Genomic DNA, 144,179 nt, shown 5'->3' with positions numbered 1-144,179 from the left:
TAGAAATGGCGATGTTCCTCCTTAGCCAAGCCTTCCGGTTGGTGATTGGATCACCCTTCTGGCCTATTGTTTAGATACTTGGGCCAGCCCATGTAACACCCTAGGTGTTTGTCACCTATTAAGCAATGAGTTGAGCTCAACCATGACATGTTAAGTGGTGATGGAGATGTCAGATCAAATCTACAAAAATGAGCCACCTCTTAAACTTGGACCATGCACCATTGCTTACATGTTGCCCTTTCCAAAAAGTATGCTTGAGTAATGTTGGATGTACTTCTTTTAGGTGTCTCACATCAATATCCATCTATATTGATCCATGGAAAAGTTTCATGAAGTTTAGAATCAAGAAGTCACATGAAATGATAAGTTACATCTTTGTTGGAATTGCACTATTAAGTGAATGGAAACATTGGTCATTAAACAAACCTTGCTACCTTGCCCAAATGGCTATAATTGAACTCTACAACAAAAGTCATGAAGGGTTCATGTTGAGCAAGTGGCCAGAAAATGCTCCAATAGATCAAAAAGGGAAATTTAAGCTTTATCGTGATGCTACTTTTACTTGGTTTGAACTATGGCTTAGAAGGTTTGCATGCCAGTGGAACCTAAACAAAAGTTGAAGTTTGAGTGGAGTAGAACAAACTTTGTTTTTAGACCAAGAGCAAGATCAGCTTGTAAGCAAGTCAAACTGAGCCCTCAAGTTGGAATCCATGGCTGTTTTGGAGCTCAAAAATTTGGCTAAGTCCCTAATGGACTGAAACTGTGTTTTTAGTTTTCGTGTACCCCGCTTTGGAGTCTTGTATCTCTCCAACCAGGCCAAATTAGACTTTGACGCTTTAAGCAAAGTTGGAGATGTCGCGTAGGTCTACAACTTTTATTACTATAGCTTGTGCCAAAACTAACTGGTTTAGGAGATATGAAGGGATGAAGATTGAGATTTCAGGCATACTTTTGAGGTAGTATTGTTGCTCCTTCATAATTTTTGAACTGGATTTCTATGGCCGACCTTGCAGACTACTTGCTGTCGCGTGGCCTCCCGTGCCTGCGCCCGTCGCCACCTCACCCTAGGTGCATGAAAGCCGAGCTTGAGCCCTATTTTCCCCTGCCCTCTCCATTCTCCCTCTCCCTTCCTATGCATTTTCTCTTTCTCCCTTGCTGTTCTCCTCCTTTAGCCAGGCACGGCGACAGCAGGAAGCCATTGCCGCTGTCGCAAATCCACCGTAGCAACCATGCTGTCCTCCGGTTCCTAGGACCTGCAGCTGCTCCAACCTTGCCTGGATAACCCCAAGTTTTTCTAGTCCCCAAGCTTTAACCAGCAGCCCCTCCTCCATCGCAGTTCACTGCCACCACAGTTCGTCGCTGCCGGTGCTGGCTGTAGCCGACCAATCTTGGGTCAGGTGTGGCCGAGGGCTGGCCACAGCCGGACCCCAGCGCCCCCAGGTCCAACCCCGACGCCCCCTGCTGGCCGACCCGACGCCGCTGCTCCTTCCCTACGTCCTGCGTGATGTTGAAGAAGAGGGGGTGACTCATCAATAGAAGCTTTTTCATATGCTCACTTTGCATAAAAGCTAGACACATGTATTTACATATATGAGCTTTGTTGGTTTCTAAGATTTCTAGGGTTCCTAATGCAAAAGTATTTTCTTTTTTTGGTTTAATTTTTCTTTTGCAGATTTCTGTGCTAAACTTTGGAAAATTGTAATAATTAGTAGAAAAATCATAAAATAACAAATGTGGACTTTTTGGAATCCTTGTGAAATTCTCTATGCACTAGATCTATAATATGTCATGATTTAGTTTAAAGTTTTTGCTGTAAAAATCAATTTATGCAGTTAGGTTTGTAATACTAGTTATGTCTTGACTTTTTCACAACTGTAGTTCTTTTGATCAAATAAATGTGAAATTTTTATGGAGTGCTCATCAGGTTATTGTTGTTGTATGGTACAAATTTCAGGAGTTTAGGATTTATAGCTTAAGATCTATAAAAATAACAATTTACCTGTATTGCTTTGCTCCTATTCTGAATAGTCCTGGATGTTTGAATTAATTGGCTTAGTTAAGTTATGAATCATGGCTTGATGACAATACATGAGTTTTAGTACTTTTCTTAAGCTTTTCAAAAATATAAATATCATTATTTTTGGTTAAGTAGATCTTGAGTTATAGTTGCTTGAATCTCAGTGGCTGTTTCTGCCCAAACTCCAAAAGGGTTTCTTTGTTCTTATTATGGGGCCTTCTTAATAGTAGAATTAGCTGTAGGTATTTAAAACAAAGTTGTTTATAATTTACTAAGCTTTCTAAAAAGTATAGAACCACATTTATTGGACATGTATAACTCCATTTGTAGCTGTTTGAAGTGGTATGTCAGTTTCTGTCTATGTTTTGGACAGAGATGCAATTATTGGATTGATTGACCTTGCTAACTATAGAATCATCTTAATATGAGAATAATAAAGTTGTAGGTAACTTTATAAGCTTTTCAAAAAGTTATGATCCATGTTTGTTGGAGGTCTAGAACTCCAGTTATGCTTCTCTGAAGATGCTATCAGTTTTCTATACCACTGTTGTTGGGCTGCATGTGCAATTTTGCTTGTGCAATTATTTTCGTGGTGTAAATGATGTTTGCTATGGTTGTAGTGAATACAAAAGTTGTAGAAAATTTCATAATCTTGCTTGTGTTCAAATTGTAAGACCATAGGCCTGATAGTTTAGGAGTTACATGACTTTTAAGTCTTCTGTCAAGTTTTGATTGTATTTGGAGCAGATCTAAAAGATGCTAGTGTTTGATCTAGTTAGGATTTGAATCACACCTAGATGATAATAAGAAAGTTGTAGATAACTCACTTAAACATCTTGTATTAAATGTTCCTAGCATTTGGCCAAATATTTTGTGAGTTATGCCTGTTTAAAGTTGGGTTTCAGATATGGCTGCTCTCTGTCTATTGTGGACCAGTTTTTGTAAATGGGTATATTTGACTTAGTTAACTTGAGAATCATGCTAAGATGATTAAAGATGAATTGTAGAAAATTTCATAAGCTTTCTAGAATGTCTTGTTGCATGGCTATTGGATTTGTATAACTCTAGTTATGATCCCAATATCAAGTTGTTGTTTCCAGTGCGGAAATAGACATGCTAGTTGTGGTTGTTTACTCCATGTGTTGCTAAGTGTGGCTTATGCCCTTGTTGATGGTCAAGTTATGATACTTGTGACCTTGTTAAACTTTTGTTATGCTTGATGTGCTTGCTCTCTATAGTTAGTTGTGTGATGTTAGTTAAATAGCTATTGGTGTCTATGTCTTGCATAATCTTGTGTTTGTCTTGAATGCTTATGTGATGCATCTTGTGTTACCATTCATCACATTCATACACTTGCATCTTGCATCTCATTTAGGTACGCTAGATGAACCACGTGAAGGATGTGATGTGGAGCCGAACTCGAGGATTGGGTTTGGTGGATCTGTCTCGATGATGGAAGGACTAAGCAAGTGCTAGGACCGGAGATGTCACCAAGATGGTGCAAGCTAACTGAACTGACTTGTGTCGGATCCCAGGCAAGCCCCGGAGCATTCCAAGTCTCCTAGTATTTTACAAAATATTACTCAAGTCCTTATGATTGATGCATTAGGTTATAAGAGTTGATTGGAACCACTTGATGCATATAAATTCCTTGTCTAGAAATACTACCTTTAACCCTATATAGGTCTAGGATTGAATATATGCTTAGCCATGCTTAGACCGGTAGAAGTCGGGTGATTTCCTGTCACCTGCGAGATATAGATGTATACCGAAGCACAATTGGCTATATTTGCTATCGTGGAAAAGAACTATGGGGTAATATAAATTGAGGCCGGGCGGAGTTTATGTGTAGGTTGACTCATGTGATTCCGTCTGTGCCGATCAAGGACCATACCATTGTTGGAACTTCTGACAAGATTGAACGCATGCCTATCACTTAGCTAGCTGGATAACTCGTTCCGACCACGAAGCCAAGTAGCTCAACTCAGGCTAGGCCCTGTTCTGTTGTGTGCTCCTTGCGGGGAGCCAGACTGAGCCCAAGGGCAGGCTAGGCCTGAATGTCCTGGCATTTGGTGTCCCCGATTGTGCAGCGTGGTATGAACCCACGAAATGTGTATCTGAGTTGTACCAAAGGTGACCTAAGGTGACCGTTGATCAGGTCTGCCTAGGTTTGTGATAGGAATAAATTCCTAGCTGGTTGAAATCGATTCGAATCGCTGTCTCTCTTGGATAGTGAGAAACTTGGCTAGCTCCAGCATCGTAGTAACTGTATTATGGAACATGATGGTTCGCATGAACATGGATTTACAATACCGGCTATGGTTACTAGTGTATGCTCTTAAAATGATATACCACATGTTTGGCATAGGATAGTTGCTAATTTAGAGATGGATAGTCATAATTAACTTGATAACAGAATTATAATTGCATAATTGAGTTAATCACTCTTTATGCAAAATGTTGTCAAGCCACCTCCACTTATAAAGCCTTGCATACTCCTTGGGGTCAATTTTATTTCTGGTTATGATGGGTAAGTCTAGCTGAGTACATTCGAGTACTCAGGGTTTATCCCACCATGTTGGCCTGCTGAAGATGGTGGCTAACCACCAGTGGGCTTGGTGACTCTATGTTATCTCTCATCTATATGCTTTTATCTGAGGATGTCACTTATGCTAGCAATGTATTTGAAACTTATATTAATGTAATCATTTGAAAGCTATGTTGTTTTCACTAATCAATTTTGAAACCCAAACTTGTACTATTATTTATGAACCTATTTGTAATATTATTTTCTACTACAACTCTGCGTATGTGATTTGTATCTGCTTAATCACGCAATCTTGGTTGTGATGTTGATTTACCGAGGTCTTTCGGGACACTCAGCAAACTACCAGGTTTATATAAGTGAAAGAATGCGCGTGTCAACATGTTAGCGGGGATAGCCATACTTGATCTTGTATAAATTGGGCAGTTCTGTCATAGCCCATGAGTTGCGCGTTATTTGCAACATTGCCTGCTGGGTCGAGCCTCTATGGGGAAGCTGATCCACGAGGGACCCTAGGTTTATGAACCCGACAGGAGCCCCCGAGCCCTCGGGCAATTTGGGTAGAATCATCTAGGGGATTTTTGTCTTGACGGTGGATGCGCATGAGTGCACCCATGGGTGTAGCCCCTAAGCCCCTAGGCGGTCCAGGCAGAACCGTCTGTGGGGTTTTTTCATGTTGCCAGCGGGAGAGGTTTTTATTTCATCAGCAGGTGCGCGTGAGCAGACCTGCGGGTGTAGCCCCCGAGCCCTCGGGCGATTTAGGTAGAATCATCTGGGGGTGTTTGTTAGCGGGTGTGTGTGTGTGTTTTTGAGACAGAGTCGTCAACCAAGGCATTGTTACACAGCTGAGGTGGTTAGTTTTTGGGATTTGGACGAGGTAGAGCTCATAGATCCTAGAGTCGGTGTGCGCAGTGGGATCAGGCGAGCTAGTTAGTTTAGGGATCGAATGAGACGGAGCTCATGGGTCCTGGCATCGGTGGGAGCCATGGGATCAGGTGAATTGGAGTTCATGGATCCTGATGGGGTGAGTTTGGGGTCGTAGACCTAGGCATTTGGTGTGCAGTCAAAGCGTAGCCGAGGGATGGGGCGAGTTTGAGGTTGTAGACCTAGGCATTTGGTGTGCAGTTGAAGCAAAGCCAAGGGATGGGGCGAGTTTGAGGTCACAGACCCAGGTGTTTTGGTGCCTTGAGCCCCCGAGCCCCGTTGGGCCTTGGTAGGGGTTGGTTTGAGTTGTGTGCGTTACCCCGTCGTTGGTTTCTCACAACCGGAGGGGCTGATCTTTGTCGCTTGCCTCGATCGCTTGGGCTTGAGTGATGCACTCGGTGAGTTCGCTAATAGGTATGATCGAGTGGAATCTAGGTCCGTCGTTCATTATGGGGTCGGCATAGCCCTCTTATGTCATTCCACTGCTCCTTTACCTACAACCCGGTAGATGCCTAGGTCGTTCTAGAGACCGACCCGGGTGGCCTAATGGCCTCCCCTCAATGGAGATTCTGTGGGCTTGGTAGAGGCTTAGGATTGAACAAGAATGTTGAGATGACCCTATCTGCTTTGGGGCAGATAGGGTGAGGGCTGCACGGGACTCATCTACATTTTCTCCCCTAGCTCTATTTGACGTGGGGCGGCCTCGAGCCCTTCATGGGCTGGCATTCGAACCCTGGTTGGTCATTGCTCATGTCGAATGAGGCAACTATCGCTTCATGATGCAACACGGAGCGTTGTGATGCATTTCGCTGCACGTACGATGGCTTAGTTCTCAAGCCCCTAGGCAGTTCAGGTCCCGAATCTTCTGGGGGGCATGGGCATATGGAATGAATACGTGTATGGATGTATGAAATGATTATAAAGAAATAGCAGGGGTCGGCAATGTTACCTTGGTGACTCGAGTGACGGGGTTTGAAGAGCTCCAATCAGAAATGTTTGACCAAGACCCATGCTCGTTCGTTCATGATGGAGTCAGCATGGCCAACTTGGGGCGTTCCTTTGCTCCTTACCTGTCCCTCGGTGTGTTTTTCTAAGTCGTTCGATTGACTTAGGAAGCCCAATGGTTTCTCCTAGTGGAGATCCCATTGTTTGGGTTTTTTCTAAGTCCCGCCTGGGGAGGCAGAGAGCCGCCTGTGTGGTGACACTTTGGTTTTTGCGCCTGGCTTGCGGTAGTGGTGGGCCATTCCTAGGCCATGTCTCGTCATACTAGGCGGCGTTCTGTCTAACTAGGCGTCGTTCCATCGGTCAATGTGCATCCCATCGGTCTGGGTGCGTCCCATCATTTCCCATTCGCATTGAATGGGGGAAGGGAGAGTTTTCCGCTCTGTTCTTTTGCCCCTCTTTAGCTGTCATGTTTCCTCCTTAAATAGGGGGAGGGAGAGGGCTTTTTGTTGCAGTCTTTTGCCTGTTCTCCAACTATTGTCTCTCCTCCTTCTTCCTCCTCACCAAGAGTGCCTGTATGCCACAGCGGTTCCTAAGTGAGAAAAAGGGTAAGCGAGGGGGAGGACTTACAGATCCTTTCATGAATCCAGAGCGTGATGTCAAGCTGGAGGCTACCCAGGGTGGTGCTGGCCATCTTTGCCTAAGAAGGGGAGGCTTCTATTGAAGGAGGTGGTGTGCTGGATTCATCTACGAGGCCTTTTTTGGGATGGAGCCGTGTGTGGATTTTCTCCGATGGATCTTCACCGGGCATGCCTTGTCGGAGGGGAAGTTGCCCAAGATCATGCTGGTGGAGGGTTCCATGCCTGTAGCTACTCATGTTGGCCAGTTCATAAGGTTTGATGAGATCTCTTCCAGCCATGGCGCCCATACCTTGGTAGCAGCATCCCTACCCAGGAGCTACCTCGACTGCATGAGAAGGTCAGGAGCTCCATGCTCTTCTACTAAGTATCTATGGGTGCGATGCCCTTGAGGTACCTATTGTGCTCGCCGAAGTTGAGGGAATGGAACCAGGCGGGTCCCTTGAGGTACCCATTGTGCTCATTGAAGTTAAGGGAGCGGAACCAGGTGGGGCCCCTATGGCGGTGGTTATGTCCGGCGGCATGTGCCATGGCCTCTCCTTTGGTGTCAGGTGATGTTGTTGAGGGGCCACAGTAGTATTTGGATTAGAAGTAGTTAGAAAATGTAATACTTGAGTTTGTGGGTAAACCCCCGTGTGAACAGTTTTTGTATCAATGAATCCATTAGTTCTGTTCTTGTGATAGAACCACTATCCGTTCCTTGTTTTTTTATCCTAGCATAACTTTTGTTTTTATCCTTTCTTTTTTGCACCTGCCCGTTAGTTCCATAGGCTGCAACAATTAAGAACATGGGCATGGCCCATGGGGCTCTGCTGCTTGTAACCATAGGTCATGGTGGGGTGCGTTCGGTTAGGAGTAAGAATAGAGTCACGTAGGGCAATCAAAGGAATGGAATGCGCTTCTATTCGGGGACAAAGTTGTTACCATGTGATAGTAAGAAAGAGAGATAGTATTTAGTATTGTACCCTCATAGAGCCCTTGAGCAACCCGGGCTAAAAGTGTTTGGGCTAGGGTGCTTTACAGGAGCAAGTGTTGACTAAAAGTGGTAAGACCAAATTTAGGGGGAAAATGACATAGCTGTTCAATGTTCCAAATGTTGGTGAGAACGTTGTCATTGTTGTCCTTTAGTCAGTAGGTGCCTAGTTGGATTACTTCGGTCGCCATATAGGGTTCTTCCCATGGTGGAGAGAGTTTGTGTTTTTCCTTCATTGATTGGGTCCTCCAAAGTAAGAGATCACCGACTTCGAGTATCCTCTCCCTGATCTTCCTTTCGTGGTACCTACAGAGAGTTTGCTGGTAGCAAGCAGAGTGGATGACGGTTGTCCCATGGGCCTCTTCGAGCAGGTTGACTGTGTCTTGCTGAGCCTCCATAGCTCGGTCGTGGTTGAAAGCCTTCACTCTTGGGGCGCCATGGTCGAGGTCGGAGGGTAGCACTACCTTAGCTCTATAGGCCAAGAAGAAAGGTGTGAACCCTATGGATCAGTTTGGGGTCATTCTTAGGCTCTAGAGGATCACTGGGACATCTGCAACCCATCATCTAGTGTACTTGTTGAGTCAGTTGAAGATGTGTGGCTTAAGTCCTTGGAGGACCATGCCATTGGCACACTCGACCTAACCGTTAGTACATGGATGTTCGACCGAGGCCCAGTCGATCCTGATGTCATATCCATCACTAAAGTCTAAGAACTTCTTTCCAGTATAGTTAGTCTCATGGTCAGTGATGATATAGTTAGGAACGTCGAATCAGTAGATGATGTCAAGGAAGAATTTAACTGCCTCTTCTGAGTGGATGTTGGTGATGGGCTTGGCCTCTATCCACTTGGTGAACTTGTCGACTGCTACGAGTAGGTGACTAAAACTGCTTGGGTCCTTTTTGAGGGGTCCCACCATGTCGAGGCTCCAAACCATGAATGGCTAGGTGATGGGGATGGTTTGGAGCTCCTATGTCGGCAAATGGGTTTGTCGAGCGTAGAACTAGCATCCTTCACACCTGCAGACGGCCTCCTCTACATCTCATAGCACGGTGGGCCAGTAGAAACCTTGGCGAAAGGCTTTTCTGACTAGCAACCTTGGGCCGTGTGATGTCCACACATTCTGGCATGGACCTTGAGGAGGAGCTGCTTCCCCTAGTTGGTGCGGATGCACTTCATGAGCACCCCTAATGGACTCCATTTGTAGAGTTCATCCCAAGCACGATGAAGGTCTTGGCGCATCGAGCGATCCATCGAGCTTTAGTCCTTTTGGGTGGGAGAACCTCCTCGAGGAGGTAGGCGAGTAGCGACGCTCACTAGTCGGTTTGATCGAGTGCCAATACGGTGATGTTGGTGGGCAACATCGTCATGGAGGTACTAGGATTGGAGCCCCCAAGCACTGGCTTGGCATTGGGGTTGGAGCCCCTGGGTGCTAGCTTGGCGTCGGGGTGGAGGCCTCGAGTGTTGGCTAGGTGTCAGGGTGTGTCTGGTCCAGACCTTCTAGGAAGTGGGCAGACGGCTCATGGACGTCATTGATGAAGACCCTGCTTGGGGATGGATCCCACCTGGTGGCCAATTTTGTGAGAAAATCTATGGCATCATTATCCTTTCAGGGGACGTGATGCAGCTCAATCCCCTAGAATTTGTCTTCAAGCTTGCGCACCTCTTGGTAGTATGTTGCCATGAGGGGGCTTTTGTAGGAGGACACCTTCATGACCTAATCAATGACCAGCTCTAAGTCACCATGAACATAGAGTCGCATAGCACCTAGCTCGATGGTGATGCGTAGTACATTGATGAGGGCCTCATACTCTGTGTCATTATTTGAGGCTGAAAAGTGGAGGCGGTTGGCATAGCGAAGCCTACTCCCATCCAAGGAGATCAAGACCACTCTAGCCCCTAAGTCAGGCACCATTATGGACCCATCGAAGTACATTGTCCAGTACTCATGGGTGACATCTAGGGTCGATAGCTGCACCTCTATCCATTCGGCGACAAAATCCATGAGAGCCTAAGATTTGATGGTAGTACGGGGGATGTACCTCATGTCATGGCCCATGAGTTTGAGTGCCCACTTAGAGATCCGTCCCATGGTGTCAGGGTTGTGGATGATGTCCCCGAGCGGGTATGAGGTGACGACTGTGAGTTCGTGGTCGGTGAAGTAGGGTAGGTGCTTTCGAGTCGCCATCAGCATGGCCTATAGGAGTTTCTGCACCTGGGGCTACCAGACCTTGGGGTCGGTGAGTACTTTCCTAATGAAGTATATGGGCCACTAGATCTTAAGGTGGTGTCTTAGCTTCTCCCCTTCGACGACTAGTGTGGCGCTTACCACGTGGTTGCTTGCCGCCTTGTAGAGGAGAAGGGGTTCTCCCTATTCAGGAGCGATGAGGATCAGGGCTGATGTTAGGGATGCTTTGAGGCTCTGTAGAGCCTACTGAGCTTCCTCAGTCCAAATGAAAGTGTCCATCTTTTTGAGGAGCTTGTAGAGTGGCATCCCCCATTCACCGAGCCGATAGATGAATCGGCTTAGGGTAGCCAGACAGCCAGTGAGCCTTTGCACGCCCCTGACATTGTGTATGGGACCCATGTTGGAGATGGCCATGATTTTTTTGGGGTTGGCCTCGATGCCATGCTTGGACACAATGTATCCTAGCAGCTTCCCCTTCGGAACCCCAAAAACAAATTTTTTGGGATTCAGTCTGATGTTGAACCTTCGGAGGTTCACGAATGTTGCGGTCAAGTTTGCGATTAGGTCGCAAGCTTGAATCATTTTGACCACTATGTCATCAACATAGACAACGATCATTGGTCTTGGCCACTTGGCTTGATCAGGTTGATCGAGCGGGTCGATTTGGTCAGCGAAGCATTGCTACATGCACCTTTGGTAGGTGGTGCCAATGTTCTTCAAGCTAAAAGGCATGGTTACGTAGCAGTATGAACCATACGGGGTGATGAACAAGGTTGCGATCTGATCAGACTCTTTCATCGTGATCTGGTGATAGACCGAGTAGGCATCCAAAAAGGAGAGGATCTCACAACCTAAGGTAGAGTCGACTATCTGGTCTATGCATGGTAAAGGAAAGTGATCCTTTGGACACGCTTTGTTGAGGCCAGTATAATCAACGCACATTTTCCACTTCTCGGTCTTCTTTTTAACAAGAAAGTGATCCTTTGGACATGCTTTATGAAGGGGATGGCCTTACAAGTTAGAGGGAAGGAGTACATTTGCTACTAAGCCTTGTTGCCCATGCTGCCGGGTATAGGACGATGGTAGGCACCCATAATACTGTTTGAATGTTAGATGCACATGGGAGGTTGTGTTGTTCTCTTCGGGTATGGCAGACATCGGTGCCTGCCACACTGTTGATACCTAGAGACATACAAGGGGTTTTACCATGTTCGCTCGGTACAGTTAATATCGGCGCCCACAACACTGTCGATGCCTAGAGGCATGTGTGGGGGAGTCTTACCGTATGGGAGTTAATGGCGCACACAACACTATAGGGGAAAATGTCGGCGCCTACAATACTGTTTGGGCTCTGCCATGCCAGGGAGGTCGTAGAGTACTGTTTCCATAGGTGTATAGGGTATGGACCCTAGTATTGCAGTTTGACTTGTGCACCCTACCTTACTTTCTCCCTTTGTTTCCTGGTCCTACCAAGTGGGAGTCCCTAGTCGGTTGGTTCTAGTCGACTCTGATCGCGCTAGTCGGAGAAGAGCAGTGAGCAGGGGTTTGTCGCATCCTCGATCGAAGATGTGGGTTAGAGTCAGAAGTAGGGCTTTGGCCAGGCCTTTGGGTTAGTAAGTCTATCTAGAGGTAGGCTGGAGACCGAAGAGGTGGGTCAGAGCCAGAAATGATGCTATTCCTCCTTGGCTAGGCCTTCCGATTGGTGATTGGATCACCCTTCTGGCCTATTGTTTAGGTACTTAGGCTAGCCCATGAGTTGCGCATTGTTTGCAACGTTGCCTATTGGGACAAGCCTCTACGGGAAGCCGGTCCTTGAGGGACCTCGAGTTTATGAACCCGACACTATGAGTACGAATTGAGGCCAAGCCTCATGAGTGTCAGTCGACAGTTGTTTCTTGTTAGTGGCAGTGATTCTCATCAGATTTAGCGATGGCACATTGGAAGAATGTCAGAGGTGGTCCTGGTGATGAGGATCCAAGGCCTCCACCTCACCTAATTGCTCAGGAAAAAGAAAAGGCGAAAAAGACTACAATGAAGAAGCGCAAGATCACTGATGTTGAGACAGAGAGAGCAGCAGTAGTGGCAACCGCTGTAGAGCATGTAGAGAGAGGTGGAGCTGGCATTGGTGTTCACATAGGTGACCAGTTATCACCCGCTCAGAGGGCTGCCATTGAGAGGATGGAGGCCAGTCTAGGCAGTCCACCTAGGAGTATCATGCTTGGAGGATGACATGTCTCTTTAGAGGAGAGTTAGACTTAGGGGAGACTGAGCAGCAGACACAGTCGACAAAGCAGATAGAGGGTACTCAGTAGGTAGAGTAGGTTGAGGAGATAGAGCAGGCAGCATAGCCACAACTTTGATGCTCCAGTCGCACACGTACTCAAGTGTCACCGAGGCCTCAGACATAGAGGCAGGGTTCTCGTCCACCTCCTAGACCACAGGGTCCACCTTCGATGGTTCACCTTGACCTCAGGGTAGCCACAGCCAGATAGGTGCAACAGCTTTGCTTCATCTAGTTTGAGGATAGGTTTCCACCAAGGCGGGATGAGCGTGCTTCAGAGCACTTCTACACTGTACTATAGGAGGATTTCTATAATGCTTATCTCAACAGTGGTGTAGCCTTTAGATCTTAGTGGGTTTACTCCATAGAGTCTTTACTTGTAGCTACAAGCGAGCAGATTCATCCTCACCTTTGATATCTGCTAGGCCTAACAGATCTTATTGGACGGATAGGTCGTTATGTTCCATCATGGGTCCATGAGTTCTACTCCTCTCTATGGATTGACCCAAGGCATAGATATATTCACTTTGCTTTTAGAGGCCATAACTATAGGCTTCAAAGCTCAAGGGTCAGAGAGATACTAAGGATTCTAGAGTCACCTATTCACATTCATGAGGTATGCTATGGTTAGATAGAGCCTCCGAGACACCCTCATGGTAGACTTGTGCCACCTACAGGTATTGTCAAACCTTGCTTCATAGAGCCATTTGGCGAGGAGTCGAGCAGGACACCGCATGACCTTACTCCTATAGATCAGCTTCTTGATGCTATTATGAGGAGGACTCTGCTCCCGAGGATGGGTTACCGCGAATGTTTGACTTGCATTCAATTATGGCTAGTGTATCATCTGGTGTCTCAGTCAATCTTTGATATTTGGGATAAGATACTTTCAAAGATGGAGGATACACTAGCAAAGGGCTTCAGAGGTCACTGTCAGCTACCTTATGCTCATTGGATCACTTTCCTAATCTGAAAGGCAGTTACACAGATGTCTCCTGAGACAATGGCAGAGTACACAGGTGCTACTATTGAGTTTCTGCCATATGACATGACCTAGATGCTATGTCACAGTCATGTGAGGACACCTCGCCAGCTGAGCCATCACCTAGATGTACAAGAGATAGCAACCTAATAGGATGAGATCATCAGGGGCATTACAGTGATAGAGGAGGAGGAGCTTGGTGCTCAATAGGAGGATGTGGTCAAGAGCGACCCGAGTGACTGCTCTGATGATGACTATCAGTTGATTCCATAGATGGCTCCTTGACCACATGATAGAGAGGCCATTGGCTCTAGCTTTGCTCCACCATAGCCACTATAGATTGACCTAGCACTTCTTGCAGTACTTGAGAGGATGAGACAGGACCAGGCACGCTAGGCATAGGAGACCGCAGCTGCACTTGCTCCGGTTCAAGCTTGATAGGATGAGTTTTAGAGGCAGCAGTAGGCCATGCAGCAGCAGCAGCTTGTGATTTAGTAGTAGTTACTGTAACACCCTAGGTGTTGAGCTTGCATAATTTAACTTGCATTGCATGAGCATGAGCATCAAGCATTCATATTTAAGCCTTTACATTTGAAACATATGATTGAAACATATGAAACATGCTTGATATTTTATGTTTCCTTGTATCTATGCATATGATCATGAGTGAATACATGTAAATGGTTGATGTGAGTCCCTAAAACATCTTAGCTACACTTAGGATGACTAGTGAAACAATGTTCATGAAGATAATTTTGTCTAATCAAGTACTTAAGTGATGCTAGGTATGTTGATCTAGAAAGCTTTATGGGCAACCCATGTATGAAATGATTGTGTGACCTTATAAATAGCTTAAACATGTTTAGAGTGTCATTACGAACATCTTTGGTATTCATGGCTAGGGCTAAATTGGTCACTAAGTCATAGTTCAAGTACAAGTCATCATCTGAATGTAATGGGTTTGACCAAGTTTGAACTATATGATAGAGACCTTGCATGGATGTGGTCACTAAAGCAAAGTTGTAGTATTTGATAAGGGGAACAACTTTTATTTTTGGGTCATAGACCACTTTAGCTCCTAACATGCTTGAAATAGGCTCACAAGATTCAATAATTCACTATTTTTAGCACTTAGGAAAAATTTTATAAGTGTTTGCCGCTGACAGTGCTGACAAGCTCACCTTTGAGATGATTTTACTCACTAACCATTTAGAATTAGACCTTGATCCTTAGATAAAAATCATAGCTAGGATGTAGGTCTACCACTCTTGTTCAGATTGATTGCGCTTAGGAACTAAGGATTAAGAGTTTGATCGCCTCCAAATCTCTCGGTCAGGCACAAATGGCGGGCTCTGATGGTGGCTACAGTGACCGACTGGCTTTAGGCTTCAACCATCGCGTGGAGCCAGTGGAGAGCCGCGTGTCGCCGCCGGTCTGCCCAGCCAGGCTGTGCTAGGCCAGAGCACGCCTTTATCACCCCAGCACTCACCCATGATGCCCCATGCTCCCATTTTCATTTTCACTACCTCCTCCTTCATCGTCCGCAGCAGCACAGCAGCCGCTGTAGCTCAGGCAGCGCCGTCACCATTGCCAGCACCAAGCTCGCCCGCATTGTTCCTTCGCCACCGTAGAAGCTTCACCGTACTCCTACCGGCCCACCGCGCCTGCATTGCTCGCTAGCCATGCCGGTAAGGCCTCAGCACCGCGCATGGCATTGCCGAAGCTTTGCCGTCATGCCACGTCACCATGGCCGGGACGTCTCCGACCGCCTCTAGCCATGTTAGTGGGTGCGTTGGATTTGCCATCGTGTGTAGATGCTCGGCGTAACCCTAGACCAAGCTTTCATGGCCACCACCGGTGTAGCACCGTCGACCCACACCACCACGCCGCCATGGCCATCGCCGTTGTCCTTCACGTCGATAATCCGTCCACCTAGATACCTTGGTGTGTGCGCAAGGTCGAGGGTGTCACGGTAGTCTAGGTACCATCGCCGGTGAAGCTCGCCGTCGACAAACTTTGGCCGAGCCGCGTCAATCCAGCGCTGCTGCCCTATTTTGTCTCGCTGACATGTGGGGTCAACTGACCAACGGGTCACGTCTGTCAGTGACTGTAGAGTTGTAGGATAGCTCAATTATTTCTAGATTTCATTCTGTTTTGAAAAAATTATATTTGGAGTTTGGTACATCCAAACTTGGTGGTTCAAATTTTGCTAGGATTTTGGTGAAGTGTAATATTAAGGAAAAATATAATATTAGCACTTGTAGTAGAGTTTCTGGAAGAATTAAATTGAAACTTGAAATGTGTTTTTAAATGTATGTAAACTTGTTTAATTTATATCTAGAGTTCCTGTACTCCAAAAATTATGAAATTTATATGGTGAGCTTTTCTTGATAAGTATAAGCTCTGGTAAAAATTTGAGGGTCAGTGCATGAATAGTTTTTGAGTTATAGATTTTCCTTTTATAATTAGGTGATCCTTGTGTGAATTGTCATAAATTACCTATGAATCCAATGCTCATGAAATTTATTGGAGGTCATCCTAGTACCTTACGGATTCTAAGAAAAATATAAAATCTGTTGCTTGACACTTTTCACTAGGGTTTCCTATTTATGTTATTTTAAGCCTTTATGCCTTTTCATTTTTGCATAGGATATTTTACTAGGTAAAATGGCATGAAATTTTTATAGTAGTCTATTGGTAGCACTAGTAAGCCACTGTAAATTTCTGAGAATTTATTATGTACATTTCGTATATGTTTATTGTTTAATCTAAGTATCCTAGTAAATTGATAAAGGCATTTAAATAAATAGTTTGGGCATGGTCATTATGTTTTCTTGAGTGTATTTATGTCCTTGTACTGTTGATATGATTGGTGAGGTCAAATTTGGAATGTTTATATGCAATAGAAATATTGTTGCTTTATAATTCAGGTGAGAAGGGTTTTCGGATAGATTCTGTGGTTTGGTATGTAGCATAGCAAGAATGATGTTTACTGTAAAAATGGTTAATAACAAAGTTGTAGGTAACTTCTTCATATATCTTGTGTCAAAATTTCAGGATAATAGTCCAAAGGGTTTAGGAGTTATAGCTGTTTAAAGTTAGTATTCCGAAATGCTCGCTCTCTAGAATTTCTAGACAGCACTGGTTTGATTGTCTATTTTGGCTAAGATAGATTGCGAATTAGCTTTTGGTGATTAAATAAGAGTTGTAGACAATTTTATAAGCTTTCCAGAAAGTTCAAGATCATAGCATTTTGATAAGTAGAACTTCAGTTATGAGTAAAACAAGTAGCTGCTGTTTTGTGGTATAGTAAATGAATTGTTGAAGTGTTTGATTAAGTAATCAAGAAGAGATATGCACATACTCAGTAAAATGTGATGCACTTGTTATTACTTTAACACCATGCTGTTAAGAATACTTACAAGAATCCATTCATCATGTACCATCATACTATACTTGTCAGCAAGTATGCATTCGCAATATCTTATGCCATACTTATGCATCTAGGATCGACAGAGGAGATAACGTTGCTGGAATTCAACGAAGGAGAGGAAGGGGACCAGCAGGAGATTCCTTAAGCTGCAGCTCCCAAAGGCAAGGAGCAGACCCCAGAAGAGCTTCCGGAGTGCCCTGACCACCGCCCCACTTCCTTTCTGAAAGGCAAGCCCCGGAGCATTCTAAATCTCCTAGTATTTTATAAAATATTACTCGAGTCCTTTATGATTGATGCATTAGGTTATAAGAGTTGATTGGAACCCCTTGATGCATATAATTTCCTTGTCTAGAAATATACCTTTAACCCTATGTAGGTCCAGGATCGAATATATGCTTAGCCATGCTTAGACCGGTAGAAGTCGGGTGATTTCTTGTCACCTGCGAGATATAGGTGGATATCGAAACACGGTTGGCTATATTTGCTACCATGGAAAAGAACCATGGGGTAATGTAAATCGAGGCCGAGCGGAGTCTATGGTAGGTTGACTTGTGTGATTCTGTCTATGCCAATTAAGGACCATACCGTTGTTGGACCTTTTGATAAGATTGAACGCATGCCTATCACTTAGCTGGCCGGATAACTCGTTTCGACCACGAAGCCGAGTAGCTCAACTCAGGTCGGCCCCGCTCTATAAGAGTGCATACTCTAGATGGTAGTAAGGATGTGCGGGGACCCAGAATGAGCCCAAGGGTAGGCTGGGCCTGAACGTCCTGGCATTTGGTGTCCCTGATTGTGCGGCGCTAGGTGAACCCGTGAAATGTGTACTTGAGTTGTATCAAAGGTGACCTAAGGCTACCATGGCTGGTAGACCCGGGTTTGTGTTAGGAATAAATTCCCAACTGGTTGAAATCGATTCGAATCGTCATCTCTCCCAGATAGTGAGAAACTTGGCTAGCTCCAACCTCGTAGTAATTGTATTATGGAATATGATGGTTCAAATAAACATGAAATTTCTATACCTGCTATGATTACTATTGTATGCTCCTAAAATGATTTACCACATGTTTGGCACAGGATAGTTGCTAATTTAGAGATGGATAGTCATAATTAATTTGATAACAGAATCATAATTGTATAACTAAGTTAATCGCTTCTTACGCAAAATGTTGTCAAGCTACAACCACTTATACAGCCTTGCATAATCCTTGGAGTCAATTCACTTCTGGTTTATGACTGATAAGTCTAGCTAAGTACTTTCTCGTACTTAGGGTTTTATTTTCCATTGTTGTAGATGGCACAATATATCATGGTTATTGCAAGAGTTGCTTCTATCCCACTGTGGATGAGGAGTAAGCCTTGGGTAGGCTTCTTTATTAATCCTTCTATATGCTTTTGTGGACTGTGATCGTATGTTGGCACTGTACTAAACTATGTTGGCAAATGTTACTTTCAAACTTAATTTGCTTCCGCTATTATCTATCAAACTTGGTTTGTAATAACTTTGTTTCATACTCTGATGATGGAGATGTATCTGTGAACTTTATTTAATATGTGACATGTATGTTGAATCATGTACAATCTTGGTTGTTGTGGATCATTTATCGAGACCCGTCATGGTACTCGATAGACTACTAGGTTTATATGGCTCAAGTATGATAGTGCGACCACTTGCGGGCTACCATTGTACTTGTGCTCTTATAAATTGGTCAGTTCTATGACAATTACTTGGCTTGATGTAGCATGTATTCACTGCTATTGGAGTTGCTCCTCAGTAGTCTACACCTTAGATAGGCTAGCCTGCTACCACCACTCTAGTGACTCTAGCTGTATAGCCCAGTGGGCTTCAGAGTCAGGGACCACTAGCTACTCAGTTTGCTTCACCTACAGAGTAGGTGTCCTAGTGGTTTGCTTCACCAGTGATAGCTTAGGGTCCTCACTTTACTCCTATAGTTATGGGCTTCACTCCAACTCAGAGCTCTTCAGTGTTAGTGACGAACACCCCAGTCTCTAGGAGTCTTGGTGCTAAGTTCAGTGAGCTTATAGGGCAGCCTACACTTCCAGAGTTATGAGTCCCTGCCCCTACCATAGTTGCTCTAGTTACTGGGACTACAGAGATGATTCCGTCATTTGTTACATCATCTGAGCCACCTCAGACTATCACTCCTACACTTGAGGTTTTAGCGATAGCAACAGCAACAGATGTGGCTCTACTTCCTACAGTGATACTTCTAGAGTCACGGACTACGCCAGTCACTGAGCAGACCTAGACCGCTTCACCTTCACTTCTAGCGACAGAGGGTCAGACCGCTTAGAGTTTAGGGTTAGAGGATGATGCTGCTCAGTTCTAGATTTCTCACCACACCTCAGCGCTCGACTCATCTACTCCTATCCCACCGTCTGACCCTTAGGTTTTGGTGCTTGATGCCAAAGGGGTGAGGAAGAGAGTATGTTAGATCTAGGGGGAGCATTAGATCTAGGGGGAGCATGTGATTCGTTTCTTTGTGTGTGATACTTCGTGCATTCACATTTACTTTCATGCATTGCACTATTTACATGTGATGGTGAAACTTATGTGACATGTGTGCTCTCTACAATGATATTTTTATATATGTCATGTCACTTGGTTATGCTCATTTGCTTTGCTTCTGTACTTTACTCCGATTCAAATGAGCCTTACTTTATGTACTCATGATTTATTCATATCTATTGACTACACCATGTTGGCTTGGGTCATATAAGCATGTATAACCCATTTCCTCTTATTGTCAAAAGCTTATATGAACCAAGCATGTTGAAAACCTCACTCATCTCTTTTACATACTCGAGGTTGTGTTGTCATCAATCACCAAAAAGGGGGATATTGAAAGCATCTAGGCCCCTAGTTGGGTTTCGGTGATTAATGACGACATGAGATTACTATGACTAACATGTGTTTTGCAGAGGCAATTTAAGTTAGGTCATGGTAACAGAAATTGATTGGGCAATCATGGTTGTCATGCCCCTAACGATGGAAATCATTTCAGTTCTCAAAGGATGGATGACAAGGTTAAGGACGGACTAGTTCTAAGTGTCGTTTGGTGTTGGAGAGACACTTAGAGTAGTTTAGGACTTTGTTTTTCCTTTAGCCATACTATTAAGGGGGGTATGGACTAGTAGCTTGACCTAGGTAAGTCTAGTAGGTTAGGTGTGGTGCACACTTGTCAAACCTAGCACTAGGTAGCTTAGGAATATCCCTAAGATCAGTTGGAGTAAACTTCATTTACATAGGATTTCGAGTTGGAAGTGAATGGAGGGTCAAATGATTGACCAGACAATGGTTAGGTTGTGACTGGATGCTAGAGGGTGAGTCCGGTCAGTTCATTTAATCAACTATAGTTGTCTAGTACTGACCGGACGCTGACTAAAAAGTGACCGGATGCTAGGTACCTGCGTCTGGTCAACTCCAGAGAGGTTCCAGAGAGATTGTTTCCTGATCAGACGCGTCCAGTTGGTGCTAATCGGACGCTAGTCAGGATCCGGTAACTGAACGGATGCTGAATAGTGAAGTGACTGGACTCTGGATGCCAGCATCCGATCAACATCGATAATGTTCCAGAGAGCGTTTTTCTTGATCGGATGTGTTCGGTCAGTGCTGACTAGACGCTGGTTAGAGTCTGGTCAGAACTTAATGGTTCTTTCTGACATAGTGGTGGGTATAACTGACCAGAGCATCCGATCACACTGATCGGAGCGTCCGATCACCCCGCAGAATGCTGACTCAGCCTCCAAACATTATGTTTTGAATGAGAGGGTATAAATACTTACTCTAGTCGTCCAAGGGAGGTCTCTTGCCCATTTGTTTAGCTGAGAAAAAACTTGAGAGTGCAAGGGAGAGCAAGAGCCTAGTGAGGTGATTGAGATTTGAAAATCCAATATTAAGGTCCTCATTAGTGCAAGGAGAGTAGCAAGTGTGCATCCATCCTTCTTATTAGGCTTATTGTGGTCAAGTGAGAGTTTGTGCTTGTTACTCTTGGTGATCACCATCACCTAGATGGCTCAGTGGTGATTGGGAGTTTGGTGATCATCTGTTAGTGCTTATGGATGACCCAACTCAAGTTGTGAGCGGTTGTGGGTGATTCACCGCGATGGAGTGTCGAAGAATCAGCCAATAGAGAGCACTTGATCCTTGCGCAGATCAAGGGGGAGCTACACCGTTGCGCAGGTGCTCCAACGAGGACTAGTGGGGAGTGGTGACTCTCTGATACCTCAGGAAAACATTGTCGCGTTCCTTTCCCTCTCTTTACTTTGAGCATTTATATTTGAGCAATTCATTTCTTGTCTTTACATTCCTAGAATTGCTATGCTAGAGTAGTGTAACACCCAAAAATTTACATAATTTGAAATAGGGAAAATGATTTAATTACGCATTTTGTGAACATTGAAATCTAGAAAAAAAATAATGACTTTGTTACAAATAAAATCAAATATAGGTCAACAAACATGTATGTGCATTCATGCTGCTGCATATTATTTTGTATTGCTTGGTTGAAGTTAGATTTCAAATTGATTTGAATTTGCATTTTGAAATCGCTTTGGAAAATTTGGAAAAAGGAAAATGAGTTTCTTTCCTCCCCGTCCCCGCTTTTGGCCTGTAGGACTACTCTCACGCCCATGGCCACTTCTCCGCTCTGGCCCATCTCCCTCGGCCCATTTCCCGCGCTGCCTTCTACTTCCCCTCATCGGCCCAGCAGCAGTGCTGGCCCAGTTCTGCGCCGTGCCCATGTGTTCCCCTCCCTCTCTAAGTCACTGACCGCCCTGACCCACCTATCGGGGTCTCCTTCTTCCTCGCGTCGTGTCCAAGCCAAACACCACTGTCGACGTTGTTTGTGTCGACCTCCTCTATGTGCCATGTCATGCCGCCCAAACCAACCTAGCCTCATAAATACCGCACGAGCCTACACCGCCTCCCTACTCCACCCTCCAGAGCCATAGCCATCCTCGCTGAGATGCTAAGTCACTATAGCCCTAGCCACCGCCTCACCGAGTGCCACGCTGCCTTCGTTGCTTCCCTGCTTGTTTTTTCGTTTTCGGTGAGTTCCCCATCCTCTCCTCTCTCTCTCCTAGACCTCTCCTCTAGGGAAACCATACACCGTAGGCTCCTAACCGACATCTCCAGTGAGCTTTTAGCCATTCAGGCCATGGCGCTGCCACGTCCATCCTATTCTAGCCGGATGTCATCATTTCCTCCCCGCCCGATCGAATCTCGGCCATCCAAATCTAATCCAGCGGCCCAAGATCAAGGATACCCCTTCGCTGGCGTTTTTGCAAAACCCCCCTTACAATTAATTAGATCTTAATTTGCAGTCCATAGCATCTTTCCCAATTTCATTTTCTTCTTTTGAAAGCGTATTTTGTTTCGGTTAGATCTGAAATACGTTTTCAGCTATTTACAGTTTTGCCACTAGATTTGTTTAGGCCATAACTTTTTCGTTTTAACTCCGATTTGATCCGTTCAAGTTGCGTTAGGTTCATAATTCTATAATCTACATGTTCATACTACTGTTAAGCATGTTTTCAACTTTTCAAATTCAAGGTTAAATTTAATCTATTATTTTACTAAAGGAAAACTTATTTAATTCATAACTTCTTCGTTTTAGCTCTGATTTTTATGATCTGCGTGTCTGTGTTTTCGTAGCGAGATGTAGATTCATTTTCCAAACTTTTCATCTTGATTTTATGCTGTTGGTGTATTGTTCTAATCTATAGCTTTTGTTTGCTATGCATGATTGCTTCCGGATGCTTGTTGCTGTGATTATCGAGTATAGACGGTGAGCAATTTATGGGTGACCAAGAGTATTACTTTGACATGCCGATCAGCAGGAGTACTTTGTTCAAGGCAAGTATAGCATAGGATCATCCTTGTTTCCTATTCACTTTAATACATTAATTTCATGTTGCATGTGTCGCCTTGATAGGGATTCCCTAGAATTGAACTTATACCTTGTCACCTATGGGATATGCATTGGGTAGCTTTGCTAGTGCTCATTTAAACCATGATCTTGTAACTTGACTAATGGTATATGCAAGAAACATTAAAATATGACTTTTTAGCAACTTGGAAACAGGGGGCTGGAGTGTTTAGCTACTTTCTAAATGCTTTAGATTTCTCTCCCTAAGGACTTATCTGTAAGTGATCATCTGGGACTTATAGTATAGCTATGAGGGCTATATGGCTCTGGCTTTAGCTCAGTATGAGAACCTTTTCTAGCTTGTCAGTGGTTACATTTATTGGCGTAAGAATGGCTTGCTGAATCGGGTATAGGACAACCTCTACTCTTATATGTATAGCCGCAATAGAATTGTGCCATTCGACAGGGGGTTCCTATATCTATTTGCTGAGTGAATCTAATGGCCCTAACTTGTTAGATGAATCTTTGAAAATTTTCATAGTGACCCCTGCCTGCTCACCTTGGAAGTGTTTTGGGAGTTGCAAACATGGGCATATGGGTATCATGACTCATAGTGAAAGTGTACAACCTCTACAGAGTGTAAAACTGGTATATTAGCCGTGCTTATGGTCATGAGCGGCCTTGGAACCCTTATGGAATAGATGAACACTAAGAATTATTTGTTTATGCTATTCATTACTCATGTTTACATTGATCATGTGTTTTGCTTTGGGAATTGAAACAAGTTGTTGCTACTCTTAAGCTAAAATTGTGACAACTAAAAGCTAAATGTTGTTAAACATATGTCAAGCCTTTTGAGCCTCATGAACCCCATGTTCACTTGTTGAGTACGACAAGTACTTATGCTTGTTTATTTTCATTATTTGGATAAAAATCCTGGATGGGAAACAGATGGCTATGGTAATGACAATTTCTTTGAGGATTACTAGACTTGTGGTCAGCCAGTTGACGTCCCTATGATATGGAGCTTCCGCAAGAGATCTTTTCTTTATACTTCCGCTACATTTATGGGAAAACTCTATCTTATTCGTGATGTAATAACCACTTGTGATGATATTATTCATAATTTGTTGGCTTATGTGTCTGACTGATCTCTTGGCGCACATAAGATTTTGTATCCCATTTTATCCTTAAAATTGGGTGTGATAGATTGGTATCAGAGCTATGTTGACTGTAGGACGCAAGCCTAGTTAGCAATGGTCATTTTAGCTTCTTTTGCTTCACCCATTTCATGCTTCCTATCTCACCCTTGTTATTTGCTAAAGTTTTATGCTTCTTTTGCCTTACTCTATTATGAACATTATTGCTTCCAATCTAACTAAATTTAATTTTGTAGATGCCTCATGCCAGTAAGACTACTCGCATCAGCACCGAAGGTTACTACCCGCCTCATGGTTTGTCCATGGAGCCTGAGGAGGAGGAACCCCAAGAACAAGAACTTGATTCGCCAACACCTGTACCTACGCCTAAGCTAGTCTAGGAGGAACCCGAAGAAGTCGAGGTCATCTTACTGTCTGATGATGAGGAGGAAGACACCATTGAAGAGGATGAGCCGATCCCTCCCCTAGGATGGACTACCAAGGTCTGGTATAAGCCGGGGTGTGATTCCTCTATTTCGCACCACCGACTCACGAAGATTCTTTAGACCTACTATGGTGATTGGGATGCCGTTGTGGAGTATGCCTGCAACGAGCATACGCACCCTCTAGAGGACACCTATTGGAAGACTAGGGTGTGCATCTCCATCAAGGATGAACAGAAGGGTGCATATCAGCTAGATTCAAACTATGCGCATCATGCTCACTATGCCACCATGGAGGATAGCATAGAAGATGCAGCCGCTGCAGCCTGCATGGGTCTTCATGGTCGTCGATTTGAGGATATGAAGGATGACCAATATCGATTCCTCCCTCGCCAGCACCCTAAATTGGAATGGGCAATGATGGACCCACAGGGCACAGATCCAACTACCCAAGTGATGGTACACTTTGGCTATGAGTCCGTAGCAAAGATTCGTTGACTGGAGGATCAGTTGAAGGCACAACAGAAAACCATTAAGAGACACCAACAGGTGATAGATGAGCAAAGAGTGTACCTCAACCTGCCAAAGATGTATGAGGAGCTTCCCCATAAACCTTGCCCACAGATGTTGGAGTCCCTTTTATGTAATAAAATGATAGTAGAACAAGTCAAGTTGAGTCTAGTCGAGTCTATTAGTGCGGTGTGAATAGTGATGTGCCTAGTTGATTTGTTATTATGTTTATGTGTGAGTTGGATTTTTGTAATATGTGCTAGAACTTTGTGGGCATGTCCGCAAGTTTCATAGTTAAGAATATGAAAGTTTGGGTCAATAAATAAATAGTTAGGTTTGGTATATCTTGTTCTCTCAGAATCTATTTTTTGGAGCAGTCTGCACTTATCTCAATGCCAATTAAAATCTACTCAACCAAAAATTATGAATTTTTTATGGGAATACCTAGACTTAAGTATCTTTCCAATTCCTCTAGAATCACACCTATATCTCATCTTGTATGTGAGATATCTCTATTTCAAGATAAAGTTTCTACATAGTCTGAAATCTATAACAGTTTCGGTTGTATCTAGTGTTTTAGTAACCTAACGATAGAATCTGGGAATGTGGTCTAAATAAAAGTTGTAGATAATTTCTTAAGATTTCCAACCATATAAATTATGTCTCTTTTGGATATCTGAAACTCGAGATATGACTATTTTGCTGAGCTGCTGATGTTGGAACATGTCTAGAAAACTTTCAGAATGTATTCTAACTTGAAAATCTCTAAATTTTGAATATTTGTGTTGGATGTCAGATGTCTGGAAGAGGAAGAGGCCAAGGTCATAGAGGTGTTCCCCCACATCCACCACCACCACCACCACCTACTATTGAGCAACTACTAGCAGTGCAGATACAGCTTATGCAAGCGTTGGTGCAGAATCAGCAGAACCATCCAGTTGGTGGAGCACCGTGTGATAAGCGCGGTGAATTCTTAAAGGGCCATCCCCCAGTGTTCTCTGAAGCCACTGATCCTCTGGAAGTAGATGATTGGCTTCGTGCAGTGAAAAAGCAACTCAGCATAGCATAGTGTGATGACTAGCAGAAGGTGTTGTACGCGTCAGGACAACTTTAGGGAGAAGCCCAAGATTGGTGGGAGACATTTGAGTATGGATGTCCCACCAATGCTCCTCCTATCAACTGGCAGGAGTTCAGAGAGAATTTCATATCCTATCACATACCTAAAGGATTGATAGAGCTAAAGCAGGAGGAATTCATAGCTCTGAAGCAGGGATCCATGTCCGTAGAGGAGTACCGTGACAAGTTTGCTTAGTTGTCATGTTATGCTCCAAATAAGGTGGCTGATGATGCTGATAAGCAACGCTATTTTCTCAAGGGTCTATATGATGGTCTACAACTCCAGCTTATGTCTAATACATACCCTAATTTTCAGACGTTGGTGAATCGCGCTATTGTTATGGACAATAAGCGCAAGGAGATGGAGGCCAAGAAGAGGAGGCTTTAGGGGCAGGCCTCTAGAAGTAATACTCGTCTGTGCACCAACCCTTAGCAAGGCTTCCAACAGAGGTTCCAGGGACCACCCAATTAGTGGACTCATGGTCTGTACCCTTAGCATAACCCAAACCAGCAGTAGAATGACAATCAACATCCCCCACGGTAGAGTGGTCAGTAGACACCATGATAGGGAACACCCAACAACACTCCCACGAAGACCAGTGCACCTAGTACTCCCAACATATGCTATCATTGTGGAGAAGTTGGGCATTATGCTAACCATTGCCCCAGGAAGTAGAATCAGCAAACACCCCAAGGTCAGCATAGTAATCAGAAGGGAACACCACAGAAGCTAGCATCCAACACAGGAAAGGTAAACCATGTGTCTACTGAGATGGCGCTTGCAGAACTAGAAGTCATGCTCGATACGTTCGATGTCAACTCACCCCCTGCCACTGTTCTTTTTTATTCTAGAGCTTCGCATTCATTCATATCATAAGCATTTGTTAGAAACAATAGTATACCCTTATGTGCCATGTAAAATTCCATATTAGTAAACTCACTAGGAGGTAGTATGCAAGTTTCATATTGTTGTCTTCTGACTAGTCTATCCTTAAGGGGGTAGAGTTTAAAGTGAGCCCATTGTGTTGAGAATGTCTGGCATTGATGTGATTCTAGGAATGGACTGGATGAAGCAAAACCGGGTAGTCATTCAATGTCAAGAGAAGATAGTTGTTGTGACCACACCGAATGGGGATAGAATTAGTGTTGATGTTGTGGTACAAGCACAGCCGACAGCCATAGTGAACTAGCTTGATGATCACGTCAACAAGGAAGACCCAGTGGTGGATGAGTTTCTAGATGTGTTCCCCGATGACTTGCTAGGTATGCCACCTAACCATGACATTGAGTTTATTATTGAATTATTACCTAAAACTGCACCTATATCTAAGCGTCCATATAGAATAGGGGTTAATGAACTAGAGGAACTTAAGAAACAAATAAACTAGTTACAGGAGAATGGTTTTATTCATCCTAGTTCATCACCTTGAGGAGCACCAGTTATATTTGTTGACAAGAAGGATGGTACTCAGAGGATGTGTGTTGATTAACGGTCACTCAATGAGGTTACTATCAAGAACAAGTATCCATTGCCTAGAATTGATGACTTGTTCGATCAGTTGAGAGGTGCTTGTGTTTTCTCTAAGATCGATCTTTGTTCTGGCTATCATCAGTTGAAGATTCGTGCAACTAACATACCCAAGATAGCTTTTACTACAAGGTATGGTTTGTACAAGTACACCGTTATGTCCTTTGGTTTGACCAATGCACCTGCCTACTTTATGTACTTGAAGAATAAGGTGTTCATGGAGTTTTTGGATAAGTTTGTGGTGGTATTTATCAATGATATATTGGTATTCTCCAAAACAGAAGAAGAGCATGCTAAACATCTAAGGTTAGTCTTACAGAAGCTCAGAGAACACAAGTTATATGCTAAGCGAAGCAAGTGTGAATTCTGATTGAAGGAAGTTTCTTTCCTAGGACATGTTATCTCTAATGGGGGAATAGCAGTAGATCCAAGCAAGGTGAAAGATGTATTGAATTGGAAACCACCAACCGATGTGGGAGAGATTGTAAAAGGATCAAGATGCCCAAGAGGGGGGTGAATTGGGCTAATTCTAAATTTCTTCGCAATAATTAAGTCCTATGGTTAGCCCAATTAACCCCTTTGTGCCTAAAGAGTGTTTCTATTTGTTCTACCACACAAAAGACTTGCAACCTAAGTTCCAATCCTACTCTAACATGGCAATTCTAAGAATGTAAAGATATGAATTGAATTGCACAAAGTAAATGCTCAAAGTAAATCCTCAAAGTAAATAGAGAGGAAAGGATGCGGTGATGTTTTACTGAGGTATCGGAGAGTCGCCACTCCCCACTAGTCCTTGTTGGAGCACCCATGCAAGGCTATAGCTCCCCCTTGATCTGCACAAGGATCAAGTGCTCTCTATGGGTTGATTCTTCGACACTCCATCGTGGTGAATCACCCACAACCGCTCACAACTTGAGTTGGGTCACCCACAAGCTCCACCGAGTGATCACTAAACTCCCAATCACCACCAAGCCATCTAGGTGATGCCGATCACCAAGAGCAACAAGCATGAACTCTCACTTGACCACAACAAGCCTAATGAGAAGGTGGATGCACACTTTGCTACTCTTGATCTTCACTAATGAGGTCTCTCTTTGGATTCTCAAATCTCAATCACCTCACTAGGACCTTGCTCTTCTTGGCACTCTCTAAGGTGTTTCTTAGCTGTTGGAAAGAGCAAAAGTAACTCCACAAACTAGTGGAGCTTCTATTTATAACATGGGCCAAAAAATGAACCGTTATGTGCCTCTGTGGGGTGACCGAACGCTCCAGTCATGTTGACCGGATGCTCTAGTCAGTACACTCCAAACTCTAGGGTTTACAGTGTGACTGAACGCTGCCAACGTCTAGTCAGCACTGACCGGACACGTCTGGTCACGATTTACCCTCTCTGGAACCTTACTGGAAATGACCGGATTAGCATCCGGTCACTTGACCTTCCAGCGTTCGGTCACACCAAACGATTTCACCTCGGTCAAATGAACTGACTGGACTCTGCGCCAGCGTCTGGTCACACCAAAACCAGCGTTCGGTCAGTATTTGACCCTCCATTCACTTCCAACTCTCAATCATACGTGAATGAAGTTTGCTCCATTGGATCTTAGGCAAATGTAGGAGCTACCTAGCGCTAGTTTCAACAAGTGTGCACCACACCTAACTCACTAGACTCACCTAGGTCAAGATACCCATCCGTACCCCCCTTAATAGTATGGCCAAAGGAAAAACAAAGTCCTAAACTACTCTAAGTGTCTCTTCAACTCCAATCGACACTTAGAACTAGTTCATCCTTAACCTTGTCATCCATCCTTTGAAAATTGAAACGATTTCCATCATAGGGGCATGACCATCTTGATTGCACAATCGATCTCCATTACTATGACCTAACTTAATTGCCTCTGCAAAACACACGTTAGTCATAGTAATCTTGTATTGTCATTAATCACCGAAACCCTACTAGGGGCCTAGATGCTTTCAATCTCCCCCTTTTTGGTGATTGATGATAATACTACCTCGAGTATGTGAAAGAGTTGAGGTTTTTAACATGCTTGGATCATATAAGCTTTTGTCAATAAGAACAAAGATGTTAGTCAAGCTTATATGAACCAAGCCAACATGATGTACTCAAAAGATATGAAATAAGCATGAGTACAAGTAATAAAGCTCATTTGCATCAGAGTAAAACACGAAAGCAAAGGCAAATGAGCATAACACAAGTGATATGACATATAAATAATTCAAAGTAGAGAGCACACATGTCATATATCATGGTCATGTAGATATCACTATCACATATAGTTCAATGCATGAAAGTAAACACACGATGAATGCATAATAGTGTATCACACATAAAGACTCCAAATGTAATATATAGGCTAATATAATAACTATGCTCCCCCTAGATAAGTAGCTCCCCCTAAGCCTAACATACTCGAACCCTCTCCCCCTTTGGTGTCAAACACCAAAACCTACGGGTCGATCAGCGAGACTATAGCGGACGAGCCAGGCGCTGAGGTATGAGGGGCAAGGTGGAATTGGGTGCCATCATCGTATGATCTAGAGCTCTGGGCAGTCTGACCCTCTATAGCTAGTAGTGTCACTGAAGTAGTCTGGGTCTAAGCTGGGATAGGTGCTACCTGTGACTCTGCTGGTATGCCTGTAGTAGGATCTAAAGACGCAACTAAGAAAGGAAGCCTCTGTGTAGTCACGATGATGGGAGCTGCTGTTGAAGGACCTAGGGCATACAAATGTGGCGATGTAGGCTGCCCTATCAACTCACTAAAGGAGGCTCCAAGACTCTTGGAGACTAAAGTATCTAGCTCAAGCAGCGATGAAGTCTATGCTGGTGTGAAGCCCATCTAAAATGGAGTGAACTACGGGGCTACCAATGGTGAAGCAAACCATTGGGACACCTGCTCTGTAGGAGAAGCATATTGTGCTAGTGGCTATCCCTGACTCTGAAGCCCACTAGGCTATAACGTTGGAGTCACCGAAGTAGTGGCTGTCTGACCAAGCTGAGGCGAGGGCTATGGCGGTGGAGCCCCAATAGCAGTCACAACATGCTGCATAAATCCAAGAAGCTACTGCTGCATGAGGATCTGCTGCTGATGCATGGCCTGTTGCTGCTACTATCGAGCCTCTATCTGCTACTGAATAGCTAGCTGCTACTGCTGGATCATGTGTTGCTGCTACTAGAACTCATCCTACCGAGTCTGAAACTATGCAAACGTAGCAGCTGTCTCCTAAGCTTGGTGATGAGGACATCACCACACTGGACACACCGACGCCATGGTCTTCCCCAAGTTGCAATTCATTTCCAACTCAGCTGCCACGTCGTCCTCGGATTCAGCAGACACGTCGTCACTGTTTCGGTCATAACTTCCTCATACGACATCGAAACGGGCCGTTCTTGGATGCGTTGGAAAGGGGACGATGATGCCGTCGTTTTGGATCTGGTCCCAGCTCCAGAAGGTCCGTGGATCATTCTGTGTGACCACGGCAAGGTGCTGCGTCACCTATTTGGGCCAACTTGGCCATGTATCATGTCGGGCCTTAAGCCCAAGTTGTGGGCGCCCAACCCCTGGCCGTCCCCAACCCTAGGTCGAGTCTTAGACTATAAACACAGCCGCCGCCGCTGCTATACAATTGGGTTTTGTTTAGAGTTTAGTTTTCCATCGAGAAACTGAATCGTTCGTTGTAACTGTGGTGACAAATCCTTTTACAGTGATCCAGGGCCCCCGTTCTTGATCTCCTCCACTGTGTCAATTAGTCCTTTGGAACCGAGTTCTTGAACCCTCTATTGATATTCGCGTCATTCATATTTGCAATTTCAGATTGCGTGTTTTACCTTCTTGCTTGTGCTCTTCGATTCGCTTGCAGGAAAAGCCTTCTTGGCGAGGTCAATCAAGTTGTGCTTGGTTGATAACCAACGGAGCAGTGGTGTAACGGTTGCAGGGTTCGAATCGTGTCTGATTTGAAGCCGGATCGCCAATGTTGAGATCTCCACAAATCGAACTTACCGGCTACCTCTCGGAAGATCGGGCCTGTACTCATCAATTGGTATCAGAGCCAGGTTTACCGCGAGGTATAATCTCGTTTGCCTTAGATTCATATTTGTTCATTACCTAGAGTCCACAAAAAGCCCAAAAATATTTCAATTTCCGCTGTCCTATCGCCCTTTGTGCCTTTGCAATTTTGTTTCAGATTCGTGTTGTTGAGTTTGTGTCCGTGGTCGAGTCTTGTTGCTGGTTTAGGATTGTGTTCGTGGTCGTAGTTCAATCGCCCGTTGCTGTGATTTTGTTTTCCGCCGCTATCCCATCCACCGTTCCCAAACAACAAGTCGAAGCCACCACATTACTCGACTTGCCTCGCTAGCCGCCTTGTGTAACTTCTCGCCGCCGCGCAAACCCTAGATAGGTTGCCAGCCGCTCTTATTTTGCCTGCATCACAGCCCTCCTTACATCATTAGGCGAATACCTACTGTTGTGATCGGTGTTAGAGTTTAGGGCCGCTTTGCCCTAACTGCCGCCGCCGTGTTGTGCCTCCCGGAAAACATACCTTGAGATACCTTCGGTAAAACAGGCATAACTTTTCGCTCGTTTATCAGAAAAATCTGAAATTTTTTGTGCAGCTTCTTGACACCATTTGGACCCAACCCAAACTCGGCTTCGCCCTGTTTGGTTTCATCAGAATTGCCAAAAAAATTTGGGAAAATATAGAAAAAAAATTGTCAAAGTTTTTGCACGCTTTTCAGAGAACGTGCTGAATTTCTGTAGGCCACATCCCACCTCAGTTGTAGGTGCCAATTTTTGTGGTTGCATCTTTTGTGATCCTTATTCAGAGAAAAGTATAAAAAAGTAGTAAAAAAAGTTTGTTTCCTACTAGTGCCTTTTGGGAAAATCCGGGAAAAATTCAGGAAAAAGGAGAAATCCGGGCTATTTGCTTGTTCTGTGAGTTCTTTCGATCGTTCTTTGTTTTCACCTTGTTGCGCTACGTCTCGACACGTCTTAGCCAGCAACTGTGATTTGTACTTTGGATCCAGATTGAACAATCGCTACTCTGCACTCGTTAATTGCTAATCCTTGCTGTCATATTGTGTGCCTACCCATAGCTCCACATATTCTTCTGTCAGCACAGGTTCATCTTGCAACTGTTACCCACGCTCAACAACAGATTGCTTCGCCACTTTGGTTTTGCTCCTGTTTGGCGTTGGTAAGAATACAGGCAAGACGGTGGTAAGCCGCTTGTGATTTTGCATTCCACTTTCACCACCACCACTTGTTTCCTTTTAGTTGATAGGGATAATACTTTGGTGTTGTCTTTTTCTATCTTCTAACCATGGCAGGAACTCCGACGGACTTCAATGAGTGCGTGTCCAAGGGCGAGCTTGCAACGTTCATGACTAAACAACGCAATCTTATGACCGAGCTGACGCGCAACGTGAACAATCTGGTCACCCGCATTGAACAGCTTGAGCAACGCCCTCCACCTTATCGTGCTGATGATGAAGATGCTGGTGATGAAGATGCGTATGCTGACGGTGGTGCCCGTCGCCGCCTCAACTTCAATCGTCGCGGTATGGCAGGTAATAATCATGGTAATAATGATCCTTTTGCTAAAATTAAATTTAGTCTACCACCTTTTGCTGGTAATGTTGATCCAGAGGCATATTTAGATTGGGAGCTTGCTGTTCAACAAAAATTTGATTCTCATAATGTTCCTGCTGAGCATAGAGTTAGACTTGCTACCAGTGAGTTTACTAATTTTGCTTTGTTCTGGTGGAGTGATCTTTGCAATGCCAATAATGCTGCTGCTGTGCCTCAAACTTGGAATGTTTTAAAGCAACGTATGAAATCTCGTTTTGTTCCTCCTTATTACCAACGTGATTTACGTTTGAAACTACAAACTTTAAAACAAGGTGATAAAGGAGTAGAAGCATACTATCAAGAATTGCTTATTGGTTTAGCACGTTGTGGTATAAATGAAGATGATGATGATGCTAGTGCTAGATTTTTTGGTGGTTTAAACCATGATATACAGAACATACTTGATTATAAAGAATGGCGCAATTTTTCCCAATTGTATCATCTTGCTATTAAGGCCGAACGAGAAGTACAGGGACGCAAACAACACCAGCCTTTCAGGTCTAACAATGGGAGGAATTTTCAGCAACGTTCCGAGCCGGAGACGCCCAAGCTTCCTGTTGCACCATAGCCATCTACACCTCCATTTTCTTCCGGGGTAAGTAAATTGTCTAATGTGCAGTTTCCACAGCTGAAGAAAGGTGGCACTTCGGGTGCTTCTACTAGCTCCTCCTCGTCCAGCTCTAAAATCATTTGCCACCGATGCAAAGGCATGGGACATGTCATGAAGGAATGCCCCAGTCATCGCGCTTTCATTGCTACCGAGGATGGATATGTAAGTGCTAGTGATGTTGAAGATGATTTAGCCCTTGCTGCTAACATTGATGCAGATCCCACCGAGGGCGATCATGACAAGGAGGCCATCACAATTGACTCTGTGGCTACTGCCGCAAACTACCCTAGCCTTCTTGTGCAGCGTGTGTTGAGTACACGTGTGGGTCATGAAGAAGAGATGAAGATCCAACGCCACAATTTGTTCCACATGTATCTCATTGTGCAGGGTTGTCGTGTTCTCACTATCATTGATAGCGGGAGTTGCAACAACTTGGTGAGTTCAGATTTGGTTGACAAGCTTGGCTTGACCACACGACAACATTCGTATCCATATAAACTTCAATGGTTCAATAATAGTGGTAAGACTAAGGTAACTAAATCAGCACGCATTAGCTTTTTCACAGGCTCTTATCATGATACTGCTGATTTTGATGTTGTCCCTATGCAAGCTTGTTCCATTTTGTTAGGTCGCCCATGGGAATTTGATAATGATGCTTTACACCATGGTAGAACTAATACATACACTATCATACATAAGGACAAGAAAATTACATTGCTGCCTTTGTCTCCTACGGATATTATTAAACATGCTAATGAGATAAAAAATAAACCTCCAACAGACATTGCTAAAAATAATGGGATTAAGTTAAAAGGAGGTGCTTTTCTTGCTACAACTCCTGCTACTACTGAGTTATGTGATAATCCTGATGCACCATGTTATACTATGTTTTGTCAACCTTTTATGTCTGGTGCATTGCCTGCTGTCACTAACCTTTTGCAGGAGTTCGTTGATGATGGGATGGAGTCGAGGACGACTCCAATTCTACAAGGAGGGGATAATGAGGACATCGCCAAGATGGAGTCGAGGACGACTCCAATTCGAGAAGGGGAGGATGATGAGGACATCACCACACTGGACACACCGACGCCATGGTCTTCCCCAAGTTGCAATTCGTTTCCAACTCAGCTGCCACGTCGTCCTCGGATTCAGCAGACACATCGTCACTATTTCGGTCATAACTTCCTCATACGACATCGAAACGGGCTGTTCTTGGATGCGTTGGAAAGGGGACGACGATGCCGTCGTTTTGGATCTGGTCCCAGCTCCAGAAGGTCCGTGGATCATTCTGTGTGACCACGGCAAGGTGTTGTGTCACCTATTTGGGCCAACTTGGCCATGTATCGTGTCGGGCCTTAAGCCCAAGTTGTGGGCGCCCAACCCCTGGCCGTCCCCAACCCTAGGTCGAGTCTTAGACTATAAACACAGCCGCCGCCGCTGCTATACAATTGGGTTTTGTTTAGAGTTTAGTTTTCCATCGAGAAACTGAATCGTTCGTTGTAACTGTGGTGACAAATCCTTTTACAGTGATCCAAGGCCCCCGTTCTTGATCTCCTCCATTGTGTCGATTAGTCCTTTGGAACCGAGTTCTTGAACCCTCTATTGATATTCGCGTCATTCATATTTGCAATTTCAGATTGCGTGTTTTACCTTCTTGCTTGTGCTCTTCGATTCGCTTGTAGGAAAAGCCTTCTTGGCGAGGTCAATCAAGTTGTGCTTGGTTGATAACCAACGGAGCAGTGGTGTAATGGTTGCAGGGTTCGAATCGTGTCTGATTTGAAGCCGGATCGCCAACGTCGAGATCTCCACAAATCGAACTTACCGGCTACCTCTCGGAAGATCGGGCCTGTACTCATCACTTGGCGTCCCTGGTCTTGCCTCATCCACTCAAGTATAGCAAGGAGAGTGAGGTCTGTCTACGGGGCAGGTGGCGCTGAACTAGAGCTACCGGCCTCATGATCATGCTGACGTGCAGGCATCTAAGGAATAGGCCAGTAATCATCATCTGAGCTGTCACTGGGATCACTCCTCTCCTGCTGAGCCTCAAGCTACTCCTCCTTAGTAGCTGCAATACCCCTGATGATCTCATCCTACTAGGCTGCAGACTCTGGCACCTCAGGACATTAACATGGCTGACTGGGTGCTGTAGGTGTACTGTGCCTGATCATCTGCGTCATGTTATAGGCAGAAAACTCTATGGTGGCACCACTATACTCAGCAAGCACCTCTAGCGGCCTCACTGTGACTAGCCTATGGATAAGCCATGTGATCTAGTGAGCATAAGGTAGCTGCCTATGTCCTCTGAAACCCTCACATATTGTGTCCTCCAACTCTAATAGAATAAGATCCCAAATATCAAAAACTGTCTGCTGCATCAAAGAGTTAATAAGCCAAAGCTATATCTAAGTTAAGCCCTCTCTGTATCCCATCTTGGGAAGCAGTGTCCTTCTCATAATAGCCTCAAGTATGCGAGTAGTGGGATTTAGGTCACTGGGGTTCCTATGTGATCCCTCTCCAAAGGGCTCAGTGAAGCAGTGGCGAACCAAGTCAGTAGGAGGCACATTGCCACCATGAGGACATCTGGGGGGTGTTGTTTGGCCATAGCACACCTCATGAAGTCTGACTGGCTGCTCCTGAAGTCTCAGTATCTCCCTGACCCTTTGGCTTGTCAGGCAATAGTCTCTTCCTCCGAATGCGAAGTGAATATATGTATGCTGCGGGTCAATCTAGAGGGAAGCATAGAACTGTCGAACCCAAGATGGAACATATAGTCTAGACCGTCCAATCAAACCTGATAGCCCTAGCAGATATGTAAGATAGGGGTGAATGTGCTCTCCTATGGCTGCAACTATAGAGTCAATGTGGCACAACCTCTAAGATCTGAAAACTACCCCACTATTGAGATAGGCATTGTAGAAATCCTCCTATAGTGGAGTGTAGAAGCCCTCTGAAGCTCTCTCATCCCTCCTCGGCAGAAACCATATCTCAAAATCAACCAATCTCAGCTGCTGAACTAGCTTGGCTGTGGTGGCCCTCAAGTCAAGATGGGTCACTGGAGGTAGACCCTATGGTCTGGGTGGTGGACGAGAACCCCTCCACTGTGTGTCAGCCATCGGCGTGACTGGGACACAAGTTTGACCAGAGTGGTGAGGCTATGGCTGAGGTGCCTGCTCTATCTCCTTGGCCTGCTAGCCCTCCTAAGTCTGCCCTGTTGGCTCTACTGGTGGGGGCTGCTGCTATGGCTCCTGCTATGACTCCCCTTGAGGCTGAGGGTCCACAATGGGAAGACATCATCCTACCATCATGATAGTCCTAGGTGGACTACCATGAAGATGCTCAATATGCTCAAGTCTACCTTGCGCCTCTGGTGACAGATGATCTGCAATAACAACACCACTACGAGCTCCTCCTCTCTTGGCATTCTCTATGGCCTCTGCAACTACGGTGGCCCTCGTTGTACCTACATCTAGATACTTGCGCTTTCTGACTATCAGCTTATTAGTTGCCTTGCCTTTAGGATCTGCGGGCTAGCGAGGCGAGGGCCTCTGATCCTCATCACTAGGACCACCTCTAATGTTATTTGTCCGAGCCATCTGATGGATCAAAGAAGAATCAACTGCCCCTAACAAAGAAACAACTGCCTCCATTGAAGATCAACTGCCACTAACACTTTCGAGGCTTGGCCTCGGTCCATACTCGCAAGCTTGGCCCCGAGTTAACTGACAACTGCCACATGATCTCAATGGCACTGACTCACTGCACGATGGAATAGATAGGATATATAATAAATACAATGTATCTAATAGATGCGAAATCCTAAGAAGCAAGCAATTTAGATACAAAATTGAGACACGGGACTTGCTACCTGATGAACTGGAGATCCGAGGAGAAAAGAGAAGCGATCCACAGGAAACCACCAAGTCTACGGTTAGGGTTTGCGGTGAAGCGACTGCCCTGAATGCAATTGAGAACAATGCTTTGAAATCGATTTAGGTTACGGACAAAGCAATGTGGGTTAGGGTTCGACGACGATAGGACAAGGCCTTACCGGCAATTTTGGAACTATAGTGGATCGCCGGCATGGTGGTGCTTGGTTGGGCACGGGCATGGAGGAGCAGCACCTGGCGCGGACGAGCTACGGCATCTCGCAGGCAACAGGGAGGCGGCGGCGGCATGAGGGCAAGCGGCGGCTAGGGCACGGCGTAGCTCGAGGAGGTGCTGGCGGCGCGGGAGCAAGCGGCGGCATGCGCGTGGGCTAGCACGACGGCAGCGGTGGTGTGTGGGCAAGTGGATCTAGCAACCTAGGCATGGCTGTGGTAGCAGCATGGAGCGACGGCGGCTAGGGCGGTGACTTGTGGCTGTTGGAGCACGAGACAGCAAAGGCGATGGGGGCAGTAGGGATAGGTCAACGTCACACTGAGATTAAATAGGGTGCTCCCCCAAATCAGATAGGGAAACAAGAAAAGAGATCTGATGCCGCATGTTTTCTACTGACCGGATGCTCTGGTGGTAGTGACCAGATGCTACCACCCAGCGTCCAGTCGATTCCAGAGAGGTCCAATTCCTCTGGAATCATAACCGGACGTGTCCGGTGGACAACAACCGGACGCAGCCAGAGACCGGTCACCTAGCCTTGATGTCTTCATGATCGATCGGACACTGAAGCTCCTCCTGACCAGATGCTGGGAAAACATTATTTCAGCATCCGGTCACTCCTTCGGCAGTAGGTTCACCTCCTATGAACTGACCGGACGCTGGACATCAGAATCTGGTGCAGCGTCCGGTCACTCCTTCAGCGAGTCTTCAAATTCCTTTGCGCTGCCTGTTCCCAATCAAGTCCCAACACCAATAAGATCCAACTAAACACCAATTGGGACTGATGTGAGTGACCTCTCTCAAACCCTCAAGTTTTTCAAAATATTTTGCCTTAGGCTATAATCCTTTTTAAGAAAATAGGCGAAAAGAGGGCGATTTGAAGACAAATGACAAAACAACATTCATGCATATGCAATACTTGAATGTAAATCTAGTTGCTTGTCAAGTTTGATCCAAGGTTAAGCTTCTTCACACGCTTTTCGGTGGTTATCTTAACCATGTTAGACAAGCCCTATATGCATTATGAAGCATTAAACATGTTGTATATTACAATGCAATGCAAGGGACAACACAAGCTCAATTTTTAGTGAAGTTACTAAAATCAAGCACATTTAGTTTATTCTGCAATCTACAAAATGTTGCCTCATCTAGCGGTTTAGTGAAGATATCTACCAATTGATCCTCGGTTCTTACACCTTCTAGTGATATATCATTTTTAGCAACATGATCTCTAAGAAAGTGATGACGGATATCTATATGCTTGGTGCGAGAGTGTTGAACCGGATTGTTTGCAAGTTTTAACGCACTTTCATTGTCGCACAAAAGAGTTACTTTATCTAAAACTACACCATAGTCTAGCAAAGTTTGTTTCATGTAAAGTATTTGTGCACAACAAGCATCCACGGCAATGTATTCCGCTTCGGCGGTGGACAAAGCCACACTATTTTGTTTCTTGAAAGACCAAGACACAAGTGATCTACCAAGAAAATGGCACCCTCCGGATGTGCTTTTTCTATCAACTTTGCATCCGACATAATCTGAATTGGAATGCTAATTAATTCAAATCTAGCTCCTTTGGGATACCAAAGACCAATGCTTGGTGTGTGCTTAAGATACCTAAGTATTCTTTTTACGGCAATTAAATGAGTTTCCTTAGGTTTAGCTTGAAATCTAGCACACATACACACACTAAACATGATGTTGGGCCTAGATGCGGTTAAATATAACAAGCTACCAATCATAGAACGGTAGAGAGTTTGATCAACCGTGTTACCTCCTTCATCTAGGTCAAGATGTCCATTAGTTGGCATTGGTGTCTTGATTGGCTTACATTCATCCATCTTGAATCTCTTGAGAAGATCTTTTGTATATTTTTCTTGAGAGATGAAGATCCCTTCTCTCATTTGCTTGACTTGAAAACCAAGAAAGAATGTAAGCTCACCAATCATGGACATCTCGAACTCCTTCGACATCAATTCACCAAATTCTTTGCAAGAATCTTTATTTGATGATCCAAAGATGATATCATCAACATATACTTGACAAATGAAGATATGTCCATCAAGCTTCTTGGTGAATAGTGTGGTGTCAACCTTCCCAATGGTGAAGCCCTTCTCAATGAGGAAATCCCGAAGGCGCTCATACCACGCTCTTGGGGCTTGCTTAAGCCCATATAGTGCCTTGGACAACCTATAAACATGATTAGGATATCTAGGGTCTTCAAACCCGGGAGGTTGGTCAACATAGACTAGTTCATTAATAAAGCCATTTTAAAATGCACTTTTCATATCCATTTGATATAATTTCATTTCATGGTGTGATACATATGCAAGGAGGATACGAATGGCTTCTAATCTTGCAACCGGTGCAAAGGTCTCTCCAAAATCCAAACCTTCAACTTGAGAGAACCCCTTTGCAACTAGTCTTGCCTTGTTCCTTACAACAACACCTTGATCATCTTGCTTGTTTTGGAACACCCACTTTGTTCCAATGACTCTTGCTCCTTTTGGCCGCTCTTCAAGAGTCCACACTTCATTGTGAGTGAAGTTGTTCAACTCTACATGCATGGCATTTATCCAATCCGGATCTTGAAGAGCTTCTTCAATCTTAGTAGGCTCAAAGCAAGAGACAAAAGAGTGATGAGCAATAAATAAAGCAAGTTTTTGTGAACGAGTCATTACACCCTTTGATGGACTCCCTATGATGAGATATTATGGATGATCTTGTAGTAGAGGTGTATTTCTTCTATTGACCACTTGAGGAGGTGGTTGTGGAGCATCAACATCTTGTGCTTGTACCACCATTTGCTCATGGGAGACATGAGTGTCTTCATTTTCTACTCTCCCATCTTTTTCACCATCTTGTGGTACATTTGATGAAGAGGGTGGATCAATCATCTTCATCATCTTTAGGCTTGATGTCTCCAACCAGAATGTTCTTCATCGCCTCCCTCAATGGTTCATCACCTACATCATCAAGATTCTCATGTGCTCCTTGGGAGCCATTAGATTCATCAAATTCCACATCATATGTTTCTTCAACCAAGTCGGTGGCATGATTAAATACTCTATATGCTTTGGACTTTGATGAGTAACCAACAAGAAAACCAATATCACAATGTCTTTGAAACTTCCCTAGGTGTTGTCGCTTCTTGTAGATGTAGCATTTGCAACCAAACACCCTAAAGAAAGAGACGTCCAGCTTCTTCCCATTGAGCAACTCATAAGATGTCTTGCCAAGGAACTTTTGAAGGAATAGCCAGTTGGATGCATAGCATGTGGTGTTGATTGCTTCTGCCCATAGAGCTTTAGGGGTGTTGTACTCATCAAGCATTGTTCTTGCAAGAGTGATCAATGTCTGGTTCTTCCTCTCAACTACACCATTTTGTTGACGAGTATAAGTTGCGGAGACTTCATGTTTGATTCCAACTTCATCACTATAAGCTTCTATGTTTGTGTTGTCAAATTCTTTCCCATTGTCACTTCTTATCTTCTTGAGCTTCACTTCAAATTCATTTTGTGCTCTCTTGGCAAACTTCTTGAAGCAAGGTGCAACTTCGGATTTGTCATGAAGGAATAATACCCATGTATACCTTGAATAATCATCAACAATCACAAGACAATAAAGATTTCCTCCCAAACTCTTGTATGTTGTTGGTCCAAATAAATCCATATGAAGGAGTTCTAGCACTCTTGCGGTTGACATGAAAGCTTTTGTTGGATGGGTATTTGCAACTTGCTTGCCGACTTGACATGCACTACAAAGCTTGTCATTCTCAAACTTCACATCCTTCAACCCTCTCACCAAATCATTCTTCATTAGCTTCTTGAGTGAACTCATCCCAACATGAGCAAGTCTTCTATGCCATAGCCACCCAAGTGTTGTTTTGGTGAATAGGCAAGTCTTCAAGTTTGCATCTTCAAAGGTGAAGTCCACTAGATATAGGTTGTTGTATCTAAATCCTTTGAATATCACTTGTTCATCATCCTTCTTAGATACAACAACTTCCTTCTTAGTAAACAAGCATTGGAAGCCAAGATCACACAATTGCCCAACAGATAGCAAGTTGAAGCTCAATGAAGCAACATATAGCACATTGGAGATTGAATGGTCATTTGATATTGCCACTTTGCCCAATCCTTTAACCTTTCCCTTTGAATTATCCCCAAATATGATTCTTTCTTGTCCATCTACTTCTTCATCTAGTGAGGTAAACATATGAGGATCACCGGTCATATGTTATGTGCAACCACTATCAATAACCCAATGACTTCCATCGGTCTTGTAGTTCACCTACACACAAGAGATCAAGCTTTAGGAACCCAAACTTGTTGAGGGCCTTTTACCTTCTCAACAAGTGACTTTGCAACCCAAATTTTCTTAGGCCTATTCTTATTTGGAGGTCCTAAGAACATCACTTTCATCTTTCCACTAGAATCCTTTCTAAGCATGTAGTGAGCATTGAAGGCAAAGGGTCTAGCATGCTTGGGCAAGGGTTGTGGTGGTGGAGTTTGGCACTCATGAGCAAAGTGGCCTTCTTGTCTAGACTCAAAACATCTCTTTGGCTTTGGCTTTGGCTTTGATTGGTGTTGTTGAACTTGAGCCTTCTTCTTCTCTACATTTGCCACATATCCAATGCCACTTCTATCCATCTTCATGATGGTGTTCATCAATAGCTCACTTTGAAGGTGCTTGCCTCTTGTGAACTTGCTCAATCCAATCTTGAGATGCTATTTTTCCAACTTAAGCTTTTTGTTCTCTTCCTTGAGTGAATCACTACATTTATCTTCCTTGTGTGCAACCTTGTTTCTCTCTTCCTTGAGCTTCTTATTTTCTTCTTTTAGCTTCTCATTCTCAAGGACCAAATCACCATCATGATCAAGAGTTTCTAGCACAATGGTGTTGTGGATTTTGAACTCTTCAAACTCTTTCTTGAGCTTTTCATTATCATGCTTGAGCTCGACATACTCATCATAGTCATTGCACTCAACCACTTGCTTGCCTTTGCCACTAGATCCTTGCTCAATGCTCTCATCAATTAAATCATCACATGATGTAGCTATATTAATCTTAACAACATTGTTAGTAGCATCATGTGGCTCATTGGGTAAAAATTCTTGAGCAATAACAAGATTGTCATGATTAATCTTGAGAGTAGTATATTCATATTTTAGCTTGTTGTGGCTAGTGATGAGCTCTTTGTGTACCCACTCAAGTCTATCATGTTTATCTTTAAGCTATTTCTTAGAAGATTTTAGCTCCTTGAGTTTGGATTACATAGCATCATTTGCTTCTCTAAGCTCAACACTAGTCTTTTCGGCTATGTCACATTTAACTAAAAGAGAATCATTCTTAATCTCAAGCTTTTCATTTTTAGCTCTAGTCTTTATAATGATCTTAGTGTATTTCTTTAACAATTTAGCAAGATCATCATAAGTAGGTGACTTATATTCATCATCATCGCTATCACTATCACTATCACTATCATCATTATGAGCATGATCATCACCACTACTATCATCATCATGTGATACCTTTTGTTCACCTTTGGCCATAAGGCATAGGTGTGTAGAGGATGATAGCAGTGGTGGCGGTGAATATGATGAAGAATCAATAGCAATGGTGGCCACCTTCTCATCATCACTATCATCATCGGATGATCCACTAGATGAATCAATGTCCGTGAGCCAATCACCAACAATGTAAGCCTTTCCACTCTTCTTTTTCTTGTGGAAGTCCTTCTTCTTGCTATCTCTCTTCTTGTATGGCTTGTTCTTTTTCTTCTCATCTTCATCTTCATTGCTTGAGTCATCTTTCTTGCCCTTGTTCTTGTTCTTGAACTTGTCTTTCTTGGGCTTTGTGCATTGGTGAGCTAGATGACTAAGTTCGCCACAATTGTAGCAATCCATCTCAGAGATTGGCTTTCTTCTTGAGCTTGTGAAGAACTTCTTCTTCTTGCCATCAAACTTGATGTCACTCTTGTTGAGCTTCTTTAGCATCTTGGTGGTTTTCTTCACCATGAGAGCAAGGCTTTCATCGTCAACTTCATCATCACTTGAGCTCTCATACTCAAGCCTTGCTTTGCCCTTCTCTTGGCTAGCCTTGAATGCTAAATCTTTTTCTTTCTTGTTTGTAGAGGATGAGCCATTTTGAGGTGTGATGTGCATATACATCTCATGAGCATTGATCTTCCCCAAGATTTGTGTTGGTGTAGCGATGGAAAGATCACCTTGGTGTAGCATGGTCACAATATGCCCATATTTATTAATGGGGAGGACACTCAAGATCTTTCTTACAACATTAGATGGTTGCATTTGAGTGAGCCCAAGCCAATTGACTTCCTCTACAAGAACATTCAAATGTGAATACATTTCATTTGCACTTTCTCTAGGAAGCATTTCAAAAGAGTTGAGCTTTTTCATGACAAGATGATAGCGTTCCTCACGCTCACTCTTAGTTCCCTCATGGAGCGCACAAATGTCTGACCATAGTGCATGGGCGTCTTTGTGGTTCCTCACACGATTGAACACATCTTTGCAAAGGCCTCTAAAGATGATGTTTCGAGCCTTTGCATTCCACTTCTCATAATTAACCTCATCGCCTTATAGGTTAGTAGCATCCCGAGGTTTTGGGAAGCCTTGTGAGGCGGCTCTAAGTATACCAACATCTAGAGCCTCTAGATACGCCTCCATACAAATTTTCCAATAAGCAAAGTCATCTCCCTCAAAGATAGGAGGAGGTCCATCCCTGTGAGACATCTTGCTCTAGGCGGTTAAGTCTAAAAATGTGAGCACAAGGCTCTGATACCAATTGAAAGGATCAAGATGCCCAAGAAGGGGTGTGAATTGGGCTAATTCTAAATTTCTTCGTAATAATTAAGTCCTATGGTTAGCCCAATTAATCCCTTTGTGCCTAAAGAGTGTTTCTATTTGTTCTACCGCACAAAAGACTTACAACCTAAGTTCCAATCCTACTCTAGCATGGCAATTCTAAGAATGTAAAGATATGAATTGAATTGCACAAAGTAAATGCTCAAAGTAAATAGAGAGGAAAGGACGTGGTGATGTTTTTCCAAGGTATCGGAGAGTCGCCACTCCCCACTAGTCCTTGTTGGAGCACCCGCACAAGAGTGTAGCTCCCTCTTGATCTGCACAAGGATTAAGTGCTCTCTACGGGTTGATTCTTCGACACTCCATCGCGGTGAATCACCCACAACCGCTCACAACTTGAGTTGGGTCACCCACAAGCTCCACCAAGTGATCACCGAACTCCCAATCACCACCAAGCCATCTAGGTGATGGCGATCACCAAGAGTAACAAGCATGAACTCTCACTTGACCACGACAAGCCTAATGAGAAGGTGGATGCACACTTTGCTACTCTTGATCTTCACTAATGAGGTCTCTCTTTGGATTCTCAAATCTCAATCACCTCACTAGGACCTTGCTCTTCTTGGCACTTTCTAAGGTGTTTCTCAGCTGTTGGAATGAGCAAAAGTAACTCCACACATGAGTGGAGCTTCTATTTATAACATGGGCTGAAAAGCAAACCGTTATGTGCCTCTATGGGGTGACTGGATGCTCCGGTCATGTTGACCGGACGCTCTGGTCATGTTGATCGAAGGCTCCGATCAGTACACCCCAAACTCTAGGGTTTACAGTGTGACCGGATGCTGCCAGCGTCCGGTTAGCACTGACCGGACATGTTCGATCACGATTTACCCTCTCTAGAACCTTATTGGAAATGACCGGATCAGCGTCCGGTCACTTGACCTTCCAGCATTCGGTCATACCAAACGATTTCACCTCAGTCAAATGAACTGACTGGACTCTGCGCCAGCGTCTGGTCACACCAAAACCAGCGTTCGGTCAGTATTTGACCCTCCATTCACTTCCAACTCTCGATCATACGTGAATGAAGTTTGCTCCATTGGATCTTAGGCAAATGTAGGAGCTACCTAGTGCTAGTTTCAACAAGTGTGCACCACACCTAACTCACTAGACTCACCTAGGTCAAGCTACCCATCCATACCCCCCTTAATAGTATGGCTAAAGGAAAAACAAAGTCCTAAACTACTCTAAGTGTCTCTTCAACTCCAATCGACACTTAGAACTAGTTCATCCTTAACCTTATCGTCCATCCTTTAAAAACCAAAACGATTTCCATTGTAGGGGCATGACCATCTTGATTGCCCAATCGATCTCTATTACTATGACCTAACTTAATTGCCTCTACAAAACACACGGTAGTCATAGTAATCTTGTATTGTCATTAATCACCGAAACCCTACTAGGGGCCTAGATGCTTTCAGATTCATAGTTTCTTAGGATTGGCTGGATACTATAGAAGGTTCATAGAAGGTTTCTCTAAACTTGCCAAGCCTATGACAACTTTATTGGAGAAAAATGCAAAGTTTGTGTGGTCCAAGAAGTGCTAGGCTAACTTTGAAGAGTTGAAGAAGAGCTTGACTACCGCCCTAGTTTTGGTTTTACTAGATTTGAACAAGAGCTTTTTGATCTATTGTGATGCATCTCATCAAGGTCTAGGATGTGTTCTTATGCAAGAAGGAAGAGTAGTGGCCTATGCATCCCGACAGTTGAGAAAGTATGAGCTAAACTATCCTACTCATGATTTGGAGTTAGTAGCAGTGGTTCATGCTCTGAAGATATCGAGGCACTATCTTATTGGACATAAGAGTGACATCTATACTGATCACAAGAGTCTAAAGTACATTTGCACTCAGACAGACCTAAATATGAGACAGCGTCGATGGTTGGAGTTGATTAAAAATTATGATCTAGAGGTACACTATCATCCTAGAAAGGCGAATGTTGTTGCCGATGCTCTTAGCAAAAAGAGTTATGCCAATGAGGTGCAAGTGGCACCGATGTCAAGTGAGTTGTGTGCTGAGTTTGAGCGACTAAATTTAGGCTTTGTCACTAATGCAGTGGAGTTGGTGTTGGAGCCTAAATTAGAGCAAGAAATATGTAAGGGCCAATTATAGGATGCGAAGTTGAAAGAGATAGCAGAAAACATAGTGATTGGTAAGGCACCAGGTTTCCATATGGATGATAATGGAACTCTATGGTTTGGGAAAAGACTATGTGTGCCTGAGGATAAGGCTATATGAGAGGCAATTCTTCATGAGGCACATGAGTCTGCTTACTCTATTCATCCTAGAAGTACCAAGATGTATTTGGATTTGAAAGAGAAGTATTGGTGGTACGAACTGAAGAGAGATGTTGCTGAATATGTTGCTTTATGTGATACATGTCAGAGAGTCAAAGCTGAACATCAAAGACCTGCATGGTTATTACAACCAATGAAGATACCTGAGTGGAAGTGGGAAGAAGTTGGTATGGATTTTATTGTTGGGTTACCACGCACTCAGAGAGGCTATGATTCAATATGGGTGAAAGTGGATCAGTTAACTAAAGTAGCTCACTTTATACCGGTCAAGACTACTTATAATGGACCGAGGTTAGCCCAATTATATATGGAAAGAATCATGTGTCTACATGGAGTTCCTAAGAAAATTGTGTCTACCCGAGGTACTAAATTTACATCTCATTTTTGGCAGCAAGTACATAGTTTGTTCAAAACAAAGTTGAATTTTAGTACAACATATCATCCTCAGATAGATGGGCAAACTGAGAGGATTAATTAGATATTAGAGGACATGTTGAGAGCTTGTGCATTGCAGTACGGTACAAGTTGGGACAATAGTTTGCCTTATGCAGAGTTCTCATATAACAACAATTATCAGAAGAGTCTCAATATGGCACCTTTTAAAGCTTTGTATGGATGAAAGTGTAGAACCTCGTTGTTTTGGAATCAAACAGAAGAAACTCAAGTGTTCGGAAAAGATATTTTAAGAGATGCAGAAGAGCAAGTAAGGATGATCAGAGATAATTTGAGAGTGGCTTAGTCTCGACAGATGAGTTATGTCAACACTAGGAGAAGAGAATTGGTTTTCGAAGTAGGGTATTATGTTTACTTAAAGGTGTCACCTATGAGAAGTTTGAGAAGGTTTAACATGACAGGGAAGTCAGCGCCAAGGTATATTGGACCTTTCAAGATTTTAGAGAGATATGGTGAAGTAGCTTATTAGTTGGAATTGCCTGAGAGTTTGTCAGGTGTACATGATGTGTTCCATGTGTCTCAATTAAAGAAGTGTTTGCGTGTACCCAAGGAGCAGATATTGTTAGAAGAGCTTATAGTTAAGGAAGATCTCACTTATGAGGAGTTTCTGGTAAGGATTTTGGAGATAGCAGAAAGATTTATAAGGAGCCGAGTTATAAAGATGTGTAAGGTTCAGTGGAATCGATATACAAAAGATGAGGCAACTTGGAAACGAGAAGAGGATCTAAGAAAAACATACCCATAGCTTTTTGAGTAAGCATCGTCTGAATCTCAAGGATGAGATTCATTTTAAGGGGGCTAGAATTGTAACACCCTAAAATTTGCATAATTTGAAATAGGGAAAATGATTTAATTACGCATTTTGTGAACATTGAAATCTAGAAAAAAAAATAATGACTTTGCTAAAAATAAAATCAAATATAGGTCAACAAACATGTATGTGTATTCATGTTGCTGCATATTATTTTGTATTGCTTGGTTGAAGTCAGATTTAAAATTGATTTGAATTTGCATTTTGAAATCGCTTTGGAAAATTTGGAAAAAGGAAAATGAGTTTCTTTCCTCCCCTTCCCTGCTTTCGGCCAGTAGGCCTACTCCCACACTCATGGCTGCTTCTTCGCACTGGCCCATCTCCCTCGGTCCATTTCCTATGCAGCCTTCTACTTCCCCACATCGGCCCAAAAGCAGTGCTAGCCCAGGTCTACGTCGTGCCCGCGTGTTCTCCTCCCTCTTTGAGTCGCTGACCGCCCAGGCCCACCTATTGGGGTCTCCTTCTTCCTCGTGTCGTGTCCAATCTAGACACCACCGCCAATGTCATTCATGTTCGCCTCCTCTATGTGCCATGTCGTGCCGCCTAAGCCAACCCAACCTCATAAATACCGCCCGAGCCTACGCTGCCTCCCTACTTTGCCCTCCAACACCACAGCCATCCTCGTCGAGATGCTAAGTCACCGTAGCCCTAGCCACAGCCATTGTTGTTTGCCTCACCGAGCGCCATGCTGCCTTCATCACTTCCACAATTGTTTTTTCGATTTCGGTGAGTTCCCCATCCTCTCCTCTCTCTCCTGGACCTCTCCGTTCAGAAAACTGTGCACCATAGGCTCCTAACCGACATCTCCGGCGAGCTTTTTGCCATTTCGACCATGGCGCCACCACATCCATCCTATTCTAGCCGGCCGCCGTCGTCACCTCCCCGCCCGATCAAATCCCTACTGTCCAAATCTAATCCAGCGGCCCAAGATCAAGGATACCCCTTCACTAACGTTTTTGCAAAAACCCTTACAATTAATTACATCTTAATCCGCAGTCCATAGAGTCTTTTCCAATTTTGTTTTCTTCTTTTGAAAGTGTATTTTGTTTCGGTTAGATCTGAAATACGTTTTCAGCTATTTATAGTTTTGCCACTAGATTTGTTTAGGCCATAACTTTTTTGTTTTAACTCTGATTTGATCCGTTCAAGTTGTGTTAGGTTTGTAATTCTATAATCTACATGTTCATACTACTGTTAAGCATGTTTTCAACTTTTAAAATTCAAGGTTAGATTTAATCTATTATTTTACTAAAGGAAAACTTGTTTAATTCATAACTTCTTTGTTTTAGCTCTGATTTTTGTGATCTTTGCGTCTGTGTTTTCATAGCGAGACATAGATTCATTTTCCAAACTTTTCATCTTGATTTTATGTTGTTGGTGTATTGTTATAATCTATAGCTTTTGTTTACTATGCATGATTGCTTCTAGATGCTTGTTGCTGTGATTATCAAGTATAGACAGTGAGCAATTCGTGGGTGACCAAGAGTATTACTTTGACGTGTCAGATCAGCATGAGTACTTTATTCAAGGAAAGTATAGCATGGGATCATCCTTGTTTCCTATTCACTTTAATACATTAATTTCATATTGCATGTGTCACCTTGATAGGGATTCCTAAGAATTGAACTTATACCTTATCACCTATGGGATATGCATTGGGTAGCTTTGCTAGTGCTCAATTAAACCATGATCTTGTAACTTGACTAATGATATATGCAAGAAACATTAAAATATGACTTTTTAGCAACTTAAAAACAGGGGGCTAAAGTGTTTAGCTACTTTCTAAATGCTTCAAATTCCTCTCCCTAAGGACTTATCTGTAAGTGATCATCTAGGACTTACAGTATAGCTGTGAGGGCTACATGACTCTGGCTTTAGCTCAGTATGAGGACCTTTTCTAGCTTGTTAGTGGTTACCTTTATTGGTGTAAGAATGGCTTGCCAAATCGGGTATAGGATAGCCTCTACTCTTATGTGTATAGCCACGATGGAATTGGGCTATTCGATAGGGGGTTCCTATATCTATTTGCCGAGTGAATCTAATGGCACTAACTTATTAGATGAACCTTTGAAAGGCTTCATAGTGACCCCTATCTGCTCACCTTGGAAGTGTTTTGGGAGTTGCAAACCCGGGCATATGGGTATCATGACCCATAGTGAAAGTGTACAACCTCTGCAGAGTGTAAAACTGGTATATCAGCCGTGCTCATGGTCATGAGCGGCCATGGAACCCTTATGAAATAGATGAACACTAAGAATTATCTGTTTATGCTATTCATTACTCATTTTACATTGATCATGTGTTTTGCTTTGAGAATTAAAACAACTTGTTGCTACTCTTAAGCTAAAATTATGACAACTAAAAGCTAAATGTTGTTAAACCTATGTCAAGCCTTTTGAGCCTCATGAACCCCATGTTACACTTATTGAGTACGACATATACTTATGCTTGTTTATTTTTATTATTTGAATAAAAATCTCGGATGGGTAACAGATGGCTAAGGTAATGATGATTTCCCTGAGGATTACTAGACTTGTGGTTAACAAGTTGATGTCTCTATGATATGGAGCTTCCATGAGAGATCTTTTCTTTATACTTTCGCTACATTTATGTGTGTGACTGATCTTTGGGTGCACATAAGATTTTGCATCCTATTTTATCCTTAAAATTAGGTGTGGCAAGTAGGATTGGAACATAGGGTGCAAAACTTTTGTGCGTTAGAATAATATAAACACATTCTAGACACAAGGGGTGAAGTGGGCTAAGTATAGGGCTTAATTATTGTAAAGAATTTAGAATTAGCCCAATTCACCCCTCCTTTTGGGCATCTTGATCCTTTCAGATATAAATTGGTAACTAATCTATATCATGATTTGTAAGAGATTAGTCGTCTGTTGTAGCCTTACAAATAACAAAAATAGATCGATAACTAACTTATACCGCGACTTACAAGAGATCAGTCGTCTCTTGTAGCCTTGCAAGTAACAATATAAGTCATGACAGATACTCACAAATAAGCCAGAAGTTAGGTCATCCGATGTAGCCCTGCTTGCCTAAAGAACTCATCGAAATCTACTCTACTCTTACTCCTAAGGGGTGGCCTGAGCCAAAAAGTAAAGGTACTTAATTTGGTTGATCGATGAGAGATGTCTATTATAATAGCCGGGGTTCAATATTTATACCCAAGGCTTGACTACGAGTCCTGGTTCAGCAAGACCGATTAGAAAATTTGGAAAAGGAAATGAAAACGTCCTAATTTAACATAACTTGGACTCCAATCTTTCCCTTCTGTGGAGCTCGACATGTCTCTTCTTCTCCCGATCAATGTCACCTTTTTCGTGACAAGATCATAACCTTTAGTCGATTATGATGAACCAAATTATGGTGTTAAACACGTGGTGCCACTACCGTCGCCACCACCCATGCTGTCGTCTGAGAAGAGAATGGTGAGAGGGGCGCTTGGTAGCGCTGGGGCCACAAGACATGGAGGCAGCGGGAAAATTGTAAATTCTCATGTCGCGTGAGGGTTCACAGGGTTGCTGCCACGCTAGCATGCCCACGTGGCGTGCCGCATCAACGAAAGTGGCAAAAACATAGGAGGTTCACTATTTGGGATGGCAAATCTGTATGTGCACCTGTAAAACTGGCAAACGAAATGGTGACATCAATAAGGATGGCAAAAAGTTAATATCACATCCTATCTATAGATGGAAACTAATCGAATTCATATAGAATTAGATCAGGATATCGTGTGTAAAGTATTTTAATTCAAATTTAAATTGATATAAATAATTTCAAATACGAATATAAAACACTTCTCGGATTTAGATTTCTATTTGAATATTTACCCAATTCAACTCAAATTGCATATTGTTAAATTCAATATACATAAATAGAATTTTATTACTAAGTTCATGGATAACCAATGTGAAATAAAATAAAGTACACTTGCCTCCAATATCGAAGTGAACTAAATTATAATGAATAATATTTTAATAAAATAATAGGTCAAGTGAAGAAATTCAAATAAGAATGATAGGCAATAAGTAGCCATTTGGTTATAAATGTTTTTATAATTACAAAATTATTGAACAAGTAGAGATTAAAATATGTAAGTACATAACATAGATAAGAATATCTCATAAAAAATATAGTTATCAATAAATATCTAATAATAAAGTATATCAACTAATCAATCATTATTTATATAATATTTATATTATAATGACATTATAAATTATATAAAAGATCTAAAATAACTCACATCAGTAAATAAATAGGTTAAAGTATTAAAAAAATTGCAACAACAAATATATTAGGTTTAAACTAGATTATAAAAATACTACAATTAATTTAATATTTAGGTATCATTGGTATATTAAAGTAATGTTATAAGTTATTTATATATATATATATATATATATGATTAAATAGTTTCAATGCATTACTAGTAATACTAAAATTAAATAATTAGTCACTAGTTCTTTGTGGATATGAATAAAGGTCGTATATTTCATATTTTTGTCGTACGGATCTAAAATCGGATAGAAAAAATATAATAAAATGAATTTAGATACATTCATTCAGTATCCACATTAGGAAAGGATATGAATATGGATATTCATATTACAAGTTGTTGCGTATATAAATTTCGAATAATTTAAATATCTATTTCCATTTTTCATCCCTACATGTCTTGAGTGAGTAATAAAACTTTTTAAGTTTACTAATTTATAAAAAATATTAAATTTATTAAACTAAATCTACACCTAGTATTAAATAAGAAAAACAAAAGATACTCTAAAAAAGAAAAAAACACAGAATGGGAGCTAGATATACTTGAGACTCTGGAACACCATGGTGTTACTATGGGAAGAACGGGAAAGAAAAAAATGAGACTAGGAAGAATCCCGCGACAAGAAAACACAACACCGTCATGTTACCGTGGAAAAGGATACGGAAACGGAATACGAACCCTGTTTGTTTCGCTGAAAAGCCAAGCTGAAAAATACGGTTCGCTGATTTATTATGAGAAAAAACATTATACCATGGCTGATAAGCTAGACTGATAAGTTCAAGCAAACAGGGCATCAACGAGACACTATAATTAGGCTTGATGAAATAGAACAGAACACCATTGTGTTACTATAAAAAAAGACTCGAGGAGCAGGACACAGAAACAAGGTTGAACGAGAAAGATGTGATTTTAATATCAGATATAGATTAATACACCATAAAATAATAATATTATAGAACAAATGTATACTATGTGAGTATCCCAATAAATAAATAGAACATCACATATATACTAAGTGAGCATCAATGTATATCATGAAATATAGAAATAAAAAACATGAAAATAAAAAAATAATCAAAGGAGGAAGAGGAATAACAACAACAATAACAACAACAACAACAATAATAATAAATAAAAGGTTGACAAATCATAAGGGAAAACAAAATAATAAAAAGGAAAAAACCACAAAATATAGGAAAGTAAAAAAGAGAACATCCCATGAATACTATTTGAACAACGTAAATCAACTTGATTGCACTCTCATTGTCACATAGCAATGGCACTTTCTTGAACTTGATTCCAAAGTCGCTCAAGGTAGTCTTCATCCAAAGTATTTATGTACAACAACTACCAGTGGATATGTATTCGGCTTCGGCAGTTGATAATGCAACACTATTTTACTTCTTTGATGATTATGAAACAAGTGATCTTCCCAACAATTGACATGTGCCCAAGGTGCTCTTCCTTTCAACCTTGTATCCCGCATAATCCGAGTCAGAGTAAGCAACTAGCTCAAACTTTGCTCCTTTGGGATACCACAAACCAACATTATGTGCATGCTTCAAATACCTTAAATTTTTTTTGTAGCCTTTAAATGACTTTCTCTTGGTGAGACTTAAAATCTTGCACACATGCATACACTAAACATGACATCCAGCCTTGATGCGGTAACATAAAGTAGGCTTCCAATCATAGACTGATACAATTTTTGATCCACCATATTGTCACTTGCATCACTATCCAAGTTGCCATTTGTTCCCATTGGTGTCCTAATGTCTTTGCTATCACTCATGCCAAACTTCTTGATCATGTCCTTGATATACTTGCCTTGACTCATAAATGTACCATTCTTTAATTGCTTGATTTGAAGACCAAGGAAGTAACTTAACTCTCCAATCATGTATATCTCAAACTCATTAGCCATCATCTTTCTAAATTCTTCACAAAAGTCTTGATTGGTTGATCCAAATATGATGTCATCAACATAGATTTGCAACACAAATAAATCTTTTCCAATTTTTTTGATGAAAAGAGTAGTGTCAACCTTGCCCATCATGAACCCTTTAGAGAGTAGAGAGTCCATCAATCTCTCATACCATGCTCTAGGTGCTTGCTTCAAGCCATACAATGCCTTCTTCAACTTGTACACATGGTCGGGCTTCTTGTCATCTTCAAAACCAGGAGGTTGCTCAACATATACTTCTTCATTAATGTAACCATTGAGAAATGCACTCTTGACATCCATTTGAAAGAGAATAATGTTGTGGGCACAAGCATAAGCTAGTAAGATTCTAATTGCTTCCAATCTAGCAACCGGAACATATGTTTCTCCAAAGTCAAGACCTTCAACTTGTGTATATCCTTATGCTACCAATCTTGCTTTGTTCCTTACTACTATCCCATCTTGATCTTGCTTGTTTCTAAAGATCCATTTGGTTCCAATCATATTGTGTCTCTTTGGTCTCTCAACTAATTCTCATACCAGATTTCTTATGAAGTTATTCAATTCTTCATGCATAGCATTCACCCAATAAACATCCTTCAATGCTTCATCTATCTTCTTTGGTTCAATAGATGATACAAATGAGAAATGCTCATAAAATAAAGCTAATCTTGATCTAGTTTGCACACCTCTTGAAATATCACCAATGGTAGTGTCCAATGGATGATCCCTTGCAATATTAGTTGTTTGGAGTATTGAAATTTGATTGCTTGCACTTGCTTGATCATTGGATTGAGATGATGCACTAGCCACTTGAACTTATTCATTATCATGAGAGCCACTTGTACTAGCTTGATTTGTATCATCTCTCACATTTGAGTTAGAGAGCACTTGCACTTGATCATCTTCATCACCATTCACTTGCTTAGGCCTCAATTCACCAACATCTATGTTCTTCATGGCATTTGAAAGTTGAATTCCTCTAACATCTTCTGAGTCTGAGTTCTCATTCTCTTCTTGTGAACCCTTGGTTTCATCAAATTCAACATCATGAACTTCTTCAAGAGTACCACTATCCAAATTCTAAACTCTATATGTTTTGCTAGTAGTTGAGTATCCAAGTAGGAATCCTTCATCACATTTCTTGTTAAACTTGCCCAATCTAGTGCCTTTCTTCAAGATATAGCATTTGCATCCGAAGATCCAAAAATATGCAATGTTGGGCTTTCTACCATTCAAGTGCTTATATGGTGTCTTCTCTTTTAATGGGTGACAATAGAGGCGGTTGCTATAATAGCAAGTCATGTTGATAGCTTTGGCCCAAGAGGATTGACTCATATTGTACTCACTAAGCATAGACCTTGCCATATCAATAAGTGTTCTATTTTTTCTCTCAACAAGGCCATTTGATTATGGAGTGTACTTGGCCGAGAATTGATGTTTAATTCCAAATTCATCACATAACACATCAATTCTAGTGTTCTTGAACTCACTACCATTATCACTTCTAACTCTCTTGATGGTTGTTTAAACTCATTGTGAATGCCCTTGACAAATGATTTGAATGTTGCAAACATATCACTTTTGTCGACTAGAAAGAATACCCAAGTGTATCTAGTATAATCATCTACTATCACAAAGCTATATTTGTTTCTACCAATGCTAGTGTATTAAGTTGGCCCAAACAAATCCATGGGTAATAACTCAAATGCTTTACTAGTGCTCATCATGCTTTTCTTAGGATGGGTGTTTCCAACTTGTTTGCCAGCTTGACAAGAGCTTCAAAGCTTATCCTTCTCAAACACAACATTTTTCAAGCCTCTAACCAAGTCATGCTTAGCATATCTATTCAATTGTTTCATTCCAATATGACCAAGCCTTCTATGCCATAACCAACCCATGCTAGACTTAATGAATAAACATGTAGATAATTGAGCTTCACTAGTATTGAAATCAACTAAGTATAGATTCTCATATCTAAAGCCTTTGAAGATCAAGTTAGAGCCATCTACACTTATTATCTCTACATCATCTACCCCAAATATGCATTTGAATCCAAGATCACACAATTAAGCCATGGATAGCAAATTGAAGTTCAAGCTCTCTACTAGCAACACATTGGATATGCTCATGTCATTGGATATTGCAATTGTACCAAGCCCTTTGACCTTGACTTTGCCATTGTCACCAAATGTGATACTATCATAACCATCATTGCCATTGGTATTGATTGAGTTGAACTTTCTTGCATCACTGGTCATGTGTTGAGTGCACCCACTATCAAGAACCTAATGCCTTCCTCCGGCTTTGTAATTGACCAACAAAAGAAGATCAATTTCTTTTAGGTACTCAAACTTGCTTCGATCCTTGAAGGTTAGTGACCAAGCTCTTTGGCACCCAAATGGCTTTCTTCTTTGAGCCCATCCATGGTGCACCAATAAACTTAGCCTTTACACCATTTTGCACCCTTGGTAAGCACATAGAAAGAATTAATCTTAATTGAGGATACATTAGCATTTTTGCTCTTGTTCTGGCACTCATGCTCTTTATGACCAACTTGCTTGCAACTAGTGCAAAACCGACCATTGTTCTTCACAAAACTAGTTTTGTGAGGAGCAAATATTGCCTTGCCTTTCTTGGGTGTATAGCCCAATTCCTCTTTGTAGAGAGAAGCTCTTTGGCTACCCAAGCACATAAGTAAGCGGTCCTCACCACCATAGGCCTTAGCCAAGGTGTGAGTGAGCTTATTGACCTCCTTCTTGAGGGTCTCATTCTCAACCATTAGTGAGGCATCACAAGTGAAACCATCACTACTAGATGAAGTGGAAGTAGAAGTGCTACAAGAAGGGTTAGTAGGAGCAACAATGATAGGCTTATATAATGATTCATCAATTAGGTCACAAGTTAAGCCTATATTACATGTGTCAACATGCTTCTTTTTATTTTGCTCATAAAGCAAAGAGGAATGAGCTTTTTTCAAGCTTCTTGTGAGCCTTGCCAAGCTTCTCATGGGCTTCCTCTATCCACTCAAGAGATGCATTGAGCCCCTCAAAGGCTTTCTTAAGGGCTTTTAGTTCCTTGCATAAGCTTTTGCATTCCCTTCTCTTAATGTCAAAGTGTTCTTTAGCATCATCTAGCATGTCAAGTAATTCATCCTTAGTTGGTTCATCATCATCACTTTCATTTTCATTTTTATTATCATGTTCCTCATCACTTCCATCATTACAAGTTTGTACCTTAGTGGCCTTAGCCATGAAGCATGATGGAGTGTCGAAGAGAGAAGGCTTCTCATTGATAGCATTACTTGCAAGTGCCTTCTTCTTGGTGGTTTTGTCATCATCACTATCATCATCATCACTTGAGGAAGCATCACTATCCCAAGTGACCACATATGAACCACCCATCTTCTTCTTTTTGAAGGTCATCTTGTCATTCTTCTCTTTCTTTTCCTTCTTGTCCTTCTTCTTGTCATCATCTTTGTCACTATTGTATGGGCATTGAGCAACAAGATGATCTTTGCTTCCACAATTGAAGTACCTTCTTGACTCTTTCTTGTTCTTAGATGAAGACTTCTTTTTTCTAGCATGGTAGCCCTTCTTCATCATGAACTTGTCAAATCTCTTAACAAAGAGATCCATCTTATCATCATCCATCTCATCAAAGCTCAAGTCTTCATTTTCACTTGATGATTCTTGCTTTGCCTTGCCCTTAGATGATGTGGCCTTGAATGCCACACTCTTTTTCTTGTCATCCTTCTTCTCATCTTTCTTCTCCTTCTTTTCTTCCTTCTCATCATCATCTCTATATGTGTCATCGGTCATTATATCTCCCAACACTTGGTTTGGTGTCATAATGTCCAAACCACTCCTTACTAGAATAGTAACCAATCTGCCAAATCTTGAGGGTAAGCATCTCAAGAACTTGTGGGAGAAGTCCTTGTTCTTCACCTCTTCTCCAAGTGCTTTGAGATCATTGACAAGCACTTGAAGCCTATGGAACATCTCTAGCATACTCTCATCCTCCTTCATCTTGAAGCTTGCAAACTTCTCCTTGAGAATGTATGCTTTTGCACCCTTCACGGCTTGAGTGCCCTCAAATGATTCCTCCAACTTCTTCCATGCCTCATGAGCTCTCTCAATGTTCTTGATTTGCTCAAATGTTCTCTCATCCAAAGCATCATGAATGGCACTAAGAGCAATGTCATTGTTTTGGAGTAGCATCTCTTCGGTGGTGGTGGGAGCCTCTTCATCATCAATCTCAATATTGGCCTCCACCCCCTTCCAAACCTTCCTATTGATTGACTTGATATATGTTATCATCTTAGCCTTCCAATAGGGATAGTTAGAGCCATCAAATTAGGGCAGCTTCTTTGTATTATTGATTTGAGCTATTTTGACACCAAAGGTTATTAAGCCTCAAATCACGGTGACCATAGCTCTGATACCACTTGTAAGGTTCTAATGGCTAGAGGGGGTGAATAGCCTATTAAAAATTTCTACAACAACACTTAACAAATGGGTTAGACAAATGTGAGGTGAAGCAAGCGTTGCACTAGCCTACTAAAAATACAAGCCACCTAACACAATTCTAATTTATATAATTTCTATCCACACAATGGCTATGTCACTACACTACATAAATGTGCTCTCAAAGGCTAACTAAAGAGCCACACTAACCAAACTAACAAGCTCTCATGACTAGCTACACTAAAGAACTTAACAACTAGTTTGCGGTAATGTAGAGAGAGAGAGCAAGATGGTTATACCGTCAAATCGAGGAATGAACCAATCAATCACAAGAATGAATACCAATGAAGATCAATCACCTTAAAATCAAATGATGACACAATGATTTTTTTACCGAGGTTCAATTGCTTGCCGGCAAGCTAGTCCCCGTAGTGGCGATTCACTCACTTGGAGGTTCACACGCCAAACCCTCAATAGGGTACCGCACAACCAACACAAGATAAGGATCACACAAGCCAAGAACAATTTACTAAAGTATCTTTTGGCTCTTCGCCGAGGAAAGGTCAAGAAACCCCTCATAATCACCACGATCAGAGCCGGAGACAATCACCAATCTCTACTCGATGATCCTCGCTGCTCCAAGCCATCTAGGTGGTGGCAACCACCAAGAGTAACAAGTGAATCCAACAATGAAATACGAACACCAAGTGTCTCTAGATACAAACACTCAAGCAATGCACTTGGATTCTCTCCCAATCTCACAAAAATGATGAATCAATTATGGAGATGAGTGGGAGGGCTTTGGCTAAGCTCATAAGGTTGCTATGTTAATAAAAATGGCCAAGAGAGTGAGCATTAGCTGGCCATGGGGCTTAAATAGAAGTCCCCCATGAAATAGAGTCGTTGGCCCCTCAGTCCACTAAAAGACAAGGTGATCGGACGCGCCGGTCAGTTCGACCAGATGCACCCTGCCAGCGTCTGGTCAATGTCTGGCTACCACATCATCCCTCACTTCAAATGTTGAGCGCCCAATCTCAATGGTGAAGTCATGACCAGATGCAGCATAGTGCTAAGACCAGACGCACCTCTACCGAGTCTGGTCGTTTCTAGAGAGGTTCCATTCACCATCGGACGCATCAATTTGATCACGACCGGACATAGGAGGGGCAGTGTTCGGTTGAGTCCAGAGAGCTTCTAGAGCTACTCAACTATGATCGGACACGTTCGATCGGTCACGATCGGACGTAGCATCAGTGTCTGGTCCTTCTCCTCTTCTCTACGCTGCCACATCAGTGGGACTAGATGCACCCATCACACATTTGGGTCATGAAGTGACCTAGCGTCTGGTCAAAGATCGATGCCAGCATCTTCACTGCTTTCACTGACCGAACACACTAGTCTAGTTGAGGCCAGCGTCTGGTGCACTCTATGAAACCCTATCTTTTTTGTACAGGGCGTTGATGACACTGTTGGACTATCCGCCGATGAAGTTTTGAACCCTTGCTCCGAAGTGCTAAATACAATGTGTATCACCTTTGTGCATGTGTGTTAGCATATTTTCATAAAAAATTTCAAGGGTGTTAGCACTCCACTAGATCCTAAATGCAAATGCAATGAGTTAGAGCATCTAGTGGCACTTTGATAACCGTGTTTTGATATGAGTTTCACTCCTCTTAATAGTACAGCTATCGAACCTAAATGTGATCACACTCGCTAAGTGTCTTGATCATCGAAACAAAATGGCTCCTACCACTTATACCTTTGCCTTGAGCCTTTTGTTTTTCTCTTCTTTTCAAGTCCAAACACTTGATCATCACCATGGCATCACCATCATCATGTCATGATCTTCATTTGCTTCACCTCTTGGAATGTGCTACCTATCTCATGATCACTTTAATAAACTAAGTTAGCACTTAGCGTTTCATTAATTCACCAAAATCAAACTAGAGCCTTCAAGGAGTCGATAGCAAACCGATAAGAGAAAAGTGTGCGTAGATTAAGGGTAAGAGATGTAGTTGTTCGATGTTCCAGGCGTTGACAAAGACTTCACCATCAATGGTCTTGAGCTTATAGGTGCCTAGTCAAAGCACCTCTACGATGACATACAGTCCCACCCATGGCGGAGAGAGCTTATGGTAGTTCTTGTTGCTCTGGATGAGGCAAAGCACCAGGTCCTCGACATTGAAGGCCTGACCCCACACACAACAGCTGTGGTATCGGCGCAACGCTTGCTAGTATTTGGCCAAGTGGAGGAGGCCAACATCATGTGCTTCATCCAGCTAGTCCATGGCATCCTCGAGGGATGCCTTAGCTCCCTATTCATCATACACCCTGACCCTCAATGCTCCATAATCAAGGTCGATCGAGAGGATAGCCTCGAAACTGTAGACCATAAAGAATGGCGTGTAGCCGGTGGCCCGGCTAGGTGTCACCCTTAGGCTCCAGAGCATGGTGGGAACCGCTTCATGAGGACGCAGTCCTTATATAGGTGCTTGACAGGGAAAACATGGTTCGGGCATGGCCCTTCGAGCAGCTTCTCGAAGTGGTCTAGGGTACCCTTGGTGAGCTTTTTGACCCCCATTGAGGTCGACAGTGGCCACGAGTGGGCCCTCATGTCGCTGCTTGTTCTTCTTCTTATTGGGTCGGTTGGAGGCACCTTCGCCGGCATCCTCGTCTCACTTTGCCTTGCCCTTGGGGCGGTTGACAATTGACCCGATCGCCTCCTCGCCCGAGGCATGGCTGGTGGCACTGTCGAGGAGCTCCTTGGTGGTTCGCGGGCCCTTACATCCTAGCTTGTAAACTAGGGACTCATAGGTGGTCCTAGATAGGAAAGCTCCTATGACATCGGCGTCAGCGACATCGGGCAGCTCGTTGCACTGCTAGGAGAAGTGCCAGATGTACCCACGAAGAGTTTGCCTGGACTTCCATCGATAGTTTTTGAGATCCCATGGGTTCCCAGGATGCACGTATGTGCCCTGGAAGTTTCCCACAAAGATCTCTTTTAGGTCCACCCAACTTTAGATTCGGTTAGGCGGAAGGTGTTCCAACCATGTTTACGCTGACTCAACCAGGAACAATGGAAGGTTGCGGATAATGAAATTGTCACTATCTGCTCCACCGGCTTGGCAAGCAAGCCAATAATCCTCGAGCCATAGTTTGGGGTTTGTTTCCCCAGAGTATTTTGGGATGTCGGTCGGCGGTCGGTACCGTGGTGGGAAGATGGCATTGAGGATGTGTCGGCTAAAGGCCTAAGGTCTTAGCAAGTCAGGGCTCGAGCTTTGGTTCTCGCCGCTGTCGTAGCGTCTACCATGATGAGGGTGGTAGCCACGGCTAGCCTCCTCCCACTCATCGCCGCAGGCATGCCTACAAGCATCAAGGGTGTTGCGCGTTTTATGGTGGAGGCTGAGATGCTCATGCACTGGGGCTACAGCGCGTGGCCTACCACCTCGCTGCATCTGGTGGACTAACACATCCCTGTCAGGTCGCTCTGAGGGCGCGCACTAGCTGGCATCGAGCTTGCATCATTGGGACAGTGAGCTCTTGGACTGCTACGCCAGCACACGCTCGAGTAGCGTGCGAATCTCACGATGGGCCCAACGATCCTCAGGTGCCGTGGGCTCCAAAAGCCCCCGAAGCAAGGCCGCCATGATAGCGATGTTCTGGCTTGCCCGGGTGAAGTGTGGGAGGGCTTTGTCATCCTTGATAATCCTCTGGTTCACGTCGTGGGCCACGGCGCGCGCACGCCCACCATCTCCATGGCGCTCGATCTCTCGCTCGAGCTCTGCGCATTCCTGCTCGAGCTAGAGTCGTGCTTCTTCAAGCTCTTGGTGCCACACCCACAGTTACTCTACCCATAGGCGAGGTAGGGCCCTTGCATCCACCTCGATCTTGTCGTTGAGGTCGTCTATTGGGGTAGCCCCTCCCTTGTGGATGCTTTTGATTGTTCCCTCAGGGGTACCTGTCGTGAAATATTCTTGCAAGAGTTGATGGCTCCCCCTACTGGAATCATAGTTGGAGGGCGACTCTGATTCTCCCATGAGAAGGTCGTGGAAAGATTCCACGATGTATTCAGTCATCGCCATGAACTCATTGTTCGTAGGGGATGGGGGCATGCACTACGTCACAAGGTGGCCAACGATCTCTATGGCGTTGCGCAGACCGAACGGGAGCACTGTCGGGGTGCTCCAGATGAGGTATTCCGAGAAGAGCGGCTCTCCTTCGGCAAGCTACGTCATGACATTGGCGAACGAGAAGGTGAGGTGGTGCAGGTCCTCCTGGGACGGTCGGGGTCCTAGGAAGGTGCTGAGTTGGCGCTCTAGCCTCCCGTAATTGAAGCTGAGGAGTTGGTCGCTCCCGGGGGCATGGGCCTCCGGTGTGTGTAGCTACAGCTCCTCAAGCGCCTCGGCGATCGCGTTGAGGCCGGCGGAGTGGAGAGGATAGACGACGGTGGGAACCTACACCAACTCTCCCTCCATCATAATGATGAAGTCTAGGTTCCTAATGCGCATGTGCACGTCCGGGACCCAGCTGATGCCGTGACTAGCCATCCGAGGCCTGATGTGGACGTCGAGACGCGCAAAAAGCCCTACCTGGCACGCCAACTGTCTATGCTTTCGGACCACCAATGGGTAAATTTGTATTTGCGTGTCTGGCTCAAATGGTGTGCTCGGAGGACACAAGGGTTTATACTGGTTCGGGCGGTACGTCCCTACGTCCAGTTTGCTGCTGCTCGTGTTACCGGCATGTGGTTTGCAGTAGGGGTTATAAACAGGTGAGAGAGTGAGAGAGAGGATCCCAAGTTTCTGGTGGAAGGAGTGAATGGATGCTGAGAGCTCGCTTGCTGCTCAACCGTGTGCTCGTATCATGCTCTTGTGTTTCGATCTCTGGTCTAGATCTCCCTTTCATGGGGTGTCTTGCTTCCCTTTTTATAGGCGAAGGAAAAGCGTGGGTTACAACAGAGGAAAAGGAGAAGAATGAGAGAGAAGAAGGCTTCCAGGGTTGTCGGGTCCTTCTTCTCCTTCATGCGGGCCCTAATAGGGATGGCTCCATGTCGCGGCCCTGTTCGTCACGGGCGCCATGCTCAGGCGTCATCTGCCGGTCATGGCGTTCCACTCCATCCCGGCGGATGTCGTGGTGAACTGACGCGTCTGTCAACGTTCGTACGAGGATTAGGCAGAATAGCACCGGCACGCCCGACACTGTTCTTGATGTGAATCCCCGGGTATGGCCCATCATGGCCACGGGTTACATTGAGGCGTGCTAGCCTCTTTCCTGGAGTTTGACCTAGGCCCATACGCTTGTACCTGTAGTGATTGGCGGCGGTATGGGTCCCCGTCGGATGAGACGGAACCCGCGTCCTTAAGGTCGGGTGAGACGGAGCCCGCGACCTTGGGCGAGACGGAACCCGCACCTAAGGGGTCAGGCGAGATGGAGCCCGCGGCCTCGAGGTCAGGTAAGACGGAGTCCACGGCTTCGAGGTCAGGCGAGACAGAGCCCGCGACCTTGGAGGCAGGCGAGACCTTTTAATACGTCTCGAGCCATCCGGCCAAGTCAGCGTGAGCGCTAACTACCTTACTTTGGGTATCCCTAATATCGATACCCGACAATACCCAAGTTATTTTAGTATTTATATAGTATTGGTTATTGTGTAATTACTAGAATCATGTCCGTGCGTTGCACGGAAAAAATAGTATCACTATAATTTAAATGTAACTATGTGTTATACTATTATTAAAAATAACTACTCGCAACATTACATTTGTTGCTAAATCCGTTCTTTTAATTCATGTTCAATTAGAACATAATTCAAGTTTTAACATAGATCACCAGAAATCAAATCAATCTAATTCATAGTATAACAACCGTATTCATCACAACTATCTAGAGTGAACTTGAAGAAATTATTCTCTACCTACAACTACGAGATCCTAAGGTGAACTTCTTTTAGTCTGACATACTATTTGTCCATGTGAGATATAACAACTAAATAATATACTACAACAGTACAAAATTGAAAAGAAAATATTTAACTAAATCCAATTTATTTGTTTTTTAGAGCTTGATTTATTTTTTACGGGGTGAGTTTATCCCTCTCATTTTTTCTAATTTTAATTTTATTATTTTTTTTATAAATTATATTTGTATCATTATAGATGCTTAATTTGAAAATCGTGTTAGCCATGCATGCACAATTAATGAGTATGGCCTGATATTGGTGGAGCCAGAAACTTAAATAGGAAAAATCGTCTACAAAAAGTAAAGAAGAGTCACCTAAAATCTGGTTTGGGTAACAAAGGGTAGATTGATGTTTCCTTTATTTCCCACGTCACGTGCTCCTAGCCGGACAGGGATAAATTTCTGTGGACGATGGGTCCAAGCTATCGCTCGTGCGCCCTGGTCCAGACGTCTGCGGAGGAGTTGCATGAACACAGGTACGAGACTCGGTTTCGGGACGTGCGTTGGATGGTTCGAAGAAATTTTGGAGGAATTTGTGGTCGGGTTTAAGGACACGCGAACGGGGTCAATGGCGAATTGGAGTTTTTGGGCGTGCGCACGATTGGACGAAAGTCCTTCAAATTTTTTAGGTGTAACAGATAACAGATTAACCTTCGGCGAATTGTTTTCTCCATATTGGTCTTCACGATATTAGCCTGATCATTGGCCTTCGCTATGTATTGGTCCCGGGCACATGGGTATTCAGAACTTCTTGGTTTTCGTCAATTATTGAATTTCATTGGCTATCAATCATCGCAAATCATTATTTCTCTACAATAGGATAAGCACAGGTATCAACAACCTCTGCTTTCATAATCTTTGCATTTCGCGTTTAGTAAATTTTCAGGGTTTCTTTCATTTCAAGGCTGTTATTTAAATTTCCATGCTCCAAAGTCCAAAGAAACAACCTGTATTTCGCAGTAATGCGAAAACTAACAATTCCTTATCTTTGGAATTTTTAAGTTTCATTAATCCATAATATCCATTCATCGCAGCAACATATAGATACTACATAGACAATTATATGTAAAACAAGGACAGGTTCCACATCATATTAGAGGGAACCTATCTAGTTAGACAAACATCACAGAGGTCCTATACCTCCAAAAAGAAAGGAAGAAAGAGAAAAGCATTGCAAGCTCGGGTGTGATCAGCAGCCTACTTCTACATCATGCCTCAGATTAGCGACCCCCGTGCTGCATTTTGGTTGCTCGCTAGTCAAATCAGGTTCTGTTAGCACGGCCCCTGAGAACTTCCAGATCCATGTCATCAGGGTCAGTGGCTTGGATCTCAAAGTGCACCCCATCAAGCTCATGACGGAATTGGTTCCTTGACACGGCATATATGGTCTTGGCACGGATGCGAGAATCTGAAGGCGACCTGCACAGAAAGGAGGCACCGTTAACACGAGCGAGTGTGCTATAAGAATTTAGTTGGGAAATGATGATTCCATCATATATCACTTATTAGTACTCAGTCATACTGTGAAACGAAAGTTCAGTTGGACAACATGAGAAATATATGACTGCTATACAATACAACTAATCTCTCCTTGGCACTCCACGAATTCAAAGCATACCTTTACTTACTGAAAACAACAAACATGAACTGCTGTGTTTGTTAAGCTGGAAGTGCCTTTTTCCAATCCGTACCTATTCAACTGTCCAAGCAAAGAGTGCCATTTTGCAACGAGTCTGCTCTCAGTACAACTGTGCACTGGAAGCTTAAGATGCTAGTTCCATGAGGTTGAAACATGCTATAACTACATTCTAACCACATTGGACAGATCATGATAACATGATCTCACAAATTTAGAACACGTATGCCTGTTCGCTTGTTGATTTCAGCCGGGGCTTATCAGCCAGCCAGCAGTGTTTTCCTCTCACAACAAACTAGCACCAGCCGAGCTTATCAGCCCAGAAACCAATCAGCGAAGAGACCGACTGTCAGCCGCGATCAAGACTTAGCTCCAGTAAGGGTGTGTTTGGTTTGCGGGTTCAACTGGGATATCCCGGGTCCGTCCCAGATGATCTGCTGTTTGGTTTCAGAATCAGTGGGTTGGGTTCCCTCTGGATGCGGGTTCGATGGGTACCACCAAATCGAAGGAATCATCTCGACCCAGATGGACGTTGTTGCATCTCCGTTGGCAACCGCAGACGCGGGTTGCTCGGAGGCTTCTCCATCGCCGGCATGGGCGACCTCCGGCGCCCAGCGATGTCCGGATGCTTCGACCATGGCGCAGCTCCGTGCGACCTCCAACCCCCGGCCCCCGACCTCCGACGCGGGACAAGCCCCTGGCCCTTGGCCCTCGGTAGGCACGGCGGCGCAACGCGGGGCGAGCTTCGACCCCAGCCATGGCGGCACGACGAGCTCCGTCCATGGTGGCGCGGCGCGGGGCAGCTCCTCTGGCCACCGAATCTGGATGAGCAGCGGGTGACGGGGGCGGCTAGGGCAGGCGAGCGCGGGCTCGGGGAGGTGGCAGCAGGGCGAGCGAGCTCGGAGCTCGAAGAGGTGGCGGCCATGGCGGGCGAGCTCTGGCTCGGGGAGGTGGCTGCCATGGCGGGGCAGGGCTGCGCGGTGCAGGGCGCGCCGGGGCAGCCGGGCAGGGCGGTGCGACGGGAGGTGGAAGAAAAGGGAGGAGTCACTGATAGCTAGGTCCCACACAGATAGCTACTAACGGAGTTAACAGTACCATCCATCCCAACCCATTTCATCTCTCGTACCAAACAGAAAACTGGAACGGTTCCAACCCTCAAACCAAACATGAGATGGGTTCATCCCATCCCAGAAAACTGGGTTCATCCCAACCCAAACCACTTGGTCTCCAAACCAAACACATGCTAAACCTGTGTTGTTGTGTGTTTAGCCACAGGGCTAAAAATTGGAGACATCCTTCTCAAGTCTCGACGGAACCACTCACGACTAGTAATGCGTAGCAGTAATACATGAACAGAGCATATGGCCATTGGATATATCAATTCAGAACATTGCTCATTCAGCAAATTAGATGAGCAGACAAGAAAAAGAAGAGGCTGCAAAGAAAGCACAAACCAGGAGATGAAGAAGATCTTGCTTTTCCTGCAGTTGTCGTCGCTGACGAAATCCAGGTCGTAGACGGCGTACCGGCAGTCATCGGCCGGCAGCGACGCCGTGAAGTCGTCGTAGCTCTCCCCGGGCGCACCGGTCTTCTCGACGACGATCTCCTCCGTCCTGTCGTCGATCTTGAAGATCACGTACCGGTGGACCTTCCTCCGCTTCAGCTCCATGAACGCGCTCTTGCTCCGTTCCGGCACGTCGATCCACGCCGGGGAACCGCCTCCCTGAACAAAAGCAACCAAGAAGAACCATCCCCGTAAGCCCAACACGCTTGCCCAGGTCGGAGTACTGATGAAAGTAATAAGCTAGCGAAAGGAAGCAAACGACCATTGCCGCGAACCCAAGAACCTCCATGGACGGTCGAACGGACGGTCTGATCAGAAGCTATGTATGCTACCTGAAGCGCGAGCAAGGAAAGCAGGGGCGGGGCCGCGGGGGTTAATAGGAGAGGAGATGAGGCATGGGGACTCACCCATGGCAACGCGGCGGCCGCCGTAACCTTGTCCATGTGGCCGCCACGATCCCGGTCTTCCGGCGCGGTGGTGCCGATCCGAGGGCGGCGGAGGAGGGGGATCCGGCCCAAGGAGATGGGGTACGATTATTTTAGCTTTTCTCGCAGAGTTGGAATCGAGGAAGGGCATTGATGGGATCATGGGATCCGTGCGCGGCGGCCCGCCGCGTCCACTCAAGTCTCGCTTTCATCTCCGTCAGCGTGTACTCACGCGCGCCGTCCATCTCCCATCCCAAAGGCAGATCCGGAATGGGCCTAAAAGCCCACTGTTTAGTGACAAGGCCGGCCTAACTAATCCTCCCAAAGACCAAACGCCAAACGGCCCATCACTGAGCCCATGCTTGTTGGACCCGCTGACGCTTCGGGCCGTCGCTCTCCCGCGCCGTCGTCGTCGTCACAGCCAGCCGGCCCCGCGTCGCCCCGCACCGCGCGCCGCCACGCACCAGCCGAGCCATGGCGTTCGCCGCGCGGAGGAGCATCGCCACCCGGCTGTCTCACCATCTCACCCGCCACCTCCATCCCTGCGTTCCACACGCGCTTACCTCCCACTCCCTTGACGAGCAGGCGAGCCCCTCGCCGCCGCTCCCGCTCCCGCCACTTCACGCCCCGCTCCAGCAACGTTCTATAGCGGCCCAAACCCTAGGCTTTCTCCCTTTCTCGCTCCACCTCGCGGGACCAACGCGCCGCAGCTTCTCGTCCTCGGCCCCCGCCCCCGACCCCAACCTCGAGGCCGCACCAGCCGCCGAGGTCGATGCCGCGGGCGTCCTTGCAGATGCAGCGGAGGCGGCGGCGTCAGTGCCGGCGCCGTTCCCGGGGGAGGTAGCCGCCGCGGCTGCCGACTCGTTCCCCCCGGTTGCCGCACTTCAGCACATGATCGACGCCATCCATACCTTTACCGGGCTGAACTGGTGAGCTTTGAGGATTTATCTGTAAGGTTCGGGATCTGCTCACTTGGGTCGTCTGCTTGATGAGCTACCTCTTGGCCTCTTCTATGGTGTGTGGCCAGGTGGGTGTGCATCGCACTGACAACGCTTATTATCCGGAGCGCCACGATCCCGTTGCTTGTGAACCAGTTGAAGGCCACGACGAAGCTAAGAGTAAAGTGCCCCTAATGCGATTCTGCTAAGCTCGTTGTTGCCTGTTTGCTCAATTTAGTGTTATGTGTGGCTCAAAACCTTCTCGTGAATCCATTTTGGAGGATGGTTCTAATGTTAGAAACATGAAGTTCTGTTATTTACAAGCCAAAATGCTTTTCAAACACCCATGGGCACAACTGTTGTTCTTGTGCTATGCGAATGGTTAGTGTTACCCTCATCAATTCTGCACAAGGGATTTGCAGTGTGCAAGCTATTGGTCCACCTTGCGGCATCAAGACTTTTATGTGCTTCTCAGTTACTCTAATATATAAAATCTTATGCATAGTGGTAGAGCATTTGTGCTCAAAATGACTCTGCAACTAAAGTTTGACTGTGTTTTCATCAAATAACAGAACCTAGCTATGCTGCATGTGAGTTGTGTCATTCAGGAAAGAGCAACCTCTGTATTGCCTACAGGACCAACACATAAGATAAGCAGCTGAGCATGTAGCTGGACAGTTGCTTGTGCTCAACGGTCTTGGTTCAAAGACTAGACCCAAGCACCATGCTCTTTTCGAATGCTCATGGGTTCTTAGATTTTTGGATTTTTGATAGTTGATATACTTATCACTACGTGTCGAAGAAAAAGAAGTACTTACTAGTTACTGCTGTGTATTGCTCCTTGGTTCTCATGTATGTGATTCCGCACTTGCTGCCACTCAAAAAGCCTAACTTTGGTTAGCTATATACAAATAAGGCTGTGTTTATTGAAAAAAAAATGTATGACCACGTTTTTTTTTAATGTATGACCACGGTATTTTCTGTAATTATTTTTTGTAGCATTAATATTGGACAAATGCCAAAGGGCACCTAGCTCAAACGGTTAGGTGATCCAGCGGCACTCCTCAGGTCCTGGGTTCGACTCCCCGTGGGAGCGGATTTCAGGCTGAGGTTAAAAAAATCCCCTCGCCCGTCCCCATGTGCCAAAGCGCAGTGGAAGGCTCCGGCCCGGTTCTCACAGGGTTACGGCGCCTCCTGCGTCAGGATGGGGGCGGGGGTTCGAGGGTTTTCTCGATCTGTGTGAGAAGATCCTTCTTCTTAACGGAAAACCCGGGGGCCGTCATAACCCCCCGTAGGTCGAGTTAATATTGGACAAATAAAAAAATTATATCTTGGTGGCGTTTGATTCATGATGAGAAATAACTGTGAATTGATTGGAACTCTATTTAAATAATGGATAGGATGTCCAATTTCTGATTTAGCGTGTTATAAGTGGTGAAGTCAAAATTCAAATACCTTGTTTTTAAAAATGGTGCCCTGGTTCCAATTCCAGGATTCTTGCAGCAAGCTTGACTTATTTGCATAGATGGTATTCCAGAAGTCATTTGTACAATTTTTCTTTTGATCACTGTATTTGTCTCCTTTTCTTATGTTATATGCGCAATGAGCTTCATACTTCCTTCATAATGTTCCAACTACCAGATGATTCTTTGCTTCTTTCAAACTTATATTTTTGCAGGCAATAAATCCAGAGATGGAAGCCATTAAAGACCAGATGGATGTGAGACCTTGTTCTTAGCTTATCCATATTATACTATATATACCAGCTGACTATTGTCAGTCAAGCGCATCTTGTGGCTAGCTTTAACCTTTCAAGTTTATATCCTGTAGAGTATGGATCCAAAATCAGCACAGGAGGGACAAGCTAAAATGAAAGCGCTGTTCAAAAAGTATGTGATCTTTAGTAGGCTATTAGTTTTATTATTTTAGTGGCGATGTTATTTTCTCATTAATATACTCTCTTCATAAACTCAATATCTGTTAAATAACCTTTTCTTGCTAATGCATTCTGTTCGCTATTTTTCTTTCCTTTTGCGAATGACTAGGTTTTAAATGTGGGCGAGCTCACTTCCTAGTCTATTGCTCATATTATGCACTTTTCATTGAATTGCATGATGAAACAATCAAACACTGAAGCTTGTAATATACCTTTTTCCTTCATTGTTGTGTGTCATGCATTTGAAATATTGCTCTTTGCTCCAGTTTCTCCAACTTATTTTGTTTTTTCTGCCTCCCCCTTAGACATGGTGTTAGTCCACTTACTCCAATGAAAGGACTCCTGATCCAAGGGCCAATGTTCATGAGCTTTTACTTTGCTGTGAGTTTTTTTTTTCATCCACTCAATTCTTTCTTGCACCTTGCTTTCTTTAGTGGTATTTTAATGCACTACCAACTGTAGATATCAAACATGGTTGAGAAAGTACCTTCATTCAAAGGAGGTGGAGCATTGTGGTTTACTGACCTGACGACTCCAGATTCTCTTTACCTCTTGCCTGTGTTAACAGGACTGACCTTCTTGGCCACAGTGGAGGTGTGCACTTTGTCTTGATTCAGTTTTATGATTGCCCTTTTGGCATTGTGCATTTAATTTGCTCTACCTCTATTTCATTCTTGTATGCTTATTTCTTTACTGTCAAGGGCGTCAGGCCCTAGGGTAGCAGGACCTCGGCTACGGAGTTCGTAGCCGTCGGCCGTCTTCTCCGGCGAGGGTGAGTTCCCTGCCGCAGGCTTGAGAGATTTTAGGAGAGAGATATATTTGAGAAATCTGATATTGCTTATCCTTTCCTGAGTTCACGTACATGCTTAAATAACCTTGGATGCTAACCGACTAGAGCTACAATTCCTAACCAACTTGGACTCTTCCTATTTTAACCATAACCGACTCAATCTTTCTATTCTTAGTCACGCGTCGTCCTTGCAGACTCCTCTGCTCAGCCAGAGGCCGCAGCCTGGGCACCAGCGTCGCCCGGCCCGACTCCCGCGCGGGCAGCGCGCTCTGCTGCGCGACGGACGTCGCGAGCCCTATGGCGCCTCACGTACTGGCGCCCGTACATGACATCTCTCCCCCCCTCGAGATGCAGCTCGTCCTCGAGCTGGAATGTTGGAAACTTGGCGAGGAACGCATCAACATCTTCCCAAGTCGCGGAGGCAGCCGTCTCGCCTTTCCACTGGATCAAGACTTGGCGTACACCACGGTCCAAGCGGGTCCGGACAGCACGCGCAGGCTCTAGGATCACGGCACCATGGTGGAGGACTGGTAGTGGTGGAGGAGCCGTTGGAGGAGGTCCGTGAAACTTCTTGAGGACACCGACATGGAACACATCGTGAATGCGAGCGCCGGCCGGCAAGTCGAGGCGGACGGCGACGTTGTTGATGATCTCGGTGATGCAATACGGTCCGTAGTATCTGGGCTTCAGCTTGCCGGTGCTAGAGTCGGGCAGGGAGGCGACCGGCCGGTGTCTGAGGCGAAGAAGGACCCAATCGCCCACCGCGTATGTGACGTCGCGGTGCGTCCGGTCGTAGTGGTGCTTCTGGACCTGCTGCGCCTGTTCGAGGCGATGACGCACATCCGCCAAGAACTCGTCACGGTCAGTGATGGTGCGGGCAACAGCCACCACCCTGGTGTCCCCCGGCTCATAGGACCGGATCGACGGAGGGTCACACCCGTACACAACCCGGAACGGTGTGTCCTGGAGAGAGCTTTGGTAGGCGGTGTTGAAGACGTACTCCGCCCATGGAAGCCATTGAAGCCATTGGCGCGGCCGATCGCCCGTGAGGCAGCGCAGGTACATGGTGATGACGCGGTTGGCCGCTTCGGACTGCCCGTCGGACTGTGGGTGGAACGCCGATGTCATGTGCAGCTTGGTGCCCATCAACCGCATCAGCTCGCGCCAGAACTTGGAAGTGAAGACTGGGTCGCGGTCAGACACCAAGGACTGCGGCACTCCATGTAGACGAACGATGTCGGCGAAGAAGGCCTGTGCCACGGACTCAGCCGAGTAGGGGTGGGACAGCGCGATGAAATGGCCGTACTTGCTGAATCGATCCACCACGGTCAGGATGACCGACTTGCCGCGAACTCGAGGAAGTGCTTCAATGAAATCAAGCGACACATCCGTCTAGACCCCCTGCGGCACAGGCAGAGGAAGCAGCAGCCCCGCCGGATGCAAATGCTCAGACTTATAGCGCTGACAAGTGGCGCACCTCCTGACAAACTCCTGCACAACTTGTTTCATATTAGGAAAATGGAAATTCCGGCGTAGTCGATGCAGCGTGCGCTGTACTCCCTCATGGCCCTCAGCATGGACGGCCTCCAAGATCTCATGTAGCAACGGGGAGGCCGGCGGAATGTACAAGCGTCCCGCGTACTGCAGCATGCCGTCGACGATAGCCCAAGGGGCTGTGCGTATGCCTGCCAGCACGTCATCCCGGATGGCGACAATGGCCGGTTCCGCGAGCTGGGCGTGGCGAAGATGGTCGACGAAGTCGAACCGGGGCGCTGAGAGAGCCAGAATAGCGCTCTCTTCCGAAGTGTCGCGGCGGGAGAGAGCGTCTGCCACCACGTTCGTCGTCCCGGGCTTATATTCGACGGTAAAGTCGAAGCCCAAGAGCTTGCCCACCCAATGATGCTGCGGAATCGTCGCCAACCGCTGATCAAGCAGATACTTGAGGCTGTAATGATCTGTCTTGACGATGAAGGAGCGCCCCCACAGGTACGGTCGCCAGTGCCGGACCGCATGGACAAGGCCGATGAGCTCACGCTCGTAGGCGGCCAGTGCACGGTGGCGAGGAGCGATGGCCCGGCTGAAGAATGCGATTGGGTGTCCGGCCTGGACCAGCACCGCCCCAAAACCATGGGACGAGGCGTCGCACTCGACGACAAACAGCTTGGAGAAGTCCGGCATTGCGAGAACAGGAGCCGAGGTGACCGCGTCTTTGAGAGCTTCGAACGCCGCGGTCGCTGCGTCGGTCCAGGCGAAACCGTCCTTTTTGAGGAGGGCGGTGAGCGGGGCGGCCACAGTGCCGTAGTTGTGGACGAACTTGCGGTAATAACCCGCCAAGCCGAGGAACCCACGCACCGCACGCACCGAGCGCGGAGTGGGCCAGTCGCGGATGGCCTGCACCTTGGCCGGATCCATGGCGACGCCGTCCTTGGAGATGGTGTGGCCGAGGTAGGAGACCGACGCCGCGCCGAACACACACTTTTTGCGGTTGAGAAAGAGCTGGTGGCGACGAAGCTCAGAGAGAACGGCGCGGAGGTGCCGCAGGTGGTCTGCCCATGTCGCACTGTATATCAAAATATCGTCAAAAAACACAAGGACGAAACGGCGAAGAAACGGCCGCAGGACGTCATTCATCAATGCCTGAAACGTTGCCGGGGCGTTGCAAAGCCCAAATGGCATCACCAGAAACTCGTACAGGCCATCATGGGTGTGGAACGCCGTCATGTGCACGTCTTCAGCCCGCATCCGCACCTGATGGTACCCCGACCGCAAGTCGAGTTTGGAGAAGAAGTGGGCGCCGTGTAGCTCGTCGAGGAGCTCATCGACGACGGGGACCGGGAACGCGTCCTTGACGGTGAGCGCGTTTAAGGCACGGTAGTCGACGCAGAAGCGCCATGATCCATCCGGCTTCTTGACGAGGAGGACCGGTGAGGAGAACGCCGAATCGTTGCGGCGGACGATGCCCTGCTCCAGCATCGACGCACATTGACGCTCCAACTCGTCTTTGTGCGCCGCAGGGTACCGATAGGGCCGGACCGCCACTGGTGTCGCGCCCGGCTTGAGGGTGATGCGGTGGTCGTGGGCGCGCTTCGGAGGGAGGCCCTGGGGCTCGGCGAAGGCTACCCCAAAAGCCCCTAGGAGCGCGTCCAGCAGGGGCTCCCCAGCGGCCGTGGCGTCGTTGGTGATCGTGGGACTCGCCGTCGTGGCGCCTAAGGACGGAGGCGCGGTTGTCGGGACGCCAGACCAGCAGACGGAACGCCCCTGGTGCTGGAACTGCAGGGTGCGTGCCGCGACGTCCCAAACGACGGGGCCCAAGGTGGCGAGCCACTGTGTCCCGAGGACGAGGTCGAAGCCCGCCAACGGCATGACGTAAAGGTCGACGTGGAACGTCACGCCGTCGATGGTGATGGAGGCGTCGCGGAGGACCCCTGGGCAGGCGATCCGTTCGCCGTTAGCCACCCGAGCCGTGAGCCGGGGCTGAGACCGAACGGACAGCCCGGAGCGGCGTGCTGCATCTTCGCCGATGAAGTTGTGGGTGGAGCCTGTGTCGAGCAGCGCGACGAGAGTAGTGGCGCCTACCGCGGCATGGACTTGCATCGTGTCGCAACCCGGTAAACCTGCCACCGCATGCAGGGAGAAAACCGGGGCCTCCAGTGCCGAATCGGCGTCCTCCTTGCCGGCGTCGGATAACTCGACTCCCCCGATGAAGAAGAGGCGCCGGCAGATGCGGTTGTGACCCCGGAAGTACTTCTCGTCGCAGTTGAAACACAGCCCAAGGCGGCGTCGTTCATCCTGTTCCGCCACCGAGAGTCGTTTCACTGGGGCCCCTTCTGTACGGCCTGGTGGTTGCGCCGTCTTGTCAGCAGGGGCGGGCAGGGCCGGGCGTGGGGCTGGTGCTGGCAGCAGGCCGCGCGGAGCAGCCCGGGCAGGGGCCGGTGCCGGCCGGTCGAGCTCCATCAACTCCACTTGGCGTGCCAGGCTCATGGCGGCCGCGAGCGACTGCGGGTTATGAATCCGCACCGCGTGGCTCAGCGGCGGTAGGAGTCCTCCCATGAAGAGCTGTACCCGCTGGACTTCCTCCAGTGGCCCGGCGCGTGGAAGAAGGGCCTGGAAGCGATTCTGGTACTCTTCAACGGAGCCCGTGTGCCTGCACTCAGAGAGCTCGAACAGCGGCGCTGAGCGCAGGGGCGGCCCAAAGCGCAGGTGGAGGAGGTCCTTGAAGCGGCTCCACCGGGGAGTGCCCTCGTCCTCCTGGACTTGGATGTACCACAATTGGGCGACGTCCTCCAGATTATATGAAGCCATCCAGACTTTCTCCTCCTCCATGATGCGTTGCTGATGGAAGTACGACTCGCATCGATTGACGAAGATCAGCGGATCGGTCTTGCCATCGTAGCGTGGAAAATCCAGCTTTTGAAATCGCGGCGGCCGGTCGTTGTGGTGCTGTCCATCATCGCCCGGTCCCGTACCCGACGATGAGGCGGACTTCTCCTTGTCCTTCTTCAGCGTCGCGACGTCATCCTGCAGGGAGGTGATCGTGCTGGAGAGGCCCGCGATCAGCTTGGCGAGGTCGGCGTTGGATGGTTCCGCCATGAGGGTTGGCGGCGCAGCGGCTGGAGATGAGGTTGCGGGTGCAGATGGCGCAGGCGCAACGGCTAGGGCTGGTGCGGCTGTAGGTGGATCAGCGGAGCGGGAAGAGGAGGATCGTGACCGTGATACCAGGTTGTCAAGGGCGTCAGGCCCTAGGGTAGCAGGACCTCGGCTACGGAGTTCGTAGCCGTCGGCCATCTTCTCCGGCGAGGGTGAGTTCCCTGCCGCAGGCTTGAGAGATTTTAGGAGAGAGATATATTTGAGAAATCTGATATTGCTTATCCTTTCCTGAGTTCACGTACATGCTTAAATAACCTTGGATGCTAACCGACTAGAGCTACAATTCCTAACCAACTTGGACTCTTCCTATTTTAACCATAACCGACTCAATCTTTCTATTCTTAGTCACGCGTCGTCCTTGCAGACTCCTCTACTCAGCCAGAGGCCGCAGCCTGGGCACCAGCGTCGCCCGGCCCGACTCCCGCGCGGGCAGCGCGCTCTGCTGCACGACGGACGTCGCGAGCCCTATGGCGCCTCACGTACTGGCGCCCGTACATGACATTTACTGGAATAAAACTACCTCCGCCTATAAAATGGAAGTCCACACAAGCAGTCATTGATGGTCCTATATTCAATTATTCATGTCACGCATGTTTTTTTAATCTGGACCTGAATTTACCACCATCTGGTCCCCATAAGCATTTATGCATTCGCTTATTAAACTCACCCAGGTAACTACACTGTGCTTGTCCATGGATCTAGTAAACTATTCTGCTCGTGCACAAATTTTCTTATACTTTCGACCTAGTTTTTCTACCTGAATCATCTGCTCTTTTCTATTTCTGTTTATTGATTCTGCAGTCAAACTGAATAAAAAATTATGCTATTGCAGCTTAACTTGCAAGAAGGAATGGAGGGAAATCCTATGGCCGGTAAAATGAAGTACTTTTCTAGAGGAATGGCTGTTTTGACAGTCCCATTTACAATGAATTTTGCTAAGGTATGACAATATTGCTACACGCTGATATTTTTTTGGTATCTTTACATTAATGAATCTTATTTGAGATGACTCAATGAATCGCATTACCGGTAATGTGTTGACAACCAATATTGGAATACTTAAGGAATATGTTGCCATTAAAAATCTGAAGTGACAGATACTTGGGTAGACATGCCCCATCCCAAATGTTATGCAGTTCGAGCATTCAAATTTTGTCCCAAAAAGAATGCAATCCTAGGTAGGTAGGAGCTATCTTTAAAGCCATGCATGCAACATTTTTGTTGGACTTTATTTCCTTTGGAATTCGCATGCAACATTAGTTACCTAGGCTAACAAGCCTTCCAATGCATGGGAATGAGTAGAGATTAGGAGCATGCATCATTTCACTGTCAACTAATCTGTCTGAGAATTTCTAGGATTGTATTCCTCATGGGACAGAGAGATATTTTTAGCATATTCCCTGTGAAGTTTGTTAGACCTATGGTTTCATAGGTTTAAATTCTTTGAATGTTAAAAGGTTTACTATATGTATTATGGCTGAGAAGAAAATGTGTTGATAAATTAAATGACTATAGGACAAGTTGTCTAGTGCAAGGTAATATTACATAGCATATTTTTTAAAATGTAGATAGGGGACACCGTATTCGTGTAATATAATATGAAAATACTCCCAGTTTTGACTTTTACATGTAGAAGTATTTTTTACAGAAAACTAATGTGTAATATTGAGCATAAATTACCATAGAAAATTATCTTAGCCTGACGCCTATTCCAATTTTATTTGTGAATCCATCATGTGATGTTACTACTAATTAAACTACCACCACAATATCAGCCACAATCTTTATATACTGCCCTGAACCACCGCCTATGCAGCATGGATACGGATACGGATATGTGTGTCGGTATCTGGCTGATACGGATACGTCATTTTTTGTTTAAAAAAACTAATGCGTTGCATTGTGGATACGTTTTAGTATTTTTTTTCTAAAAAATAAGTCAGATGTAGCGTGAATACATGAAAGATCTTAGGTTTATTGAGACAGAGAAACAGAGATCAGCCATCAGCTCTAGGCACTGGAGAGCCTCTCCGCGTACTGATCTAACAGGGACACATCAGCAAGGAGCAGCAGCAGTTGTTTGCCGCTGAGAGCCACCGCAGCCACGTCAGGAGGGGAAGAAAAATCAGGAGGGAGAAAAATCAAGAAGAAAGAGTCATCACTGGCAACACCAGGGAAGACTTACCGCTGGCTGGTGCTGCAGGCACGTGCACGAGTGTGTGGGAATGGCTGCCACCTCCTGGACCACCACCTTCATGCCTCCACCGCAGGGGGGGGGGGGGGGGTATGTGATATCCAGATCATTTTGGAATTTGGCCCATAGTGGCCCATGTTCATGTTAATGAGATGTTGTTGAGGGTTTAGTCCCACTTTGGTTGTTTAGGGTGGGTTAGACCAACATATAAGACTTCTAGAGTCCATCCCCACCATCCCCGGGTTAATCCTTTTATGCGAAGCAAGGACGAAAGCGTAAGTGGTATGGTGGTAGGTGTGGTTCATTCAACGTGCAGAGTGGATCTGAGCCGTTTGGACTCTAGAACGTTACAATGGGTGAGCAAGAGAAGAAAATAGAAGGGCTGGAGGAGAAGGGGAGGAGCTCGCCATGGCTCGTCAATGACTCGTCACCGGCAGGTGATGGTGGTGGTGGTGCTCTCTGGACTCTGGTTGCTGCTGCAGGCGTCGTTGATGGATAAGTCTCATGTGTGGCTGGTCTTTGTGGGGCTATGATGCTCACATGGTCATGGTCCTTGTGGCTGTTTTTCTGTTTTTAGGACAGCATCTTAGACTAGAGGACAGCATCTTAGAGGACAGCATCTTAGACTAGAGGACAGCATCTTAGCTAGGACAGCATATTAGCATCTTAGACTAGCATCTTAGACTAGCATCTTGGCATATGCTTGGCTGGCTAGCAGCCTATAAATATGTAACCCCAACCCCTTGGGTTGGTATGGCATTTGTGTGAGCTTGTGTGAGAAATAGACAAGAAAATTGCCCCAACTCCTAGTGTCATCCTCTCTCGATGAGAGTAAGAATTCTCCTACTACCAAGAGTGAGAATTCAGCGACTAACAAGTGGTATCAGAGCCGTATTATCCTGTAGCCTGAGCATCTCTTGCTCATCTTCTCTCCCAGCCCCACAACAGCCCCAGCTGTTGGCAGCAGCAGCTCCTCCGGCCGCTCCTGTTCACTCCTCTCCCAGCTCGTCTGAAGCAGCCCTCTCCCCACGCAGCAGCCCCCCGGTAGCGCGTCATGTCCGCAGGGCAGTCTCAGCGCTCGGTCGCCTCGAGCACGCGGCGTCGGCAGGAGGCCGAACTTGCCGCGGCAGAGGAACGCGAGCGAGCGGCGGCAGAGACCGCTGCGGCGGCGGCAAGGGCGTCGAGGCTAGCAGCGGCGGAGCTGGCAGCAGCCAGAGCGGAGGCGGAAGCAGCGGCGGCGGCGAATGCAGCGCGTGCGGCGGCGGCGGAGGTCGAGGCTCTGCGCGGCAGCATCGGCAGCTCCATTTCCGCTGACGACACCGCCGACGCGGACCTCGAGCTGCTAGAGAGGGAGGCAGCGCGAGCGCGGGCGGCGCAGTGGACAGCCGCGCACGTCCACGAGCGTGGCGGCAGCCCAGACAGGCGCGGACGCGCTGGCGGCGCTCCTGGAGGAGGCGCGCACGGCGGTGGCGCTCCTGGGGCAGCCGCGCACGCCCACGAGCGCGGCGGCAGCCCAGACAGGCGCGGACGCGCCGGTGGCGCTCTTGGAGGAGGCGCGCACGACGGCGGCGCTCCTGCAGGAGGCGCGCACGGCAACGGTGGCGGACGGGTCGATGGAGAGCGCGGCCTTCACAGGCAGCGTGGCTCTCTCTCCCCGGATCGGTACCGACGGGTCGATGGAGAGCGTGGCCTTCACAGGCAGCGTGGCTCTCTCTCCCCGGATCGGTACCGTGGTTACCACGGGCTCCAGGCTGTTGTCAGGGACGTCGGTCCCGGCGGTGGGTGGCCTACCCTCACCAAGACCAACTACGTCGAGTGGGCTGCGGTGATGAGGGTAAAGCTCCAGGTGCGGCACATGTGGGAGGCAGTCCGGTACGGCGACGTCGACTACGACCTAGATCGACGGGCGCTGGATGCTCTCATCGCTGCAGTCCCGCCCGAGATGCAGTTCTCGCTTACCAGCAAGCGGACTGCCAAGGAGGCTTGGGACGCCATCGCTGCGGCACGCATCGGCAGCGACCGCGCCCGCAAGTCCACACTGCAGGCACTTCGCAAGGAGTGGGAGAACCTGGCTTTCAAGCCAGGTGAGGACGTTGATGACTTTGCTCTCCGTCTCAACACTCTGTTGCAGAAGATGGTGCAGTTCGGCGACGACACCTACGGCGAGGAGAGAGCTGTCGAAAAGCTCTTCCGCTGCGTCCCCGAGAAGTACAAGCAGATGGCTCGCTCGATCGAGTCGCTGCTGGATCTCTCCACGATGTCGATCGAGGAGGCGATAGGTCGCCTCAAGGTCGTCGATAGTGATGAGCCACAGTCCCTCTCAGGGCCCATCACCACTGGCGGGAAGCTCCTTCTCACTCGGGAGCAGTGGCTTGCCAGCCAGGGTGACCGGAGGAAGGGGGAGCCTTCTTCCGCGACAGGCGGCCGCAAGCGTGGCAAGCCACGTAAGGCGCGCAGAGACGCCCAGGCCGGGGCGCGAGGACGTGCCGAGGGTGATGCTCGCGGAGGCGCCCAGGGCGGCGCCGCCGGCAGGCACAAGCCGGCACGAGACGACGCCTGCCGCAACTGCGGCCAACTTGGCCATTGGGCCAAGGACTGTCGACAGCCACGACGCGGCCAGGCCCACGTCGCACAGGCGGAGGAGGAGGAGCCGGCTCTGTTCATGGCACATGCCAGCATCGAGCTACCTCCAGCGGCACCGGCCGCAGCGGCTCTCCTCCACCTTGACGAGCCAAAAGCACACGCCCTCCTCGGCGACAGCTCCGGCAACGACAAGACTGACGGGTGGTGCCTCGACACCGGCGCCACCCATCACATGACCGGTCGACGGGAGTTCTTCACCGAGCTTGACTCTAGCGTCCGAGGCTCCGTCAAGTTTGGGGATGCCTCCGGCGTGGAGATCAAGGGCGTCGGCTCCATCATCTTCACCGCCGTGTCTGGTGAGCACAGGCTGCTCACCGGAGTCTACTACATCCCCGCGTTGAGGAACTCCATCATCAGCTTGGGACAGCTGGATGAGAACGGTTCGCGCGTGGTGGTTGAGGACGGAGTCATGAGGATTTGGGATCGTCGTCGTCGCCTTCTTGCCAAGGTATCCAGAAGCGCAAATCGACTATACGTCCTTAACGTGCAGGTGGCACAACCCCTCTGTCTCGCTGCTCGTCGGGACGACGAGGCGTGGCAGTGGCACGAGCGTTTCGGGCACCTTCACTTTGAGGCCCTGAAGCGGCTCAGTGCCACAGAGATGGTGCGAGGCCTGCCGTGCCTCGACCATGTGGAGCAGCTCTGCGACGTCTGCGTGTTGACGAAGCAGAGGCGACTCCCCTTTCCCCAGCAGGCGAGCTTTCGAGCCAAGGAGAGGCTCGAGCTCGTGCACGGGGACTTGTGTGGCCCGGTGACACCGGCCACACCGGGAGGACGACGCTACTTCCTGCTGCTCGTCGACGACCTCTCCCGCTACATGTGGGTGATGGTCCTCGGCAGCAAGGGAGAGGCTGCGGACGCCATCAGACGCGCGCAGGCTTCTGCGGAGGCGGAGTGCGGCCGCAAGCTGCGCGTGCTGCGCACCGACAACGGCGGCGAATTCACGGCGGCTGAATTCGCGTCGTACTGCGCTGACGAGGGCATTCAGCGCCACTACTCCGCGCCGTACAGCCCGCAGCAGAACGGCGTCGTCGAGCGGCGCAACCAGACGGTTGTGGGGATGGCTCGGGCCCTCCTCAAGCAGAGGGGGATGCCGGCTGTCTTCTGGGGAGAGGCGGTGGTGACGGCCGTCTACATCCTCAACCGCTCGCCTACCAAGGCGCTCGACGGCAGGACGCCGTACGAGGCTTGGCATGGGCGCAAGCCGGCGGTCTCCCACTTGCGGGTCTTCGGCTGCCTCGCGTTCGCCAAGGAGCTTGGCCACATCAGCAAGCTCGACGACAGGAGCACTCCGGGAGTGTTCATCGGCTACGCGGAGGGCTCGAAGGCCTACCGCATCCTCGACCCGAAGACACAGCGTGTGCGCACGGCGCGCGACGTTGTGTTCGACGAAGGGCGAGGATGGGCGTGGGACAAGGCGGTGGACGATGGCTCGGCTCCGACTTACGACGACTTCACTGTCGAGTACGTCCACTTCGAGGGAGCTGGGGGAGTAGGCAGCTCTTCTTCGGCGAGCGCGTCTACCCCAGTCCCCGAGCCTCCACCGACCCCGGCGCCTGCTACTCCGATAGCTCCACGCTCTCCAGCCAGGACCTCGGCTGCGATGAGTTCTTCGCCGGCTTCACCACAGCCAGCAACGCCACGCACTCCAGCACCGACAGGCACCTCTCCGGGCACGTCTACTCCAACACCAGCTCGTGTCGAGCATAGCCCGGTTGAGCTCGCTACTCCGCTCTCTCACGACGAGGAGCGCATCGACGCGTACCACGACGGCGAGCCGTTGCGGTACCGTACGATGGAGAACCTTCTCGGCGACCAGTTGGTGCCGGGACTGGTGCCTCATGACCTGGAGGACCCGGAGGCGCAGTTGCACCTTGCGTGTGACGACGGCGAGCCTCGGTCGTTCGCAGAGGCCGAGAGACACGCGGCATGGCGCGCCGCGATGCAGTTGGAGATGGATGCGGTTGAGAAGAACCGCACCTGGGAGCTTGCTGACCTTCCTCGTGGTCATCGCGCGATCACCCTTAAGTGGGTGTACAAGCTGAAGAGGGATGAAGCCGGTGCCATCGTCAAGCACAAGGCTCGCTTGGTGGCACGAGGTTTCGTGCAGCAGGAGGGGGTCGACTTCGACGACGCCTTTGCTCCCGTGGCACGGATGGAGTCCGTGCGACTCCTCCTTGCGCTAGCTGCCCAGGAGGGCTGGCGTGTTCATCACATGGACGTCAAGTCGGCATTCCTTAACGGCGACTTGAAGGAGGAGGTCTACGTGCACCAGCCGCCGGGATTTGCGATCCCCGGCAAGGAGGGCAAGGTGCTCCGCCTGCGCAAGGCCCTCTATGGCTTGCGGCAGGCACCGAGGGCGTGGAATGCCAAGCTGGATTCCACGCTAAAGGGGATGGGCTTCGAGCAAAGCCCGCACGAGGCGGCCATCTACCGACGGGGCAATGGAGGTAATGCCCTGTTGGTGGGTGTCTACGTCGACGACTTGGTGATCACCGGCACCAAGGATGCGGAGGTGGCGGCATTCAAGGAAGAGATGAAGGCCACCTTCCAGATGAGTGACCTGGGGCCTCTCTCCTTCTACCTGGGAATCGAGGTACACCAGGATGACTCTGGGATCACGCTTCGACAGACCGCCTACGCCAAGCGCGTCGTTGAGCTAGCTGGGCTCACCGACTGCAACCCAGCTCTCACTCCGATGGAGGAGAGGCTGAAGCTGAGCCGCGACAGCACGACGGAGGAGGTGGACGCTACGCAGTACCGGCGTCTTGTGGGGAGCCTTCGCTACCTCGCCCACACACGGCCGGACTTGGCATTCTCCGTCGGCTACGTTAGTCGGTTCATGCAGCGACCGACGACGGAGCACCAGCAGGCTGTGAAGAGGATCATCCGCTACGTTGCGGGGACTCTCGACCACGGCCTCTACTACCCGAGGTGCCCTGGGGCGGCACACTTCGTCGGGTACAGCGACAGCGACCACGCCGGCGACATCGACACCAGCAAGAGCACGAGCGGGATCCTCTTCTTCCTCGGCAAGTGCCTCGTTAGCTGGCAGTCGGTCAAGCAGCAGGTGGTGGCCCTGTCCAGCTGCGAGGCCGAGTACATAGCGGCCTCCACCGCTTCGACTCAGGCGCTCTGGCTCGCTCGACTGCTTGGTGATCTCCTCGGCAGAGACACTAGAGCGGTGGAGCTCAGGGTGGACAGCAAGTCCGCTCTGGCCCTGGCAAAGAACCCCGTGTTCCACGAACGCAGCAAGCACATCCGGGTGAGGTACCACTTCATCCGAAGCTGTTTGGAGGAAGGGAGCATCAAGGCAAGCTACATCAACACCAAGGACCAGCTTGCGGACCTGCTCACCAAGCCCCTTGGGAGGATCAAGTTCCTTGAGCTCTGCTCCAGGACCGGGATGGTTCAACTCTCCCACAAGACGACGCACAAGACTTAGGGGGAGAATGATGGATAAGTCTCATGTGTGGCTGGTCTTTGTGGGGCTATGATGCTCACATGGTCATGGTCCTTGTGGCTGTTTTTCTGTTTTTAGGACAGCATCTTAGACTAGAGGACAGCATCTTAGAGGACAGCATCTTAGACTAGAGGACAGCATCTTAGCTAGGACAGCATATTAGCATCTTAGACTAGCATCTTAGACTAGCATCTTGGCATATGCTTGGCTGGCTAGCAGCCTATAAATATGTAACCCCAACCCCTTGGGTTGGTATGGCATTTGTGTGAGCTTGTGTGAGAAATAGACAAGAAAATTGCCCCAACTCCTAGTGTCATCCTCTCTCGATGAGAGTAAGAATTCTCCTACTACCAAGAGTGAGAATTCAGCGACTAACAGTCGTGACGTGTTGCGGCAGACATATTGGGTTAGGCAGAGTGGTGGCTCATAGCCGATGCTACCCTGCTGGTGCGCTGGGCATATCAGCGTGATGTATCTGGGAAGCCCTGAACTATGGACCAAGTATCCAGAATTATCTCATATTTGTTTTTTACGGATACTTTGCTGATACGTATCTGCCATGTATCCATGGATCCATATCTGATACAGGATACGAGGTACATGGACCGCTGCTATAGTGCCTGCTTGTTATGAACCCTAGTTCATTAGGTGTAAACACCATTAGGATGATAGCTGAGACTTGGGTTCTTCATTGTCTCCTTCCCTTGATACATCACTCTCCTTTATATAGAGAGGATTCCTTGACCGCTAAGGATGGTCCAATCAAACCCTAACAAATCATATCTAATCGAATCCCTGATTGATCCTAGATCTCTATTATAATGAGGAAGGGCTTTCACCCTGAAAGCATCTAGGCCCCTTGTTGGGTTTCGATGATTAATGACAATACAAGATTACTATAACTAACGTGTGTTTTGCAGAGGCAATTAAGTTAGGTCACGGTAATAGAGATCGATTGGGCAATCGAGGTGGTGATGCCCCTACAATGGAAATCGTTTCGGTTTTCAAAGGATGGACGACAAGGTTAAGTATGACTAGTTCTAAGTGTCAATTGGAGTTGGAGTGACACTTAGATTAGTTTAGGACTTTGTTTTTGGAGAGGTCAAGTGACCGGACGCTGAGAGGCAGCGTCCGGTCGACTCCAGTAAGGTTCCAGAGAAGGGAATCTGCGACCGGACGCGTCCAGTCAGTACTGACCAGACCCTGAGGGTTCAGCGTCCGGTCGAGTACAGTAAGGTTCCAGTAAGGGTTTAATGCGACCGGACGCGTCTGGTCAGTGGTGACCAGACCCTGCCAGCGTCCGGTCAACACATTTTCACTGGGATGCGGGTTGAACTGACCGGAGCGTCCAGTCACCCCGCAGAAGCTCATAACGGTTTGTTTTTCAGGCTGCCTTATAAATAGAAGCTCCACTCGTGTGTGGAGTTACTTTTGCTCATTCCAACAGCTGAGAAACACGTTTGTGATTGCCAAGAAGAGCAAGGTCCTAGTGAGGTGATTGAGATTCGTGAATCCAAGAGAGTAGCATCATTAGTGAATCAAGAGTAGACAAGTGTGCATCCATCTTCTCATTAGGCTTCGCGTGGTCAAGTGAGAGTTCGTGCTTGTTACTCTTGGTGATCGCCATCACCTAGACGGCTTGGTGGTGATTGGGAGTTTGGTGATCACCCGGCAGAGCTTGTGGGTGACCCAACTCAAGTTGTGAGCGGCTTTGGGTGATTCGCCGCGACGGAGTGTCGAAGAATCAACCCGTAGAGAGCACTTGATCCTTGCGCGGATCAAGGGGGAGCTACACCCTTGCGCGGGTGCTCCAACGAGGACTAGTGGGGAGTGGTGACTCTCCGATACCTCGGTAAAACATCGCCGCGTTCCTCTCTCTCTATTTACTTCGAGCAATTCAATACTTGTCTTTACATTCATAGAATTGCCATGCTAGAGTAAGGTTGGAACATAGGTTGCTAGTCCGTTGTGCGTTAATTTATTAGAAACACTTTTCTAGGCACAATAGGTTAATTGGGCTAACCGTAGGATTTGATTATTGCAAGAAAATTTAGAATTAGCCCATTTCAACCCCCCCCCCTCTTGTGCATCTTGATCTTTTCAATTGGTATCGGAGCCTCCTGCTCACGTTTTTAAGCTTAACCGCTTAGAGCAAGATGTCTTACGGGGATGGACCTCCTCATCTTTGAGGGAGATGACTTTCCATATTGGAAAATTTGCATGGAGACGTACTTAGAAGCTCTAGACGTTGGTATTCTTAGAGCCGCCTCACAAGGCTTCCCAAAACCTCGGAATACTACTAACCTATAAGGCGATGAGGTTAATTATGAAAAATAGAATGCAAAGGCTCGCAACACCATCTTTAGAGGCCTTTGCAAAGATGTGTTCAACCGCGTAAGGAACCACAAAGACGCCCATGCACTATGGTCAGACGTTTGTGCGCTCCATGAGGGAACCAAGAGTGAGCGTGAGGAACGCTATCATCTTGTGATTAAAAAGCTAAATTCATTTGAGATGCTTCCCAAAGAATGTGCTAATGAGATGTATTCATGTTTGAATGTTCTTGTAGAGGAAGTCAATGGGCTTAGACTTACTCAAATGTCACCATCCGACGTTGTGAGAAAGATCTTGAGTGTCCTCCCCATTGATAAATATGGGCATATTGTGACCGTGCTACATCAAGGTGATCTTTCCACCGCTACACCGACACAAATCTTGAGAAAGATCAATACTCATGAGATGTACATGCACATCACGCCAGATGGCTCATCCTCTAACAAGAAAGACAAAGACTTAGCATTCAAAGCTAGCCAAGAGAAGAGCAAGGTAAGACTTGAGTATGAAAGCTCAAGTGAAGATGAAGTTGATGATGAAAGTCTTGCTCTCATGGTGAAGAAGACCACCAAGATGCTAAAGAAGCTCAACAAGAGTGGCATCAAGTTCGATGGCAAGAAGAAGTTCTTCACAAGCTTAAGAAGAAAGCCTATCTCCAAGATGGATTGCTATAATTGTGGCGAACTTGGCCATCTCGCTCATCAATGCACAAAGCCCAAGAAAGACAAGTTTAAGAACAAGAACAAGGGCAAGAAAGATGACTCAAGCAATGAAGATGAAGATGAGAAGAAGAAGAACAAGCCATACAAGAAGAGATATGGCAAAAAGAGAGACTTCCACAAGAAGAGTGAAAAGGCCTACATCGTCGGTGATTAGCTCACGGACATTGATTCATCTAGTGGATCATCCGATGATAATAGTAACAATGAGAAGGTGGCCGCCATTGCTATTGATCCTTCATCTTCACCGTCACCATCGCCATCATCCTCTACACATCTATGCCTTATGGCCAAAGGTGAACGCAAAGTATCAAATGATGGTGATAGTAGTGATGATGAACATGCTAGTGATGATGATAGTGATAACGATAGCGATGATGATGATTCACCTTCATATGATGATCTTGTCAAAATATTAAGAAAATACACTAAGATCATTAGGAAAAGTAGAGCTAAAAATTAAAAGCTTGATGTTAAAAATGATTCACTTTTAGCAAAATGTGATACATTGAAAAAGGCTAATGATGAGCTTAGAGAAACTAATAATACTATATCATCCAAACTCAAGAAGCTCAAATCTTCTAAGAGCTTAAAGATAAACATGATAAACTTGAGTGGGTGCACAATGAGCTCATCACTAGCCACAACAAGCTAAAAGATGAGTATACAACTCTTAAGATCAATCATAATATTCTTGTTATTGCTCAAGAATTTTTACCAAATGAGCCACATGATGCTACTAACCATGTTGTTAAGATTGATATAGCTACATCATGTGATGATTTGATAAATAAGAGCATTGAGCAAGGATCTAGTGGCAAAGGCAAGCAAGTGGTTGAGTGCAATGACTATGATGAATATGTCAAGCTCAAGAACACAAATGAGAAGCTCATGAAAGATCTTGAAGAAATGAAAAGCCACAACACCATTATGCTAGAAACTCTTGATCATGATAAAGAGTTGATTCTTGAGAATGAGAAGCTCAAAGAAGAAAACAAGAAGCTCAAGGAAGAGAAGAAAGATGATGCTCTAAAGGAAGAAAATAAGAAGCTCAAGTTGGAGAAAAAGCTTCTCAACATTGGGTTGAGCAAGTTTACTAGAGGCAAGCACCTCCAAAGTGAGCTACTTATGAACACTGTCATGAAGATGGATAAAAGTGGCATTGGATATGTGACAAGTGTAGAGAAGAAGAAGGCTCAAGCTCAACAACAACAATCAAAGCCAAAGCCAAAGAGATGTTTTGAGTGTGGACAAGAAGGCTACTTTGCTCATGAGTGTCAAACTCCACCGCCACAACCCTTGCCCAAGCATGCTAGACCATTTGCCTTAAATGCTCACTACATGCTTAGAAAGGACTCTAGTGGAAAGATGAAAGTCATGTTCTTAGGACCTCCTAACAAGAATAGGCCTAAGAAGATTTGGGTGGCTAAGTCACTTGTTGAGAAGGTGAAGGGCCCTCAACAAGTTTGGATTCCTAAAGCTTGAATCTCTTGTGTGTAGGTGAACTACAAGACCGATGGAAGTCATTGGGTTATTGATATTGGTTGCACTCAACATATGACCGGTGAAACTCGTATGTTCACCTCACTAGATGAAGAGGTAGATGGACAAGAGAAAATTACATTTGGAGATAACTCAAAGGGCAAGGTTAAAGGATTGGGCAAAGTGGCAATATCAAATGATCATTCCATCTCCAATGTGCTATATGTTGCTTCATTGAGCTTTAATTTGCTATCCGTTGGACAATTGTGTGATCTTGGCTTTCAATGCTTGTTCACCGAGAATGAGGTTGTTGTATCCAAGGTAAATGACAATCAAGTGATATTCAATGGTTTTAGATACAACAACTTATATCTAGTGGACTTCACCTCCGAAGATGCAAATTTGAAGACTTTGTCTATTCACCAAAACAACACTTGGGTGGCTATGGCATAGAAGACTTGCTCATGTTGGGATGAGCTCACTCAAGAAGCTTATGAAGAATGATTTGGTGAGAGGGTTGAAGGATGTGAAGTTTGAAAAGGACAAGCTTTGTAGTGCATGTCAAGCCGGCAAGCAAGTTGCAAATACTCATCCAACCAAAGCTTTCATGTCAACCACAAGAGTGCTAGAACTCCTACACATGGATTTATTTGGACCAACAACATACAAGAGTTTGGGAGGGAATCTCTATTGTCTTGTGATTGTTGATGACTATTCAAGGTATACATGGTTATTCTTCCTTCATGACAAATCCGAAGTTGCATCTTGCTTCAAGAAGTTTGCCAAGAGAGCTCAAAATGAATTTGAAGTGAAGCTCAAGAAGATAAGAAGTGACAACGGAAAAGAATTTGACAACACAAATATTGAAGCTTATTGTGATGAAGTTGGGATCAAGCATGAAGTCTCCGCAACTTATACTCCTCAACAAAATGGTGTAGTTGAGAGGAAGAACCGGACTTTGATCACTCTTGCAAGGACAATGCTAGATGAGTACAACACCCATGAAGCTCTATGGGCAGAAACAATCAACACCGCATGCTATGCATCCAACCGTCTATTCCTTCAAAAGTTCCTTGGCAAGACACCTTATGAGTTGCTCAATGGGAAGAAGCCGGACGTCTCCTTCTTTAAGGTGTTTGGTTGCAAATGCTACATCTACAAGAAGCAGCAACACCTAGGGAAGTTCCAAAGATGTTGTGATATTGGTTTTCTTGTTGGTTACTCATCAAAGTTCAAAGCATATAGAGTATTTAATCATGCCACCGGCTTAGTTGAAGAAATATATGATGTGGAATTTGATGAATCTAATGGCTCCCAAGGAGCACATGAGAATCTTGATGATGTAGATGATGAACCATTGAGGGAGGCTATGAAGAATATTCCGGTTGGAGACATCAAATCAAAAGGATGATGAACATGATGTATAAGTCATTGATCAACCTTCTTCATCAAATGTGCCACAAGATGGTGAAAAAGATGGGAGAGTAGAAAATGAAGATACTCATATCTCCCATGAGCAAATGGTGGTATAAGCACAAGATGTTGATGCTCCACAACCTCCTTCTCAAATGGTCTAGAAGAAATACACCTCTCCTACAAGATCATCCACAAGATCTCATCATAGGGAGTCCATCAAAGGGTGTAATGACTCGATCTCAAAAACTTGCTTCATTTATTGCTCATCACTCTTTTGTCTCTTGCTATGAGCCTACTTAGGTAGAAGAAGCTCTTAAAGATCCAGATTGGATCAATGCCATGCATGAAGAGTTGAACAACTTCACTCGCAATGAAGTTTGGACTCTTGAAGAGCGACCAAAAGGTGCAAAAGTCATTGGAACAAAGTGGGTGTTCCGTAACAAGCAAGATGATCAAGGTATTATTGTGAGGAACAAGGCAAGACTAGTTGCAAAGGGGTTCTCTCAAGTTGAAGGTTTGGATTTTGGAGAGACCTTTGCACCGGTTGCAAGATTAGAAGCCATCCGTATCCTACTTGCATATGTATCACATCATGAAATGAAACTATATCAAATGGATGTGAAAAGTGCATTTTTAAATGGCTTTATTAATGAACTACTGTATGTTGATCAACCTCTCGGGTTTGAAGACCCTAGATGTCCTAATCATGTTTTTAGGTTGTCCAAGGCACTATATGGGCTTAAGCAAGCCCCAAGAGCTTGGTATGAGCGCCTTCGGGACTTCCTCATTGAGAAGGGCTTCACTATTAGGAAGGTCGACACCACACTATTCACCAAGAAGCTCGATGGGCATATCTTCATTTGTCAATTATATGTTGATGATATTATCTTTGGATCATCAAATGAAGACTCATGCAAAGAATTTGGTGAATTGATGTCGAAGGAGTTCGAGATGTCCATAATTGATGAGCTTACATTCTTTCTTAGCTTTCAAGTCAAGCAAATGAAAGAAGGCATCTTCATCTCTCAAGAGAAATATACTAAAGATCTTCTCAAGAGATTCAAGATGGATGAATATAAGCTAATCAAGACACCAATGCCTACCAATGGACATTTCGACCTAGATGAGGGAGGTAACCCGGTTGATTAAACTCTCTACGGTTCCATGATTGGTAGCTTATTATATTTAATCGCATCTAGGCCCGATATCATGTTTAGTGTGTGTATGTGTGCTAGATTTCAAGCTAATCATAAGGAAACACATTTAATTACCGTAAAAAGAATCCTTAGGTATCTTAAGCACACACCAAGCATTGGCCTTTGGTATCCCAAAGGAGCTATATTTGAATTGGTTGGCTATTCCGATTCGGATTATGCCGGATGCAAAGTTGATAGAAAGAGCACATCCGGAGGGTGCCATTTGCTTGGTAGATCATTTGTGTCTTGTTCCTCCAAGAAATAAAATAGTGTGGCTTTGTCCACCGCCGAAGCGGAATACATTGCCGCGGGTGCTTGTTGTGCATAAATTTTATACATGAAACAAACTTTGCTAGACTATGGTGTAGTTCTAGAAAAGGTACCTCTTTTGTGCGACAATGAAAGTGCGGTAAAACTTGCAAATAATCCGGTTCAACACTCTCGCACCAAGCACATAGATATCCGTCATCACTTTCTAAGAGATCATGTTGCGAAAAATAATATATCACTAGAAGGTGTAAGAACCGAAGATCAATTAGCGGATATTTTCACTAAACCGCTAGATGAGGCTACATTTTGTGGATTGCGGAATGAGCTCAATGTACTTGATTTTAGTAACTTCATTAAAAATTGAGCTTGTGTTGTCCCTTGCATTCATTGTAATATACAATATGTTTAAATTTTTGGCAATGCATATAGGGCTTGTCTAACATGGTTAAGATAACCACCGAAAAGCGTGTGAAAAAGCTTAACCTTGGATGAAACTTGACAAGCAACTAGATTTACTTACAAGTATTGCATATGCATGAATGTTGTTTTGTCGTTTTGTTCCATTTGCCCTCTTATTGCCTATTTTCTTAAAAAGAATTATAGCCTAAGGCAAAATATCTTGAAAAATATGAGGGTTTGAGAGAGGTCATTCACATCAGTCCCAATTGGTGTTTATTTGAATCTTATTCAAGTTGGGACTTGATTGAGAACAGGCAGCGCGAAGGAACTTTGAAGATTTGCTGGAAAAGGACCACCGGACGCTGCACCGGACGCTGCTGTCCAGCGTCCGGTCATTTGAAGGAGAAACAGGCTGACCTGACCGGACCCTGCCTGCGTCCGGTCATGGACCACCGGACGCGTCCGGTCGCGATTCCAGAGGAATTGGACCTCTCTAGAATTGACCGGACGCTGGGTGGTAGCGTCCGGTCGCTACCACCGAAGTGTCCGGTCAGTGGATCTTGTGCGGTATCAGGACTTCCTCCGTTTTCCTATTCTGTCGCGTTTGGGGTCCTCATTTAACCGCAGCCGTCGTGTTTTTCTTAACCTAACCCCGTACGCCGCCATGACCGAGCCCTAGCCAGCGCCGCCGCAGCTCCTCTGCGCCTCCCGCGACCGCGCGCCACCGCAAGCTCGCTGCAGCAGCTCCCGTGCCCACGCCGCCGAGCACCTCGCGCCACCGCAACCACGCCGTCGCTGTCCCACGCTGAATCGCCGCCGCCACCTGCGCCCTTGTTCCCACGCGCCTCCCGCGACCCAGCGCCGCCGTCGGTTCCCCTGCCACCGCGCGCCATCCAGCTGTCGTGCCCTAGCCCTGCCTCCTCATTGGTAAGGCAAAATCCTTGTTCTCAAATTGCTTCGCTTGTGACCTAGATCAATTTCCAAGCATTGATTTCAAATCATCCAGGGCCACCGATTCATCGCAGTGGTTCGCGAACCCTAACCCTAGCCGGTTCCGAGGTTCCCCGCGTGACGTCTCTTCTTTTCTCGGATCGCCGGTTCGTCAGGTAGAAAGCCCGTCGTCTCAATTTCGTACCTACATTGCTTGCTTCCTAGGGTCTTCGCATTTATTAGAAATATTGTATTTATTTATATATCCATCTACTCTATCGTGCAGCGAGTCGGTATCGTTGAGGTCCTTGTGGCAGTTGTCAGACAACTCGGAGCCAAGCTCGCGAGTACGGATCGAGGCCAAGCCTCGGGAGTGTCAGTTTGATAGTTGATCTTCGTCAGCGGCAGTTCATCCTCTTGTCAGATCAGATGGCTCGCACGAAGAATGTTGGTGGTGGTCCAGGAGATGACGATCAGAGGCCCCCGCCTCGCTAGCCTGCAGGACCGAAAGGCAAGGCAACGAAGCAGGTTACATCTAAGAAGCGCAAGTACCCCGACGCAGAGACAGCGAGAGCAGCAGCAGTTGCTGAGGCCGCAGAGCGTGCCGAGAGAGGTGGTGCTCGCAGTGGTGTGGTCATTGTAGATCCGCAGCTCACACCAGCACAGAGGGCAGCAGTTGAGGAGGCTGAGCGTCGTCATGGTGGTCCACCTAGGACTGTCATGATGGCAGGACGTCGACTGGCTATTGAGGAGCCTCGACCTCAGGGGGAGCCCCAGCAGGAGCCACAGCAGCAGCCCCCACCAGCAGAGCCTCAGCCAGCTCAGGAGACTCAGGAGAGCCAGCAGGTCAAGGAGACCGAGCCGGCACCCCAGCTACGCCGCTCTGGTCGTACCAGTGCTACAGTTCCACCGAGGTCAGCTACACAGCGCAGGGGTTCACGCCCACCGCCTAGACCACAGGGTCCTCCTCCAGTGGTACACCTTGACTTGAGGGCCGCCACGGCCAGACAGGTTCGACAGCTGAGGTTTGTTGAGTTTGAGGTGTGGTTCCCTCAGAGGAGGGATGAGAGAGCAGCAGAGGGTTTCTATACACCGCTCCAGGAGGATTTCTACAATGCTTATCTCAACAGTGGGGCAGTGTTCAGATCTCAGCGGGTATGCAGTATAGAGTCTATTGTGGCAATAGCCGGAGAGCATATCCGCCCCTACTTGTTATATTTGCCGGGGTTGTCAGATCTGATTGGCCGGACTGGACTGTATGTGCCATCTTGGGTTCGGCAGTTTTATGCTTCGCTCTACGTTGACCCGTAGCACAACTTCGTCCACTTTGCATTCAACGGTAGAGACTACAGGGTGATGAGTTTCAGGGCCCGAGAGATACTGAGGCTACAGGATCAGCCTGTCAGATTGCATGAGGTATGTTATGGACAGCAGGAGCCTCCCAGGCGTCCTCATGGAGGGATGGTGCCCCCTACAGATCTTGTGCGCCATTGCTTCAAGGAGCCTTTTGGTGAGGGGTCGAGGAGGAACCCCAGTGACCTTACTCCTACAGCTCGTGTGCTAGAGGCTATCATCCGGAGAACACTACTTCTCAGGTTGGGATACAGAGAGGATCTGACTTGCCTACAGCTCTTGCTCCTTAATGCCCTGATGCAGCAGACCGTGTTCGACATTTGGAACCTCCTTCTATTAGAGATGGAGGATACTATAGCTGAGGGCTTCAAGGGTCGCAGCCAGCTTCCTTATGCACACTGGATCACCGTCCTTATGCTTAAGGCTGTGCAGGTTTGGACCCCTGAGATAGTTGCAGAGTACAAGGGTGCCACCACAGATTTTCCAGCTTATAACATGGCACAGAGGATCAGGCACAGCACACCACAGGCCCCCACTCAGCCCAGCCGTTGTCCAGATGTTCCAGAGTCAGCAGCTCAGCAGGACGAGATCATCAGAAGCATAGTCGCTACTGAGGAGGAGCAGCTTGAGGCACAGCAGGAGGCGACCGAGTCTAGTGACAGCTTGGATGACGACTATCTGTCGATTCCTCATATGCCTCCACGCAGACACGATGCAGAGGCCGCCAGTTCCAGCTCAACTCCACCTGCACCGCAGACGGACCCCGCCTTGATTGCTATTCTTGAGCGGATGCAGCAGGATCAGGCACGACAGGCTCAGGAGACAGCTGCCAACTTTGCACAGTTTCAGGCTCGTCAGGACGAGTTCCAGCGACAGCAGCAGCAGTAGATGCATCAGCAGCAGTTACTCATGCAGCAGTAGCTTATGGGATTTATGCAGCATGTAGTAACAGCACTTGGGTCCCCACAGTCACAGCTCTCGCCCCAGATTGCTCAGCCTGCCACCACTACGACAACTCCAGCAGTACAGCCCAGTGGGCTTCAGAGTCAGGGACAGCCTCCAGCTCCGTTTGCTTCACCCACAGTTCAGGTGTCCCAGTGGTTGTCCTCTCCAGTGGTTGCCCCGCAGTTCACACCATATCATACGGACTTCTCACCGGATCAGTCATCCTCGCTATTTGCGTCTGACACATCAGTCTCCAAGAGTCTTGGAGCATCTTTCAGCGAGTTGACAGGCATGCCTACACCGCCACATATGTATGCTCCAGTTGTCATGACTACTCAGAGGCTTCCTTCGTCTGTCGCATCTTCTGATCCTACGACCGATATTCTTGCAGCTTCACAGGAAGCACCTGCCCCAGCTCAGATCCAGACCGCTTCAGCGACACTTCCTACCACAGAGGGTTAGTCAGTACAGAGCTCAGGGTCATATGATGATGGCGCCCAGTTCCAGCTTACTCCTCGTACCTCAGCGCTCGGCTCGTCCGCTGCAGCCCCGCCAACTGACCCTTAGGTTTTGATGTTTGACGCCAAAGGGGGAGAGGGTTTGAGTATGTAGACTCAGGGGGAGCGACATTTAGGGGGAGCTAGTTATCTAGTATTAGCTTATTATATACATTTGGAGTTTTATTTGTGTGATACACTATTACTATTATGCATTCGTGTGTTACTTTCATGCATACTATTATATCTATGTGATAGTGATATCTACGTAATTGTGATATATGACATGTGTGCTCTCTACTTTACATTATTTATGTCATATCACTTGTGTTATGCTCATTTGCCTTTGCTTCTGCGTTTATACTCCGATGCAAATGAGCTTTGTTACTCGTACTCATGCTTAATGAATATCCTTTGAGTACATTGTGTTGGCTTGGGTCATATAAGCTTGACTAACACTTTTGTTCTTATCGACAAAAACTTATATGAACCAAGCCCGTCAAAAACCTCACTCTTTCACATACTCGAGGTGGTATTGTCATCAATCACCAAAAAGGGGGAGATTAAAAGCATCTAGGCCCCTTGTTGGGTTTCGGTAATTAATGACAATAAAAGATTACTATAACTAACGTGTGTTTTGCAGAGGCAATTAAGTTAGGTCATGGTAATGGAGATCGATTGGGCAATCGAGGTGGTCATGCCCCTACAATGAAAATCGTTTCGGTTTTCAAAGGATGGACGACAAGGTTAAGTATGACTAGTTCTAAGTGTCGATTGGAGTTGGAGTGACACTTAGAGTAGTTTAAGACTTTGTTTTTTCTTTGGCCGTACTATTAAGGGGGGTATGGACGGGTAGCTTGACCTAGATGAGTCTAATGAGTTAGGTGTGGTGTATACTTATTAAAACTAGCACTATGTAGCTCCACAACAGCCCTATGATCCTATGGAGCAAACTTCATTCACATATGTTCGAGAGTTGAAAGTGAATGGAGGGTCAAATGCTGACCGGACGCTGGCTCCGGTGCGACCGGACGCTGGCCGCAGGGTCCGGTCAGTTCATTTGATCAAGCGACTGCGTTCGGTGCGACCGGACGCTGGAGAGGTCAAGTGATCGGACACTGAGAGGCAGCGTCCGGTCGACTCCAGTAAGGTTCCAGAGAAGGGAATCTGCGACCAGACGCGTCCGGTCGAGTACAGTAAGGTTTCAGTAAGGGTTTAATGCGATCGGACGCGTCCGGTCAGTGGTGACCGGACCCTGTCAGCGTCAAGTCAACACATTTTCACTAGAATGCGGGTTGAACTGACCGGAGCGTCCGGTCAACATGACCGGAGCGTCCGGTCACCCCGCAGAAGCTCATAACGGTTCGTTTTTCAGGCTGCCTTATAAATAGAAGCTTCACTCGTGTGTGGAGTTAATTTTGCTCATTCCAACAGCTAAGAAACACGTTTGTGAGTGCCAAGAAGAGCAAGGTCTTAGTGAGGTGATTGAGATTCGTGAATCCCATCTTTTCATTAGGCTTCGCGTGGTCAAGTGAGAGTTCGTGCTTGTTACTCTTGGTGATCGCCATCACCTAGACGGCTTGGTGGTGATTGGGAGCTTGGTGATCACCCGGCGGAGCTTGTGGGTGACCCAACTCAAGTTGTGAGCAGCTTTGGGTGATTCGCCGCGACGGAGTGTCGAAGAATCAACCCGTAGAGAGCACTTGATCCTTGCGCGGATCAAGGGGGAGCTACACCCTTGCGCGGGTGCTCCAACGAGGATTAGTGGGGAGTGGCAACTCTCCGATACCTCGGCAAAATATCGCCGCGTTACTCTCTCTCTCTATTTACTTTGAGCAATTCAATACTTGTCTTTACATTCATAGAATTGCCATGCTAGAGTAAGTTTGGAACATAGGTTGCTAGTCCGTTGTGCGTTAGTTTATTAGAAACATTTTTCTAGGCACAAGGGGTTAATTGGGCTAACCGTAGGATTTGATTATTGCAAGAAAATTTAGAAATAGCCCAATTCAACACCCCCCCCCCCTCCCTCTTGGGCATCTTGATCCTTTCACACCCCATAACACTCCCCCATTGAACTGTAGTTACATCTAGGCTTATTTTATTTACTTCTAAGGTGAGAAACCAAAATTGATGCATGTATGAAGTACGCATATCCTGGATCCCATGGAAATTCAGCAAACCTGGTTGCTTCTATCTAGCACAACGTCCATGTACGCACAATGCTACTAGGAGCAGGGGTGTAGGGTGATATGCTGGTGAGATGTGATGTTGCAGGTCTGGTGCTGTGACATGAGAGCCAATGGGTCAACTTGGCCAGCAATCAAGGCCTGCAGAATGTCAAAGAAGAGATTGTCGTGATGGAGTTGTGCGTGAGGATGCATGGTGTTGTGGTCGTAGATGGATCCTGTGGCACCTGGCTTGTGTGTGCGCAGGGAAGGGGGTGCTGGTAACACATTCAGCTCGTCAAGCCTGGAGTTGCTTGCCACGACACACCATTCAATTTTGGTGAATGTCATCGGCTATGTAGCACGGATATCGATACGCGGATACGGCAATTTCCTCAAAAACCCGATACGCGGATACGTTTTACTATTTTTAAATAAAAATAGATAATAGTGCATATTAAAATTGTGAAAGACTGAAAGAGTGCTGACAGTATTAAGCTATCAGCAACAACGCAACATCATTAACTGTTACACCAGTGCTGCATTATGCTCAGTCAGCAAGTTGTAATTTGGTTGCATAGGCGCCTAATCAGTCAGCACTCAGCAAGATAAAAGCTGAGTGAGCATTGAAGCAATTCTGATCAAACAGATCCACAGCTTCAAGGCAGCACATAACATGTACGTTGAATTATCGATGACAGGGCGCATAACTACGAAAGTACAATATGCAATCGAAGGCAAACAAATTATAACCCCTTAATGGAAGAAAAACACCCACCCACCCACACACAATACAGTCAACACAAATGTCCTAAACCCCAAATGTACAAGACTTTTTCCTTAGCAAGAGCTCTACATTCCTATGCATCACAACTCAAAGCATGAGGAAGCACCGCAGCCCATCTGCTACTCAAAATTCAAAACCCATGAGCTATTAAGCTTTCCTCCCAAAGTCCCAGCATGCCCATTTACCAGCACTCCCACATCGAGCAATACTGCTCTAAGCCGTAACCATCCTCTAAACGCATCCTCGACTGTCGAACACTGGGAACTCTCTCATCGCATCAACCCCAACCGAACCTCACATTAGAACAAGCCCCAAGCAAGGAGCCGGCGCCACCAACCCAGCAGCGTGAGATCCGACCGACGAGGCGGTCCAGATCCGACGCGACTCGAGCGATCTAACCGGGATGGGCGCGAGCAGGGACTTGGATCCGTGGCAGGGAGAGGCCGTGTGGTAGGGTCGTGGGCACGCACCTTGTGGTCGGACTCGGAGGCGGAGACGCGTATGGACAGAGGCGAGCGGAGGCAGAGGCGAGTCGCTGGCGGCCGGCGAGCGGAGGCGGAGGCTCGTCGCTGGCGGCCGGCGAGTAGGGACGGAGGCTCGTCGCCAGCGAGCGGAGGCGGAGGCGGAGGCTCATCGCCAGTGGCCGGCGGCCGGCGAGCGGGGTTGCGGCGCGACGCGCGGGCGCAGCCGTGAGCTTGCCGTCGTGCGGGACTGCGGGAATGCGCCGATGCGGACTGCAGGCGTCGGGGCAGAGGATAAGGTACGTCTTCTGGGCTTCTACTGGGCTGGGCTAGACGACGGATACGTGTCCGGTGGCGTATCCGAATATTACAAAAATAATAAAAAAACGGATACTTGTTGGATACGTATCGTATCGGACACGTATCCGTATCCGATACGTATCGGATACGCGATACGCGTCTTCAGGGAAGTATCCGTGTAACATAGGTCATCGGACCCGTTGAGGACATAAGTGTCTTTGTTTCCACCATGGAAGATTGTGGCATCGCCCAAGGCAATACCATATACCACTAGTTTGTCGCCTGTACTTGACACCTCGCCAGGCATCCACACTGCTGCCTATAGGCGCACCACTGCCTAGCATTCATGCCCATCCTCTCCTTTGACTTCCCAATCAAGTCTTGTATTTTTGCACAGCCAGCCAACATGGTGGCAGATATATCCGTAATTGATAGGTTGGTGTCAGCAGAAGCCACGAGATTGGATTGAAACCAATGCAATCTGATACCAGATTTTATGAACTGTAGTTCATCAAGGGTAAACACTGCCAGGAAGATAGCCGTGTGGAATTGGCTTCGTGGGAGACTAGACTATTGGGGAGACTAGGGATTAATTCTTCTCCGCTGCCTCCTTCCCTTATACATCACCTCCCTTTATATAGAGAAGAATCCCTTGATTGCTAAGGGTCCCTTTGGCACAGCTCCAGCTTCTTGCAGCTCTTGCTGCGGAGTCGTACCAAACGGCCATCTAAAAAGCGGTTCCTTTGAAAGGAGCCCAGAGGAGCTGGAGCTGTTTTTGTACTGAGGAGCCGGAGCCATGAAAATGTGGCTTCTCCTGGCCCCTCAGTCCTCACAAACTTGACACAAATTATCTGTTTTTGCCAAACGGTTTCAGCTCCACCAGAGAAGTTGCTCCACACGAGGAGCCGGAGCTGAAGCCCTTTTAGTGGATTCCTACCAAATTGGTCCTAAGGAAGGCCCAATCTCTCCTATGTGCATCTTCAAGAATGCTCCTATTCAACCCCCTATAATCAAAATTAAGGTGTACCCGAAAAAAACTTCCTTCAATAGTTTCCTTATTCAATTTCCTAAATTTAATGGCACCCTAAATGACTCTTTGTCCCTCAATTCTTGGTTGCATACTTAGCACCCATTTTTTTCTGCACGTGCCCTTTCCCTGCTAGCCCCCGTCACGCGCCAAGTGGCCCTTCCCTCGCATACAAACCACCTGGTACCACCAGGCCATGCCCATGGCAATTTCCATCTGCCGGTTGCTGTTTGTCCCGGCAGGTGCAACTTCCCCCGGCAGCTGCCGGCTGGTGTTAAAATGTTGTCAGGACCTGTGGGATTCTTACCAATGAGCTACCATGGTGTAGGACTCAACAAGAGGCGATCAGCGTCTGACAGAAAAACGAAGACTAGATCAATAGTTCAATACAGAAACTGGGCCCAGATATGTTTAAAAGATAGTGGTTGAAATTTAGGGGGACTGTTGTGAGAGAAAACAATTTAGGGTGAATTTATATTTAGATGGACTCTATGACAAAATAGATCTAATTTAGGTGGAATCCTGGAAGTGCTCTGACAAATCGTATTTAATCATATCCCTAATTGATCCTATATCTCTAGCTAATGAGGAAGGGCTGGCTGGCTGCCGACACATAAAATGGCTAATACTGCAATAGCCCCACCTGCCATTGCTGTACTCTAAAACCCTATTATGGATCACTACGTTGTATTGGTAGCGCCTAAGCCCTGTTACCCTTATAGTGGGCCCCGTAATATTGTTGGTGTTTAGCTCTGTGTTAGAAGATAACTTTATTGTAGCTCCGAGGTACTAAGAAAACAGCATGGATGGTCATACAAGCACTTTATAATTAATTTTTTTCTTAGGGCTTGATTGGATTCTGAATTTTGATATGTACATGAAATTTACAAAAATGCATGTTATTAGTCTTGCATAGGGCACTAAACTAGTCTAGAAGCCTAGAAGTCAAGGCAGTAGCATTGTTTATTCCAACTAGTCCTCTTATTTTGGTGTAATATATGTGATGTACTCGTTTCCTCAGTAGTCCTAATTTTTATTTCTTTTGTCCAGGCAATTTTCTGTTACTGGATCACATCAAACATATTCACCCTATTATATGGTATTGGTGAGTGATCCCAGACTTTGGCTGAATCTGTAGGATCTCGTGTTCTCTTTCATGGTCTAATAGTTGATAATTTGTGCCCCATCATATCTTTTCATCAGTTATCCGGCGGCCAGCTGTGAGGATGTGGTTTAATCTTCCTGCTTTGGAAGCTCAGCCTTCGTTCACGGCAAAGCCAATCTTCAATATGTTTGGCGGATCTAAGGCAATACCAGCCGCAGAGTCACCAGTAGCAATCGCAGGAGCCCAGCGATCTGGTCTGGGCCAACATGATGCTGCTGCTCTTGGCTACAAGGTCAAAAATCTTGAAAAGAAAGTGAAATCCAGGGGTAAATCTCGGAAACACAGGTAAATTTTGGGCATTATGCCCCAGATGAGCAAGCTGTAGTTTGACCATTGGAATGATGGATATTTGATTTGTCCTGAACTCCTGATATGGTCCCAAAAGTCAGGTTTTGCATTAGGAAGCTATCTTCATCCTTTTTGGCTGCTGTTGTTTTCAATTTGGGGGGGTGAAATAAGCCACATAAATTTTGACTTAGTATCAGAGTTGATTATACACAAATGTATTCCAGTTACTTATGATAGTTAAAACATTGGGGTTCATCTCCCAAGGATTGGTATGAAAGATATGTTTAAGTTCAGGGACAGTCAGCCCTCGACAACTTTTGAGGCACCATTTGACATTCTGTAGCAACTGGCCAGTAGGTTAAAATGATATTTCACTGTATTCACATGCTTCCAGCAGCAGAAGCAAAATATAGTATGGTTCTAGATACTTTGATCATTAGAGTACCTGCATCTTGTGCTTGTTTGTGCGCACACGATTCTGCATATTTGTGGCCTGAATAAATATTGAGTTTGTATGTTTGGTGGATGTAAAAAGTGAGCTGTGCAGAATTTGTGGCCTGAATAAATATTGAGTTTGTATGTACTAAACTATCTTAAAATACCGTTTTTACCTGAATCAATGTCTTGAGCGATGGCAGCGATGTGTAATAAACTAGTGTGTTAAAATACGTTGGTTCCACCTACTCTGCATTATGTCGTGAAGCAGCTGAAGCATGGACTGTTGCAAGTTTTGCCGGCCTGTTTGGTGGCAGTCCGGCTGTCCGGCTCCGTTGGCAGCTTCAGCAGTCGAGCCGGAGGAGCTGCACCAAACGACGACACGAGGAGTGTTTTTGCGCGTTTGGATACGGGGGCAGCCACGATTAGCTAGCCGTGCCAAATACTGGGCGGCGGCCGTGCAGCAACGGTGCTCGCAAAGCCTAGCTGCACCAAACGACGACGCGAGGAGTGTTTTTGCGCGGTTGGATACGGAGACAGCCACGATTTACAGCTAGCCGTGCCAAACACTGGGCAGCGGCCGTGCAGCAACGGTGCCCGCAAAGCCTCTGCTGAGCAGGTGAGTGGTGACCGAGAAGACAGAAGAGTCCCCGTAGTTCATGGAGTGCGTCACCATTAGACTCATCGGGGACTCTAGGGCCTATTTGCTTGTAGCTGGACGGATAATATCTAATCTATCTGCACATGTTTATACTATCTATCTAGCCCAGTTAGGAAATAGTGGCCCAAAAAAAGAATCTATGCGCGTATGGATGATTGCCGGCAGCTTGCTCCGGTCTGAACGTTTGGACCGGATGATTGGCAAGCCCTTAGTCTCCATTGTTGTGGAATAGGAATGTATGATACATTATTGAGGACAACACCTAGGTTGAGGCTTTTTTGTGCGTATCTGAAAGTGAAAAAAACAAGTATATATGGAACGAAAAATCGGCAAGTGTAGCTGTGCCAGATGTATCTGTGCCGGGCGAGTGGCACCATCTGCATGCAATAATATCCCGTTGCATTCGTGGAGTACTTTTTATTATAATTGAAAGATAATTCCAGCTTTAATCTTCTTTAAGAAGAAACAGTCTGCACAAAAAAAATACGTAAATACATCTAAAGTTTAAGCTTATTGCAAGCTTATATGTACTAAAGGTACACAAATGACCATCTATTATATAAAAAAAACTATATCGCACTTATTTCAAGCAACTTGCATGTCTCAAGAATTCGATGTTTAAAAAAAAAAAGAAAAAACTAGCTACAGCCAAGCTTTGAGTTCCAGGTGGGGTAACCTTTGTCGTGGCGCCAGCAGGTTCGGCACAACTGCCGGAATCTCCCGAGCCCGTAGAAGTTGGTCCAGGTTTGGTGGCCAAACAGTGTTAACCGTAGCAACTTTGTTCGCTGAGAAATGGGAGTAGTATAGAAAATGGATGACCACCTACCGAGCCCCCTTCGCTTATGCTGAAATTTAGTTTATGCTGATGCTTATAGTGAATGTTGTAAGAGGAAAATACTAAGTAGCTGTAATACGTAATTTGATATGACACGGTCTTCTAAATTACACATTCACTACTTTATTTATTTTTAATATATTATTATGTTTATATATTTATAATAATTAGATAGTATAATTAAACGTAACCATATCAAACTTGCATTATAATAATTAAAAAATGTCAAATTATTAGTGAAATATTTTTGTAGTCTGAGTCTTGACATTCGTGGGCATCTTATATACAATTAGCTTATGCTGATGCTTATTCTGATTTATTGTGAGAGAAAAAAATTATTTGTTCGTTGAAAAGGAAAAGTACTGTTGAAGTAGTGTGCAGAACAGGACCGAGGTAATCTATTATGATTTTGAGAGCGGAACGGAACACGGGAAACCAAGAAATATATAAGTATATGATCATCAGATGATAACGTATTATCACAAAATCATGGAGCGTCGGCCCCTGAAGGCCCACTCGTTCAAGAAAGCGCAATAGACTTGGAAGTAAATTAACGGGGAGAGGAAACCGTACTACATTATTACACATACATCCAAACCAGCAGTCATGGGTAAGCATTGCTTATTTAGTCACACTTTAATTCCCTCAGCTTGCACTTGTGCTCTGAGCTCATAAAAAACGTCCGGTGTGCAGGACTGCAGGTGCATCCGTGCTCGTGCAGCAGCTGGCCAACTGCGACGACACACACGCGACTCGGAGGACATCACACGATGCAGCAGCCAGCAGGAAGCTCGGCGTGGCCCTGGCCCATCGGGACGGCCACCCACGCGCGTTCGCGGGCGCGCCGGTTGGCGGCATACTCCGTAAAACCGCGTTGTCCCCGGCGAATAAACAAAGCCAAAGCCGAGTCGTCCGGGAAGCCAGCCATCCACTCGAGCGAGCACGCAGCACGACCACGTCCACATGCCACAGTACGCGAGTGTGAGGCGAGCACCCCGATAAATAACACCGGCGCGCGGGCTGCTTGCTGCCCCACCTACCGCTCCCTCCCTCGATACATCCGGCCGGCCGCCTGCAGCTGCGGTCCCAGTCCTCCTCCGCAAGACCAACAGCGCGAGTAGCCGGCGAGCAAGCAGCAGCAGCGCATCCCGGCTGCCCGATCCGTCGGACCAATGGAGCGGCTGCTGTGGGCGTCCACGCAAGCGCTCGGCTGCGGCGGCAAGCGCGGGAAGGGCGACGAGGCCGCCGCCTCCGTGCTGCTGGTGGGGCAGCTGGGCGAGTGGCTGTGCCGGGCCGCGCTGCAGCCGCCGCCGGCGCCGCGGGTGTGCGGGGCGCCCGGGGGCCCGCCCGTGACGGCGCGCCGGGTGCGCCTGCGCGACGGCCGCCACCTGGCCTACGAGGAGTCCGGCGTGCCCAGGGAGGCCGCGCGCTACCGGATCGTCTTCTCGCACGGCTTCTCCGGGTCGCGCCTCGACAGCCTCCGCGCCTCACAGGTTAGCACGCAGCCATTCGTCTCTCTGCATTACGTACAGCATCATCATCGGCTCCATTCCAGACTCCAGTCCAAGCCAGCTGTAATGATGTACTCGTACGGAGTTGGAGACCACGTGGCACAGCACAGTGAAATGGACTTCCGAAGTAGTAGCTGTCATCCACTCATCCGAACGTGCAGAAAATTAAATAAACAGCTGTCCTAGCTGCCAGTAGCCTGAGTTGTCGCTTACAAATCGACGGCCGAGATTAAGGGTGATCAGAAAGCTCATCAGCCTCTTCTTTGGTCGTATTTAGCTTATAAGTTATAATTTATCAATCAACGAATATTATTTTTTTCTCATACCAAATCAGTCAATAATACTTTCAGTCATGACTTATAAGTTAAATCAGCCGAAACGAAGAGAGGGTAGATCGTTTATTTCGTCAACGCTCATTAAAGAATTCCACTTTGATTACAGCATTAGGAGGTACGCTGATCTGGTCACCGGTTACACTAGGTCCCGAAGCTGTTTTATTGTAAGAAAAAAATAATGTAAATTCTAGCTTATAAATTAGTTGATAAATTTAAACGAACGAGCCTAGGACAAAAAGTCAGAACTGCCAACAATTCATATTCACATCTACCGTTTGATGATTGATTTTACCGTGCTGAACAAACGCTTTCTTGTAACAAACAAACAAAAAAATGCAGGAAGTGGCGGAGGAGCTGGGCGTGTACATGGTGGCCTTCGACCGCGCGGGGTACGGCGAGAGCGACCCGAACCCTCACCGCTCCGTGCGGAGCGCGGCGCTGGACATGGAGGAGCTGGCCGACGCGCTGGGCCTGGGCGAAAAGTTCTACGCCGTGGGCGTCTCCCTGGGCTGCCACGCCGTGTGGGGCGCGCTGCGGCACATCCCGCACCGGCTCGCGGGCGCCGCCATGCTGGCGCCCGTGATCAACTACTGGTGGCCCGGGTTCCCGGCCGACCTGGCGGCGGAGACGTACGCGCGGCAGGGGCGCGGGGACCAGTGGGCGCTGCGTGTGTCGCACCACGCGCCGGGGCTGCTCCACTGGTGGATGGACCAGCGCTGGCTGCCCACCTCCACCGTCGTCGACAACACGACGCACCTCCCCAACAAGCGCGACGCTGAGGTCCGCGCCGCGCTCGACGCCGACGGCACGCTCCGGAGGAAGCGGGAGGCGGCCACGCAGCAGGGCATCCACGAGTCCTACTACCGGGACATGACCGTGATGTTCGGGAAGTGGGAGTTCGACCCCATGGCGCTGCCGGAGCCGCCGTGCCCCGTGCACCTGTGGCAGGGCGACGAGGACGGCCTCGTGCCGGTCGTCCTGCAGCGCCACGTCGCTGGCAGCCTCCCGTGGGTCAACTACCACGAGCTCCCCGGCACGGGACACTTCCTGTCCGCCGTCCCCGGCCTCGGGGACACCGTTCTCCGGACACTCTTCGGTTCGTCAGCCGCCGCAAAGCCGTGGTAGCATCAACGAACGAAGTACAGTGGAGTTGGCTTACTAGCTTTAGAGCGATGCGAAGTACAGTGTTATTTGATCATGACTCATGATAAATGGGACATTTAGATTTTGTTCTTTATTCTTTTGTAAAATTTGCTGCCAAGAAGCACCTGAAAAATGAAAGTTTTTCAACAGAGTTATTATATCATTCTTTTTCATTGTTTTTTCAGAATATAAACATATTTTACAACCTTAGAAAAATTCACTTTGTCTGATTAATTAACCGTCTCAATAAAATTCCAACTCAATTTATTCCACCAAACTATTTTATTTGTTCCACTCTTCATTTTCATTTCCCCGTGTTAAAACTGAGTATTAAAGTCAAATTTATGAGATGGCATACGACATCATAAATGCTGGGCTGTCTAATATTGTGACAAAACCCATGGACTTAGAGACCAAGGCCGCGTTTAGTTCCGGCCAGATTCGGCGTCGGCTGAATTCGCCGGCATTGTAGCTACACTGTAGGTTTTGTTTTTATTTGGTAATAATTGTCCACTCGTTGACTAATTAGGCTCAAAACGTTCGTCTCGCAAAGTACAACTAAACTGTGCAATTAGTTTTTGATTTCGTCAACATTTAGTACTTCATACATGTACCACAAATTTGATGTGACGGAGAATCTTTTTTTGCATAGTGCCAAAGTTGGGAGTTTTGGTAAACTAAACAAGGGCCAAATATGTATATCAGCAAGTGCATGGCCCTGGTAATGGGTCGTGAAGATCCAAGGGCCGAACTCGAAACCCAACTCGTGGCCTGATTTCTATGGATCATGTATGGACTCTTGAAAGAAAGGGCCTGATTGGATCGAGTTTGGAATTCCATCGAGTTTTGTCTTAGATGGGCAATACACGGATCGGATTCTCCATCTGCCCTTTTGTAGCCGTGTGGATCCTTCGGAAGGGCCGGCCCTCGGATCATGAGACAAGAGACTTCGTGGCAACAACTCTAAAAACGGCTAGGTCTGAGCGGCAGCGCGGCGCAACGCTACGACTCCTGAGAGGCTGCGTGCTGCGGCTTGGGCTCCTCCGTCCTCTCTGTGGTACCACAACGACCCTAGTGGCGAAGCTAGAGCGAATTATAGGGTGGTGCGCATGTCTTGTGGATGTATATACATATGTTATAAGTGGTGCATATATGGTGAAATTTAAACGCATGTGGATTGAGGTGAATTCGACAACATCTAAACAAGACCTTAAATGGATAGAACTGGATCGGTTTATAACTATTAAAATGTGGCTCGGATTAGGATCAAGCCACTCCTAAAATATTTAGGGCGGATCAGGCCTTATATGTTCCTAAGAAAGAGAGAATGGAGACGAGTGTTCAAGCAATATTCCAAAAACATCGTGGCGTCAGCTGAGGTTAAGGAGGCGATGGAGGTCTGCCTGAAGCTTGAACCCAAGGGAATAGGCCCATGTGGAGGCGAGCAGCTGCACTCAGATTGACGACAAAATATGTGCTGAATCAGTGAACAAAGAAATCTACCAAAGGCTTGTGGGAAGACTCATTTACTTATGTCATACAAGACTTAACATTTCCTATACGGTAAGTGTTGTAAGCCGGTACATGCACGATGCTAGAAGTGAGCATTTAGATGTTATTTATTAGATATTATATGAATCTATGATTTTTGAAGGGTAGCCTTTGGGAATGGACATGTTCATGTGCCATGGCCATCTAAATGTAGAAGGTTATTGAGATATTGATTGGGCAAACTATCTTGATGATAGGAGATGGAATTTTGTGTTTTTGCCGAATAAAATTTGGTATCATGGAGAGAATAGGTATTAGAGTTCCGGAAATTTTTCCCAAAACCTAAAAAAACATGTTCAAAAACTACAATATGGAGTTTTCATCATTACTTTTATAGGTTAGAGCATCTAATTATAAATTACAATTGAGGTACTGTTGCTTGAAGATAATGATAAAAATTTGTTACAAGTATTTCTCTAGATACAACGTCCTTTATGACCCAACAATACCTGAACTTCAAACTTCAAATTGAACTTCTATGCGAAGAACGAAAAGAAGACAATTCTTATTAGATAGATTGAGTCAATTGAAATAGTTTGAGATGTCAAGCAAACAAAGTAAATTGTAGGTGGTAGAATAGTTTTTTTTTAAAAAAAAATTACGATAATTCCCATTTTCAACATCCTTGTGATTATGATTTCCCCTGAGTTAGAGCATCTCCAAGAGTCTTTCTAATTTTACTCTCTAAATCATCAGTTGGAGAGTCATCTGAGTAGAAGTCGCTATCTATATCTTTGTACCTGCAACAACTTTTCTATATATTCTACGCATTCGCTCTCTATCTTTGGCTAGCAAGAAATCTGGAATAGAGGATTATCTATATTTAGAAATACAAGTAAAGAGGTTGTTGAAGGGTACATTTTTCACCAAAACCTCCATTCCTGTAAATTAGAAAGAATATAACGAGTCTCTTTGAGTTGCTCTTAGGCCCGCTTAGGGCATCTTCAACTCCAAAATTCACCTAATATCTATAGTTTGTATGCTAAAATCAAGAATCTTGCGACTATTTTTGTGTAGAATAGAAAGAAAACAGTACATCAAGATAACTCAAGTGTACACACAGTTCTAGCTCCAGAGATTTCTCATAGACCTATGTCAAACAGGACCCCCTTTCTTTTAACGTCAAACAGGGCCCTGATCGTTGAAGATTGGATGAATTAACTTGTTCTGGTAGGCCATTGTTCTCTAATGAACACCCAAACATTCATACTTCATTTCGTGATAACAATGCCACGTGAATCAACCGATACCGGTACGAGTGGGCGCCCTTCGGAAAAGGTCAAATGAGTGGACGTTTCAGAAAAACTTAGCTTGGAACTGCCTTACACTGCCATCAATTTCAGAGCTGGCCGATTTAGTATTCCTTCCATTGACGAAATCATTGGTAGTACGTTGTACAACAATCGAGACTGTGTTTAATTCGCGAAATAAAAATTTTGGATGTCACATCGGATATTTCGGAGATGTCGGAAGAGGTTTTCGGATACTAATAAAAAAAACTAATTACATAGCTCGTCTGGAAACTGCGAGACGAATTTATTAAACCTAATTAATCCATCATTAGCGCATATTAGTTACTGTAGCACTTATGGCTAATTATGGACTAATTAGTCTTAAAACATTCGTCTCGCGATTTCCAACCAAACTGTGCAATTAGTTTTTTTTCGTCTATATTTAATACTCCATGCATGTGCCGCAAGATTCGATGTGATACTTTGGGCTGAAAATTTTTAAGAACGCCCGAGCGAAGACTAGCGAGAAAAAGTGATCAGAGGATTGGTACAGGGAATTCTCAAATCATAACTCTTTCGTTGATAATAAACTCATGCTTTCAGTCCAACTTCCGGTGCTACGGCTCTTACTATTTTTTTTTTCAAAAAGTACAGCAAAAGCTCTACTTCTAAAATTTATTATGAGGAAGAAAAAAGAAGATAACAACAATATGTCTTGTTCGCTTGGCTGATAAGCCATGGCTAAAAGTACTGTTGGTTGATTTGTTGTGAGAAAAAAATACCGTTCGTTGACTAAAAAAATACGGCTTATAAGCCAAACGAACATGGCGATATGTCTTCGTTAAGCTTGTTCAGCTTTTGGTACACCTGTTTCTTGTGATAGCTGGAGGGTGCAGATAGGGGCGGACCCAGGGCACGTCCCCCATTCAAATTATGGGTTTTCAAAGAAAATATATCTTCTTTCGTGTAACTATAGAGATTCATCAGTAACAGGCCTTCACTTAAGTTTTGTGCTAGTTCCACTCCTGGATACAGAGATTGTGAAATGCTCTGAACTGTTGTAATGTTATTTAGCCCTATGCAATATATGACACGCTGTTGTCTCCAGAACTCTAAAACAAATCATGTCTTCAGTCTTCATATCAACACGCTGTTGTTGAGAGAAACTTTGCGCCATTGACGTTACTGATGTATTCTTTGGACGATAACTAGACGGCCAGGGAATGGAAAGACTTGTCGACGGTAAATCAGAAGAACAAATCAGCATGAAACAATGAGCTACCAAAACAAGTCTAAAGAGTGATTCCAATACGCAAACGATTCAGGTACTGCCATACTTTTACCACATCCACAGACGGACAGAACAATCTGCATTTTGACAATAATGCCGCGCACGACTTCTGAAACACGTCTTTACCTACCAAGATCACTACCGACCCAATGCAAAAAAGGCTTAGCCACCTCTCTCATTGGTCCAGTCCACGGGGTGTTCCCAACAGGTCAGTATTTGGAGTTGGTGAGGACTGAGAGACTCTAGAAAGGTAGTATTACATGAGATGCCAAAGGGTGAATGAAGATTGCTGTCCATTCATACATCAACACCATGCACCAACCCCCAAAAAGAGGTGTGTGACAGATATCCAGAGGGAGCCAAAAAGAGTCGTGGTGGCACCACCCCCCTTTACAAAAGCATCAGTGGATGCAACTTTGGGCAAAACATCATCACCTACGTCATGCTCACGTAAATAGTTCTTTTTTGTTTTCATATAGTATATATATAATATATCCATCCAGTCTTCAAAAACACAGCAAGTACTGAATAATCTGTAGTCAAACCGGCACGGCATAGCATCTGTGGAATGGCCATGGAGTCTTTGAAAATCATTATTGAGAAAGACTAGAACTCGTGTAAACTCAAACTTTTTGAACTACTAAAAGATATACGTAATATCAAACAAATATTACATGACCCACATCTACAACATGACCCAGCATCTAGTAATAAACTGGTGTGTAAGACCAATTCTTTTTTCAGAGAAAAACGAGGCCTTTTCAGGTAGGGTTGGGGGAGACCAGACCACTGCACATTGAAATGGGTTGGCGGTAGGTGAGGTCTTACTTACTGGTAACAATTTGGCATGACCAGAAAATGAAAGCACGTACGCACCGAATGAGGCTGATAACGTAGCATATATATGTGTGCGGTGTGTGCACAAGCAAGCAGTCGTCGTCGGTAGGTTAGTGAAAGGGTTGCCCTGGTTGCCCCTCCACCACCACATCTCAGCAACTGCAAAGCGTCACCAAAGTCACCACCACCATTTAGCTCGCAATAGCTCATCAGCACAATACCTAACACGTTTTAAGAACCACCCTCCGTCCTCCCAAAGCCTTGTAGCTAAGCAAGCTAGCCTCAACAACATCACACACGACCCACTCCATTAGTTTTCCTTTCCCAGCTCATCAGCTCCCATGGCTGCAGGTGCAGCTGCCTCCACAGGCTACTGGTCGCTCGCGATCGGTGCAATGCGTGCAGCCATGGTGTGCTGGGTCTGCTTGGCCTACATGCGCGGTGTGTGCGACTGGTTGCCATTGCTGCCGGCAGTGACGACGACCGGGATCACGACGAGCACCCCGCGGGTGGGGCTGCTGGTGCTCTTGGCGGCCGTGGCGCTGGTGGCGGGGTGGTTCCTGAACGCCGTCCGGCCGCCTCCACCGACGCCGTGCGGGACGCCCGGGGGCCCGCCGGTGACCGCGCCCAGGGTGCGGCTCCGGGACGGGCGGTACCTGGCGTACGCCGAGTCCGGGGTCAGCAGGGACCGCGCGCGCTTCAAGGTCGTCTACTCGCACGGCTTCTCCGGCGGCCGCATGGACTCGCCCCGCGCTTCCCAGGTTGGTGACGGCGGCCTCGCCCGCCTGCGCTGCACGTCTCTCTCTCCATCTTCTTTCTTCCACATGCATGCATGTATGCGTGTGCTTCAGGCCGTGGCAACCACTACCACTAGTCCGATAGCGCACCGGCACCGGAACACAAGTTGGTGTCCAGCACCAACTCCACCTCCAACCCCGTGCGGGCGGGCGGCTGACGGCTGCTACGCATGCATGTGTGCCGGCGTCGTCGTCGCTCACCAACCCTCCACCAGGAATAACACGCAACCCCGACGTTCCACGAAAACGACTAGGCACGCGTGGAATTCTCGCTGTTTTTGCCTACCTGAAGCGTGTGTGCGCCGGCACGGTGCATGCATGGCCAATCATTTCATTTCCAGGCTCGCTTGACCGCGCGACTGTGTCAGTAGTCAGTGTAACTGATGGAACGGGCTCGTCTCGAACAGGAGCTGCTGGAGGAGCTGGGCGTGTACATGGTGGCGTTCGACCGGGCCGGGTACGGCGAGAGCGACCCGGACCCGCGGCGGTCGGTGGAGAGCGCGGCGCTGGACATCGAGGACCTCGCCGACGCGCTGGAGCTCGGCGACAGGTTCCACCTCGTCTGCTCCTCGCTCGGCTCCCACGCCGGCTGGGCCGCCATCAGGTACATCCCGCACAGGCTGGCCGGGCTGGCCATGATGGCGCCCGTGATCAACTACCGCTGGCGCGGGCTACCGCGGGGCCTCGCCAGGCAGCTCTACAGGAAGCAGACCGTCGGCGACCAGTGGTCGCTCCGGGTCGCCTACTACGCGCCGTGGCTGCTGCACTGGTGGATGAGCCAGCCGTGGCTGCCCACCTCCACCGTCATCGACGGCTCCGCGCCCTTCCCCAACGCGCTCGACGAGAAGAACCGCGTCATGGCGCTCTCCAACGGGATGTTCCACTCGGTTCGTCGGCTCGCTCGCTCGGTTGCCTCAATTACCTTGTCCTGTCCCCCAGAACGAAACCAGCTTTGCAAAGCGATGCTTACTATTCTGCCGGCCGTGCCGTGTTCTTTCTTGTTGCAGAGGGCGAGGCTGGCGACGCAGCAGGGTGTGCAGGAGTCCTTCTACCGCGACATGGCCGTCATGTTCGGGAGGTGGCCAGATTTCGAGCCGACAGACCTCGAGAAGCCGCCGTTCCCGGTGCACCTGTTCCAGGGCGATTTGGACGGCGTCGTGCCCGTGCAGCTGCAGCGGCACATATGCCGCACGCTCGGCTGGGTCAACTACCACGAGCTCCCCGGTACTGGCCACTTCTTGTCAGCGGTGCCAGGACTCGGCGACAGGATCGTCAGCACGCTCCTGTCATCGCCGGCGTCGGCGTAACTGATCCAGGACTCGCATCTAGCGAGTAGTAGTAGTACATGACTGATCTGTTGTAGCTACATGTCTCGAAGCAATGCTGATTGTTGAAGAAAGGCACTTCCTGTGAGCTCAGGCTTAGCCGCTACTGTATTGTACCAAGAAACTGAATAGAAGAAGGCACGTCTTTTATATATCATTAGAGGGAGGGGTATTTGAATCGCTGTACATAAATATTTATCCTCAGAGACAGAAAATAATTCCATCCAGATCTGCAATTTACATACAGCTACGAAGAAGAAAGAATAGCAACTGTCTAGCAACTTTGAAGCTATCTAGATTCACAGGTGCACGACCCATCGTAACAAAACTGTTACAGTACACACGCTACGGCTGCAAAGGACGCAGCCGGATTTCACCAATCAAGAAAATATTGGCTGTAAATAGGAGAGAAAGGAACACAGCTGGGGAGGAAAAATAACCGCTGCTCATCTCCCGCATTGAGCTGCTATGAATCCAAACATATTCACAACCACAAATAAAGAATCAAGCGTTGATCTCTGCATCACACTGTTGCTCCCTGTGGCAGCTTCTTCGACTCCAGAACATGCCTGAGCAGCTGGTCCGGTCTAGATCCTCCTCCCCTCTCTTGTCCAGCTCCATACTTACGCAGTGCGAGGGTCGGGGAGATTGGACCTCGGAACCATCCTGTGCATCTGTAGCACCGCATGGATCATCGTCGCTGCACCTGCAGGTTGGGAGGGCGGACGACGGGAATGGGCTGCAAGTGATTGGACAGACTAGCTCTGAAGAGACAGCTGCCACACGGTTGCGTCTGATTTCTGCTTTGGAGACAGTGGCTGGCGAGTCCATAGATCGGGTGTTCAGTATGCATGGGTTGCAGAATGTGAGTGCTGAACTTGATTTAAGCCCTTCTGTTGGTGTGCTTGGTAGCTTAACGAATGACATTATGCCATTCCGACAAAGAGGGCACGGGATGGACCCAGGTGGGCCTGTGAACTCAACACGGATGTTGCCCATTGAGCAGAGGTAGAGAGCACATTTGATGCAGAACTCATGAGTGCAACCTGAAAGGACAAAAATATAATGTCAGCATACCAGCATGACACTTTACACATTGGGACATATTGTAGCATGATCTACATGACCAAAAAGATCAACGGAAATCCTATTGAAAACATATAGCTTTGTAAAAGCTTAAAAGCATTTTATGCAACCAAGGTTACATATACAAGTGCCATTAGTGTTTTGGTATTTAACTTTCATTTATATAGTGTTGTGTTACTTCCACTGATTTTTAAAGTTTCAGAAAATGACAGCATCTCTTGCAGTCAGTGTCATGTGAAGCGAGAAATATTGAAGAAGCCTCTCTAGGTAAAATTTAAGCAAGTGTCTAATGTGATAATATTGAAGAAGTCTCTCTAGGTAAAATTTAAGCAAGTTACCTTCAGCAGCAACAGAACAAGACCTTTCTAGACAAACTGAACAGAGATCATTATCATCAACTGTCGGTAAGGTATGCTGCAACCCAAATTCTCTGCAAATGCACAGCAAATAAAATATATAAACAAATGTTCAATACATTTTAACTTTAAGATCATTTGAATGACTATATCTAAACCACATGTAACGCTATCAGCGGAAAGAAAAAACACCAAACACATCCAAGGAGGAATTGCAAAGCCAGTTAAGTAGGTAAAATTGCAAAATCAGCAGAAGTAACTCAACTTCATTCTAGCAGTTTAACTCCAACATACTTAATTTCAGATTACTAGAAACATAAATGATAAAATAACTGGAGTACGAGATGACTATACTACGATGATTGAAGGTGACAAAAGAGACAGATCAATGACCACATTTTCTCCATACCCAACAATCCAAGCCAAGCATTGTTGCCTTAGTAAAAGTAACAATCTCTGGAAATAATGCAATTCTAAAAGAGATGCAAAACTGCCCTAACTCTTCACAGATATTATTTCCGCTAGAATACATAATGAAACAGCTTTCATGGCCTCCTCCTTTACTTTGCAAAAAGCATAGGGCATATGTTGACATATCAAAAGTCTTCTAGCATAGCGACATACATTCATTATATCAAAAGCCAGCATCAATAGCTATCTATGAAAGTAAGAAATTCAGTTATAATACTTTACTTCCAGCTGAAGAAAACATGTGTGAGTTGTTAAACACTAACCTGGCTATATTAAGTATGCTCATGAGTGGCAAGGCAAGATAACTGGACGGTTGAAATACAGGGACATTCGAGTGGGAATTCGGAGAAAGTAATGGCTCCAAAGAGCGCCGTCCAAATATTCTAGCAACATCAACGGGAAGCCACCTAAACACAAGATAGTGAAATAAGTTATGGCTACTCATGTGAGTTTGGCCAATGGATAAAATGGTAATATTACTAAAGATTTGGAATACTACATAACATTATTAACAAAAACAACTTACCCATTGCAATTGAGTGTCAACCTGCTAGCACCTTTTGATATTAGTAGCTGCAAAAACAGCATCATCAAATACCAGAACAAATTAATTCTTCATTCAATTGCTATAACTGAAAGTCTGAAACGGGCTTCTTGTCAAAAAGGTGATGCTGCTTTATGGCATTGATTTACCTCACAGCATTCTTGTTTCCCCCCGCCTGCTGCATAATGCAACGGTGTACTGCCAGCTCCTGTTCCACCAGTGCATTGAAACCTTATTTGAGTAAAGAAAAATAGCATTGTTCAATGCATTGCATCTGAGCTAAGAACAAACACTTGCCTATCAAATTTGTGGTAGTGCCATAGGGAAATGTGACAGCTGAAACATTAGCACCCAAGTCAATCAACAACTGCATGCAATCTAAGTGACCGTTCAATGCTGCCATGTGAAGTGCTGTAACGCCACCATCAGCAGGCTTGTTGATGTACCTCGCACGGGCACTGAAGCAAACATGGAGTTAACAGATAGTTATTTCAAACAATAAAATTTGATTCATTGACAACACATACAATTCATTAAACTTCTGCCCCAATGAGGAATTAGGACTGCTCCCACTGTTCGTCTGACAATCACCACCATCCACCACGGAAGAGGCAATATCCTCCAAGGCCACACTTGGGACAAAGTCTGCAACTAAAAGCCTAATACACCGAACAAATCCATCATGTGCAGCAAAATGCAGTGCCGTTCGACCACTCAAGTAATCTGCCCTGGTAACCTGAATCAGCCAAAAAAAAAAAGTCAGCACCCACGGACCCACCTTGTGCTAAGCCAAAAAAAAACGTAGCAGACAAAAATACTATATTAGACAACGTCTTACATTGCATCTGAAGAGAAGAAGCATCTGAACCACCTCCCAGTGCCCATGCCGACACGCATGCATCAACGCAGTCTTGATCCATCCATCAAAGCAATTGCAACCAATCAACAAACTATTTGATACAGATAAAAAAACTGAAGAATGAACAAAAATGTAATTCCTATCCCACGTGCAGAAGTGCCAGAAAGAGCTATGAAATCTAATCAAATCTTGGTTCAGCTCTGGAGCATAGGCACAAGTGCATAACAGGTTCAGATTTTCTTATGCCATCGCTGAGCAGAGCAACATAATTAGTCACCTAAAACTGAATCTTGATGCCACTCTCTCTTTCAATGGCACAAGAGTTGACAAATCCACCACTTGTGCACGACAGATCTTAGCATTTTGTTCGAATTGCACTCACAGAAGATAACTGGAACACACAGATGAGAACTTTTGAACCCAGAGAACGCAGAAAGATCTACCTGGCCGCAGTAGTTGCGCGCGTTCACGTCAGCGCCTTTCTCCAGCAGCATCGTGACAATCTGCACAGAGACAACAATTCTTGACCCAAAATCGAAGGGGGCAAAACGCTGAAAACACGGAAGAATCCGCACGTACGTCGAGATGGCCCTTGGCGGCGGCGAAGTGGAGCGGGGTGTTGAGGCCGCCGAAGGTGGAGTAGCGCGCGAGCGCGGGGCTGAACTCCAGCAGCATTCGCGCCTCGACGGCGTCCCCGTCGCGCGCCGCCGAGACGAGCCGCTCGCCGGAGGCCAAGCAACCCAGCGAGTTGCCCATCGCCGGCGCCGGCGAGGCAGGCGCGCCCTCCGCAACCACTGGGCGATGCGTGCCGGCAGAGAGCGGACTCCGCCGCCGCCGCCTCCGGGGGGTACGTGCGTTCGCCGGCGGCGAGGGGCGCTTCTGTGATTTGCGCGAATTCCGGGGTGTGGTGCCGTGGGGGTGGGTGGCCTCCGCGTCTCCTGGCTGGGGTCTCAAAATTTCGCAGCACCGGAGGAAGAGGGAGGACGGGACGGGGAGTGCAAATGGAAGGCCTTTATTAACTTTTTTTCCTTATTATTATACCACATTTTATATTCTATTGATTTGGATTATTTGTTTATTTATTTACCACCCTTTTATTGTCTGGCTCAGGCTATCTCTAACGGAGACCTATTGCGGAACCAAAACTGAAAATAGATCTCCAATATAATACATATAGCCTCCAACAGAGTACCTATATGAAAGATCCATTTTAGGTACCAGGAGAGACATAACCCAAATATAAGTATCTTCTCTCCTGTAGACACATTTGTAGAAAGGGTTGCCTTTTAAGTCTTGTTGTTAAAGAAGACAAAAAATAGATATTAAACTATTTGTATGTAGTGTTACTCAAAGGATGAATGGGTCTTATATTTTGGGTCGAGACGAAGACAGTCTCACTCAAGTAGGAATGACATACTAACATGCGTGTGTGACGGTGACCATGTGAGCTGTGATTGCGCTTAGGGTCTAGGCTGCTAGTAAAAGAAGCCAGCTAATAGTTTCTTTATTAACGTTATTAGCTAGCATGTTATCTAAGATCCTATGCTTTCGTATCAAAAAGAATGTAATTCTAGCACAGTACTCCGTACCAAGTTAAAGTATCTCAAGTTTGACCAATTTTATATAGAAAGGTATAAATTTGGTAAAAAACATTAATACTTTTGCCAATGTATGGTGTCAAAAACATTAATATTTTTGCTTATATATTTAGTCAACCTTTGAACACTTCAATTAACAGCTAGGATCGCTCCTTTAGTGTGTAACACTAATAGTTGATTTGCATGATGACGCTCACGTGCCCAACACTCTCGGATGGATCCTTTCTGTTTCGGTGGTAGATGAAGTGGGTGTGTTCTTATCTAGGAGCAGATAGAAAAAGACGAGCCACAAAAGTCCTTTTCGTTATGGTCTCGCTGCAACCCAAATTTGTTTCAACTCTTCGCTTTTCGCCACTCGCCATCGCCAGTTAATCTCTCTTCGCCACGACGGTGGATTTTGTAGAAATAGAAATGTTCGATCCAGCCCCAACTGTCCCAGGCACCGGAAAATCGACGGCGTTGCCCCCCGGGCGTGTTCGTAGGTCTCGATCCAAACAAGCCCGGGAGGCCGGCCGTAGTGTTTCACGACGAGACGACCTGCCCGTGTTTTTGCGTTATAGACAGGGCGAAAAGAAGAGCAGAATGGGGTGATTGCGGTAGGCGAATGGGGTCGGCGTAGCGTGGACGGCGGGTCGGTCTGTCCGCCGGAAAACGGGGCCATGTTTAGTTGCACCTAAAACGTTAAATTTTTCAAGATTTATTGTCACACCAAATCTTTGACGCATGTACGAAGCATTAAATATAAATAAAAAATAAAAGTTATTACACAGTTTAGACGAAATCCACGAGACAAATCTTTTAAGCCTAATTAGACTATGATTGAACACTAATTATCAAATAACAACGAAAACACTACAGTAACGTTTTGCCACAAATTTTGGCATTGGCCCGTCCAACGGGCAAGAATACGGGGCCAAAGACAAGACTTTCTGGTTGGGGTTGGGGACATGTTTTGTCACGCTCACACACACAGTGCCCGGTAGACGGCACCTGCTGCCTGACGAGCGCTTGCGTCCAAGAAGATCACGCAAAATCTAACCCGTTTTTCTAGGTCTATATAAACGCAGGGAACGTACTACATGTTAAACAAGTCGTCGTCGCTGTTGATAGCTCACGAGTAGGTGCTCCGTCGTGTGTGTTTTGTTTATTTCAGAGCCGAGTGAGTGAGTGACCCCTTGCATCACGCTGATAGGTACGTCCCACTCCCGCTACTGTTCGCCTGCGTCTTTCGTGTGAGTTCGGCCCAGCGCATCAACAGCTCTCTGGCCTTGCTTAGTGGATGGTTGGCATGTAAATGGCAATTGGTGTCGTAATTTGCTACGTCAAACCTTCGGATGCCACAGAAAGTCTGATGAGTAAATTTGAAGCCACACTTGTGTTAAAATTTGATAAGAAAATGAGTCTATTACATATGAGACATGATGCTAAGAAAAGTACGGCACATCGTAGTTGTGCCAGCGAATCAAAGAGTTGCAAAAACAAAAACAAAAAATTGTGGCATGGCACATTGTGGTCACGAACTGCCCTGAGCCCTTCCTCTTCCTTACAGGTGGACGCATATCCGGTCGAAGAAACCCTAAACTAACTTTCAGAAAGAAAAAAGAAAAGAAAAGAAAGAAACCCTAAACTATTACATAAGCGTGAAACGTGTATAAATATGCGTCGATTCATAATAGTTTAAGTGCTATGTTCTTTTTGCATGCGGTTAACTTCTGCACTAGCGCAGCAAAATATCAACACTCCAGCGTCTCAACTTGCCATCGATCCCTCTTGTCTTATAAAACTCAACTTGCTACCAACCTGTTGATGACATGTTCTTGGCTGCTGTTGCCTGTTGATGAGGTTCGGTTCAGCTACTGCTGATCCGTGCTAAAGTTTCAGATCTGTGACCGCAAAATTAATTGGATAATCAAAATTTTATTTTCCTTGCATCACTTGCTCTAAAAAAATGCAATCACATGCAAGTAAACTATGCTGCTGTTTTTAAAACGATGCCAATTCATCAATTGCAGATCTGGAGAGAGATGCCACGCGTATTTATGCTTGCATTGGTGGCCGTGAACACAATCGTCGGCAACTTGTTCAGGTCAAAGGTATCAGGGAGACGGAAGATTCAGAGATCTTCACAAGACGGGAAGTAACAATACGCATTGCATCGTAGTGTTAGGACATCTGTACCATTTTGTCAGTTTACGTGGAAGAGACAAATACACATTGCATCACAGAGTTTGGACACTTGTACCATTTTGTCAGTTTATTGACGTGTAACCGCTCATTTGTTGCGACCATAAAAAGCTATTATCGCTAAACCACGCAAGCCAATATCGGGCAGAACTTTTTATGCTTATATACGAGACACCAGTGGTTGATAGAAAGAGACGTGCAATAATCAAAACTGACATTCTGGGATTTCCAGTGACGGAAGCAAGCACTCTGAATTCTCTTGTTCAACATGAACCTGGTAATACAACAGCCTAAGTTATCATCGATACACATCTGGGTACACAACATAACGAAACGAAAGGTACAACAAGCCGATTCCACCATGGGCAACAAGCAAACATAAGGTTTGCCTCTAGGGTCACACTCTAGTCTTGGTGACACGCCCAATCAAGGAACTTTCAGCCCTCTTTACATCTAGCAAGGCATTAGCTAGCTACATCACTCCTCCATAGCGGCCCATAGCATGCCCTGCACATCTCAGAAGAAATAACAGAGAAACAGGGATTTCCAGTTCGTCCACCTATTTCACTTCCTCATGTGTTCAGGAACAATCCGATGGACGAGCTCAATTGGGAGCCCTTCGAGTTCTGCATCCCAGTTCCAAATGTGTTTTGAGACAAGAGTACAATGAAACATCAACATCATTTAGGCATATTGAAAAGTTACCAGCTGCAGTGAAGTCGAACAACGGTGGCAGTGGCCGTCCACTTGGCAAGCAGACCTTGGGGTCCCGCAGCTCATCAAAGAATGGATGGGCACAGGCATCAACCTGAAAACATAATTAAATATCTTTCATCAGAAACTACCGAGTTTCGAAGCTCTCATACTTCTCCAAACATAGAAATGACACCGACTCATGTTCATAATAAAATGAACATGATCAAGATACTATTGCTTCAGATACCAACTGGCATATAACTGGTTTAACTGAAGGAAAATATAGGGCTTAGTATCAATAGCGACACATCTATACTAATTTGGATTCACTAATTGGTCAGTTAAAATCTCAAATTAGTTCTTACAGCGGTGCAGCGCAGATTTGGTGAGTACTGAAGTAGCCTTGACACAAGATCAACAGCTTCAGGTGGCATGCGCTTACCAAAAAGCTACATGAAAAACAAACTTAGGTGAGCTGGTCAACTGACTACAGCTGAAATGAAAAATACCACAGAGATTAGAGATCCCTAACCTTGTGCCATGGATGGGCTTTTATCTGAGGGAACTTGAATTCAGAATAATTTGGATTCATGCACCTGATTTCCTCTCTTGTTGGAGTACCCAAAATCTTGGATAAAAAAGAAAAGGAAAAACATTCAGTCTACAAAGTATCACCAGTGATTTCATGACATAATTTGATAGCAGATGCAAACCTTTATTATTTCCACCAGTTGATCAACACCACTTTCACCAGGAAACAAAGGCTACAATTGGGGGGGACCCAGTCAACATCAAAAAAATTGTCAGCAGATAAAAAGTATCTCAATTAACAGTGAGTTGATCAAATCCTAGTACATAAAATCCAAAACTGCAATTTTGTAGTTTATATAGTAATCTTTGACCCAAAAAAAAGACAGATTTTACAATGGTAAAACAAAATTATTTCCCTCTCAGAAAATGGTTGGCATAATAATCAACTGGAAGCCAAAGGTGAACTTAAGATTGAGATCCTATACCTGACCAATCAGAAGCTCAGCCACTACACAGCCAACAGACCAGATATCGATTGCAGTGGTATACTCCGTAGCTCCAAATATTAGTTCAGGAGCCCTATAATACCGCGAGCAAATGTACGATATGTTCGGCTCACCAGGGACCTGAAATGGATATTTTACTTTATTAAATCCATGAAGATATTCAAAAGGAAGAAACTAAAAGAGAGAAGTGTACCAATTTCTTAGCGCTCCCAAAATCGCAAATCTTAAGTTGATGTGTATGAGGATTGACCTGGAAGGTTAATCAAGTTGCAATAAGAAACCTGTTCAGCAGTTAGCATAAAACAGAACAAAAAAAATATTTCATAGATTTAAGCAGACAAATTGTGCATGAGAATCTGCAGATGTGCACTTACACAATATGTCTGTGTTCACAGATGTTACAAGCAAGATGATATCAAAATGGTCCAAAAAGGGAATAACAGAATACTCGCAACACTACCAACCACTCAAGCTGCCTCGAGGAAAAGTGCATCTGGGAACTTACCAGTAGATTTTGAGGTTTAATATCACGATGACACACACCGACAACACGATGGATGTAAGCAAGCGCACGGCACATCTGGACAAGAAGGAATACAGATCATTCATAATGTCCATTCCATACCAACCAATGATTCTAAACTTCTTGAAAAAAATCTGATAGGTGGAATCTGGAATGAAACAGAACATCATCATATACCTGATATGCATATAACTTAACGTATATTATGGGTACACGCTGGTTCATCCGATTGTAGTATTTGGCAACACGATAAACTGTCTCAGATACAAATTCAAGTACTAGGTTGAGGTAAACTTCTCCCCTTTGGGTTGTTGAAAAGAAGTGATGCTTCAGCTGAACTACATTCGGGTGGTCAAGTAACTGCATAGTCTGGAGCTCTCTATTCTTGTAGCGCTTATCTTGTAACACCTTTTTTATTGCCACCGTCTCACCAGTTTCCAAACATTTTGCCTGTTATACAAGATAAGTTCAATGACTTTGGCCCCAGCATCGTGAACTTCCATTTCTAGAAATAAGTGTTATACGTTGAGGCAAAAAGATGGCAAATGGCGTACCTGGAAAACTACACCAAACGAACCAGTACCAACAACCCGTTCTGCCATGTATGAGACCTTCTGTATGACCAATAGAAACAATATCAATGATTCACAGTTCGAGTTTCACAAAATGATGTTCTAAAACAAAAACAAAAAAACAAAAAAAAAATAGGACAATAAATCAAACAAATATCCAAAGAACAAAAGTTTGCATCCATCACATAAAGAATATCCAATAACAATAAACAAAAGTAGTATAGTGCTGCTGCAATGTCATCCACAGAGGAGTTTTTTAAAATATCTATATATAAAAATCAAGTGGCCCTGTTTACATAGCATGCAGCAATATTCGATGTAATGTACTGTCATTGGTATTCAATGCCTTTTTAGATGAAAGCAAAAAACAATTTGTATTCGATGCTAGCAAGATATAGGTTAATATATTACCTGCTTTGGCTTCCCATTATGGCCTCCTATTGTTGTCACAATTATCTGTCCTGTCTCAGTTCCATTCCCATCAAGAGTAACACCTTCACCATCCTATGGCAGAGAACACGAGGCATGACTACCAAAAGTAGAAATGGTATGTGCTCAGCAATCAATGAATCAATGAGATTGAAATAACCTTATCATTGTGGCCATCAGCTTTATCGTCATTAATTGTCATATCATTCATTTCTTTGGGAAGAAGATCTGCTACTGGTTCTTCAGTTTTAGCAGGCTTCATGCTAGTAGATGTGCTTGCCTCAGCATCCCTATTAGATGATGACGATGATTCTTGGTCTATCCGCACAGGTTTGTCCTCAGTTAAGTGTGGCTCGATAACAATATCTCCTGCTCCATCCTGCTCAAATTTTGGCCTTTTGGAGCCAGAGTCACCACCCTAACAGTAGACAACGAGAAATGGTTACTTGTTTCGTAATTCCTTAGCATTTATAGAAGAAGAAAAGGCAGAGTTTCTTCAATGTAACAACCCCTATTTCCCATGTCCTTCTTTTTTGTGAACGGGAGCCATTTCCTGATTAATCCATTGGTTAAATCCTTCCCGAATGAGCAAAATTTTTTGAACCAATGGACTGACTAGAACCTGCCATTATCCTTTACTAGTAAAGTCTCAGTGAATAGGCTACTTTCCATTTTCTACATGGTCCTATGAAGCTCACATCGCTAACGCGTTACAGCCAAAACCACATCTATTAGACCAACTGGAGAAATAAATACTTCAGCAAAAACAAACAAGATGTCGACTTTAAAGCGCAAGGAGCCGAATGCCAAATTGGCTAAAGCAAAATAAAGCGCTTGCCACCTGAGGAGGGAACAGGCCGTGCAACGCTTTAGCCTTTGTAAGGTAGGCAGCCACAACCAAGCAAGCAAATGGAACGAACAAACGCTGCCGCAAGAGACGACCGAGCGAATCCCCAACAAAATGAACCCGAACGTTAGCGTAGCGTCATTAAACACCCAATGCGGGTGCCCGGGACACCAATCGCGGTGGGGAATGGGCCGGGAAATGGAGCTCTCACCGGATCGGAGACTGACGAGCGGCCGGAGGCGATGCTCTTGAGCCGCCGCATCATATGCATCCTCCTCCTCCCTCACAGGGCGCCGGCCGATGCAGCCCGACACCGACGCCAAACCCTAGCCTCCCCTTCGCCCCGCCTTCGTCGACCCCGTCGCCCGGCTCCTCCACCGCCCTCGCGATGCAGCCTCGCCGCTGCCGGAGGCGGCGATCTAGGGAGGGGCGGCCGCGGGGGAAGGCCCTGGAAGCTTCGCGAAGCTTCGGGGGGGCGTCGTCGCGGGGAGCCGGGGAGAGGCGTGCGGTGAAAATTTTGGAAATGGGAGGCGGAGGAAGGGGAGGGTTCGCTCGCTGCACCACTAGATTTCTCGGTGCTTTTTTTAGCTTTGTGACTCGAGCTCTCTCTCCTCCGGTTGTTGGTGATGGTTGCCAAAATGGCAAAGCTGAGAGACCTTTGCATTTGGCTCCCTGGGATTTTTTTTGCTATCCTCGAATCGGGCTTAGTTTTCAAATGGTTCGGGGGTGATTTGTGTATCGTCCACTTCTTTTTTTTAAAATGGTGCTGGGCGTATGTGTTTTGCCCACTTTTTATTATTCACGAAGTTGTATGTCCATTCAACAGATGTTTATGGACCAAGCAATAATGGGGGCGTTCGGCTGGTAGATATGTGCACTATAGCTCGGATGATTTTAGATAATTAAATAGTGTTTTATGAGAGAGAATAAGCTAAAACATGCTAAAACAATCCGAGACCGTACCAGCCGAACACGTTGAATAACATTTTATCACAGAATAAATAAATAATGTGTATGATGTATCAAGTATCATGAAAGAAAATGAACAATTGCCACATCAAAACTTCATAAGCATCATTTGACTCATCACTTCCGTAAACCTGGATTGAAGCTTCGTCAACCTCGACTTTTGTAGGATTCTTTTTTATGTGACTTTGGTGTATGATTAAACAACTTTTTATAGCCTTGTGCTCGACTAGCTAGGACGAGTCCAACTTTCTATGCTTTAATTCATCGACTCGTTTTCCCTGGTAAACTAGGGAGAACCGAGGGAGACTCGCTCTTTGGTGTTGATCCTCGAAGGCTCCCCCTTGCCTCCGGTAGCATCTATGGCACCGGAGGGTGTGGAGAACCTTGATTTAGATGATTGATGTACATACCCTATGCTACTAGGTTTGTATTAAGTAGGTTAGGGTACAGGTTAATGCGGGCGGCGAGTGCTTTTGCTGCCTTTGCATTATCGTTGGTAGTCACATTTAGGACTTCGACGCGGCTGGTTGCGGGGTGCCCTTTTGGCACGTGGTGCTCCGGCTCCTTCACCGATGGAAGCATAAGGCTTTCCTTTCCTTCTTTTTGGCAAATGTTTATGGACTAGGCCATAACAACATTTTATCGCAGAGTAAATAAATAATATATATAATGTATCATGCTTCATGAAAGAAAGCGAACAATTGCCATACCAAACTTCATAAGCATCATTTGACTCATCACTTCCACAAACCTGGATTGGAGCTTCACTAATCTCAACTTCTGTAGGATTGGTTTCTTTATTTAACTTTGATGCATGATTAAACAACTTTTTATAGCCTTGTGCTTGAATAGCTATGATGTATTTTGTCCAACTTGCTATGCTTTAATTCATTAGCTCATTTCCCCCATGCTACAGTAACCCAGGGCGACTCGCTTCCCAACGTCGATCTCAGCAAACCCCTTGCCTCTGGTAGCCTCTATGATGCCGGAGGGTGCGGAGAACCTCAATTTCGATGGCCAGTGTGCATACCCTATGCTACTAGGTTTGTATTAGGTAGGTTAGGGTTTGGGTTACCTAGGGTGGCAACCTTGCATGGGTGATTTTGTTGCCTCCACTTTATCATCAACAGTTGCGTTGCGAACTTCGACGTGGCTGGTTGCAGGGCGCCTTTTTGCACGCGGTGCTCTAGCTCTTTCATCGGTGGAAGCATAATGCTCTCATTCCCTCCTTTCAGCAAATGTTTTTGGACCAAGCAATAGCAACATTTTATCACGGAATAAATAGATAGTGTGTATGATGTATCAAGTGTCATGAAAGAAAACGAACAATTGCCATACCAAAAGTTCATAAGCATCATTTGACTCATCACTTCCACAAACCTGGATTGGAGCTTTGCCAATCTCGACTTTAGTAGGATTGATTTTTTTCATTTGACTTTGGCCTGTGATTAAACAACTTTTTATATCCTTGTGCTTGAATAGCTAGGATGTATTTTTTCCAACTTGGTATGCTTTAATTCATCAACTCATTTCCTCTTGCTACAATAAACCATGGTGAACCAAGGGCGACTCACTTTTCGACATTGATTTCGGCGGCCCCCTTGTCTCTAGTGACCTCCACAATGCCAAAGGGTGCGGGGAACGTCGATTTTGATGGTTGATGTACATACCCTATGCTACTAGATTTGTATTAGGTAGGTTAGGGTTTAGGTTACCCGGGGCAGTGACACTACACTAGTGCTTTTGTTGTCTCCGCTTTATCATTGGTAGTCCTGTTGATGACTTTGACGCAACTAGTTGTGAGGAGCCCTTCAACACGCAGTGCTCCAGCTCCTTCACCAGCGGAAGCATAAGGCTTTCCTTCCCTCCTTTTTGCGAAAGGGTGGGCACTTTTGGCATCCCTTTTGGTGGGTTCCTTGTTAATGTTGTTGATAGTGTTGGCAATGAAGAAATAATCTTTCGGGCATCGATCTCGAGGCTAACGGTGTCGTATCCCTCTTCCTCTCCTTTCCTTCACTTGCATCGGCTGTCGATTTTCATTTAGCATCAACAAATTCTACGAAGCTTCTAGGTGCTCGCTCTTGCGGTAGATCCATGGTTTGGCGCCCCTTGTGAGGTTAGGAGGTGGATCTTGACATGATCTCAACAGTCATTTCTAGTGGATGACTTTCAAGCGAGGACGCCGAGAACATTCTGGTGTCTTGGGTGTTATTGTTTCTATTTTCTAGTTTTGCTAGTGTGTTTTCTGTAAGACTAGGATGTACTGTGCTATGGTTTCTTCAATATAATTTCCCCTTTGGAAAAAAAACTTGTATGCTTTATATAGGTTGAACTGGTTATTCTTATCTAGAACTGACATGGCTTCCTTTTTTCTTAGATGCACTTCAAAGCAACGCTATTGTTGTAGTGGTGTTGTGAGATTCATTTTAGGAGTAAATTTAGACCTATCTTACTACTAAGTGATGGAAACATGCTAAATGGTGTCTCGTCCACTTTAGTATAGACCTATCTTATCTAGAAGGCAACGTCTATGTGCTAACTAATGTCCCATCCACTTTAGCATAGACTTAACTCATCAACAAGGTAACACTTATATGCTAAATAGTGTACCATACACTTTATTCTAAATAGTGTCCCATATGCTTTATCATATACTTAACTTGCAAAAAAGTAATGCTTATATGGTATAAGATGAGTTCTATGTTTTAGTGTTATATAGATGGTAGACTTAAACCATCATAGGAATGACAACGAGATGCTATGTTAGCTACATGCATTTGTGGCACTATGTGATGATATTTTAAAATGTGTCGGTTTGAGTGCTATTGTTAGTAAATACTAATCACCCAATAACATATTGTTATCGGGAGTTGATGTGTTATTCTTTTAGTACTACTGATGGTAGACCAATATAACTAACTACGAAAATAACCACGATATGGTCTGGTAACGTCCTGTCGTTATCATATTTTGATAATGAAGTCAATTCCCACCAAAGTAACAAATGGATACTATAGCGACATGGCTTGGTACGGTAACGTACCAATCGTTATGGTGTTTTGAGGATGGATTTGATTCATACCAAAGAAATAGGTGATACTATAGCGAGTTAGCAATGCAACGAGCACCATCACCGCCACCCTCCTCACCATGGTTGATCGTAATGGATGGGTGGTACGATCGAGCACCTGCATTGTGTTTCTTGTTGGAGTCATTGAATGGGGTGGAGCACGTCAGTTTTGACCAGGGGTGGAGCAAAAATGGTGAGCGAGTGGATGGACGAATGAACAACCTGACCTAGGACAGGTATTTGAAGGCCATGCCACCCTGGTAGGGGCTGGGGCTATGTCTATGTGGTGGTGCACGGAACATCTCACGTGCAGGGCCTTGACCGACCAATGCCTCTATAACAGAACCGTCCAATTTATAAGAGCACAAGTAAAATAACAACCACCAAGGCAGTCAAACCATCACACTTGAGCCCATATAAATCCGGTAGTCCGTCGAGTATCACGAAGGATCTCGAATCAACCAACATACAAGCCAAGATCGTACATGATTCAACATACGAGCCACATGTTACAATAAGTTCACAAATAGTTTGTCATACATCGGAGTTCTAACCTAGTTATTACAACATCAGTTTAACAGTAGCGGAAGCAACATAGTTCAGAACAACATCAACAATAGTTTAGATACATAGCCAGTTTTCATAGTAATCTCCAACAAAAGCACAAGGGTGAGATGATATATAGAATGACCATGCCCATGGTCCTTTTCCTCATCTACTATAGGAGCAAAGTAGTGCTTGCAGTAGCCGTGGTACATAATATTATCTGCAACAATAGGAATAAAACCCTAAGTATAAGAAGATACTCAGCTAGACTTACCCGTCATCAACTAAAATGCTAAGACACCAAGGAGTGTTCAAGGCTTTATAAGTAGAGTTGGTAGACATTATTTGCATAAAAAGCATTAGTTATCCAATATCTTTTAAACTATGAATCACCAGTTATTAATCCTATCTCATACTAGATTAGCAACTATCCTATGCCAAACATATTGGTACCATTAAGTCAATACAATAATAACCATATCAAGTTGAGCTCTTTCATAATCTTATAACCAACACTTCCATCAATTACTACAGTAAAGCGTACTCCTATCAAGTTCTCACTATCCGGGAGAGACGATGATTCAAATTGATTCCTACCCAGCTAGGGAAATATTCCTAACACACACCTAGGCAACTTGATTAGGAGCCACCTTAGGTTATCTTTGGTACAATTCAGGTCCAAATCATGGGTCCAATCAGCGCCGCACCCTTAGAGATACTACCAATCTGCTAGGAAGCTCGGGACTCTAACCCACCCTTGGGCTCACGCCATTGGCTCCCTGCACATCCTTACTGCCTCTAGGTTGCACACTTTCACTTATCGAGTCTCAGCCTGAATTGAGCTACTCAGCTTCGTGGTCGGAACGACTTATCCGGCCAACTATGTGAGAGGTATGTGTTCAACATGACAAGATGACCTCCAACAACCGGTCCTTAAACAACATAGACAGAAGCACTATGATCACCACCAACATAAGACTCTGCCCGGTCTCCAATTAATCAATAACACCAAGTTATGTTCTACGATAGCATAATATAGCCAACCATGATCAAGTTACTGACTATGGCTTGCAGGTGATAGAAAATCACCCGACTTCTACCAGTCTAAGCATAGTTAAGCATAAGGAGCATTCCTAGACTTAAATAGGATTTAGGGTAGATATTTCTGGACAAGGAAAGGTAATATGCAGTAAGTGTTCCCAAACAACTCCTATCATGTAATGCATCAATATGAGTAACTTAGGTGACATTAATAAAATAGGGAGACTTATAATGCTCTGAGGCTGGCCTTTCACGAATGTGGCAGGCTGATGATCTGGGCACTCAGGAAGATGATCAGCTTCAGGCTCTCCTTCTCTAGGAATCTCCTGGTGCTGCACCTCTTAGCTCTCCTCTTGTGGATCGGCATCGAGTTCCACCAACATGATCTCCTTGGCTACACCTATTGTATGCATATGCATAAGTAAGTTTCATGAATGCATAAGAAGGATCATGGATGATGTGACATGGGAATGTACATTATGCTATGACAATGATGTTAAGTTACTTAAATGGTAACAACGTTAATTTCCTATTTACTAAGTAGGTGCATAACTCTTCTCTATCCACTTGTAATTACAGTTACGATTTAAAATTTGCATGGCAATATGTTACTTATTTTTATCCTTATGAATTTCCTCAAAACCACCATTTATTAAAAGATAAATAGAAAGACCTTACTCCAATCAAGTTTACTACAAGTTTAGTATTTTTCCTAGCTAGAGCATGTCAACACAAGATTACGAAACTTGGAATCACAATTTTATCACTTCCCTAGCTCAAGTTATGTATTTTACAAGATTGAAAACAATTTAAAAGCACTTATCTAGCTACATTTTATTCACCTTGAAAAATACTTGAAACAATGCATTTCATATTTTTATAAAATACTACACTTCATTAGGAATCCATCAAAATTTGGTTCACCAAAATTGGACACTCCAAACTTGAGATATGAATTTTTGAAACAAGCATTCAAATCTGTGAAAACAATTTAGAAAATCAATTACTACACTAACTGATAGATGGGGCCCGCTGGTTAGGGGGACCTAGACATCAGCGACTCTAGAGCAGGGGAGGTGCTCTGGCCAGCGACATCTCACCGGCAGCAAGATCACCGACGATGATGATGACACCTATGTGCTCCCCGTGACCCCCCATACCCAGTAGTACCCTTCGTTGGACCGGTGGTGCACTAGAGCACCCTCATTAGTGGCGATGGCTGATGACGGAGGTAGCGCCGCAGTACATCGGTGTTCTCTGGCCACCTCATGCTCTAGTGAGGTACACTATGGCTTGATGGACTCCTAGCGAAGCTATCTAGGGTGGTTAGGGTTCTGGTGAGGTGGCGGTGAGCTCTAACCGTGTGCATGCCCATGCGGCGGTGCATGGAGAACGACGGTGCTCCCACTGTTCTGGCAAGATGGCGGCGAGAGGCGGGTTTCTGTCATGCCATACGCTAGGTCAAGGCTTACCTAACCTAAGGCTCATGAAAGAGGTGGGAGGCGATGGGCCTGCTCGGCACGGCGAGCTCTGGTGCCACAGTGGTAATGGTGGACGCGTGTGGAGTGGCGAACCATTCTAGCACCGACACGCAGTAGCGTTAACCCTCGATTCGGCCTAAGCTACTAGACACTAGCGGGGTACTAGACCAAAGGAGATGGATGCCTACAGGGCAATGGAATGGTCAGGTCATGGCAAGCCACAAGTGCAGCGGTGCTCTGGTGATGGCGTAGTGGCGGTGAAGCAAAACACGCCCTTACCCTGGCTCGACAAGAGGGGCAAGCGGGTCGGGGTGGAAGAGGTGATAATGGCAGAGCTATTGGCGTGATCGATTGGTGAATGGTGTGGCGATGGTAGCGAGCGGGCATGGCGAAGTGACGATGATGGTGTGGCGGCATGGTGCTACGTTTTGCTTAGGCATGGGCAAGAGAAGAGCGAGGCGCGAGAGTGAAATGGAGCGTGTAGTAGAGGCACTTGGCTTACCTTTCCACGTTGGCCTACCCGGCTGGGCCAACACCAGCGTATGGCCACCACATGGCACACCTGGCCTACCCTAGTCGGCCACTGATGGCACGGCGTCCATGGCCATCAGGCCCTGATGATGTGACTAACGAAGCAACTTAGCGACCATCTAACTCCAAATCCGTTCGTTCTTAGCAAAATCTCTATTAACAAAAGTTGTAGAGCTACATATGATCTACAATATTGCTTACATGAGTTCATTTTAGATTGGCCTAGTTTACAAACTACAGCATGTCAAACATAGGTACATTAAAACTAAAATCGCAATTAACACTTAACTAAAATTTCTAAGTGTAGCAACAACATTTCTAGGCTACTTGAGAGCTATTTTTGAGCATGCTAGGTACCGAATTAGGTCTTGACCCAAAAATAAAAGTTATTGCTCTAGTCAAGTACTACAGCTTTGCTTAAGGGTGCACTACCATGCAAACATTCTATGCTATAGTTGAACTTATGTCAAACATGCAACTTGAAAATGATAACTTACACTATAACCATGACTTAGAGGCCAAATGGGTCCAAGTCATGAATACCAAAGTTGTTCCATATGACATTATAAACATGTTTAAGGTACTCCTAAGGTCCCACAAACATTTTATACATTTCTTACATGTAAACCCTAGCATATGTAAAGCATTTAGTAACAACACATGTGATATAAGCAATCATAGAGATAACATTTAAGATGCTCATGCTCATGAATGATCAATGATGCTTGTGCTCATGCAATGCCAATGCCAAATGCATGCTTAACACTTAGGGTGTTATAGCCTCCACCACTAGTCCTGAGTCCACCACCTACGATGGTCTTCGCATGATGAGTCATTGCGGCGTGTAAATCACGTAGTGCATCACACGCGCACCGCACCACAAGGTTTGTTTACTCTTCTACAATTGGTACGTAGGTATACTATATTCACTATAATGATGACAATAAACATGGGGTGAAGTTAACATGCGACGGGTTGCGCGTTTAAGGAGTGCGCGACCTCGCCGGTGTCGTTCTCATCCTACCCCACCCCTGACTTCTGCCACCTATGGGTGGCGGCTCTCGTTGCCTCGTCGCACCAATAGCCTCCTGCCCCACCCCTCGAGCCTACCCTTCCCTAATCACTAGCATCGCGATGCCCCCACCACTAGGCCCGCCCAACTGCCATCTCCCACCGCCTTGGCGGGCAGCACCCCTGCTACCCCACCCGACCACCATCCGCTCGCTACCACCACTGCCCCTAAAACCTCATCTACAACTATTGGTGAGTGGATTCCCTAACGCTAGAACCCAAACCCTCTCTTCTTCCTCCCGACAAGTAGAGTGCAGATGGATTGTGTGAGTGCACGAACACGTGACCCATTGCATAATAGAGTTTGCGATAGATATGGCATCGTTGTTGTTAGATGAAAACTATGTATGGTAGATCAAAATATTAATAACATGTTTTGAGTTCTATCTAGGAAAGATGTTAATTTTTTGCATAAACTTACTAGATTAGTGGACATTGATGGGGGAAAAGATTGCAATATTAAGTGTTAGAGGCATAATATTCCATAATGTATACAACATTCAGTTCAAAAAATCAAAATATCCTTGCTTCCTACTAAGAAAAGTAAAATTGCATTACTATGGCATCTATTTCTGACGGCGTGTGGATTGTTTTCGCAAGAGATTCTATCGACATGTGTATCCTCATCGCCCCCCAACACACCATGGGCACAGCTCTCCATGGAAAAACAATCGATGGACAGCACAAACAATTAGAACAAAAATACCTGCATCGATGGTCAATTCCCATTAATTCAGTAGATAAACCAAAGCATGTCTCTTAGGATTAATCCATGGCCAAATAATGGTACAAAATAGAAAAAAATACCGAATCCTCTCTACAACAATAGAGTTTCAAACAAATGAATCAAAATGGTAAATATTTCTTCTCCCTTTTATATCTAGCGCTACTCCAAGATGCTTGTTCACATCCATTGTCAATGGAATCAGTGAACCTACATTCATGATGACCACTCGATGAAGGACTTTGCTGGTCTGAATGACCAAAGCCCATGTTAGGACCTCAGCGTGCTGGAGGCAGGGGCAGGCATTGGGGCCGGGCTATGTGATGACGTGATCGTCGGGGATCGGTTCAGTGCCTCTGCCATGTCTAGCTAGAGCACCTACAACCGATGGAGCAAGTTGACCATGGATGGCGTCTGGTAGGTGTAGATGAGGCACATGAGCTTGACTTGGCATGAAGGAGAAGAAGGCACGATTATCGTCTCACCATCCGCCACCACCCGTCCTCACCCAAACCCTATTCTACAGACACCGATGACTAGATTCCCTAAACCTAAAACCCAAACCCTCTCTTCTTACTCCTAGCGAGTAGCACGCGGATGGGTTATGTGAGTGCAAGAAACATGTGACACATCACATGATAGAGTTTGCGATATACATGTCATTGTTGTTCTTAGATAAAAAATTTTATATGGTAGATCAAAATATCAATAACATGTTTTGTTCTACAAGGCAAGATGTTAATTTTTTGCATAAACTTACTGGATTAGTGGTCATTGTTGGGGGAAAAAGGTTGGAATATTAAGTGGTAGAGGAATAAGATGACATAGTGTATACAACATTCAATCCAAAAATAAAAATGTTCTTGCTTCCTACTAAGAAAAGTAAAAGTGGATTACTGCAGTGTCTACTTCTGATGGCGTGTGGATTTTTTTCATGAGAGATTCCATCGATGCATGTATCCTCATCACCCCCACATGCTATGTACACAGCTCTCCATGGAAAAACAATTGACCAATAGCACAAACAGTTAAAACAAAAACACCCGCATCGATGGTCAATTCCCATTAGTTCGGTAGATGAACTAAAGCATGTCTCTCATGACTAATCCATGGCCAAACAATGGTACAACACAGGAACAGTAATACCAAATCCTCTCTATGACAATAGAGTTGCAAAGAAATGATCAATGGTAATGGTTTCTTCTTCCTCCTAGCTTGCCCTACTCCAAGATGCTAGTTCGCATGCATTGTCAATGGAATCAGTGAACTTGCATTCACGATGACCGCCCGGTGAAGGTCTTTGCTGACCAGAATGACTAAAGCCTACATCACATCCTCGGTGAGCTAGAGGCAGGGCTAGGTGTTGGGATCAGGCTACGCGATGATGTGATCGTCGGGGGCCGATTTAATGCCTCCGCTACCTCCAGCTGGAGCGCCTACAACTGATGGAGCATGTCGATCATGGATGGTGTCTGGTAGGTGTGGATGAGGCCCATGAGCTTGACTTGGTGTGAAGGAGAAGAAGGCATGGCTACCGTCTTGATAGCCGCCACCATCGTGTCATGGCCGCCCCTAAACCCTATTCTACACCCACTAGTGAGTGAATTCCCTAACCCTAGAACCCTAACCCTCTCTTCTTACTCCTAACGAGTAGCGCGTGGATGGATTGCATGATTGCAAGAAACGCATGACTCACCATGTGATAGAGTTTGTGAAAGACATGGCATCGTTGTTGTTATATAAAACTATGTAAGGTAGATCAAAGTATTAGTAACATATTTTGGGTTCTACGAGGCAAGATGTTAATTTTTTGCACAAACTTACTACATTAGTGGTTATTGATGAGAAAATGCTGGAATATTAAGTGGTAGAGGCATAAGATGCCATAATGTATACAACACTTAGTCCAAAATTCAAAATATCCTTTCTTCCTACTAAGGAGAGTAAAAGTGGGTTACTACAACGTCTATTATAGATGGCGTGTGGATTTTTTTGGGAGAGATTCCACCGACGCGTGTATCATCATCGCCCCCTCCCACTGCTCACCACGGGCATAGCTCTCTATGGAAAAACAATCGATGAAGAGCCCAAACAGTTAAAATAAAAACACCCGCATCGATGGTCAATTCCCATTAGTTTGGTCGATGAACCAAAGCATGTCTCTCAAGATTAATCCATGGCCAAATAACATTACAAAATAGAGAAACAGTAACACTGAATCCTCTCTATGACAATAGAGTTTTGAAAAAATGAATCAATGGTAATGGTTTCTTCTCCCTCTTATAGCTAGCGCTATTCCAAGATGCTTGTTCGCATGCATTGTCAATGGAATTAGTGAACCTGCATTCATGATGACCACTTGTGAAGGACTTTGCCGGTCTGAATGACTAGAGCCTACGTCAAGGCCTTGGTGTGCTAGAGGCATGGGTCGGGGGTTAGGACAAGGCTACACGACGATGCGATCATCGGGGACCGGTTTAGCACCACCACTATGTCCAGCTAGAGCGCCTACAACTAATGGATCAAGTCGACCATGGACAATGTCTGGTAGGTGTGGACGAGGCCCATAATCTTGACTTGGCATGAAGGAGAAGAAGGCGTAGTTGCCATCTCGCCAGTCACCACCACCGTGTCATGGCCGCCCTCACCCAAACCCTATTCTACAACCACCGATGAGTGGATTCCCTAACCCTAAAACACAAACCTCTCTTCTTACTCCTAGTGAGTAGTGCACAGTTGGGTCATGCGAGTGCAAGAAATGTGTGAATCACCATGTGATAGAGTTTGCGATAGACATGGCATCGTTGTTGTTAGATAAAAATTATGTATGGTAGATCAAAATATTAATAACATGTTTTGGGTGCTACAAGGCAAGATGTTAATTTTTTGCACAAACTTACTAGATTAGTGGTCACTAATGGGGGAAAAGGTTGGAATATTAAGTGGTAGAGGCATAAGATGCCATAGTGTATACAACATTCAGTCTAAAATTCAAAATGTCCTCGCTTCCTACTAAGAAAAGTAAAAGTGGATTACTGTAGTGTCTACTTCTAATAGCGTGTGGATTTTTTTCATGAGATTCTAGTGGCACATGTATCCTCATCACCAACCCCCCCCATAGGCTATGTACACAGCTCTCAATGGAAAAACAAACGACGAATGCCACAAACAGTTAAAACAAAAACATCCGCATCGATGGTTAATTTCCATTAGTTCTGCAGGTGAACTAAACATGTCTGAGGATTAATCCATTGCCAAACTATGGTATAACATAGGAAAATAGTAATACCAAATCCTCTCTATGATAATAGAGTTTCAAAGAAATGATCAATGGTAATGGTTTCTTTTTCCTCCTATTGAGCGCTACTCCAAGATGCTAGTTCACATGCATTGTCAAAGGAATCAGTCAACCTACATTCATGATGATCGTTCGGTGAAGGACTTTGCTGACCTGAATGACTAGTACCCGCATCATGGCCTCGGTGAGCTAGAGGTGCGGCCAAGAGTGGGGTTAGGCTGCACGACGTCAGGGACCGGTTCAGCGCCTCTGCTACTTCTGGCATATGGAGCATGTCGACCATCGATGACGTATGGTAGGTATGGATAAGGCCCATGAGCTCGACTTGGCATGAAGGAGAAGAATGACAACCGCCACCACCGTGTCATGGCCGTCCTCCCCTAAACCCTATTCTACACCCACTGGTGAGTGGATTTCCTAACCCTAGAACCCTAACCCTCTCTTCTTACTGCTAACGAGTAGCATGCGGATGGGTCATGTGATTGCAAGAAATGTGTGACTCACTGCATGGTAGAGTTTGCAAAAGACAAGGCTTGTTGTTGTTAAATAAAAATTATGTATGGTAGATCAAAATATTAATAACATATTTTGGGTTCTACAAGGCAAGATGTTATTTTTTGCACAAACTTACTGCATTAGTGAGCACGACTGTTATAATAGTTTTACACTCTGTAGAGGTTGTACACGTTCACTATGAGTCATGATTCACCCTTTTGCCCGAGGTAGCTAATCTCTTGACCCACTTCCAAGGAAGATCGGCAGGGTTCACTATGAAGCCTTTCAAAGGATTCGTCTAACAAGTTAGGGTCACTAGGCGTATGTGGCCCATCTCTAGGAGTGGCACGCGTGGGCATCGCAGCATGGTACACACTTCCTAGCAGCAAAGGAAACATACCCTATGCCTTAAAGGTAACCACTAACAAGCTAGAAAAGATCCTCATACTAAGCTAAAGCTAGAGCCATATGGCCCTCACAGCTGTATTGTAAGTCCCAGATGATCGCTTACAGATAAGTCCTTAGGGAGAGGAATCTAAAGCACATAAACACTCCAACCCCTATTTCCATGTTGCTAAAAAGTCATGTTTTAATGTTTATTGCATATACCATTAGTTAAGTTACAAGATCATGGTTTTGATTAAGCACTAGCAAAAACTATCCATGCAATATCCCAAAGGTATCAAGGTAAAAGTTATCAAACATCTAGGATATCCTTAATGGCAACAAGGGAGACACATGCAATATGAATTAAGTGATTAATTGTAAATAGGTAACAAGGATGTCCCATGCTATACTTGCCTTACACACCAATCCTTCGGTAAGCTTTATTCTTCGATGTCCTTCTTCTTAGATCACCACGTGTATCTCACCGACTGGATGTAATCGTAGAACACCACACAAACATCCATAGCATACAATTGCATCTATATCAGAATAGTACACCAATCATAGAAAAATAAGTGAAAGAGACTGAAATACGATTCTACATATCGCTACGAACACACAGTCACGAGAGGCACGCTAATCGGAGCTACAGTTGAAAAGTTACAACTACCGAGAGATTTGCTTAATACATAGAAAAGAAACTATAGGCTTCATTTATGTTAACTATATGAATTCATATACAAAAGATATTTTATAAACAATATGGATTGAATTAAGTCAATTTTAGATTTAAATTATAAAACAAAAGTAAAACAAATCATATTTTATGTACAAAATCCAGTTGCATAATCATTAATCAAGATATGGTTTAAACCATGTCATTTTAGAAATACAATATAGTAAACACTATTACTAATGCGTAAATCTCATCGCTACGAATCTAATGCAACTTGAACGGACTATTTCAGAGTTAGAATGAATAAGTTATAGTTTAAACAAGTTTTCCTATAGTTAAATAATAGATTAAATCTACTCATGAATTTCAAGTGTTGAAAACATGCCTATCAGTTGTATAAACACATAGAAAATGTAAATACGATCCTAACGCAATTCGAACGGGTCAAATCGGACTTCAAACACAAAAGTTACGCATGAAATAAGGTCCAATGGCATTCCCATAATTAATTGAACTCAATTTTGAATTTAAACAATTAAACTTCTGAATTGAAACGTATTTTGGACTGCGCACACTAATTCTAGAAATGATAGGGTCCTAAACGAATAAAAATAGGGCCTAAAAGAAATTATTTTGAACTGATTTGGATCGCGGGTTGATTCACTGGAAACCAAGGGGCTTTACTGCAAAACTAGCATGGCTTAACTGCGGTTGACTACGCGTTGCTGACTGGGTGACACGCGGCAGCACGTGATTGGTGCGGTGTACCACGTGGGTGGTGGACACGCTGACTTGGCGTAGTGCACCGAGTTCACGGGTCCAGTGGACCGGTTACTTAACCTCGAAGGGGTATCTAATCTAGTTCGCTCGTTCTAGATCTGACGGCGCAGGCATGATGGAAGCAGTGGGTCACTAGGGAAGACACGCAGGACGGTGGCGCCATGGTCGGCAGCGTGCCAACCTCGGCGGCGGGCACTGGTACGGCATTCTAGACCTCCCTGGGGCAAATCGAACCTACTAGGATGATCGACAGGCGAGTGCGAACACGTTGGGGGCGCTACCGAGGCGAGGGGGACGTCGGAGCGTTGGTTCCATGGCGGCGCCATGGCCGGCGGCTCGGGAGCTCACGAATACGGCATTCTAGTGCTCTATTTGACGAACAGAGGGCATAGGGAGGACGAGTGGCTCACCGAGATTTGTATTGAGGTGGTCATGGTGTCCGAGAAGGCTCTAAAGCACGGGTCGATGGCGGCGACAATCTGGAGAGAGAGAGACGCGCGGGTGAAGGGAAATCTGATGAAAATGAAACCAAAATGCGAAATGGCGGTACCTACAGGCGTGGAGGAATATGGCGGAGCTCACGGGCGCGTTGGCGTCGTGGATAGCGCTCGGGAGCGGTGGATGGCCGGCAGTGGTGGCTAGCGTGAGCGTGGACAGAGGAAAGGGGAGAAGGAGCGCTCGGTTCCATGATTTATTGGCAGGGCAAGGCACTGTAGAAGGAAAGGGAAATGGGGGCGTGGGCGGATTGGGCAGGCGCTTGCCTTGCATGAGCGCCGGTGGCTACGACTTGCTGTTCAGGGCTACGCCATCGACGGGCAGAGGAAAGGAAAGGAGCAGCCGGAGAAGAAAGGAAAGGGAGACGGCAGCGCTATCGAGTGGGACCAGTGGGGCAGCGAGAGGAAAGGGAGAGAGCGGTGGGTGTGTGCGGGCGAAGGCCGAAGCAGGCCACAGGGAAGCTAGGCCGCGTGCGCGTGCGGAGAGGTGAGAAGGAGGCGCGCGGGACTGGGCTGGTGCAGAGCGGCAGGCGCGAGGCAGGCCGAGCATGGGAGAAAGAGGAAAGAAGGGAGGTGTGAAGCAAGCCAAGGGAGGGAGGCGGAGAGTGCAAGCTGGGCCAGGCGACGAGCTAGGCCGACGAAGAGGAGGAAGGAAAGGCCAGGAAAAAAAGAAAACAGTGGGCCTTCGGGCCAGAAATGAGAGAGAGGTTTTCTTCTTTTTTTAAAAATCCTTTTCTATTTCTGAATTCTTTTTCTTTTCTTAATTCAAAACCATTTCAAATATGAACTAAATCAAGCATAAATATGATTTAAAATATACTTTCTAATTCCAACATAAATGAACCAATTTTGGGTAAGTTTTCCAAAAATAACTTTTTAAGTTCTTTCATTTTTCGAATTCCTTTTCTATTTTTAGTTTTCAAATCCTAAGCCAAAATCAAATCAAATTCAAATATGTTCTCAATATACTTTTCATCTCAAATATAAATGAGCAATTTTGGTAAGTTTCCAAAAATAGACTTTTCCATTTTTTAAATCCTCTTATTTTCAAATTTTCTTTTTATTTCAAAGCCATTTTTATTTTCATTTCAAAAGCATTCCAAATTACTTTGGAGTTTGGATCACACCATTCATCACCATAAATAAAATGCAACAGCATGTATGCTCACACATGTTACTACCTTATGATGAATTTTAAATTAATGAAAATATTTATTTCCTAAATTTCATGTGCACAAAAATTCTAACTTAAATCATTTTAACTCTATTTCAAAAGAGGCAAATTTTAGGGTGTTACAGCTTCCTCCACGCCAACAGAGACATCTTTGCATGGAAACCCTCGGACATGCTAGGCATTCTGAGGGAAGTCGCCGAGCACACCTTGAAAATCTGCACAGGCTCCAAGCCGGCGAAACAACACCTACGTCGCTTTGATGAGGGGAAACATAGGACCATCGGCGAGGAGATTGCAAAGCTTTTAGCGGCAGTATTCATCAAGGAAGTGTACCACCTAGAGTGGTTAGCCAATCCTATTCTTATACAAAACATGAGTGGGAAATGGAGGATGTGTGTTGACTACATAGGTCTTAACAAAGCATGCCCAAAGGATCCATTTCCTTTGCCGCGCATAGACCAAATAATTAACTCTACATCGGGGTGTGAAACCCTGTACTTCCTTAATGCATACTCTAGATACCATCAAATCATGATGAAAGAGTCCAACCAGCTCGCGACATCTTTCATCACCCCCTTTGGATTGTTTTGCTACGTCACCATGCCATTCGGTCTAAAGAACATTGGGGCTACATACCAGCATTGTATGCTCAAGTGTTTTGGGGACCTCATCGGGAGGACTATTGAGGCCTACGTTGAGGACATCATGGTCAAGTCCAAATGGGCTGACCACCTCATAGTTGATCTTGAGTAGACCTTTGCAAAACTCCGAGCAAATGGCATCAAACTCAATCCCAAGAAGTGCGTTTTTAGGGTCCTGAGGGGCATGCTGCTTGGTTTCATCGTCTCCGAGCGTGGCATCAAAGCAAACCCAAAGAAGATCTCAGCCATCACAAGGATGGGCCCAATTCAGAACATGAAAGGAGTACAGTGAGTTACAGGGTGCCTCGCCACACTCAGATGCTTCATATCACAGCTCGATAAACGAGGTCTCCCCCTTTATCAACTTCTAAAGAAGGCCGACCACTTCGAATGGACATCCAAGGCCTAGGAGGCACTTGACATGGTCAAGCTGCTTCTGACGAAGGCCCTGATCCTAATTCCTTCTATCGATGGGGAACCCCTTCTGCTCTACATTGCGGCCACCACGCAAGTGGTCAGTGCCGCCTTAGTAGTGGAGCGAGAAGAAGAGGGGCACGCCCTCGAAGTACAGTGTCCTTTGTACTTCATCAGTGAGGTCCTATCCGACTTAAAGACCTGCTACCCCCAAATCTAGAAGCTTTTGTACACCATCCTCATCACTAAGA

General features: G+C 45.8%; 6 protein-coding genes across 7 annotated transcripts; 3 read left to right on the top strand and 3 right to left on the bottom strand.

The window, feature by feature from the left end:
• Positions 1-65,980: 65,980 nt before the first annotated feature.
• Positions 65,981-68,780, bottom strand: LOC136529076 (actin-depolymerizing factor 10). Of its 2 annotated transcripts, none has more exons than XM_066522127.1 (3): positions 68,616-68,780; positions 68,099-68,367; positions 65,981-66,427 (listed from the first exon to the last, which is right to left on the bottom strand). In XM_066522127.1, the coding sequence occupies exons 1-3, from the start codon at positions 68,649-68,651 to the stop codon at positions 66,271-66,273; spliced, it is 462 nt and encodes a 153-aa protein (XP_066378224.1). In that variant the 5' UTR covers positions 68,652-68,780; the 3' UTR covers positions 65,981-66,270. The 2 variants fall into 2 exon arrangements, with proteins under 2 accessions (XP_066378224.1, XP_066378228.1); XM_066522131.1 differs by lacking the exon at positions 68,616-68,780 and adding an exon at positions 68,471-68,605.
• Positions 68,781-68,977: 197 nt separating this feature from the next.
• Positions 68,978-103,280, top strand: LOC136529066 (mitochondrial inner membrane protein OXA1-like). The gene is made up of 9 exons (XM_066522121.1): positions 68,978-69,562; positions 69,661-69,751; positions 71,250-71,291; positions 71,402-71,460; positions 71,813-71,888; positions 71,970-72,101; positions 77,777-77,884; positions 102,579-102,633; positions 102,732-103,280. Exons 1-9 carry the CDS (start codon positions 69,108-69,110, stop codon positions 102,980-102,982), a joined length of 1,269 nt encoding a protein of 422 aa, XP_066378218.1. The 5' UTR covers positions 68,978-69,107; the 3' UTR covers positions 102,983-103,280.
• Positions 103,281-105,815: 2,535 nt separating this feature from the next.
• On the top strand, positions 105,816-108,068 carry LOC136539556 (uncharacterized). Its single transcript, XM_066531524.1, has 2 exons — positions 105,816-106,405; positions 107,098-108,068. Exons 1-2 carry the CDS (start codon positions 106,085-106,087, stop codon positions 107,881-107,883), a joined length of 1,107 nt encoding a protein of 368 aa, XP_066387621.1. The 5' UTR covers positions 105,816-106,084; the 3' UTR covers positions 107,884-108,068.
• A 4,844-nt stretch (positions 108,069-112,912) lies between these two features.
• On the top strand, positions 112,913-115,093 carry LOC136529055 (uncharacterized). The gene is made up of 3 exons (XM_066522111.1): positions 112,913-113,573; positions 114,017-114,496; positions 114,617-115,093. The coding sequence occupies exons 1-3, from the start codon at positions 113,154-113,156 to the stop codon at positions 114,914-114,916; spliced, it is 1,200 nt and encodes a 399-aa protein (XP_066378208.1). The 5' UTR covers positions 112,913-113,153; the 3' UTR covers positions 114,917-115,093.
• A 193-nt stretch (positions 115,094-115,286) lies between these two features.
• Positions 115,287-119,227, bottom strand: LOC136529047 (probable E3 ubiquitin-protein ligase XBOS33). The gene is made up of 10 exons (XM_066522102.1): positions 118,830-119,227; positions 118,694-118,753; positions 118,230-118,301; positions 117,919-118,127; positions 117,689-117,849; positions 117,541-117,599; positions 117,374-117,420; positions 117,111-117,254; positions 116,359-116,450; positions 115,287-115,980 (listed from the first exon to the last, which is right to left on the bottom strand). The coding sequence occupies exons 1-10, from the start codon at positions 119,004-119,006 to the stop codon at positions 115,439-115,441; spliced, it is 1,563 nt and encodes a 520-aa protein (XP_066378199.1). The 5' UTR covers positions 119,007-119,227; the 3' UTR covers positions 115,287-115,438.
• Positions 119,228-122,234: 3,007 nt separating this feature from the next.
• Positions 122,235-126,554, bottom strand: LOC136529041 (shaggy-related protein kinase alpha-like). Its single transcript, XM_066522092.1, has 13 exons — positions 126,348-126,554; positions 125,450-125,707; positions 125,272-125,364; positions 124,843-124,902; positions 124,466-124,738; positions 124,271-124,345; positions 123,959-124,015; positions 123,745-123,885; positions 123,442-123,492; positions 123,261-123,356; positions 123,094-123,177; positions 122,738-122,840; positions 122,235-122,658 (listed from the first exon to the last, which is right to left on the bottom strand). The coding sequence occupies exons 1-13, from the start codon at positions 126,405-126,407 to the stop codon at positions 122,597-122,599; spliced, it is 1,413 nt and encodes a 470-aa protein (XP_066378189.1). The 5' UTR covers positions 126,408-126,554; the 3' UTR covers positions 122,235-122,596.
• Between the last annotated feature and the right edge of the window lie 17,625 nt (positions 126,555-144,179).

The sequence above is a fragment of the Miscanthus floridulus genome, chromosome 2 (assembly GCF_019320115.1).
Source record: "Miscanthus floridulus cultivar M001 chromosome 2, ASM1932011v1, whole genome shotgun sequence".
NCBI lineage: Eukaryota > Viridiplantae > Streptophyta > Magnoliopsida > Poales > Poaceae > Miscanthus > Miscanthus floridulus.
This window is presented reverse-complemented; position numbering and strand designations above follow the sequence as displayed.

Coding starts and splice junctions, on each gene's coding strand:
- LOC136529076 (XM_066522127.1), bottom strand. CDS start 68,651: ATGGACAAGGTTACGGCGGCCGCCGCGTTGCCATGG. Junction 68,368..68,615: donor CGGCCGCCGCGTTGCCATGG/GTGAGTCCCCAT, acceptor GCTTTTGTTCAG/GGAGGCGGTTCCCCGGCGTG. Junction 66,428..68,098: donor AAGATCTTCTTCATCTCCTG/GTTTGTGCTTTC, acceptor CTTTCTGTGCAG/GTCGCCTTCAGATTCTCGCA.
- LOC136529066 (XM_066522121.1), top strand. CDS start 69,108: ATGGCGTTCGCCGCGCGGAGGAGCATCGCCACCCGGCTGTCTCACCAT. Junction 71,461..71,812: donor ATGAAAGCGCTGTTCAAAAA/GTATGTGATCTT, acceptor CCTCCCCCTTAG/ACATGGTGTTAGTCCACTTA. Junction 72,102..77,776: donor CCTTCTTGGCCACAGTGGAG/GTGTGCACTTTG, acceptor ATGCTATTGCAG/CTTAACTTGCAAGAAGGAAT.
- LOC136539556 (XM_066531524.1), top strand. CDS start 106,085: ATGGAGCGGCTGCTGTGGGCGTCCACGCAAGCGCTCGGCTGCGGCGGC. Junction 106,406..107,097: donor ACAGCCTCCGCGCCTCACAG/GTTAGCACGCAG, acceptor AAAAAAATGCAG/GAAGTGGCGGAGGAGCTGGG.
- LOC136529055 (XM_066522111.1), top strand. CDS start 113,154: ATGGCTGCAGGTGCAGCTGCCTCCACAGGCTACTGGTCGCTCGCGATC. Junction 113,574..114,016: donor ACTCGCCCCGCGCTTCCCAG/GTTGGTGACGGC, acceptor CGTCTCGAACAG/GAGCTGCTGGAGGAGCTGGG. Junction 114,497..114,616: donor CCAACGGGATGTTCCACTCG/GTTCGTCGGCTC, acceptor TTCTTGTTGCAG/AGGGCGAGGCTGGCGACGCA.
- LOC136529047 (XM_066522102.1), bottom strand. CDS start 119,006: ATGGGCAACTCGCTGGGTTGCTTGGCCTCCGGCGAGCGGCTCGTCTCG. Junction 118,754..118,829: donor CCGCCAAGGGCCATCTCGAC/GTACGTGCGGAT, acceptor GTCTCTGTGCAG/ATTGTCACGATGCTGCTGGA. Junction 115,981..116,358: donor TTGTTCTGTTGCTGCTGAAG/GTAACTTGCTTA, acceptor TTGTCCTTTCAG/GTTGCACTCATGAGTTCTGC.
- LOC136529041 (XM_066522092.1), bottom strand. CDS start 126,407: ATGCATATGATGCGGCGGCTCAAGAGCATCGCCTCCGGCCGCTCGTCA. Junction 122,841..123,093: donor CAAATCTGCGCTGCACCGCT/GTAAGAACTAAT, acceptor TTATGTTTTCAG/GTTGATGCCTGTGCCCATCC. Junction 122,659..122,737: donor GTTCGACTTCACTGCAGCTG/GTAACTTTTCAA, acceptor ACTGGGATGCAG/AACTCGAAGGGCTCCCAATT.